Raw genomic sequence first — 144,179 nt, 5'->3', positions numbered from 1 at the left:
ACATGTAAATGAATATAACATTGACTTTGTTTGATAATGTAAAATGAACCTTTGTTTTCTATACTGTTGAATTCACCATCTTGCCAGTTCTGATTCAGTTAAGCATTTGGATTCAGTGCCAATAGGCGATTGGCTAACTATACTTAGTAGGCAAAGTTGATTGGCTGATGCTAGTTTTCCAACAAACAAGCAAGCACAACCTTGAGGCACAAATGGCACAAGAATAGCGGTGCACTGTGACAAGTCCTTCCAGCTTATGTGATGCACCTAGGAAAATGGCAATACAGTAAAACCTCTTTAAATCATACCCACTTAAACGGTAGTTTCGTTTTAAAAGTAGTAAAGTCAAATCCCCGACTCAATAGCCATCGTACATACATAATGTGTTTTGTATCCGCATAAACCGAACCAGCTTATTGCGTACATATTGGTTAACACATAGTGTTTGCACTTTTCGTAGTGAAATCAGGGCAGTAAGTCAGCCAGGCAGAGGAATAAGCCTCAGGCATCAGAACGGCCTCCAAGCGCAAACGCAGAGGGCGCTTGAACGGGTGAAGCCACATTAACATTAACATCATTTCTGCGCCGAGCCAGAGAGCGTTGTGGCTGGCTAGTGGTGGCCTGTGTTGTGGCATTGTGCAAGCTAGGACAAAAACCGGGTGCTCAGCATAAAAGAAAAATCGGACATTGTTTGTGTTTTTAAACATGGCATGAAGTTCTTGCTGGCATGCGAGAAGGATCTACCTACGGTGTGTGGCATTTGGAATGCGAATGAGAAGATGCTCGGCAGTCTGCTGGGACCGCAAAAAGATGTCGGCTATGAGGTTCAACTTTCCGAGGTTCGACGTTTTGCCATCATTGCCTTTGTTATTGCCGAAGTATTGCCTAATGACAGCGATAAGGACAACACGAAAAGCTACAGCATTAAGGCCTGACAGTAGCAGAAGCTGCACATTATGTCAACCTCATGCGGGTGTTTGCTGAGAAGAGGGGGCTGGGGGAAAAGCTGGCTTGCAGCTTAAGGGAGTTTGAGGCCACTGTCGTCGTTGCTAGGCCACCGTGGCATCAAATGAAAAAGCAGACTTTTGTCGCACGAAATGAATAAATACTGCATGCATTTTGTCCTTTCATCGCACTCTCTCAGAGTTCCATTTTTGGCAGGTAAGTGGGCGATCACACGCTATTTCGGTTAAGCAGTACTACCATTTAGTACATACTTTTTCCAAGCTCCGGCCAACTACAGTTTAACGAGGTTTCACTGCACAGTGCCCCAGCATGTATCAAAGTGTTCGCCATACCACAGGCCCAATGATACCACTGCATTGGGAACTCTTAACTTGTGCGTGTCATATCACACTAGTGTAAAACACAATAGACAGCGACAATATGTGCCTGCATCTAGAGAAAATTGTCCAAGCGCCACTGATTACAGAAGTGTTGTTGACAGCTACTCTTGAACATTGACACGTGCACTTGTTTATCTTTAGAGTGCGACCACGTTTTACCGCCTAACAAATGTTATCGCACAGCGCAGGATGCGCCAAGAATGTATCCGAAGTTTCTGGAATGTTATAAATGGTTCTATCCGCTGTCTGTCATTCATCGAACCTTGTGTAATCTGATTGCATGTATGCGCGACTCGAGCAGTGTAGAACTTTGTGGAAGACACGCAGGTCCCAGCGATTACTCTAGAACATTCTATGACTGATGTATAAAAGCCAACACGCTTGACCTGCTGATCAGATTTTCGCCGATCGCCGAGTGTGTTTGCCGCTATCTTTGTTGTTTGAGTGTAGCCTGCTTTTGAGGGCACAAGTTCGCCCAATAGAACACTAGTTTCGTTAACCACAGTTTTCCTGCCTTCTTCACCGTCACTTCTACGTGACAATATAAAGGCTGAAAAATGTAATCCATTCCAGTTAGTTTATAATGTTTCTAAGTACTGGTCATTTGCTCATGGGCTAATAACTTGTATAGTCTAAAGTTGAGTGTGAAGGTCATTTGCTCCTAATATATGAACCTTTAGCTTGATTCCAACCAGTGTGTAAATATGACATGGCTATAGGTTACCATTGTGAGTGATACCTGCATCTGTGCCTCTAGGCTGATAGATCTTTGATACTGCCCCAGCTGGCTTGAGGTAAAACGTTTCTACAAGAGCATATGCTCCTATGTTTTAAAGCTTCCGCAAGTGACAGCCAAAAAGGCAGAAGTTCCACATTCAGCAGGCCTTGAAATTTCCAGATATCGTGAATACCATTAGTGATACTTCTGCCTTGCCCAAGAGACAGCATAGAGAACCGCACTCCCTGTTCATTGCTTTTTCTACAACCTGTGAATTGTCAACTGATTACCAAGTCAACTTCAGCATCAAATAAGAAGTTGCCCAACTGCTGCATGTATGTTTTTGTGATGGTAGGCCACAACCTAGGAAAGTGACATCGTAGTGAGTGAAAATGCAGTATTTTTGTACTATAACCAGCACTAATACAAGGCATGGCTTTGCTGCACAGATTTCCCCATTAAAGTGCAGCTTCATGGCAATGCAAACTACATTGCGTCATGAAGCCTCAGCTGAAGGCAAAGTTTCATACAGGTGTGCTTGCATAAACAGTCAAGTCACACCGATTAAACAAAATGTAGCAGCAGGGGTGATGACTGAACATACAATACAAAATCGTTTAGGGAGCTTCAGTCTCAATTTGTGTGTGTGTGTGTGTGTGTGTGTGTGTGTGTGTATGTGTACATGTGTGTGTGTACCACACGCATGTGTAATGCAACCTGGCAATGGTGCCAGTTTGCATTAAAAATATGCTTGGTTGTTGCAGTATAGTACAGTTATTTGTGAAGGCAATTGTGTAACACTGCAATTGATGATTCTAGATATATAGAACAGGATACAGCAACGAAAATACAATGTGTTCACAATATGTTATGGCTGGCTGGGCTTTCCAGGCAAGGTGACATTCTAGACTAAATGAACTGTCATACTATAAGTGACCTCCTGCCATGACGTCATGGTCCACACCATTGATGCAATGGTGAGCATGGATGCACTTGCGCATGATCGTATCACACATCCATAGCGAGACTGACATTTCTGCAAAGCAGTCCAAGCTATACTTACTGCCTTCTTGTCGGGCTGTGTGTCATCATATCCTGTAGTCAGGTCCCTGATGTTCTTGATGGTGTAAGACCCAATCTTGCGTGGATACTGCACAAAAAAAGACAAGCTTCTGTAAAAGAAATATAACTATAGATACAAAAGTTGGAAGGCTACTGAACCTCTAGGAGGCATCTATGGAAGACAATGTCTTCCTGAGCAAGTTGTGGGTGGGAATGGGGTGTACAAACTATAAAATTCATTCTGAAAAGCCCGCAGCATCTCAAACAAAGGCACCTGCAGCTTCGATGGCAGAAATACGCCATCACCATCACCATGATTTTCTGTACAGTAAAACCTCATTAAACCGTACCCGCTTAAACAGTAGTTTCGTTTTAAAAGTAGTAAAGTCGAATCGCCGACTCAGCGGCCATTGAACATAATGTGTATTGTATTCGCATAAACCGTACCAGCTTACTGCAAACGTATCGGTTAAGACGTAGTGTTTCCACTTTTCGTCGTGCAAACACGGCGGTGCTTCGTCTCCATCGGGCGGCCCGGCAGAACAACAAGCCTCAGAGATCTGAACAGCCTCCAAGCCCCCTGTGCGTTTTCACGTGAAGCCACATCAACATCAACATCATTTCAGCGCCGTCCCAGAGAGTGTATGGAGCATTGCGGCATCGGGTAAGCGAGGAGTTGCGTCATGCCGAAGCTCGGATAAAAAAGACGCCGGGTGCTCAGCATATAAGCAAGTTAGACATTGTTTGTGCTGTCGAACGTGACACAAAGAAGTCGGCGCTGGCACGCGACATGGGTCTACTGCTGACAACGACGTGTGGCATTTGGAATGTGAAGAAGTTGCTCGGCAGCGCTGCTGCGACTGCGAAGAGATGTCGACTGCGAGATTCGACTTTTCGCCATCATTGCCTCTGTTTTGCTGAAGTGTTGCCTAGTGACTGTGATAAGAATGACACAGAAAGTGACAGCATGGGTGATTCAGGACTGACAGCAGCAGAAGCTGCACGTTACGTCAGCCTCATGAATGCAATCGTCGTGAAGAGAACAGCACCCCGCAATGAAAAGGTTCCCCGCGACTTCTGCAACGCTACCGCGCTCTCGCACGGAGAATATGTAACACTAACAAGGAATCTGCAATTTGAGTCTTTGCCAAGAGGGGGCTGGTTGAAAAGCTGGCTCGCAGCTTCAGTAAGTTTGAGGCTGCTGTCGTCGCTGCTAGGCCGCGGCGGCATCAAACAAAAATAACATTTTTGTTGCACGAAGTAAATAAATACTGCATGTTTTTTCCCCTTTCATCACGCTCTCTCTTTCGTTTGCGACAGGTAAGTGGGCAATCTCATGCTATTTCGGTTAAGCAGTGCTACCATTTAGTACATACTTTTTCTGAGCTACGGCCAACTACGGTTTAACGAGGTTTCACCGTATGAAGTCCTAGGGCGATAACACCCTCCCAGCTAGTGTTTCGGCAACGAGTGTCCGAGGTGATAGAGTGTGATGTGTTCGTTTGCTGTGCCCGCTGACACCATGCTTGTTATCTCGTTAGCAAGCGAATGTTTACAAGTGGATATGGCCGATAAAAGTGTTATCTCTACTTTGTATGACTGTCTACTAATTTTCTATCGCAATCGATGCTTTGCCTTTCTGGCAAAACTGACATCTTTGACTGCACTATCTCTAGGATCAGCCCATGATAGAGGCTAGGAACACACAAACAGGATACAGAAAAAGTAGGGATAACTCGCCAAGAAAGACACTGTCTAAGAAATATTCATCTGTGGCTGAGACTAATATTACCGTGTCCTTGCCACTGAAGTTTCGTAGCCGCTCAAACATCTTCTGGATTGTTGGCTGGTGATGGCAGATGTAGTACGAGTTATTCGACACGTGATAGCCATAACTGAAAGAGAAAAATGTACTTTTAAGCTATTGCTACACTAAACTCGTGCAAGCAAAGCGCTGGAAACCCTCTGTTGTTTTGCACACCCTCAGATTATGCTTCAGTGAGAGGCACAATATTCCAGACACAGACAGAGCTCACAATCCAAATTTCCAGACACGTGCACATACAGTTTCTTTCCCACTTTAATAAGAAGCATTATGCCACATGTTGCATTATGTGGCCCGTAAGATAACTTTAGAAAGCTTAAGAACAAGAACTACTTCCTGCTCCAGTTTTTATTCCAGCTGCAGCAGTACTGATACGAATAAATTGAAACACATATATAGCTGATCAGAGTGCCTGTTACACTTAAGTATACGTGGAAGTGAGCATGACATGAAATCGCTCTGTAGCTGGTTTCTAAGTATGCAGTAGTCCAAAGAAAAGGTTTGGCCCTTTTGAGTCTGAATTAAGCCACTGTACAAATGCAGGTCAACGTGGAAACGGAACACCGCATCGGAGCAGATTCAAAATTGTTCGCATTAGAATTTATGCTGACAGTGCCTCTGAAGCTTCATTGTAGTTATGCAAAAGTGCACTCACACCACACATTTGTCCTACGTATAGATTAAGAGTGAAAAGCTCTTATGGGATTATTACGCAGTTTGTGGTTTTTCCGTGTGCCCGTTCGTAACCAACATTGAGTGCATCACCTTCAGTGCGAACACAGCATGCCAGATGCAGGAGTGCACGGGATGGAAAAACATACGATTACAGCTGCAAACTGCCAACTAATAAGTACTGATACAAGGTTTTGACAAAGGTGTTAAGGAAGGATGAGCAGCAACTTATATGGTGGCCTTTATGAGGTAAAATCATGGCCAATTTAATGACCAATGACCTCACGTATCGAGGACATCCTGTTTGAGAGCGCTGCAGTGTGGAACTGCGCTGATCCCATGGCTCTCCTCCATTGACAAACGTTGCAACAAAGGACAGTTAGTTCTATTGAGACATGCGCTAAGATGGGCACGTGCTCCAGTATTTGATTAAGCCTTGTCAGGGCTCAAATGGCATGTGACTTAAGTACAGCACTCTCAGTAATAATAACCTTAAGCCAAATTTTCGGATGTAAGGAAAAATATTGGTTTTTCATAGATCAAACGCATAGTAAATTTACTTAACGTGAAATGCTAATTTGGTTGTTAAAAGGTCCCCAAAATGGTTTTAACAAATTCTGTAGATGCACAGGGTACAGCTAGAGTAAAACATTCACACCACAATTTGAGTGAAGCATCTCATGTTAAGAGAGCCTACGAACTACTACAAGTTATCTTCCTCCCTAGCTATGCTTTTTCTCCTCAACTTGTTCAACAAGTGATTGGGGCTAAACTCTGCCTTCGTTGGCTCTACGTCATGATGTGAAGTAGTGTCATCTACTTACAGTATCTTAGAGCCAGCGCATAAAGCCTTTCCAACTTCTCCGCTATCTGCCTCAGATACTGACAATTGAATACTGACAGCTTGATGTGCTGTAGTCACTCCGATCACCTGTTGGCTTGCAGAGGGACATGCTGTCGCATCTTGACATGTCGTTAGTCGCTAGATTTGCAGCCCTCAACGTAACAAGGATGACTCATGGTCCTCGCGAAAAGAAACCTTGGGACTAACAATGGCTGCACAGTGCACGTCAACAAGGAGCATGTTGCAACACAAACAGTTGACACTTGCTGTGTGCCAGAAGTACTTGAGTGTTGCGATAATTATTCGTCGTGCATTCTCTTGCTGGTTCTTTTATAGAAACAAATTAACACACATTCCAACTATATTACGAACAACACTTGTTCACGATAATGTAGGAAAAATTTTTGATGATATAATGAGGGCAGCCAATCGAATAACTTGCACAGCTGTCACGCGCGTCCACTACCTAGATGGTGAGTTGGCAGCTAAAACCTCAGGGAAGCGATGCCACTAACTTCTCATCAGTATCATTTTGGAATTCCTTGCCTGTAGGTATAAAAAAGAAATCCTTTGAAATGTTTAAAAAGGCTTTGTGCTCATACTTGTTAAACCCATAAACGCTTCTTGATGTTCATAATAAGTGCTCTCATATTTATGTATATATGTTTTATTTTTTACTTAACTGAACATTTTTATAACTCGTTTTTCTGTGTTTACCACTGTTTACTGAAATGTTGCTGTCTGATGTATGGTTTTATAGGTCTCACTCTGTCTTGCGACATTGAGACCTCCTTTTGTGTTCATATGTCATGTGCAATGTATTACATGTACTTCGATAATGTATTACTGTAATCAGTATTGATGCATATCTTCAAGACCTAATAATAAATTACATGCTTTACACAAAGTGCTTAAATGTGTCACTTAATGATCAGAAGGACCAACCCTAATGACTCCGTACATTTGTATAGTATCGTCAAAATTGTTTCAGGATCCTTTTATGTCAATCTTCCAACATCTGCTGCTCAACTAAGTGAGAGGCCTGGACTGGCAGACTTGCAGGCAGACTCTTAAGAAGTAAGTGATGTTTCTGTGGGCATAAACAGCTATGCCAACATCAATGATGACATGGAAACCTGTAGGTCTGACACTATAGAAACATTAATTGAGGAGATCCTCGAGGTGCCGCTGCAAGTCGATAATGACAATGAGGATACTTTCCAGGAGTTACAGAACCAGCGGTGCTTACACATAATGAGCTAAATGTTCTGAATAATTTAGCACATTTTCTCCCGACACATGATCTCATCGAAGAATTATAAAGGAAGCTGAAGTAAAAAGTCAGGTTTTGTGATAGCACACAGTTCTGCACAGAGCATGCAAGCAATGATTACACAATGACTTATGTAATCGTGCATAACCTATAATCATTTGTATTGTCATGTGGTAGTGATGGTGAAGCAAGCAGCAAAACTGTGAATGAGAAAACTAGCGTTTTATTGGGTGAACTTGTGCCCTCAGAAATAGGCTACACTCAAAGAACAACAATAGTGGGGAACACAGTCGGTGATTGTCGAAAATCTCATCTGCCGGTCAAGCGTGTCGGCATTTATACATAAGTCACTGAAGGTTTCAGAGTAATCGCTGGTGTGCGCGTGTCTTCCAGAAAGTTCTACATAATTTGCATTGCACATGCAATCAGATTACACAAACTTCGATGACAAAAGAAAGCAGATAGAACCATCGATAACATTCGAGAAACTTCGGACACATGCGGGCGCGTCTCGCATTGAGCAATACCATTTGTTAGACGATTAAAAGCATTCACCCAAAATGATAAACAAGTACAGGTGTCAGTATCATGGAAAGCCAGCAAATTTCTCTGGTGGTGGTGGTGGTGGTGGTGGTGCTGGTGGTGGTGGTGGTGGTGATGATGATGATGATGATGATCTGGGTGTACGAGGCGTGGTGGATCTGGAGCTTTGTGGATCACTACATTTAGGACGAACTTCTGATGAGACGAACACGTTTTCATGATCCCGTTGAGATTATCTTAAAGGAATTCTACTGCAGTATTTTTGAATAAAGTTCTGGAGAGCTTTTTCTCGTATGTATAAAATTCGTTTCACGCACAGGTGTACTAGGTGGATGGCAGAACATTATTAGCATGAGCCAAGTGTCCAGGATGGCAAATTATCAAGACATGGCTAGCACCCACCCACATGACTGCTCCCCATGCATTTTGAATGTGCAACTGAACAAGTGCTCATCCCCATTATTTTCAACATCACCTATCATTCTCAGATGGAAAATAGATTGACGCTTCTTGGTATCTAAGCAGCAGGTATCTTTAGGAACATAATGAAAAAATTTGGCACAGCTCAATGACAGTGGCAACGGTGGCGTGAATGGGCCTTGAGTGTCCGTATACTTGTTTTTGCACTAAAATATATTTTTTGTGCGTGTTCGTTTCACCAAGAAACACTCGCCTGCACTTTTCGTTTCAATTTTCAAGTAGTTTTCCATGGCACTCACTTGTCAAACAAGACATTCAGCTGCTCTGTCAGTGTCAGTTTCTGTGTCTTGAGGTAGGCAGCCATCTGGGCTACGTGCATAGCAGCACTCACACCATCCTTGTCAATCACTGCCGTACCGCACATGTAACCTGCACACAATTTGTGGCCGATCGGCAATGCGCTATCAAAGTCTGCACTGATAAACACATTGTCCCGCATACAGTATATAACAGCTAATACTATAAACAAAAAAAGAAAAAGAAAAGCCACTGCTATCACCTTACGCACCACCGTGGCCAAGTGCATTTGGCCTTCACTAATACAATGTCTATTAAACACCAACATGAAATAAGATTTATAGTTTTATCAGGTGTATAAATTGCAGTAAGCATTCTCTTACTAATTAAATTAACAAGCACGGTGTCACACATGCACAGTCAAACACAAACAAATCTCAATCGATGACCACGGACACTCCCAAGGTAAAGTTTCCTCTTAACTTGGGCTGCATTAGTAAATTATGCTTTTGCAATAGCAAAATGGTTACCCTTACCATGGTACGAGGCTTGATAAAACAGAAACGATGCAATAATGAAAGTCGGGTGGCACCACCTCAATGAAGTTTCTGCACCAGCTCGTCATGACACCATGCATTTCGGCACCTTATTATCAGGTCTAGTTAATTGTTAATCGGTAAAAAAAGAAGAGAGAGGGACTACGTTCTATTCTACAGGAACCAAAGACTCAATATAGCAAATTTTGATAACTTTTTCTGTGCCAAAATGGCCTAAATAAACAAAAATAAAGACTGAAATCTGCGACATCACACCAATGTGTCAACACTGATGTTTCAGTGTGAAACTAAAGAAGCTTTTAGTTTGTCCTTTATTTTTTTTTCCCAGTAATCAACACTTTCCTACCTAATGAACACAAGTAGAGCTTCAAAAGAATACTTTGCGAGTCTAAACTAACTCGTGTTAAGCTAGTTCTATCTTGTTAGTTAATCTAACAGTGATTGAAATTTTTCCGATGTGACCCAAGGTACAACATAAGAATGCTCCAAATTCCACATGCTCGAATTGCTGTGCTTCCTTTACTGAGGAATGCCCAGAACTAGAAAAAGTGCAGCAAATGTTTTAATCTGTACGTACCAATAGCTTCCTCAAAGGCGAGCAACACAGTTTTGCCAGCTTTCATTAGTTCACATGCCTTGTTGCCCATCCACTTGAAGCCAGTGAGCGTTTCCTGTTAACACAAAGAATAAACAAAATGGGGATGGATGGAGTAGGGTGGCTTCTGTTCCTACTGTCTCACTGAGACACACAAAAGTATTTGTGAAATATTTAACAACAATGACAGCTATAGCTAGGCTCACCATCTGGCTACTCGAATGCAGCAAGTATTAAATTTGAATAACCCATGGCACAGAATCATCAAACTCGGCAAAAAAAATAGTGGCCATATAATGATCCATCAAAAGTACAGCCAAATATCCGAGAAACAAATGAGAACACATACCGCTGCAACACAGAAATGACAAAGCTGGCAAATTGCAAAGTTAATCACATTTAATTTTGGATGTGAAACGTGGACAGCCCCCAGCACACCTGTCCACGGTGAAGGTGCTGGAGCAGCTCATGGCAATGTGCGTTTGTACCATGTACTCAAAATCATTGAGTCTAAACAATTTCATTTTCAGCAAGTAGTGTCCAAAGCGTCTTATTCGCAGGCCACTGCTAGTTGCGTCACCCTCTCGGTGCAGTAAAGAGATGAGTCACACAAGGCGATAAGGCACACCTTTACTTTGCATCTCATCAACTACTGAGGGTTACCTGTTTAGGACTGTATTGATCATAAAAGGGTGGTGTGAAAGCCAAACTGCATAGCGAGAAGCACAACTAGCTGTGATCAGCCTATCCAGTGATGCAAGCTCAACGTAATTTATCTTGAACCAGACTCTTACGGTAGATGGTAGATAGCACAAATGCATTTCTGAGCGCACCACTGTCATCCTCCAGACAAGTGCTGGGAGCTATAACATTTCTTTTACAAATTTATCAGGACTAGTACATGAAATTTAAGCATTTAATTGCATGCTGCATGCTCGTCAAACTACCGTGATTAAATGCACAGCTTGAGCACATATGAAAAAGATGACTGCGTAGAGCATGTCAGGCATCTTCAGGCATGAAGTGTTGTTCATATAAGTAGCATGAACATTTAATTGCCCAGTTCAAAATCAGCAATACACATTGTGTTCTTGTTAAGTGGTAGTGAAGGCCTCTTTGCATTCTCAATGTATATTTACCATTATAAGTGACAAAATGAGCCAGGGCATGACCAACATATCAGTTTTCTCTCCTGCCATTCTTTTTCATTTTAAATTTGGCTGTGGCTAAAGGTATGTCCAATGCCTCCCTCTTTCTTTACAGATACGTTTAACGAATCCAGCAGTTTTTTTATGCAAGTATGTCCGACGCTTCTCTTGGGTTTTTGCCATGTCATGTTAGGATATGTTGGGAATAAGCATGCTGAACAGCTAAAGTCCCTCGCATCAGCGCTTGTTCTCTGTTGTTGTGGTGCAACATGCTAGTTTCGGTGCAGCCCACATACATTTGTTTGCTCGTCATTGCTTTCACAACTGCCACATCTGCTTCCATTGCTTGATGCACGCTTTCACAGCAAGAAAAGCGCATTCCATACGGTGCCCTTGAAATGATACTATAACAATGTGCATTCGTTGCAATACACTTCACTACCGATCCACAAAGTGATCGGTAGAAATCTGTTTGTGTTGTAGCATTTCACAATCATGAAGATGTCGAAGTCGCAACTGAAATCCACAAGTTAACATAATTGTTAACCGACGAAAGCAGAGAAGCGCAACTCTTCTCCTTACAGTTAGAGTAGCTGATCAATCTTCAAGTGGCTTTTAGTTTTCATTTGTGAATGGGCACGAGTGACCCTTGTCAGACCACTTGCTTTGTGGCTCAAAGCAATTCTTTCTTGATGCTTCTTAGGGAGACTGACTTAATGATACCACTAGGAAGACCACTACAAAAACTTAAATTGGTAGTATGAGTTATTGTGTCATATAAGTTGCTGTGTTTCATACATTTAAAAGCATTTTCGGCCATGTCAGTAGAATATAAACACTTCTATTTTGATGCTGCTTTGCCTACTTAAAGTAATTAAGGCTATACAGATGAGGTTCTGTGCAAATGTGATTTGAGAATACACATGCGGTAGCATAGTTCAATGACAATCAGTGCCAATGCGGCCAAGGGCTTTTCTAATGAAACATGCAGCGGCTGTTTATGTTAAGTACGTTATAGATTAAAGGTTAGAGTAGAACATACGTTAAGCTCACAAGAACTGGTTTTTAAAAATGCTGAAATCAACAAAGAGCATATGGCAGAAAGTGGTCAATATTACAAGTACAGAAACTATTGCAAGTCAGTCATTTTGTTTACGCTGCAGTAAAATCTCAGATGGCTATGCTGGGTACCTGGGTTGGATACAAATTCACTAATTTTTTTTCTTCTTTTGTTTCTTTGTTGTCTGTGGTAGTTAACCAGATGTGGCGAAAGCCTTTTCGCCACTTTATCTGACAAGGCAAGATGGCAGGAAGCAGTGCGTCATTGCTGCTGCTGGAGTGCTGCATGCGTTGGACTGTCAGGCTATGTGCTTAAGTAAGTTTCTGCCCCCCTTAGATGCACTTCAGAGGACATGTAAAAATGGCAACATAAAACATAATGTAGAAACAGTGCAATAAACGTACTTATATGCATGACTTGACGGTGCATTAGATACCTGCCTGTCGAGCAACCACGAGAACACTTTGTTTGTTATCATCATATTAAATCTAAGCGGCAAAAATGTTTTTGCCACGTCAGACACATTGGCGGAGGAGGGGGGGGGGAAGAAAATTTCCTTCTGATGCAGAACAAAACCCAGAACCGCAGTGTGGCAGGCAGATGTTACATCACTATCACTTGATAATTGAAGCTTGATAATTTGTTATTCCAGCTGTCATATTGACTATACTGCCTCAATACTGATGGGGTTCTTAGCTGCATTATTTTTGCTGAATTCAGCATTTTGAAGGCCAATACTTGTGCACTTTACGTCCATTCTACTCTAACCTCTTCTCTTACAACATATTTAACACCTACGGCTATTCTAAATGCCTTTTTCGGTTCAACTGCGCTAGCACTGATTGCTGTCGAAGTGTGCCACGGTGCATACTCCATTCTCTTCTTTGTGCAGGTTCCTAGCTTGCCCATGGGATGATAGGAAGGTATGCGTGTATGATAAATAGCTCTGTATATATTGTTGCATCAAAGTGCGCAAAAGGGATGTGGATATGTAAAGGAAAGCAAGAGGAGAACAACGACTATGCAGTGGCCATTCTTGCTGTTTGTAGCCTGTTGTTCCCGGTGTTCAAGGCCCAAATAAACCTTTTCCCCCGTGCTCGTAACAGTTTGGTGGAGGTGTTGATATTTTAATGCAGTATATTGAAGGTAGTGTGAAGCTTTTCAGAATGTGGTAACAGAAGAGCATCCTCCTTATGGATTTGCCCCTCTGCTGTACCTTCAAGGTGATAAACTCGATTGTTCATGCATATGTCTTGCATAGCTTTAGACACTTCGTTTAAATTTACGTGAAGTGAACATTTGCAATGTAATATCAGCATAAATTCAAATGTCAGAAAGTCCGAAATGACTAGAGAGCATCGCTGTGCCTCTAGGTTTGCCTATGTTTGTAACCATGGCTTAATTTAGGCTCCAAAGCATATGTCTGGGACTACATCATGCTTAGAAACCAGTTACAGAATGATTGCACATTGCACTCCCATGTAATTACAGTCACCGACTGATTTTTCGGACTCCAAAAATTCGGACATGCTCGATTATTCGGTCTGCTTCGCAGCACCGCCATTCTCCCCATAGACCATAATGTATAACAACTGCCAAAAGTTCGGACACCTAGCAACCTCTCGTCTGATTTTTCGGGCGCTCCTTGAGCCAACTTGATCGAGAGCACCATGCACCGACTGACCGGTGCATGGTTCGACTCGCTGAACGCCATTTTTGTTTTCAATGAAACCTCCTTGCTGCCCCATGAAGTGGCGCTACTGCAAATCCTCGCTCATCATCATCATTTCAGCCTGGTTCGTGGCTACAGCCGTTCCGGACTGAGCTTAGTAAGCCATGTCAAGACAATCCAGCAGCTCATTTGTTTCTTTCGTCGTGCACGATGCTGCGAATAGGCCACGTTTTTCGTTTGTGCGACTGGTATCGGCGTGACGGCGTGGTGATGTTTGCTTTGTGTGGTGTGTCGAGGTTGTGGTGATGCAACGTGGCATACGGAAACATCGTGTCAAGTGTCTAATGGCACTGACAGTGCCCGTGCAGACTGCGCTAGGGAATGCTGGCAAGCAGGTGCCGGGAGGCCTAGGATTTGTCGCCTTCCGATAGGCGCCCTACTGACGCAAGAAATGTTCTGCTGAGACCTACGCAGTGGTTCCGGACACCGTCTCGTTTGACAGTTTCACAGGTGCTGACACTGCTGTACTGACATGCGCACAACTAGACGATGACGTGATCCTTTGTCGGGTTTCTGATGCACCGCCGGATGATGACGAGTCGGAAGATGACGCACCATTTGCTACGCTGCCGTCGCATGCAGAGCGTGTACAAGCAGTGACTGTGCTTTCAGCCGCCTATAGTGACCGTACAACCCTCTCCGAGATTCAGGCTTATCTGATTGCGCGTAAACGGAACAGCGTGCAACGGCGCATTCATAATTTCTTCAAGCCTACTGCCGAGCCCGAATAAATGCGTGGAAATAAAGGACTTCTTTTTTCCTTCTTAATCTGCTTTTTCGGACACCTGTTTATTCGGACATTTCTGCAGTCCCCGTGAGGTCCGAATAAACGGTCGGCGATCGTATACCTAACAGGTGTTCTGATCTGCTTTTTTCTTGTTTGGGTTTCAATTTATGCTGATGGTAACATTAGGTCTTGCAGAAGACATAAACTTGGATGATGATGATGATGATGATGATAACTATGGAGACCAATATTAAAGAGAACACCTGATTTGTATTCAAGGTTGTTAGTGGTTTTTGCTTTTTGTATCTAATCAAGAAGGTAAAATACTTTAGATTATTCCAGAAGAGAGCCACTTAGCAAGCACATATGCAACATACCGTAGTTATTCGATTAGAAAGCGGTCATGATTACAAGGTGAGAGTGCAGTTGGGGGAACCCGAGAAAAGAACTTAAGCATGCACACTAATTAATACAAGCCGATATAGATTAGCTGAAGGTTTACTCAGACCCAGCGGAGATTGCTCAAAATACTGAATAATGTGAATAATTGGTGCGGGTTATATGCAAATTTTGCCGTGAAGTCACACCTCAAGATGAAGTGTTTACACAACCCGCAACTCGCCTCTATTTGCATTCTTGGTGCAGGTTATATGCATAAAACTATGGTACTGCCTCACCTGAGAAGGTTTATTATCTGCTACAGTTTGCACTGCCATTTAACATCTGGATCAGCATAAGTATGCGACTGCTGCTGCCATATTAGAACAGTAACTGGATCTATCAACCTCGCACATATGGAGGAGGGTGACTTTGAGGCAAAGAATTCTAAGAAACCTCGCCTTATGTTCAAATAGCTCCGGTACTAATGCATGCAACAAGTACATTTGACAGTGATTAGGTCATATCAGAGGAAAGACTTATTGAAGCAAGATGCTGGGTAAATGGTATGTTTTGTTCTACTTACAACAAATTTAAAGCCTTCCTTTGCAGCTATGGAGGACAGAATCTTCGAGGACACAGTGCTGGAGATCATGTAGACATTTTCAGCTGCAAAAACAGTGCAATGACTCATATGAAAACAAAAGAAAATGCAACAGCAAATTTGTTCAGGCTGCTACTTGCAACATGGCACAGAACTTCGAGAGACATAGAATGCCCAACACTAATGCACATGACAATTGTTTTTTGCTCAAATAAACGTTTGAGCACATAAAAACCATGTGCCACTGGGAAAGCTGCTCACCAGGAGTGTTGGGGTTTTTTGCTCTGTAGCAACGCCACAGCCACCAGCCAAGCAGGCCACCAATTTCATTGCCCGTGAACACTCTCCATTCTCCACTGCAAAATAATAAGAGCAGCTCGTGGAGACGTACTGTCTAGTGAAGTGAAATAATTATGTTGTTCAATCAGGCCCTACTACAGCATACATTAGCTCCACTTCCATGAAGGAAATAACATCCAACTAAAAAATTCTTAATGACAGACAGATTACATTAAACATATTCTAAATGGGCATGAACACTTGCTCCAAGTGTTGCACACACTATGGAGTAAAATGGCATTTGGTGCATGACTGCATTCTGCAAACAACTCGGGCGAATGCAAGGTACATTGTCACAAGTGAACAATGATGGTAACAAATTCACCCGAGAAAAAGTGTCAAAGAAGAAGGAATATTGATACTAGATAAAGAATGTGTCGAAGACTAAAGGCTTGCTATACTCGTACAAAGAGCAACCATAACGTTTGCTGTCTTGAGTGAGATGGCAGCAGCGACAGATGATATAACTGTTGCAAATATGTTTGTAGATATTCTCAGGAAATGGAACTCGAAGCTGCACAAGGTAAAAGATGACATCTTTGACGCCCTAAAGATTTCACTCAGATATGCATCGTACACAATAATAACTGTTGACCAGGAAAAAGGAAAAAAGTTATTGCAGAGTTTTGCAAGATGGTGAAGCAGTGACAGTGAAAGCTATTGCATTACTGCATGCAGTAAGATTATTATACACAGGTCCTGATGACAGTGACAGCAGTAGTTTGTGCTTTCAGAATTTCCTCCAAGTGATCCCTGTGAAATTGAGAAAGGCGATTTCCCACTATATCACAATCAAGCACATTGCCATTTCAGTTATTTTTACTGTGTAAGCTGTTATGGGCTCATTCTTTTACTGTTTCAGTTGCCGATGGTGTCTGCCGCCGGCGCCGGTGTCTGTCGCAGCTATCGCGCACCGCACAGCGCCGATACGTGCTCACTTTGCCTTGCAGTTGCACACTGCGGTGCTTATAAAGCCATACTAATCCGAGTGATTTGCATCGTCTCGTGCCTGCACATGCTTAACTTTCACATTAAGATGACGCATCCTTTGAAAAGGAGGAAAATGTCGCGCCCGTAGTGTGGCAAGGACAATGACGAAAAGAAGACATATTGAACAAGAAGGAGCGACTAGCGTGCAGTATTAAACAGTCCGTTCTTGTTACTGTTCTTGTGAACTGAGTACTCTGGACCTACCAGTTTCCACTCACATTGTGTCGTGACACGTATGCGTTGTGACATGCGCATCACATAGTCTTGCTAGCTGTGTTACCTCTTTCCAACACTTTATGGGGCCTCCTAGCAAGGTTCGAACTGCTGCTGAAGAAGCAACTTGTAAAGCTACGCGCACGGCTGCAACTAGGCAATGTCTTCTCAGCAGACCATTGTGCAGAGAACAGCACAAACCGCATGTCGCTGTCGACGCAGGGCAAACAGTTTAGTTAATTCTCGAGAAACTGATGCAAAATAACTTTACTCCAAAGACCCTCTAGCACATCTTTTTCTACTGTTTTGCCTACACTGTAACACTAGAAGTCTGCAGTGTTGCAAAAGCTAAATTACGGGCTTTTATATGCCAAAACCACGATCTGATTATGAGGCACGCCATAGTGGGAGACTGGAAATTTGGAGTTCTTTGCTGTGCACCTAAATCCAAGTACATGGGTGTTTTCGCATTTCACCCCCATCCAAACGTGGCCGCTGTGGCTGTGATTTGATCCCGCGACCTCATGCTTAGCAGCCCAATACCAAAGCCACTAAGCAACCACGTACTTCAGTTGCTAGTTGGTATTGACACCTAGTTACCAGAGCACAAAATTCAAAAATGAACGGGAGACACAAAACACCAGCGCCATGTGCTGAGGAACAAGAAACTAAATTAAGGAGAACGGCGAGTTGGGCTAGTTGATATTGAGCCATAGTTACTACAGTGCCAAATACAAAAACGAAAGGGAGACATGAAACAACAGTATTAGTCTCCTAAATTTAATTTATTGTTGCACAGCAGATGGTCCTGTTGTTTCGTGTCTCCCCTTTGTCTTCATATTTTGGCTTGTAGCAATTATGAATCAATACCAACTAGCCTTATTCTCTGTTTTCATAAATTTAGGTTCCTATTAAGCTTTTGCAATTCCACCCAAATGGATAAAAAACATGAAAATGATTGCAAGGTTTAGTGTGGCGTTGAAGCTCCTTGGATGGGCTTTTAACAACCTGTGGAGGCAACATGTTGGCACGATGCAGCATGCAAGGCAACTGCTTTTGTGCAGCAGAAACAGCACCATGGCAGATGCCAGGCACCTCGTAAAGCTGGCATGATGAGAGTTTGCTTTCACATTCATACGAGAGCAAATTTTCACCTGCATCATTAAATTGACCTGACTGCCAGGTTCAAACGCAACATAAGATGCTGGAGCCTTACAGAATGAAGACATATCGAACAGATGATGATGTATGGCGTTTAATGGTGCACATATCAAACAGGAACATAATACATGGGAGTCAACGAAATTTAGGTATGAACCATGAAAATGCAACCCAACAGCCAGGAAAATGCAAGAGCATGGAACGTATCATTGGGGTTCAACTGTATATGTTTTCATCTGCTGCCATGTGCAAGTTTGCTGCATCACAAAAGATGCAAAATAGAGCTCACTTGGATTGCTTTTCAGCCACGGCTAGCCTGTCTGCATCAGGATCATTTGCCAAAATCAACTTGCTGTTTGCCTTGTCAGCAGTCATGAAAGACAAATCCTATAGCCGGAAAAGGAAATGAAAGGGCTATTAGAACAAGACATTGCACCTGCAGATTTGGCTGTACTATCAGCCATTAAAAACACCTGGAACGCATTTTTGTCAAACACAATCATCTGAAACAACATAATACTGTCCGAGACCAGGGGAGGTATTTTGTACAGTCCACCTAGTGGACATGTCCATTTTGTCTGCTGTTGAAGTTCTGATTGGCTGGGCTGGGCTGCACATCTGCGGCAGCGAGGTGCCACAGCCAATCAGAACTTCAGCAGCAGGTGAAATGGACATGTCTGCTTGGTGGACTCCAACAGAATACCTCTCCAGGAATTGTTTAAATGAATTCTGCGGAAACCCACAACATGAAGGCAAATTCATAAAGGGTGGCGCAAGTATGAATATAGGATGAAACCAAGAGGACCATTCATGCAGGTTCTCATACATTACCTTATGCTTATGTATCAAGCTTAAATTAAATTCTGGCATTTTAGGTGCCAAAACCATGATCCAATTATGAGGCACACAGTAGCGAAGGACATCGAACCAATTTTGACCACCTGGCGTTCTTCAACATGCACCTAAATTTAAGTGCACAAGCATTTCTTCAGTTTGTCCCCACTGAAATGCGGCAGCTGCGGCCAGGATTGAAATCGTGACCTCGAGCTCACCAGCGCAACACTACTTTTCTTACAACTTACCGAATTTACCAAGCCATAAAAACAAATGTCCTCTCCAAAGAAGGCCTATAATTTGGTCTCTGAACATCTGAGTAAGGTTTATTATCTCTCTCTGAGCCCAGATATCTTGATTCATCCGTGTTTAAGCCATTAGCGAGTACGAAGATGATCTGTCAAGAAGCAAAGTTAGTTCTTGGCTTCACAGTCACATCTCACTATTTCATCTGATTGTCAGAATAAAACTAACCCTATCCTACTACTCTTTACAGCTATTTCTCTTTTTTTTTATCAATTCACAATTTTGCTACTAATTACCAGTGAGCTTTTTCCTTCTTCTGGATTTGGGAACTTGACTGTGGGGAACTCGGGGTCGGGGTCCATCTGTTCTTTGACTGGAATGTAGCGCTTGAAACCACATGTTTCAAATGCTTTAACCATGTACGGATGAGACACACCATGCATTGACGTAAATGTGAAGGTCAGGCCGCAGTTCTCATTTATGGACCTGCAGAAGGAACAAAACCATTATGCAGCCTGTCAGCCCTGGTTAATGTTAGCTGAGGCATCTGTAGAGCTTGTAATGCACATTATACTTTCAATACTACTTTGTAACTGAATGTCCAACTGTGTAGAAAACATGGAGATGTAGGTGGAACAAAACAAATCACTTACCTGTCGTAAATATTAGATGCAATAATGTCAAAGTATTTCTTGCTGACTTCTGCCAACGGGTCGGTGCACAGTGGGTTTGTCTTAATCAGATCAATGTTCCAAGCTTCTGGCCAGGGTTCCAGGTTCTTTTCAATGCTGGCCTGAACACCACTGTCGTGAGGTGAGATTATCTGAAAGGTTTCAACGATTCAAGAAATGTAACGGCAATGAACTGTGCTTTCACATAAGGTGCAAGAGTGAAGAAAAAAAGTTGCAGCTCTTAGGTTATCGGAACTTAAATCTTGCTTACTGAGAAAGTGTTCTTGATCAAGTGAAAGAGTTGAAAAATTATTTAGAGAAAAGCAAGAACGTTGGCCTAAGTTTGTATGCTCAAATCTGCTAATATATACTGGGGAAGGAGATGGAATGCAAGTATGATAAACCAGGATGGTGGCAAGATCAATGATGCAAAAGTGTTGGCGGTCAATACAGTGGCATTCTCAAAGGCCTGATTCCAGTCCCTGTGTCACACAAAAATTGAAGCATTGCCCATATGGCTCGAAGTAGTAATGAACAGGATGCGGAGGCTCCTTCTATAACGATGAAGTTAGAACGACCTTGCAAGACATGACCCTGGGAAAAGTGGCAGGAGAGGATGGAATAACAGTTGATTTAACCAAAGATGTAGGAGATATCATGCTTGAAAAGCTTGTGGCTCTATATACGCAATGTCTCGCTACTTCAAGTGTTTGAGAGAACTGGAAGAATGCCAACATTATATTAATCCACAAAAAGTGAGACGTTAAAGAATTGAAAAATTATAGACCCATTAGCTTACTTTCAGTATTGTATAAAATATTCACCAAGATAATTTCCAATAGAATAAGGGCCACACTTGACTTCAGTCAACCAAGAGAGCAGGTTGGCTTCAGGAAAGGATACTCTACAATGGATCACATCCGTGTCAACAATCAGGTAATTGAGAAATCTGCAGAGTACAATCAACCTCTCTATATGGCTTTCATAGATTATGAAAAGGCATTTGATTCAGTAGAGATACCAGCAGTCATAAATGCATTACGTTATCAAGGAGTATTGGAGCCATACGTGAATACCTCTGGAAATATCTACACAGATTTCACAGCTACCTTGGTTCTCCACAAGAAAAGTAAAATGATAAAAAGTAAAAAGCTTGACCCCTGTAAAGAAAGGGGTCAAGCAAAGAGACACCATCTCTCCAGTGCTATTCACTGCATGCCTAGAAGTACTTAAGCTATTAAACTGGGAAGGCTCAGCAACCTCGGGTTTGCAGGTGACATTGCCATGTTCAGCAACACAGGGGAGAAATTACAACAAATGATTGAGGACCCTAACAATGGAAGTGTAATAGTGGGGTTGAAGATTAATATGCAGATGACAAAGATAATGATCAATAGCCTGGCAAGGGAAAAAGAGTTCAGAATCGCCAGTCAGGCTCTAGAGTCTGTCAAGGAGTACCCTTATCTAGGTCAATTACTCACAGGGTACCCTGATCAATAGAAGGAAATTTACAGAATAAAAACGAGTTGGAGTGCATACGGCAGGCATTGCCAGATCCCGACTGGGAGCTTACCACTGTCATTTAAAAGAAAGGTGTACAATCACTGCATTCTACTGGTGCTAACATATGGAGCAGAAACTTGGAGGTTAACAAAGAAGCTCGAGAACAAGGACCTTGCAAAGAGCAACGGAACGAAAAATGTTAGGTATAATGTTAAGAGACAGGAAGAGAGTGATGTGGATCAGAGTAAATAGGAATATGCTATATTCTAATCGACATTAAGAGAAAAAAATGTAGCTGGGCAGGCAATGTAATGCGTAGGATGGATAACTGGTGAACCCGTAGAGTTACAGAACGGGTGCCAAGAGAAGGAAAGCGCAGTCGAGGACGGCAGAAAAACTAGATGGGATGATGAAATTAAGAAATTTTCAGGTGCAAGTTGGTATCAGTTGGCGCAAGACAGGGCTAATTCCGAGATCGCAGGGAGAGGCCTTCATCCTGCAGTGGACTTAAACATAGGCTGGTGGTGATGATGGTCATAGGAACTTGAATCTTGCTTACTGAGAAAGTGTCCTTGACCAAGTCAAAGAGTTGGTGAAAAATTATTTAGAGAAAAGCAAGAATGTTGGCCTGAGTTTGTATGCCCAAACCTGCTAATGTACAATGGGGAAGGAGAAGGAATGCGAGAATGGTGGACCATGATGGTGGCAAGATCAATGATGCAAAAGTGTTGGTGATCAACACAATGGCATTCTCAAAACGCCCGATTCCAGTCCCCATGTCACGCTAAAATTGAAGCATGGCCCATATGGCTACTGCAGCACACCTTGGACGAGTCCTCCAAGTTGCGTTACTGAGCAAGCATTAGAGAACAAATGTTATTGTACTTCAAGTACTTAGTTTAGACAAGGCCTCATATTGGTGTGCGTTGATTTGTCAATCCAGGGTTTGACTTTCTTTACCAATTTCACATGCTTGGTACTGCTGTCCTATTCTTTTCTCTCTCTCCATTTCTTTTTAAATTGTCTGTTGCACAGATACAGTTCAATGTGCCTAGAGTTAAAAGTTCCATTTGTATATGTAACATATATGCTATGGAGTATGTTATTGCGATAGTTTAACAACTTTGTCGGTTTTGTGGATGATTCTATCTCTTTTTGTCTGTTTACATGTTACTGCTTTACTCGTATAAATGATTTTTAACTGCATGAATCATGTCCCATCATCCCCCACTAAAACCCTGTTGGGCCTTTTGGTTCACCAGTGAGTGATAAGTGAGTGAGAATAAATAAATAAAATAATTAAGTAAGATAAGCAAGCAAACAAATTTCGTGCACACCATTTTCAGACCTGTGTATTGTTGAAAAGTCACCGTATTTACTCAAATCTAACACAAAATTTTTTCTAATAAAATAGGTCCAAAAATTGCGTGCACATTAGAATCCAGAACGACCCTAAATCTGCGTTACCATATTGCCATCGGCATTTCAAGATGGCCGTCTTATACACGCTTCGAGTCTAGCTGCCGTAGCTTCCTCCATGTACCGTAGTACATGTGCTTAGGTTAGTACACCGTCCGTCTTCCCGTTTTCTTGCGTTTGCTCTGTCAGCATGGAAGCACCGACTGCGAAGACATGCGACGCTGCAATTACAAGGAACGTGATCATGTGTGCGGAGACAGACGGAAATCTGGCCGTATCATGGGTGTTCGGAGTGCCCAAAACTTGCGTGCAGGACTGATGCAAACAGAAGAGCCGTTCTACTCCAGTAGCTGTTGCGTATGGCGTGGCTACACAGCTGCCCGGCTCCTATCTTGAAATCGATCTGTGAGTCTACGCATCTAGGCACACCATGCTGCGTTCTCATTGCTTAGTTCACATTGAAGCGAGGGGCCGCACAAAGGTGAATTCACTCGCTCCTGCAACAGCACTTCCTCACTCCAGTGTTCTGATGAAAGAGTTTCCATGGTCACTGAGCGAGGCGTGTTCATGTTTGCTTGTGCAAGTGTGGCACCATGCACGGTAATTTAGTTGGCAATTGAATGTTTAAAAGTTTATACGGCCGATAAAACTACTATCCTTACTTTTCATATACAGTAGCTGTCTACTAATCTGCTATCGCAATCAATGCTTCGCCTTACGGGTGAAACTGACTTTTTCTATTTATCGCAACTTTACTGTAGTGGGAGTAAATCTGCTTTTCCAAATGAGAGAAAGTTGTATTTCTATATGAAAGAATGAGGTTTGCGGTATTGTAAAGGACTCTTCTTTTTTTTAAGTCACGCCAAACGGGTGCGCGTTACACTTGAAGGTGTTTTTTTTCTCTCCATTTTTTTTGGTCACGGAAAACGGGCATGCATTACAATCGAGGGCTCGTTAGAATCGAGTAAATACAGTATAGGCTGCTAGATCTATGATGATGACAAGTTTTTTTTGGGGTCCTAACGTAATAATCTACAGTTGCATCTGTGTTTTTGTGTTCATAGTATTAGTGCTCTTATATTAAATGACTGTGACCATGTCAAGCTCTTCATGGATGACTTCTTTTGCAGACTTCCACATGAATGACATACAAATACAATTCAAATAAAGAGACTTGTCTGCTTTTAATTACGCCAGTCCATTAACTAGCACTTCTGGCCTCAAGGCTGTGTTTCTCCTACAGGTTGTTCTTTCCCAACATGTTGAGATCAAGTGCCATCTGACAGACCTTACACTGCAACTCTTCATCAGTGAAGCAGACTAAATCGTCTCACCTGAGTGCCATTGCTCCAGTAGACCTGAAAAAATAAAAGGCAGAAGTGTAAGCACGCCTCTGCTTTATGCCTTCAATCGCATCGAAATTCTACGATGGCTGCTACAAAGTTTGTATACCAAGTACTAAAACACTGCTTTCTGGTGCCAGTTTACTCCCTTCGACTCAAGGGTTCACAGGAAGATGGAGACTTGAAGTGAATAACAGTGCTCAAATTAGATAAGCCTCAGCCTGGAGCCAACATTTTGATGAAAAGAGTTGTTGAAATGTCAGCTCCAGCCTGTACCTTCCCTTGTTCAGTCACTGTTGATCCCTTTGACACGTTTGTTATCATAACAAGGAAACAGTAAAGTGAACTTCAATTCTGGACTCATAATGTAGACCACATTGTACAACTCCCTACAATACCATTTCGACGGGTCCCAGAGTTCCAACTTATTAAATACAATACAAGAAGAGAGGGCCTGTAGATCCTTTGAAGCTCTTGTAAAGTACTGTGGCAACGTAAAAATAACACACATGGTTGGTTGACACCCCCGTTTTTGTTGGTTATGCCAAAATACACTGCAAGCATGCTTAACTGCATTTAACAAAGACGACCTGAAGGCATTGCAGCGCTAGGTGTCGTGTTTTACTTGGTGTTCAACACAATGGATCGAGGGAGGTCGTGGATATTGCCATGCTTTCCAAAACAACACTCAATTTATTCTCTCTTTTTGTCTTGTCTTGGATTGCTGCTGGCTACTAGGTTGTCTTGGCTTAGACCACTACACTATACAGCTATGGTTACTGTAATAAATCTCAGCATCTTGCTACTGATTGAAAGTTACCATGTATTCTTGCACAAGGTCCACAGCCATGACAGTGCTGTAAGCCTGAACTAGTGTGTAAATGTCAATGAAAATAAAATATTTAAGAAAATTAGACAAGTGGATGCGACAGCCCCTTTTCCGAAGCATGCACCTCATCATCTGCATGGATGGCCCTCCGCTATCGCCGCACATTAGCAACAGATCAATACGGTGGATATATGTGTATCAGGTTCCTCCTCAGTCTGTTTGTTGCTTTTACAGCTGGCAGTCTGTTAGACGAAAGCTTGTTAAACAGGCGCCATGATGTCATAAAATTCATATCCCGGCAACCTGCCACTTGTCCCATAATACTTTCCCCACATGTGTACGCATTCATGCAATGCAGTGCCTTCTGCTATGTGCCACCTTGAGTGGGCATGCATGGTGCAGAGATTTTCCATGCTTCATAAGTACACTTGTGCAGTGACGTTAAATCACTGCTATACCATGTAACGTGTACACAGACACTATCAATTGCAACATTTCGTTCATACATCATGTGAAAACCCTGGTAGTTTTCATCATGCAACGTTACATCCAGTGCAACAACTGAGCCCAAATCCAAGAATGGTTTCACCTTTGAACAGTGCACTTAGTGTTGAACCAGATTCCAGCTGCTCCAGCTACGCGGCTATGAGCCAGTGATGATGACTGAGGTAGCACATGAAGGCAAAATAAAGGCTTCTCAAGTTAGTGTATACAGTGGCAAGCAGGTCTGTTTTTCAAAACAGATGTGCATTTATGTATTTACATTTTTCTTGTGTATGGGCTGTGCCTGAACAATTAGAAAGCGAATTTTTGAAAGAAAGTGATCTTTACATATTAATAATATGATATCACATATCATTGGGAGCACAGGCAGTAGAAAGGCCCGTTTTCCACTAATATATATTAAAAATGTGTTTATACATGCTCAAGGCCTGCAAAACGCAGTGCAAGAATGCGAGGTTCAAATTTTGGAAGCAAATACAGTGAAATCTGGATGTAACAAACTTCAGGTGACCGCAGCAAATTCGTTATTCTGAAAGGCCGTTATAGCGAAAGTACCAAAATTAACTATTCTCCCATCAATGCATCAGTTTATCAGTTGTCACCATATGAGCTATCCATGAAAGCGTCGGTGTTGGCTCTCGGTCTGTGCTGTTGCTGCTATGTTCTACAGATTCCACTGCCACACACTCCCGAAGCGCTGTGTAGTCAGAGTGGTGCACGCAAAATTGACACTGACACTGAGAAAACCACCAACAAAGAGGAAGCTGCATGTTGCATACAAAGCATAACGTTTCTTTTTGTTTATTTGTTTTTCACATTCCTTGCCCCTGTAGATGCTACAACTCTGTCGCTCGAGGCGGACAACTGAACTATTCCAAAGTGCAAATGCGTGTACACGACACCATCCAAAAAATGTGGCCGTGTGGCACCCCCATGAGCACAGAGGTTACATTTTTCCTCGTGTGTAGCTGGTGCAGGAGCAGAAAAAAGTGCAAAAGAAAGAAGAGGCATGTGCAGAAAAAACGGTAAAAGAAGGAAGAGATGCACCTCCGTTGCTAGGCGACATTTGCCTGGCAAAGGAAGCGCTCACAAAACCTGATGTATCGTCCCTTCCGCAATAGAAAAAAAGAAAAGAAAGAAAGAAAAAAGGACTAATAAAATTTACTCTCCCGTCCTCTCATTTTTCATATTCAGTGCCATTTCAGGTTTTTCAAACCCATATGCTGCGGCGTCAGCTTTCAGCGCCTTGTTGTCTGCTGGTCTACTGTTCCGGCTGCAGGGAATGATGCACGGAAATCTAAGACTCCCCATATTTTGGAACATTAATTTGAAGTACTGAGACATTGTTAACATGACATGGAAACTGAATAATGATGGTTATTCTAAAGTTCACAGTACTGAAATATTTTTACATTTAGAGTATAAGCAGTCAGCAGGGGATTTCCGAAATGTTCTATAATCTGAAAAGTTGGTAGTAATGAGGCTTCACTGTATAGAAAATATAAATATGCTAGAACCAGAGTTGTGCTGTGGGCTTGTTGGCTGGACATGGGCTTGCTGAATGGACATGTGGTACTAGGTAGGTGATATCATCTTGATAGTTACCTACACACACTTTTATATGCATATCCACATATTACCTAAGGAATCAAACGATTTGCTTCATCAGTGATAAAAATGGGACTACGAAATTTCCTGTTTTGAAAGATAGGCTCAGCCTTCACTACAGTCAACTTCCGTTAGATCAACCCCAACAAGACTGACAAATTTGAATGAAATATTCGGCGGGTTGAATTAAACAAGAAGGAGGAAAAACGGCAAAACACACTGATCATTCATTTAGCACTATTTGCCCAATTCTAATATGCCCCTGAAGCAAGCGTGCGCCCACTTTCTATGTGTCCAAAGTAGAAAACTAACATGGAAACAACATAAAAGCTCCTAAACAAAGTAGAAATCTAACACGTACTTGGTTTTCTAGCAACAAAAATTGGCAAGTGTCTACTATGTGTCGCACAATAGCGGCCGGTTTCTTAAGGTAAACTTCTCTGCAATATAGCTGTATCATGCAGTAAAACATATAAACCCCACGAACAGGTTTTGGTTTCGCATTCAATTGCGTCGCACAGGCAATTTTCAGGTCAATTTTCTCTGAAATATATGAGGCGGTTGCTGAGCAAACACTGCAATCAGACATATTGGGCTACCACGATTGCTTGAAAATCTTTCCAGGGCAGGCCGAAAATAGGCGTTTTCGACGATAAATGATGCGTGCTCAACTCATCTCCCTAAGCTTCCTTGAGATGTGCTGCCACTAAAGGGGTTGCTATTGGGTCCACACCATAATGTTCAGGCACGTGATCGCTGAGTGGTCAAGTTCGAATGATCTGGTGAAGGCCAATTTTAGGACCGAAATAACGGAAGTCTGGGCCGAGAGAAATGCATGGGCGCCAGCTGAGACCTTCGGTCGGGATTGAATTAACCGAATAATCTATAATTAACTGGAGTTGAGTAAACAGAAGTCTACTGTATGAGATAATTTGTTTAGGTGGAAAGGAACCTTTAGGTGCCATAGAGCATACAGTGTGTGTTGAAAGATAACAACACCTTGTAGCCATTGTCCTCCTTGGGGTTGTGGGATGCTGTGACCATTATGCCTGCCGAGCAGCCCAGGTGCAAGATAGTGAAGGGTATGAAAGGTGTGGGAGTCAATTTGCTGAAGAGGCGCACTGGAATGTTCAGCTGCAAGAAGGCCACTGCCACCAGCTGGGCAAACCTGCAATGTGACGAGAAAAAAGTCACACTTTTTATCCTCTGGGGAGATGCCGTATCTACAGCTGGACCTTGTTACAGCGAACAGAAGAAAAATCACCATATAGTTTGGCGTAGCCAAAATTCGTAATGTAAAATTGTACTGAAAATCATTCGAGACCTTTGTGACATTGCAAAAAACACCAGAGCTCTTCATTTTTTAATGTTTTCTGTTAAGCTGAATGTTCGACCAACAGTGTTTACAAATCGCTGAGCTTGGTATCCAAGGTTAGCGATGGTTGGAAGAGGGTCATCGTGGCCCCAAACATTTTCAGTGTGCCTGAGCCAGGCTGCTCAATATTGGAGGGCATGCACCAAGATTGACCATGTCACCGAGTGTTTACGTCGCTTTGAGGAGAGGGCCATTCTAGGCACAGTTGGCTTGAAAATTTTACACATGCTTGTGAATCGCTCACACCTGCCATACAAGTGCAGAACGCTGGTGTACTGTGAAGAAGTCTGCCTCATGTGTCAAGAGCATGTTCGTTCCACCATGGAAGAGTTAATGTCCATAATGCACTCACATGGGTTCATTAAAAGAGTCTTAAATGAATGCAGAGCTTGTAATAGTTAGGAATCAGTTTCATATACACATAAATTCAGTGTATCCATGTTCACTGTAATGAGGTTCGCGTATGGGTTCATTAAAAGAGTCTTAAATGAATGCAGAGCTTGTAATAGTTAGGAATCAGTTTCATATACACATAAATTCAGTGTATCCATGTTCACTGTAATGAGGTTCGCGTACCACCAACACAAAGATCAGACATAAACAACAGCAAAGTGCTGATGATGTGAAACTGGGCCTGCATCTTGGAGGGTGACTGCTACATATACAACAAAAGAGTGCAGTTGCTTTCCAACACAGCTGGTGACAAGTAAAGTGTGCAGTGGCAAATGCACCTCAATGGAAGCTTGTATACATGCACCAGCCAATCATGGCTGCTCTTTTGCCTCTCGTGGCATGTGCATTTTTGTTGTGTTTGCTATTCATACACCAGCCAATCATCATTGTTGCCAATTTGCCATTTTTTATGTATGCAATACGTGCGTTTTATGCTTCCTAATGCCTACATCGGCGAAATATGTGGAAAGCCATCATTTACACCAGTTTTCCAATAATCTAGTGAATTGTTGGCCTGTTCAGTGGCAAATATACATTGATAGCAAAGTGCTAATACTTTTTGGCACACTTAACACTTCATTCTTCTCAGCACATTTTTAGCGGATCCAGGAAGATATTTGAGGACCCTAAGAAATTGTGAATGTTGTTTTAGACAAATAATTATTTAAAAATGGATCAGTGAAAAGCAACTTCGGAATAAGCAAGGATTTACACAACTTTTCAGCATACTTTAAATTGCAAAACACGAAGAGATTTTTAATTAAGCAGTTTGCTGTCAATGTAAAAAGAAATATTGGTTTAGACCCCCCAACTCTACATTTGCGGCTTCATTATGATGATAACTGAAATTTTGCAGGCCCCCAAAGATGTCTGTTTATTACATTTGATCTTCTTTCCCAATGAAATTATTCTTAGCAGATTTTGGGTGACAGAAAAGAAAGCAATTGTGGATCCTAGCAGATTTTAAGTGCTGTTTTAACCTGTTATAAAAGCTTCTAGGTATGCATAAATGTCATGTCCTTCTGGTTGAGCCCTGAAACAGCCATGTAACAGGGACGTCAGTGAGAATGTCAGTGATGGCAGACACTGGTGGACTAAAAAAACTAGGACTAGGACTAAGAAAAGCCAGCAATGCAGCCCCTTAGTGGCTGTATGACCAGGCCGTCAAAACGCATAGCCACATGCTGGCATAGGTAAAGCCGGTTTTGGGCAGTAGGAAAGTAAACCCGTAAGACTTCTAAAGGATGCAAGAACTCCCTAATAAAGCTTCACTGCCTTTGACATATGAGTTGCTTGGGTTCGCATACACCTGCAAAGGTGTCTATTTTTCTGCACTGCAGATTCTTTTGAAGTAAACTGTTAAAAACATGCTACAATGCACTACTGCCCACCTGTGACTGTTGTAGCGACCATCGAAGCTGACGGCGACTCCTTTCTTTGTTGCATCAGGAAGCATGCTCTGCACATACTTTGCGACACCTTGTGAAGTTTGGATGATGACCAGATCATTCATCGCGGCATAGCCGGGGCCCATGACTCCACGGAGGCCTTCACAAGAAAGAATGGTGTAGGAGAAGGGTCAGAACGTGAGTGTACATATAAACAGTAGGAATTAAGAAAATAAACACTGCATTTTCCTCATCATCCTCGTTATTCTTATTGCACTGAAAAAATAAAAAAGGGGAACACATTTTCACACAGGTTTCAATTATGGCCTCCTCCCCAAGAACATGTCAGGAGACAATACTGAACAGCAACAAATTTGCATGAACAAGTTTTGGTGGGCTCAACTAAATGTTGTCCACAGCAAGCTCTCCACAAAAGGCAGATAGTTTGTGCACAAATAAGGTACAGTGAAATGATGTGCATCATGTTCCATGCAATCACAGTGCTATGTGGAAAGCTATGACAAATTTCCTGCCGTTTCTACTAACATGCACTAGCAGTCACTGTTGTTGTTACTATGGTCTTACTAGAGGGGTCATCATTGACTGAATCAAACATCTGAGTGACCTCAAGTAGCTCAGGGTTAAAAGTACACTGTACTGCGATCTACAGTAGCTGGGCAGGCACTCACACCTGTGATAAACTGAAGGCAACAATCCCAGATTTGGTTTTAAAATGACAAGATCACTGTTCATAACTTTATAGTTTTGTGAGCACAAAAAATTATCACGTGCCAAAATGAGACTGACAATCAGTGGAGGAATGAAACAAGCAACTTGGAAAAACCAAACCACATATTCCATTTATGATGAGCTGAAGCTCGTCACTCTACACTCTCAATTTATTTTTGTAAAAAAGAGGTGCAGAGCCCATGCAAATGCTCGCTTCTATGTACAGTATAATACACTCTTAAGGGAAAGCTGGTAAGGAGCCAATACACCTGAAACAATGTTCATTTATTTATAGAAACTGCTGCCCTGTTATAGGACTAGAAGGATTCTCTTTCATAGAAAGAAAATAATGGCTGATAGGATGCATTAGGCTGGCATACTTATATGCATTACATACAGTCTGCATGCATTCATGCCATAACAGTGCAGTAATTTGTAGACAAATACTAACTGGGTGTTCCCTTTAACAGAGCACTGCACTGTACAACATAAATATGTAGTAAATTTAGAGCTATATTTGCCTGATGCACAAAACCCAAATTTGAAGCAGTGTTGAAATGAATGCACAGATGAGCTCTGCTCCCGGAGAACCTGCATTTTACCTGCAGTTCCAAACTGTAGTCGTTTAAACAGCAGACGTTGCAGCTGGTCGGTGTCCCCAACCTCCTGAAGATGTTCGATGTGCTTCCTAGTGGTTTCATTCTAACAGAAATAAAATGTATATGGAAACGTTCATTAAAAGCTGCAGACACAAATTCAAGAGTTTGAAGCTTGGTTAACGACATGCACTGCTCAACTAAGTGGTGCATGAAGGCAGAGATAATGAAAGGGACAATAAAGAGGAAAGTAATTTCAGTTGTATAAGTACATCACCCTTCTACAATACAAAATGAAAAAAAAAAGAAGTCACTCTTTCTGTGAGAGGAGGTAACATAAGCCATAAAAGACAATGCCACCTTGAAGTTGCCACACCAGCTGGCTGTGACACCATTGACCATGGTATCTGCTCAGGCCTAGTTAATTCCTTTTTTGGTAAAGATGCACTACATTACATTCCAAAGAAGCCAATCACTCAACTTGTCAAATTTGAAAAACATTTGCTGAGTGAAAACGGCCCAAATATGAGAGAATACCTTGAAATCTGTGATGTCAAAATGATGTATCAGCGCTGAGGTTTCAGTACGAAATTTTAAAAAATGAAACTTCCTTTATTTTCTTTTCCAATAACATACCTGTCAACCTGTGAATTATAACAGTGAGCAGGTTCACTCGAAGGGCAAAGCACTGAAAGCAATACACATGAAGATTTACCCTTGCTCCCCAAATTCTCAAACAGTGTACAGACAATATGCGGGGGCGACATGTTGGCATGACGCAGCAAGCGAGTCTACTGCTGCTGCACAGTACAAACAGCACCCTGACCGATATCGGGAGTCTCACGGCACTCGTGTAAAGAGGAGCACCGCCACCAGCTTTGTCGATATTGCACCTCGATGGTGTATGAAATGAGACTGAAGAAAAACAGCTTGTGTTCGCACCTTGAAATTTACTGTGTGTTCCACTTGGACTGCTTTACGAAAAACTGTGGATCCACGGAATTCATTGAAATTTGTGCACCAGCGTTACAACAAAGTCTGGCGGGGTATGCGCACAGCTGCTCAAAAGGAACCCAAGTCTTTGTGTAAAGAACCCTGCCATGGGATCACTGCAGAGTCTACTGAGTGGAGCGTAGGCTTAGCTGTTTTTGCAGCCAAACACATGCGCATCTCTGGAGACATAGTCATCCACGCATGGGCCACACATTTGCTGTCGATACCAGGACAGAATAATGACGCGAGGGCACCTCATGGGTTCCTATAATTGCTATCACAGTAAAGTTGGGAGTGAGGGGGGAACAACACACACTGTTTAAAAGCTTTCCCTGAGGTCATGCCTATTCAGCAATATAAATGATGCATATAGGTTGCAATAAACTCGGCAAAAGAAATACTCACAAGCAAATAAAACATTGTTTGTAGATAACAGTGACCTTGGTGTTGCCAATTTCACCTGAGCTTGTCTACACGAACTTGCTCCAACGCAAGTAGCCCCTCTTGCGTCCTTTCAACATCATAAGATAATGAAAAGTTTGGGGATTGAAGAGCGAAACTTTTTCTCAAACAGAATTTATGTTCGTAAAAGCAGATGCAACATTCATAAAGCGTGCCGAAATTTATGAGCTTTACAAAAAATTCAGGACAGCTGGCACATATCTAATAATCAACCTATTACCGTGAAATTAACAGAAACAATGTCTTGAAAGAATACTTTGGAAGTCTTAACCAGTTCACTGTTTCATTTTAGTATCTTTTTAATTAAGTTGTTTCTTTACACACACTGACGAGAAAAAGACACATAACCTATATTAAAACACAAAGGCAGGAAGTGTATTGAAATGGTTGATACACACCGATTCAGTTTAAAAAATAGCACTTTCGTTTTTAGTAAAACATGCTTGTATACATATCATATGCAATCCCCTACCCATTTCTTGTGCACTTAAAAACTTCAGATGCTGAGCACACAATTTTGAACACCAAAATAATGCATCAAAAGTAAAAGCACTGACGAAAATAGTATTTCAAATGTATAACATACACCTTGAAACACTTCTGACTGGACCTGCGCACTAAGTTTGGATGAAATGTGTGACGTGTTTTAGTAGAACAAGTTAAGATAGATGGCTGGATGTTTGCTCTCAGTGTCAATAAGTCGTCATGAAGCGTGTCCACTTCTTTGTTTTTCATGATATTTTACATCAAGCACAGTTTTCAAGTGGATGGATAGGTGATTTCCAAGTATGCTAGATATGAAATAGTTGATATTCTCATTAGCAATGGTAAAGCGCCACGAAAGACATGAACGAAAGGGAAAGCTCAAGGCGCTGCAGGTCCTGAGTTGCTTTACCATTCCAAAGGTTGAACCCACTAGCCCTAGCTTCCATCCTGATGTTCTCATACGTGATGCTACTGTAGAGTTGGGTGATGGTTTGGGCTAGTTGGTTTTCCATTTTATATTGTGTGATACAGCGCGAAGCAGGGACGAGGAAGCTGACAGATGTGTTGCAGAAGATGTCGACGTGATTCTCCGGGGTAAGCATCGGAACAGAGTGGCCCCAGTCCGTAGGGTACTGATCTTCCTAAAAGACAATGAAATGTGTGTTGTTCCTTCAGATAAAGAAGGCGGGTTTGCTGTATTAGCGTTTGACCTGTTCAAAGAAAAAGCCCAGAATGCCATTAGCTCAGTATTTCACTCATGTACCGGTGTGAACTTGTCAAAAGTGAAGGCTAGAGCGAAGCAACTTTGCCGGGATTTAGATTTACACGCCTTGGAAAAATGAATCGAGAAAGGCAAGAAGGCTGGTTTGGAGACGTTCTCTTCAGCAAAAACTCACAAATCTGATGTGCCCTTCCGCGTCATCGTTTCAGAAAGAGGAGGAAGGCAGAAAGAATTAGGGTTGTTCCTCCAACAAAATCTGAAGTCTTTATCCACAGAAGACCCGTTTTTAATAATTAACTCCCAAAAGGTCATTGATTTTCTTAAGCTTAATGAATGTCGTAAGCTTGCCGCATTCTCGATCGCCATTAAGGACCTTTATTACTCACTCCCTCACAATAGGATGTTGGAATGCATCAGAGAATGCATTGAAGATTTAGGTTAAGTTGACTTTCAAAACCGAGCAGGGTTAAGCACGGCCAATTTCCTAAATCTGGTACCTCGAATCCACATATGTGAAATACGACGAAATTTATCTTCATAACAAAGGAGTCTCCATTGGGTCTTGTATTGCGACTTTGTTGAGCGACTTGTTTTTGGCAAAATCAGACAGAGCCTTGCAGCAACTATTAGAAGGGACCAAGGTTTTGAGAACCTTCAGATACGTGGACAATTTTTTAATAGTTTTGCAGTGTGGTGTCTCGGAGTTGTTTTCAGCTTCGTCACACCTAGTCGGTACACTTGAAGAATGTCTATCCCCCCTGGTTTTAACACATAATATGCCACAAGATGATCCCCTACGTTTCCTCGACCTCAAGCTCTGTTTCCTCGACCTCAAGCTCGTGTTCTCTAATGATCATGTTTGCTGGACATATGAACCCAGTGCGCGCAAACCACTCCTGCCCTTCTAGTCAGCACACAGTAAACTAGAAAGGAGGGTTATTGTTCAGGACTGCTTCTCTAACGCCTTAGGCTGGTCCTGCCACCACAGAATAAATGACAGTTTTCAAGCACAAGTTACAGGCCTGAAAGCGTTAGGCTATCCTGATGGATTACTCGTCTCAGTAGCTGAGGCTATCCGCAGAAAAAGAAAACCTAACAGCGAAGCGATGGTCACCGAAGGGCAGTCCACAGAAAAAGAACCATAAGGTTGCGGCGATTCTCTACAAGCATCAAATCACTCATCAGAGCAGGTTGGTGCATGTGTTGCGTTTTCTGCCCCAGACAAGCTTTGTTCGTTATCAAGGAAAAGCACCCCTATTAAGAAACAAAAAGCCCAGTGTGAAGTCAGGCACCGCAACCGTTTCGTGGATTGTGTGCAGGAGGCTGTGTACAGAATCCCCTTGAAATGCGGCGCATGCTACGTAGGTCAGAAAGGCAGGTGTCTGAACGATCGTCTGCGTCAACATGCGAATAATGTTAAGAATGGAAAAGAAGCCCTGCATTGCAGTGCATGCGGTTGCACCCCTCTGTCTAAAAAAAAAAAAAAAAAAAAAGAAAGGGAATGATGTAATCGTCACACACAGGGATGATCAAACGCGCATCCTCATTGAATTCGGCTAGCATGGCATGTGAAGAATACCTGTGCATAAGCAAGTCACCCCTGGCTTTACACGAAGGGAGTTAGCATTCTTAGACAAGGGCAGCGCAAACAGTGAGTGGCGACGGCATCCTCAAAATGTTTTTCTTCTTAGTTTCTTTCATCTGTATCGTTTCTTTTTTTTTTTTACACATATATTTTTTATGTCGTTATCCCTCTGTTCTTTATATATAACACCTTGCACCAGGCAATAAAATTTCAGTTGGCAGTAAGCGCTTGTCGTTTTTCTTGTGTCCCTTGTCCCTGCTTCGCGCTGCACCACACAAGCTACTGTAGAGAGTCCATAAACTTGGCAAAACTCACTGAAAATTTGAAAATGCTTAATCCATTCTTCAGCCCTACACTTTTCATGATGTTTAAGATGCCAGAAATGTGGTGCAACTGAATTTTGAACGAGCCGAATTAGTTGACACCTGAGGAGATTAAGCGTGGCCCCTTTGAGGTTACAAAATAGTCCTGCACGCATAATGGCATTAGCCAGTTCGCAACATTCCTAAGCGACAACATAGTATTGATGTATGTGAGTAAACATACATAAACAAAAAAGATAGTGTGGTGCCTTCTGATCAGCTCTGTCAGCTGCTCTGGTTATGGCAGGGGCCCATGAAGGAATGTTATGCACTGAATACAGACACACAATGGCATATGCACCGCTACAGGCTAAGTAATGTATTCAAGTTACTTTTGTAAAATTTGCTCTCATTGAATGTTTTCATATGTGACATTCACACACAGAGTAATAAACAAACAGCTTATCACTTCTGTAGCAAAAATGGAAAACACTGCTAAAGTGACTTTTTTGTTGTTGTTGTTAAATATACTGTTTTTTATTATACATGATAGCTTGCAAGCACTGATCACATCTGAAGCCCCAGGCTAGTTTAGGTCAAGAATTTGAAGATGACATATGGGCAAATTTGTACAACAGTTAAAACAACCTTAGGTATGAATCTTATGCACAAAAGGCTACTAGTGCATTCAATAAAAGTTTACAGCATTTATATGCTAAACATGTATGCTATATACAACAAAAATATGCATCAAACACCTAAGAAACAAAGTGAAATAACTTTCACCTGTCAAGAAGCTCAAGCAATACAATTAGCCTCTGTATTTGACGAAGAAAAATATGTGAAAGAAGGCACACATTGTGAAGTTTGTTTAAAACTCACACTGGCACACCATAATCAAGAGCCGGTAAAATGCTGTATTAAGTATCTCTTTAGCACATTGGAAAGATTACCTACAAAGATTGGTCAAGACAGTGAGTGTTTTGAAGACCTTCACTGTACCAATACTCTGTTTTGCCACAAATCTTGCTACATGTTGCCATTTGGTGTTAGCTAGCCAGTATATAATTTAAAAGCACATCTTAAAATACAATTTAGAAAGAATCATTGCAGCAGAGCAGTATGTCCTTCACCATCACTCACAACTCTATTCATATTTTTGATGATCTCAGATTATTTGGAAATGATGAGATAAGTGCGCTGAACCTTGCAGCAGGTATGTCAACCTGAAATTTTCACGGCTCTTTGTCATTTCCTTCTTAGTTGTGCCGACACAGGCAGCCCCCGTGTGTCCATAAACTCATAAAACAAATGTGGCAGACATGCTCTACTCTTCCCGACAAGGGCATATATATTGTGGAGACAAGGCAGACAACGGCCATCACACCACCCTGATAACCTGGGTGTCTGTCCGCTCAGACGTCAGGTTCAGCACAAAAAAAAAAAAAAAAAAATACAAAAAAAAAAAAAACTGAAGTTCTTTATCTGGGGAAGATAAGCCAAGATTTGCTGCACATTTTTTTTTTTCTTCCCGAATGACAAATGTAGTGTTTTTCCAGGAATGAATCTGTGCTCTGTACCAATATGAGAGGAAACACTTAATCTGTGTTCTAACAGAAATTCTTTCCTATGCCATAGTCAGAAACTCACTCACTGCTCTATTCTATATTGTTCACATGTCAAGGAATCCTGTTCACATAACTTTCTTGTTCAGTGCAGAAAAAAATAAATAAATAAAACATTACTGCTTTTACATCCAAATCAGGGGTCCCTTTATTATTAGCACACCATGTAGCACCTGCTTGATGAATACATTAGGGAACAAGATATTCAAAATTAACTTCGTGCCCAATTCGAGACTTCAATTTATTTTGCAATAGCAGGTGAGGTTTATACCCATAACTGATTGTTGATGTAATGTAAAGAACAGAACAATTGAATATTTTGCCATAGCATCTGATCACTACGGTAAGAGCTAAGAATTCAAATCCATCCAGGAAAACATGCCATGCCTGCTCTCTGAGGAAACATAAATGTAAAAGAAAATGTTCCACAATACTCCTGTGGCAGACAAGCATTCCACCATCTGATATGCACAGCTGTGAAAGGCTCTACATAAAAGGCGCTACAAATAGTAGGAAAATTTGTGCGAATACCCGTACATTGCCTGGGCAACCCCTGAAAATGCATACATATGCCAGGAGAGGCGAAACGAGCAAGCGCAATGGACCAAACTTTTACATTGTGCATAAACTAGGAACAAAAAAGGGATAAGAGAAGCAGAAGCACTAACTTCCAACTAAATTGTAATAATTTAAATAGTAATGTGGAAGATTAGCTGGAAGATAGCACTTCTGATTTTCCTTTTACGTTAGTGATTTCTGCCCGCTAGAAAAGTTTGGTAATGGAATACCAACTAGCTTGATCTGTCACATTGAAAAGTAACTTACTGGTTACGCACATGAGTTTCCTTCTAAGTGCTCCTGCAACCCAATGTGTCTTTATGACACTTGTACTTCCATCAGCCATAATATACTAATAGCACATGTCTAACGTGCTCCAAATTGTATACAGCGTACAGTAAAGGGAGGTCTAAAGGGAAAAAAAGAAAATTTTTTATATAGCTTTTAGTAGTCAAGAGACAACCACAGCAAAAATGCAAGGTTCCTCTCACGCTGATAATTGTTAAGAAGCTCCAGTGCTGCATTATCTGCTTCATGTTAGTTTGTCAAGATGAACTCTGAAGCAAGTATAGCTGCTGGTCTTGAATGCAAACTATATTTTCCATCTCATACTGTCCCCAATTGTACATTGGTGTTTGTAAGCCTACTTCAGCCACATCATATGATCATTATGTGGAGAACAAAACTCTGAGCTGTGTACGATAATACTCTACCTATTAAAATCACTATAAATGAAGGCCTGCCTCAGCAATCTTCAGTTAACCTCTCCTGCCACAGCTGCTTTCATCTTATGCCTGTGAGTTTCTTGATCTGATCACTCTGTCTAATCCTATGGCACAGTTAACATAACCTAGCCTAACCTAACCTTGTCTTCCCTTTGTACTCATTCTGTTACTATAAAAACCAACAGAAAGCCTGTTCAATGCATTACGTCGCCTTTCCAACGCCATTTCTTTCCCTAAATTTTGACCAGCACATTAGCTGACAGCATTTGCTGTCTCTAATCCATGCTGCCATCTTGCTATCTCAACGTAATGGTGATAATTTGTCATTCTGTCCTTTGCTGGACCATCCTGAATTGCATACACCTGTACATAAGTGCCCACAAATGGGTTTTGCAGCACAGGGGCAAAGGATTAAAAAAAAAAAGAGTAGTAAAGCTATCAGAGCAGTGACAATATCAAATTCTCCAGAGTAAAGAAGCAGGAAATGTTTTTTGGGGTTTTATGAACTCCAAGGAGCCTTCAGAACAGCCTCTTGACCTCTAAGAAAAGAAGTTGCCAGCACCCGACACTCAAGAGCAGACTAGATATCGCATGGTACGATGGCCTTATCACTTGTGCTGCGGCAAGTTCTAAGCACGGGGGTAAAGCTAACGCTCACTTGCTTCTAGCCCTAAAGGGCAGGAAAGAAAAGCAGAAGGCAGGGAGGTTAACCAGAATAACGCCCTACATTTTTTAATATTCATATGAAAGAAAAACGAATATGATGAAACTGCTGGTAGTCTTCAGGTCGAAAGCCATGAACAGTGTATGAAGCTATTTTTATTGTTTATTTTGCTTTCACAAGTGAAGGTGTGCATAATATGATATAGTGCCTCTATTATTAAATGCACCAATCAATTCTTATATCACTAGGCTAAGAAGCTTAGTGTGCTGTCTCATTGTCTATTGTTAACAGCATCAATTAAACAACAAACAGAAAGGGGAGTACAGGATGCATGCTCCTGTAGCTCAGTCTTCATCATGCTGAAAATAATGGCGTATTGGTTTCCATAGGCTTGCACCAGCCAAAAATTCAAGGGAGAATATGGAAGCAGTATAAAGTTCCCAAGCAAAAGCAGAGTTATACCTATACCATGATAAAAAAGCTATGCAAGATAATTCTATAAAAAACTTGGTTTGTCAGTGTTTCGGCACCAAAGTTATGTTTTTGTTCAACAATCAGTGAGCACATGTCAAAATTTGGCCAGCGTGAAATTATTAATGCCAGCATAACCAGCACTACTGCATTTTATGAAGGTGGAGAGGTTTGCTTATTGCAGCCATTTCAAACAAGCGTTAGAAAAAGTGCCTCGATATCAATGCCGTCGTGATGCAAAGCTATTCTCACCGTGCAAGCTATACTCGTAGCTATCAAAGACTTGATAAGCGGTGAGAATGATCGATCGCCAGATTACCATTTTCTAATCTCTGGTCCCAATGAGGAATGAATGGGATTCTTTCCTCTAGAGCACAGTGAATCCATACAGTGTAGGGGCGGTACGTATTACGCGCAGTAGCATGACAAGATGAAATGGCACACAGAATGATTAATGCAATGTACAGGACATCAAAAAAATTAAATAAAAAAGGTAGAAGAATGTTGCCAATGGCTTTTACCCCTAAAGTTTGCAAGAGGTAGCTCTGCTTATGGCTAGCACCAGCAGACAGCATTATTGATTCAAAATTGAGTACGACTCGCCATCGGCTAGTGATTGTAAACTTTTCAGAAGCCGTGGTGAAATTTAAATATAACATGTCGACTGAACTCGACTGAACGTCGACAATCCATGAAGCAAGGTTTTACTTTGATTGTGTAGCATTTGCGCACCAAAAGCGGGCAGTTGAGATTTAAGTTCTCATCTCTTTGGCATGTAAAATAGTGAGGGCAGAATGAATGACAATGAATGGGTGAGAGTCTTGTGTTATGTTGTGCGATGGTGGGCTCCGCAATGAATTTCTTCCTAAGGTATTCACGCGCGCTCAATACGACAGAAAGTAATAGATGACTGTGATAAACGGAGGTGATCGCGATACCACAAGGTACATTACTGCACCTGCTGGTGCAGTGTCCGGTATTGATATGCATTTTTGCCAGACATCGACAAGGGTTTTTGCCCAAAGGCAAGCACAGCGATTTTTCTTGCTTACGCTAGCGACGCATAACATCACCGATTAATGCGTAAACGCTCCGGGGCCTCGCGCTTTAACAACATTGGAGCCGCGCATTCAAGGTCGCATATTTCTTACCGCGTTAATTATAGCAGCAGAGGAAAAAAACATGCTTACCTTATCCCACGTTAACCACTCGGCAACCTTCTGCGACACATTCATAGTTGAATCGCTAGGGATTGAACCACTCCTAACTGACGCACTCGTCGACGCGTTCTGATGTACTATTGAACGGCTTCTGTTCCAGCACCGGCAGCGTTTTCAATAGGAGACGGGCATCACGTAATACGCGCGACGTCCAGGAAGAGAGCATTGGGTGTCAAAGATGATATGCGCAGATAAACTATAGCATGATTGTGGGCCGAATTGCTCTCGCAACCGCTGCGCCATCTGTGAAATGAAATGATGACAATGGTGAAGCAATTACAAAAAATGTCGCCAGATAGCGCAAGAACAAAAAAAAAAGCAGAAAGGAAGAAAATGCCTGTCAAAAATAGCGTGTATTATATCAATGATTATATATGTGCACATATAAAATAAATTTAATAAATTGCTTTATTGATAATGCACGAAAGCTCTTTTTTTTTTTTTTTTCAGCACCATGGGCAGAGTTTTGGGGTGCCTAAATGCACAGCGGAGATTTCCAGTGAATCGTGTATTTTTTTCGATTTCTTGCGTGCTGCATGTTAGCAGCGTCATAATACATGGCTCATACATATAACTTTCTGAGCGGCAATCTCGAAGGCCACTAGGCCTTCAGATCCATGATACGTGGCAGTCATAAACGTTACATTAGTGCAGCCACGGCAACACTATGGCCCGTAACGTTGCTTTCGGAGCGTCTAGTATATATATTTTGAAATATTTGTACAAAAGTGAGGTATTTGGCTACGCTTTTGTAGGCCCCGCGCCTAGGCATAGCCTTTGAGATCACGCTTGCCAGTGCACTCTGTGCTTCGGGCCTCGCTATCTTTACCCACCTCTTGCGAGATGGCAGCACGGGTCCATGGTCAAGTCCCATATACTGATGAATATCATGAAGTGCTCAAGTGCCCACAAAACATACTCTTGTAGACATCACTATGGTGGCTAGACATCACAGTATTCGGCGCCTTCCTCCAACTGCTTATCGCCATGCGCGATCCTCCATGCGCGTTCCATGCTATATCACCGACGCATGTACAGGCGGTCCAATGTGGGCATCATCGGTAACCATCGACGGTGATTGTCGATGTCAGCGAATAGCTGGAACGAACGGACGAAGAACGGGAGAGGGACAGACAGACAGACAGACAGACAAAGAACTTTACTAATGGTCCTGAGGAACAGCGTTAGGGTACGAGCGACATACCCATTTCCTTGCCGCCCATCCACGCAACTCGATTGCTCGACACTCTTAAAACGGTCGCACCCTTTGTGGTGCATATTTGTCCCGCAAAGATAATCGTCCTTTCTTGAAAACTCGACGGTCACTACTTTCCTGTCGAGAATGCTGTGTCACACTGATAACGCGCACGCCGTTCGTGACTGGGAAGTACCGGGCTCTCAGCGTTAAAGAAAGGAAACGCGTGCAAGACAGATGACGATTATCGTTGTGGGACAAAATAAGCCCCTAAGGGTGTAATTTTTTTAAAGAGCACACTCTAAAAACAGTTGCACGACTTGGGCTGTATATTTGCCACACAACGATAATCGTCATTTTTGTTTTGATGCGTTTCCTTTCTTTAACGCTGCGAGCCCGGTACTTCTCAGTAACGAACGGCATACGCGTTATCAGCATGACATAACTTTCCCGACAGGAAAGTAGCGGTTGCGGCGTTTTCAAGAAAGGAAACGCATAAAGGCAGATGACAATTGTCGTTGTGTGGCAGATATACACCCCAAAGGGTGCAAACTTTTTTTAGAGTGTGTGTGGCAGATATACGCCCCGAAGAGCGTAAACGTGCATATATTTCAGCGAGTATTTCTATTACATTTTTTAATGACAAGGCTTCAAGATTGTCCCGTCGCTCCTTCCTAGTTCTTTTCCTTCCTGGGTGAACCACGTACGCCACCAAATGTAAAACGTTATATTTCAAGCTCGCAGGTACGCGCGGTTACACTCTAAAAAAAAAAAATTTACACCCTTTGAGTCGTACACTCTAAAAGAGTTTGCATCCTTTGGGGTGTTTCTCTGCCACAACGATAATCGTCATTTGCCTTGCTTGCGTTTCCTTTCTTGAAGACACCGCGCCCACTACTTTCCTGTCGGGAATGCTATGTCATGCTGATAACGCCCATGCCGTTTGTTACTGGAAAGTACCGGGCTCGCAGCGTTAAACACAGGAAATGCGGACAACACAGATGACGATTATCGTTGTATGGCAAGATACGACTCACAGGGTGTAAACTTTTTTTAGAGTGTACGATCTTACACGCTTAAGCCAAATTACACCCTTTTGCCACACAACGATAAACGTCATCTGTCTTGTCCGCATTTCTTTTCTTTAACGCGGCGAGCCCAGTACTTTCCAGTAACGTACGGCATGCGCGTTGTCAGCATGACATAGCTGAGACTTTTAGCGTGTCCGCTATTCCGGCAAACTGGGGCGGTTTGGGCGCATTACCGGATGGTCAGGGGCGTAAACGCGAACGGCCGCAGCGGTGAAGCCGCCTGGTGGTGTAGAGCTCAAGCAGACAAATACAGAGCTAAAATTGCAGTAACCTACTTTATTCTGTTTCACTGCTGGTGCAAATTTCGGCAGTGGCGTAATTGTGTTCACAATTACGCCGCTATCGAAATCTTACACCCCAGCTAAGAAGAATATAGTAATTGGCTCTGTGTTTAGGTGGTTGAGCTTCGCGCCACCAGCTGGCGCCACCAACTTAGCCGCTCACCTTTACGCCCCCGCTAAACCGGCTAACCGCCCGCGCTTGCCGGAATACCGGACACGCTAAATGTCTCATTAGAGACTTTTAGCGTGTCCGGTATTCGGGCAAGCGCGGACGGTTTTCCGGTTTAGCGGGAGCGTAAACGTGAGCGGCCAGATTGGTGGCGCCAGCTGATGGCGCGAAGCTCAACCACACAAACACAGAGCTAATTACTATATTCTGCTTAGCTGCTGGCGTAAATTTTCGACAGTGGCGTAATCGTGTTCACAATTACGCCGCTGCCAAAAATTTGCACGAGTGGCGAAGCAGGATATGGTGAGATACTGCAGTTTTAGCTATGCGTTTGTCTGGTTGAGCTCTACAACACCAGGCGGCTTCACCGCTCACGTTTACGCCCCGACCATCCGGTAATCCGCCCAAACCGCTACCGTTTACCGGAATAGCGTACAAGCTAAAAGTCTCTATTGCCGACAGGAAAGTAGTGGGCGCGGCGTTTTCAAGAAAGGAAACGCAAGCAAGGCAGATGACGATTGTCGTTGTGGGGCAAATATGCACCCCAAAGGGTGTAAACTTTTTTTAGAGCGTACATTGTGCATACGCCGCGACATAGTAGAGAATAGAGACTTTTAGCGTGTCCGGTATTCCGGCAAGCGCGGGCGGTTTGCCGGTTTAGCGGGGGCGTAAACGTGAGTGGCCAGATTGGTGGCGCCAGCTGGTGGCGCAAAGCTCAACTACACAAACAGAGAGCCAATAACTATATTCTGCTTAGCTATTGGTGTAAAATTTCGACAGCGGCGTAATCGTGTTCACAATTACGCTGCTCCCAAAAATTTGCAACAGCAGCGAAGCAGGATATAGTGGGTTGCTGTAGTTTTAGCTCTGTGTTTGTCTGGTTGAACTCTACGTCACCAGGCGGCTGCACCGCTCTGGCCGCTCACGTGTAGGCCCCCGCAATTTCGGCAATCCGGCCAAACCCCGTTTGCCGGAATAGCAGACAGGCTAAAAGTCTCTATTATAAGCACCATAGCCGGAGGGATGGGTTTCGAAATACTTCATCACAACAGGAAATTTTACCGTGACCTGGAAGTGCCAGCAAGAGCAGTTCAGCACCTTTTACACACATCGCTGTGCCTTAGTAGCTGTGGTGTGCTGAGCACGAGTTCGTCGGAGGGTTCTAGTCCAAGCCGTTCTGACAGCATTCTGGTGGACGCGGCACGCGTAACTCTGCATATGGTCTGCCGTGCTTTGAGCACACGTTAAAGAACCACAGGGGTTCAACATGAATTCGGCGCCCTCCGTTACGGCATCTCTCAAAGCTCAGCGCTGCATATGTTACCAAGAAAGTATCTTTCACATGGTCTCTTCGGTTGCGACGACTCCGTTTAGTCTATCTGTCGATTAACATTATATCCAATCAATGCAAGAAGCCTGGGCCCACTGTCCAGCCAGCGCATCAATCGCTCGGTGTCCCACGGGAAGTCTCGACGGTATGCTAAACTGCGCCGTCACTTAATCAATTAAAGACTCCTTCCAGCGTGTTTCTTGATTTTCAATCTACCACAGTAAAAGCTGTATCAAAGTGCTCCAGTTCTGCATATCAACTGCAGACAAGCTGGACTAACGAATTTCCTGATCTCGACACGCCAGCTTGGCCCTCGCTAGAGTTAAGATCTTTTTGACCGCGGACTTTGCGAACGGCGGCAAGCGCTTTGCGAACCAGAGAGAGCGCGTGTAATAAAATGGGTCACTGGGTTGCCTTATAGCGTATATTAATACACAAGCGCACAACAATGTCATTTGGACTTCTACGGCAAACAGACAGATAACCATACGTGGGACGTGCTAATCGTCTCAAACGGACGCGTCGCTCGCACAATCGTTCAGCCGAAATATTCCACGTCCTCCAGACGCTCTTGGCAGGCCGTGCCAAGAGCGACACTGCGTCGTCGTCACGCAGTCGTTGTCTTTGCCATCATGCTCACGGCGACCATGGTAAGCCAGTTCCATGGCATGTGGGTCGATGGAGAAGACAGTTCATGTCGCATGCAGCCGAAACAACGGCTGTCTCAGAATGGCCACAACTGATGCTTAATAAATGTGACTTCGGTGATGCGGTGTGTTGCTACACTGTTTGAATGCTTATCGCATTACCGTCGACAGTCATACGGAGATGGGTTCTCCTGCACTTTTTATATTGATTCAGATTGTAAACCTTTGTCTTCCCCTTGCTGTTTGTGTCTAAAATATTGCTATTAGAGCACTGCAAAAATAATAATAAAACGTTATAAATAAATAAATAAATAAATAAATAAATAAATAAATAAATAAATAAATCACTTCGCAGGTGTATGTAATCGAGCAGCTCTTTCATGAAATACAGCGAAGGTGTGTAAGTATAGAATAAGGGAGTTCTTACGCCTTTCGGTATAATCCTACGCCTGTGGCAAATCTACTCAAAACCTTGCAAACGCTTCACTATATACGGTTCAATTCCTTCACAACACCTAAGTCTTTTTGGACGCTTCTCTACATCCAAGCTTAGTGATTCCATGCCCTCCACTATATCCGACGCATGTTCCTATACGTTGCGCTCGCTATATACCGACACCGGCGTCCAGATGCGCATTCCAGCCACCTGTATACACAGTGCTTCGACACATGACTGGTTCATCTCTGGCTGACATCCAATGCCGACCACGCCGCCACACGTTGTCACATCAGGAAAGCCGTCGCTAACTGAAGTGTCTGTTTATTGGGCTTTGCTTACAGTGCATGCAGATCTTGCCTTGCTTTATTGTTCTGCTCAAAAAAAGAAAAATCACCGACGATTACGATGCTCCCTAAAGCCAAATTTGTGCGCAGCTCTGTACGTGTTTTCATTTCGCGATATATTCGCTGGCGCGTACAACCTGTTTCGTCCACCCCGTTGCAAACACAGGGAAGTATACGCTCTACAAAATTGCACGCTTAATCTCACGCTAAACTGTAAGTTTAAGCGTGACGCGCATCTAAATGAGGCGCGGATGACGTTTCAAGCGCCACGTGACCGAAAATAAGCGTGACATTCCTTCATGTAAGCGTGAGGACAAGACTGCCTGCCATGGTTCGGTCTTGTCCGAGCGTGAGCGGGCCGCGTAGGCGTGAAAGACGCAAATCGCACGTTTAACATCCCGCGGAGCGCTCGCGCGGGAACTCTCCATCACGCTTTTAAAAATCCGAATAGGGGATCCGTGATATACCACGTGGTCTTCGCGGAGCGTGGGCGAGTTGAGAACAACGTTCTGCGTCTTCTCACTGCCCTGCGGGGAATGCGAAACTTTTCTTGGGGAGGCTGTAGGAGACCGTCGTGTTTTGAAGACTGCGCTCGGCCATTTTTTGGTGTTGATTTTCCGGCGGACTGCCACGATTGACGTTCGTTCATTGCAGCTCAGAGCTTCCGGTCTAATTGTCAAAGTTGGTGTGTATCGCCATGTTCACTTCTACAGACATTCATAGCGTACAACGCGGGTGGTGTATGCATACATTGTGCACTGTGCCGAGCTTACGAGAGTTTACGAGAGATAAACTGCCACGGGCTGACGGCTCCAGAGCAGCATTTCCACATGGATAATGCTTATATTGTGGTCCCTCACCTGCTACTCATGGAAGATTGAAATATACAGGTATGAACATTAGTTATGGTTCGCTTTTATTAAATAGCGGCTAACTGCCAATTTGTCATGGTTGCCGGCATGTGGTTGTATGATGTGTGGTGCAAAATTTGCCGTAATGGTACATTTATTGGAAAGCGAGAGCCTTTTACGCGAGCAGTATAGCGTTGATCGAAATAGAGAGCAGTCAGCCTCGTGCTTTTTTTAATAAGTTTTAACATCGGGCTGTTGAATTCCTCTGAATTGTTCAGTTTATTGGGCTGAAGTACCAAATTCCCATGATTTCTGTTGTATTTATTTTATGTCTGCCAGCTCACCGTTCCCTATGTGCCCGCTGCCATTTCTCCTCGGGCAAGGGTGACGAGCCGGGAGTTGGCACTCTGCATTTTGCACCGTGCTTCTTCTCATCATTTCGAGCTCTGTTAGTGGCGTATCAATGTGGTATGCCGTGTAGTTGCCGCGTAGGCCGCTCTACCGGTGCCTATAAAGTGAAAATACATTATTTGGTGAGTTATTTGTCGACTGACAGTAACCATCATCTCCGAAGCGCTGCATGCGAGGTTGTAGCCACACGTGCTACTTAATTTGCATCCTCATTTGCACTCTTAATTAGGATATCTATCTGGTGTAGCTCCGCATATTTTACATTTTGCGCTTTAAAGAGGAAGCGTGACTGTGTTCAGTAAACATGAATATACTCTGCCCGTTGCAGCTCTTGATTTCCAGCTTGAAACCCATCTATGCCCGCAGTGAGAGAGAATGCCATTCTTGCCAAAATTTCCATCTACATTGGTTTGGGAATTCAGCGGAACTACGTTTTTCTAGCTTATATTTTCTTAGGTTTTAAAGGTTTTATCGAAAGCGTTGCCAGTTGTGTTCGAATTTTTAAACTTTATTTTTATGAAGAGCATGATGGAATAAAATCAGCTGCAGCTATGTGTTTCACCAAAATGCGTTTTCACATTGTTCTTTTGTTTTTAAGTCACATTTGAAAACGAATAAAAGTTTTGATGTAGGATTGATGAAAATGAACAAAAATTGAAAAAGTTCCTTCTGATCTTATCGAAAATACTGAAATTTTCTGAGCCTTCATATGTCGCTTTAGAAGCGTGCTTGCGACCCAGGCTTACAATGCATGCTCTCATTACTGAGGTGATTTGACCGTATTTCCCCTGTCGCCTACTTTTAAAAACTTCCAAACCGCAACATTTTAAGAGCAGTCGGTAGGAGAAATGTCAGAAGAAGTGCAGTCAGTGTTAAAGCAGTGAAAAAGCAAGCGGTCTTCGTTACCACATGTAGTCTAAAAAAAAAAAAAAAAAAGACGTTTTCACCTCTAAAGTATCATACTTTTGATATTAAGACATTTTTCTTTTTTTTTTTCCTTTCAGATCGTGCCAAGTGACCTTATAAGACCATGTACTGTCTGGGGGAAATCAAGGCTGCTCATCTGCAGCTGCGAGCAGGAAAACATTGAGATCAGTGATGACAAATCCCTAGAAAAGGCACTAGTGATGTGCCTATGCCTTTATGGTATGTAATATTTAACGTATCCTGCGGCATATGGCCAATTTTTGCGCAACCAACTTAAAGTCAAGAAGAAGCAAAGAAATATCGTGGGCGCAAACAAGATTAAAAGATTTGTTCACTGCGTTGCGCATTTAAAATAAACTCATATAAAGACTTACGCTTTCTGAGCGATCTGAAAACACTTTAACTCTAAGTTTTGTTTTCAGGCATCAATGCTTCATCGTATCATATTTTATGGGAATTAATATTATGACTAAACGATTTACCCCAGGAAGAAACACTTGTGTAATACTTTTTTCGCTGCCTAGAATATTCGTCTTTCTTAGAGAAAGATGCCAGTGAAAAAGAATTTGTTCAGGTATTTTGGACCAACAATCGGAGGTAGAGTGCAATAGCATGATGATTTTAATGCGGTAAATTCTGTCCCGACTCGAAGCTTGCTATCTTCGAACGCGTGGCGCTGCAGAGCACGGTTTAGAGGCAATTCGTCCTTTTGCGCAAGGAGATACCGAGGGGCTTGTTTACGTTTTACATTCGTTGGAGTCTTTAAATGTGCCAGGGCTTTGCCAAGCCCCTTATTAGCGGATTAGTTTCAGTGTCACGGGTGGGAGCGTCTTGCGCAATCTCTCTGCAGCATACTCAGCGTCTACTTCGCCGGCATGCTGCCACTGTCACAGCGTCTTGGTTCGTCACAGTCTGCGCCATCGAAGAAGAAGTTAAAGCAGAGGACTGCGAAGAGCTTGGTGAGCAAAGTTCGTTCCAGAGAAGCGACCCAAGCGCCCAAGTCGACCAGGGCCGGTGCTTCTTCGGTGCCTCTAACGCATGCAGAGAAGGGGCAAGGGAAGGAGGGAATGGGGCACGCTCCTCACTCCATCCTATTTGCCCCCTTGGGAACACTCTCTAAGCGTGTAGATTGGTCACAGCATAATAAGCGTAGTAACAGGGGTCCTTAACACGTCTGCTAAGCGTGAAGATGGGTTGCTGATCGCTGCTAGCAGGCGTGATCGATAAGCGTGGATAAATTACAGGCTTAGATTAAGCGTGTAACAAAACTGAAAACGCACGCTTAGATAAGCGTGAATTTCTTTGTAGTGCAGCGCGACTGCATCGCTAATCGGGAGATCGCGAGAGGCAGCATGTGGGTGACGCGTAGGCGCGATTCACAGCAGCCGCCGCAAACAGACCTCCGCTAATGCAGTGCTTTGTTTTCATATATTGGGGGCGAGGACTTACGGAGTCGCTATCTGTTGAAAGCGCCTCCCTTGCGTAGTATGAGGGATCATGCGGCGCGCTCCTCATAGGTTTGGCTTACGGCGCTTAATAAAAACACCGCGCCGCAGCCCTCCTATACATTTCTGTAAGTACTCTCAAAACGAGGGAACTTTATTACTGTCGAAATAATAACCTTGGGCAGACTAAAAGCACAAGATCGTTCACAAACGCTGTCTCTTTACTGAATACGTACAGTGAAAGCCACTGCGCGCGGTCGCCGCGATGGAGTCTCCCGAACCGGCTTCTTGCGTGAAACGTCCGCAATCGCTGAGCGCAAACTATGTGAAATATGTTCTTATAGTGGGTGGTCTGTATAACCAACTGGCGCATAACAGATGGAAGCCTCAATGCATGCAGCGATCGCACGGGTTTGCGGCAACCGACTGCGCCTCCGCGTGCATGTCCGCGCACAATGTTTCGCTTTCACTGAGAGCGTTTTCGCACCGCGCTGTGAGCTTTAGACCACAGCATGTAAGCATATGACAGTCCACAAGCAACCATTGTTGCGTGGACGTTATCAGAGCTGTTCAAACACAATTTCGTTTTAACAAGGGACTTCGACGCCTACGGTGACTGTGAAGTGCCATCGCGACGATTCAATATTTTTTTGCTTCTGCATTCTTGGACGTTTCAACATTATTTCTAAAGTTGCGTCGTACTGTATGCACTCAGTGGGCGATCTCGCGCTGCTTCTTTTTCGTAATCCAGTGCGTTAATTCATAGCACAAACATGACCATATGCCATGCCTTTGTTTAATGTGCTTCATACCACTCCCTTTCCATTCCAGTGAACTTGCCAGTGTCTAGCATCAACAAGTTCATAGACCGAACCGTCGTGACATTAGCCGGGCAACGAGCGCGGGCGAACGTCTCTGTGAGCGTTTTCTGCTATACTCACCGAACATCGCAGTCCCGGGGCCGTAGCAGAAATATTCCTCGCGTCTGTGTTTGCTGCATACCAGAGTTGTAGCCGATGGCTCTTTGCCGGTTCTAAGTTACACGAGCCAAGCTTCACACAGCTTCTTGTCCTACGCCTACGTGTGAACGAGGCTGACACCAGGCTCCGTCGCGTACGTCCGGCACTGCGGCACCGAGCAGTAGCCTACCACGCTGCACGCCTCCAAAGGCAGCCACTACCTATTATAGTGATTGCAAATGTTGTCAAGCAGACACCCAAGGCGGGAAAGCTTCGCCACTTAATCATAACCGCAGCGCAGGTGGGACTTTAAACTTTCGTTTTGAGCTCGCTTCGGCGTTTCCGAAGCAGACGACGCGGCCGCTGTGTCCACGTGATCCCTCATGCCACGTCACGCCGACGGTGCTGCCAGCTTTTCGAGTGGTGGAGCTCGCCCCCAATAGTATCGTTGGACGCGCTCACCGCATGCCATCGGTGAACAGACGACGCGCGCTACTCTGCCGCCGTCGTCACCGCAGAGCGGCACTACGCTTTTCTTCTCACGCTTTCGCCGTACCTTCCTCCTCCACTTTCCGCCTCATGATTTCACTTTAGCCTCCTCCTCTTCGCTTTTCGTCTCCCGCTGGTCTCCCCGTTCGTTCTTTCATCTATCTCTATGCTCATTCGCTCGGTTACGCCGATGACGCCGACTGCGAGACACCGCGACGCTCAACGCAGTAACGGGTGCTTAAGAGCTGCGCTCTAAAAGTGTCGTCGTATAGTTAGTTCTCCGGTCTCTAGGTGACACAACAGTCGGCAGACCCCACATGCTACTCGTCGGGCATCGAAACACGGGGGTTATTGGACGTTTCACAAGTGGCGTGATTGAAGGATCGGAGACAGACGGCGCCACACCAATCCCAGAGCTGCTTAGCTACGGTAATCTCACGAGAACCGAGCAAATTCAGCACGACATTGACGACGACCCGTTCCTAACCACCAAACTTGCACTCGCAGACTTACAGTGTACGCGCCGTTTCTATCTTTTCTCTCCGTTTCGGGATGACGTGCCTCTTTCAGTCTGCTTGACAGCCCGCCTCGCTTGCCAGTCATCCGTCGGGACTCGCGACGGACAAACTACAGTGGAAGGACTTTCTCGGCAAACACTGTGCAACACCGGTCGGTAAACACGACGACGTCGGGGAGACTGCGCGCCGGCCCGACTCTTCTATTTGATCGCTGAAGAAAGGGAGGGGGAACCTCGGCCTCTTCTTGCTCACCGCCCACCGCTCCTCCGTGCGCCGCGGTTTTGTTTGCCTTGCAGCTCCGCCGTTCGGTCCCGGTCGGCTGCCCCGCTACAAGCCAGCGAGCACCACACAACGCTTTGTTCGCTCTTGGTATCGGCAGTCGAAAGTTTTTCTTTTCATCTGCTGTGCTCGGAATTAGGATTCCACTTTTTTTAGCTTTAAAATGCTCACTGCGGGTTTTGCGATAAACGTGCTTCTACAGAAACGAAAGAAGCGCAAACGTGTTTCTTCCTTTTCTGCCTTACGGCCGCTAGCAATCGATTATGCTCTTCAAAGACAGTGATGTTCGAGTAAACATACTAACATGTACAAGAGAGAAAGAGAGAGCGTGACCTGTTCGAAACAGGTCATGTGTTTTGAAACCGCATGTAGCTGGAGAAACGACGGCACAAAAGTCCGTAAACGATGGTCTCTGTCCGATCAGCATGATGCCTCAGTTCTTTCTTTATTAGTATTTTCTTTGTTCTGATATTGAAGAAACGTGAACACACTTCCCGCGCTTTCATGGCTAAATTCTCTATAAAATTTAATTTTTCATCATCATCATCATCAACCTATCTTAAGTCCAATGCAGGACGAAGGCCTCTCCCTCCGATCTCCAATTACCGCTGTGCTAATGTTTTACGACTAGCATTTTCAAGTTTTAGTGAACAGAGCCAGCTGGGAGGAAACGCGCATTCAGTCGAACGCCTTTATAACGAAGTCCTTGTGGGCTCCGAAGCGATTCCTTATACTGGTCACTTCGTTGTAAAGGGTCGCGCACCACCACGTCCCAATAGAACTGGGGCAGAATTATATTGTAAAGGTCATTCCATTGTAGAGGCGTTCGTTGTAGACGCGCTCGACTGTGTATTCTTACAGCGTCTGTTCAAAGATATATCGATTTTAGTATACGACGGTTTATAAAAATGAAAGCAAAATAGGAGAAAGGTGCGCCTGTGTTATTCAGAAGATACACAGACAGTAAAAAAAAACATAGAGAAAAGCTCGAGAAAAATGGGCAGTACGGCAAATTAGTTCTGCAGAAGCCTGCAAATTGAATGAATAATCAGGAAATAAATTGTGGATTAATTCGGCCTTGCTCTGCAATCGGCTAGCTTCCTGGTTAGCTCTCATGGTATGAACTAACGTACTGGAAAGGCATCGTTTCCGGGTTCCAATCGCCAAACCATAACAAATCTTTTTTTCTTTTTTTTCAACTGCAATGCATTGTTTTTCAGAAACCCGTGTGTGTTTTCTTTGTAGCTTCGTGCCACTGTAGGTGGATAACTATATATCCCATTCAAAACTGAGCAATGTTAGCAGCGAGATCAAGTTCTCTGCCGCGATGGGCACATGACAGTTTAGACAAGTTAAATTGCGAAAAGTGCGGCAAGTTATCGCGCCAGAAATTTTACTTCGCGTTAAGCATATCATCCCTACTGAAAACCTTTGTAAGGCTCTCAGGTACGATTAATCAACTTACCCTTTAGATGCGCATGATTTAGGGGGAAGGAACCGCACGCGACTTACCTGAAAGAATACTTCAGTACATTGACAGCTGCATGGTGCCTTTCTGTAAATTAGGCATCTGAAGTGAGCTCGAATGGATACCTTCTCCAGGAAGATAATATCAGAAATGTCTGCTGTGAAGCCCTGGGCAGGGATGTCACCAAAGTATTGGGCCAAAAAGAATGTTTGCAAGCGTGTTGCTTTGGGCAAGTAAATTCGTGTTGGTGCATGGAAGCTATCTTTAACGGAAGCCACCTTTCTACGTCTAGCTGTTTCCGAATGGAACAATTGGTGTTAGTTCTAAAAGACAGCACAACCTTATAGAAAGTGAACACTTTACTTTCCCGTCAGAATGCTGGGGCTTTTTTCTTCCTCCTCGATTCTCGGAAGCAGCTACAGCATACTGTAGACCCAAATATACTAGAGTATATGAGACCATTCTTGGACTAATGCTGGTTCAGTCACTATCGAACGTAGGCCAACGTTAGGACAAGCTAGCGCAACATGAAACCTCTACCTTAGCTTTGCATTCTGCGTTTACTTAGGTTTAAATACACAATAGTTTTCACGCTACAATGCAATTCTTTGTAGCTTCGTGCTACAGTATTGCAGATTCCAAGTTTCCCCTTCAAAGTCCGTACTTGTAGCACAGGAGTGGCGAGTTTGAAAGCAGCACACCTTGTATACGTAGCATATTTTATTCGCATACGCTGAACCTTTGCTACGGGAATAATTTTCACTTCCACACTGATTTCTTTAATAAAATCTCGCTTTTGAAACCATGTTGTCAAAAGATGACGCAGGACGACTGTAGTGTTTCTTACGCACCACTTTTTCCCTTTTTGTTTTCGTAATTGTAGAACAGAATTTTTGTAGTGAAGGGTTTACTTATTCACCAGGGACGTCATGCGTCATCATTGCTTACGTTGTCACTGGTAACACCGCGCTTTATGCTGTTGCTGTTGTTTTTTGCACAGAGGTCGCAAGTTCTTTTTTTCTCGATAGTTCCAGTGATTGAAGCATACCGAATGCGTTTCTTTTTTGAAATCGTGTTGTCAAAACGCCAATTTGTTCGCCTTGTGTTTAAGTCACGTCGAAATAAATTATCTGAACTTCTCATTTCAAGCCGGATTTTATGGCTAAGTCAGTCGTTATTAGTATTACTATTTTGTGAAACAGGCCTCATAAGTCTTACTGAAAACTTCTCAGGGGTGAGACACTTAAAGCAGAACATGACTAGGAATATCTCACGTGAAACCTCCGCTGTATGTAAGGCCATGAGCATAAAATATAATAGATCGCGTTTTCTCGATAAGAAATAATATTTCTGATGTGTGAACATGAATACTACCTCTTGCAGTTGTTATTTACGGCCGGAAGAGCACGAGATACCGAAGCTTAAGACGCAGCGTTCTGAACACCCACATTTACCATGATCGTGCTTGCTTCGTGCGTTTCAGTTTTTGTCTCTTTGTTGGCACTCTGTACACAATGACACTGAAAGTTGCGTTTGGAGCAAACGACGCTGGAAATGGAACCAAGTGAAATGAACAGAACACCAAAGATCACAAAACAACCGAACCGCGCCTTTCTGCCAAAACACAGTTCCGGTTTGTTTCTCGCTGGATGGACAAAGCACATGGTCGCCGGCACACAGTCGCACACGCACACACACACACGCACACGCACTCTATTGCGCACACGTTCCGATCGAATGCGCTGAAGCGGAGCTTCATCGACGAGGCTGTGTGTCAGCCGAAGCCGCTCGTTTGTTCGTTAATGAAGCTTGGGGCGCGCTCTGGTTCCGACGAGTCCGGTGGTATAGTTGAGTTCTGAACGGCATTGGCACCCCCATTTTGTGGTAAGAGGGGGTCTGCTCACAACTATCCAGGACCACAAGCCCCCTCCGTACCCTCTTTGCAGCAGGAAGGGGCACGCAACAGCGACACTCCAGGCCTAGCCCACTTTGCGGTATGTACTCGCTATTCATTCCGTGCCTGTCGGATGGCCATTGTGACAGTCTCTGGCGTGACGGGGACGGCGGTGGCGCGCTCATTCGCGATCCTGTCACGGTCTGTCGTTTCAGAATATTTGCGGAGACAAACTGGGCTTGGTGTCGACGCCCGTGAGCCCGGATCCGTACGGGTACGGGCCGAGGCACGAAGGCTGGCCGCACGGGCTCGAGCTCCACTTGGGCGGCGACATGTGAGGCTGCTGCTGGCTGCAGGGGCTGTCCGCGGCCACAATTTTGCCTGCATAGAGTGGCAAGTACTCGTAAGCAAAGGATCGAGCAGGTGGTCTAGCGTTTGCACATTTCAGTGATGGGCGTAAGTAAATACAATCTTAATTATCGGCGCCTTAATTAACTTCGCCTTAATTAACACTAAATGGTGTGGATTCTACTCCCACCAAAGGTCGTGGGTTCGAGTGATTTAATTAACTATATCTTAATTAACTGTGCATTAACTAACTTTGCCTTAACACCACAGGTCGTGCTGATGCTTCTTCTCCTTCGCCTTGGGTTCACGTTTTCGTATAAAGAAAGTGATGGCCTAATTCGCCCTAACTAACACCAAAGGTCGAGGGTTAGACTCCCTATGTATTTTGGTGCCATGAATTTCGGTGCCATAACGCTGGACATCTGACTTTTCTACCCGTGAGCCATCTAAGGCTTCCGTCTTAATAATAATGTTTACTCTACATTTATTCATGGCCTTGGTAAATTCTGCGCCACTTAAGCACTGTTGCACTTGTATATCACAAAGACAGCGATTGTATGCACCTGAACACAAGCCTAAACGCTTCAAACACGGGTTATTCCAATTGACGTTCGCTAGTCCATCTTTTATTCAATAACCCATATAATATACTGAAGAACGCAACTTGGCATAATCAACAGTATGAGTGGGACTGTGGAGGTGCACCCGGCTACAGTAATACAAGAAATTGTTATACTCTGCTATTCCGTGATTATTCGCATTTCTATTACTTCTTGTCGAGACTACCCCCTTACCCTCTATCAGCCCTTCTAGTTCTGCAACCGGAATATTGACTGGTTAACATCCCTGCCTTCCTTATAACCCCCCGCTTTCTCTCTCTAGTTATGCCTGTATCTGCCGTTGGTTTCGTATTGGTTATTCTTAGTTTCTTTCCTCGCAGCTTGAAAACCTCTCTGTCAGCAGTGCGATGACCTGCCCTCATATTCGGTTTAAAAGCTATGAACGTGCATGCATCGTATTCGCGATGCATGCGCGTAAGAAGAGGATGGAATGGAAGGCGCAAATACTCCCGTAGTGAAACCAAGTTTTCACCTTACCGAAACCAATTTTCAAACAAACCGAAACCAAGTTTTCAAACTTTAGTATTCCAATTTAATTTTCGTACACTATATTCTGTAAAGCGCGCTTTTTTGTTGCCTTTATGATCTTGCGGTGAAGCCACATGTAAAAGCGACAGGAGACGCAGGATGTGTGCGAGAATTTTTGAACCCGAAAGTGTTCTCAGCCGGGCTCCAGCAAAAATCTATCCCATGTAAGTACATCATGCAATCATCATCCCGCAAATGCGCGAGACAGCGATACCTTGGCGTTTTGTCCCAACCTAAAGGTTAGGAAAATAAGCATGGAAAGGTTAGAAATGTTTGCTTTATGAAACGAATTGCGTTCTTGATGACGTATATTTGTTGCAATGAGGATATTTAGGTATCATTTGTTTTATCACTGAGTAATTGCGTAGAAAAAAATGCCAGTAGCCTGGACACCTACAAGTGTAGTAAAGACGGTAATACATGGAAGTGTCTTGCGGTCTAACTCAGTTTGGTGTAGAACGACGCCATTCCCGGCGCATTCCTGGCACTTTTTGGAAGGTGGTCCCCGACAACCGCCACCGCAGCGGCCGCTCACGCCATTATGGCGCGTCTGCTCATCTTTACTCGAACGGCGCAGTTCAATTAACTCACCGTTCCATGGGATATATACCTATGACGCCTGCCTCCGGGGTGCCGTTCACGTTTCGCAGCAACACAGGCGTCGCATACTTGCTATTGCGTCATTTCACCGGCCTTCGAACGAGACTGCAATTAACTAGAGACTGTGCCCACCTATGGACTTGCATTTGTGAATGTGCTACAGAGCTGCAACTGCGTCCTAGAATACACGTTTATTTTGGTGCTATGACCAATTCATCTGAAAAAGAGGCCCACAAAATTTTGTTCCAACTGTTTCCTTTCTGTTCAATTTTCCCCCCTTCCTATTATTTTTCTATTTTTTCACTTAATTTTCTTAAGGCACCATTCTTGAAGCACTGAAAAGAGGTCGCTGTGTACACGTGTTGTTAATCGCGGTCACTGTTGACAGTGTACCTAAAAAAATGTGCTACTTTTCTTTTTCTAACTCAACTTTAATGCAACTGTCATTGCGTTTTCTAACGTGGTAGGGGTGGCAACGATGATGAAAACGACGACAATAACATGCAAAAGCGAATACTCCCCCGTAACAACAAGCCCAATATAGTGCAGTAAGTAACGGAATAGCCAAGCGCAGGCGAAGAGCATCGTCTGTCCCCCAGATACCACAATTTTCGTTCCGGCAGGACACCTCGTCACTGAGCGCATATCAGGTAACTCGCAGCCGCCTTGCACAGACACGACACCAGGCAGCGTCGCGTACGAGAGCGCAGGACGGAAGGCTTCGCGCCAGGGCTAATCACGAGATCAGAGACGTCACCACGAGCGCGCCGTGAATATCGCCTTCGGAGTACTTCCTCAGAAGTGCCTACTCTCGCAACTCTAGGGAACTGTCGAGAGAGAGAGCGAAAGTGAAAGCGTAGGGCTACGGGAGCGTGGGCTGGAGACAGACGACGCAACTTGACCATTAGGCCCGGTGGCCACTGGACATAAAGAAGGCCCGCTCAAGATGGACGCCGCGAGCTCCTTTTCCGCCCGCCCCTCTGTGCCTTCCCTTGCGCGCATCCATTTCTCTTCTCTCCACCCTCCCCATCCCGTCCCTCGACTTCCCAGCTCTCCCTATTTTCGCGAATGCGTCTTCGTTCCTTCGCAGCCCGCTTCTGCTGAGCCCGGGCCTTCCTTCTCCTCCGCTACGTTGCATTGCGCAGCTGCTTTTTTTTTCTTATTTTTTTTTTTCGCGTGTCCGACGCGACACTAATGGAAACAGACGACGGACAGCGTGCAGTGCTGGACGCTCCTCCCAAGTTCGCTAGCTGTTCTGCGGGCGGATGGTTGAGTAGGGGGATGGCGATGTCGCCATTTTGCTGGGAGTAATGACGTCACCGCTTTTGGAGCCCGGCGCGTGAGAGATGGATGCTCGCAGGCTCGCTCGGGAAGCTGTTTCGCAAGAGGCGCGACGACGCTGACGCGGTACTCCGGGACTGGTCGGTTCTTGAACATTTCATGGTCTGGCGTCCCGTTCGAACAGATCGACGCGCCTTGGGGGCGCTTCCTGGCTGTGCAAGTTTTTTTCTTTCTTTCTTACTTTCTTTCTTTCTTTCTGTCTTTCTTTCTTTCTTTCTTTTCCACGACGGGCATACGAGACAAGTCAGGAAAACAGCTAAGCTTCTTCGTAAGAAGAATTAATGGACTCTGGCGAAAAGGCAGTGAATCTTGTGGGTATTATGCGAATAAACTTAGGAATTTTCTTCTTAGCTGCACCGCATACACGTTGCCAATCTAACATTGCAATTCGAAAACGCTCAGCCATGCCTCTTCACGCTTTCACCCATATTAAACAAACAAACAAACAAACAGACAGACAGACAGACAGACAGACAGACAGACAGACAGACAGACAGACAGACAGACAGACAGACAGACAGACAGACAGACAGACAGACAGACAGACAGACAGACAGACAGACAGACAGACAGACAGACAGACAGACAGACAGACAGACAGACAAACAAACAAACAAACAAACAAACAATCAAACAAACAAGAAGCCTTTCGCGCAGTCAAGTCAGAAGCAATAGTCTGGAAAAGACGGGGTCCATCGGGAAAGGTAAATTGTCTCGCGACTAGCGCGTACGACCTGAAAAGGGAAGAAATGCTACACTGATTCCTTAAACGAGTGAGTAGTGCAAAATGGGACATCGGGTTGCGAATATTCAGCAGTTAAGATATTACACTTTCTTCTTCATTTGTACGACTGTTGCAATGCGCAAGACGTCTGGAGGTCGCCACGACGTGGACAAGGCGACTTCGTTGAATAGCAGGCATTTCAAGAACGTCGAAAGCTGGAACGTGGTTTCCGTGATCGGACATCGCAAGACAGCGCGCGCCGCCCGACTGTCCTATCTCCGATATCATGCATGGCTAAAGAGGTTGGGTTTCCGTCAGCACAGCGAACAATGGAGACGACGGGTCAAGGTTGATAAGAAGCGGACAGATATGTTTCCCTCTTATTTCTGTCTGTCTCGTTTCGTCGCGTTTGCTTCTTTTGGCGACATCAGAGCCCTCCCAGGGAAGTCACTTGCTCATCATTTTATATAATTTTATGGGCCTTCATAACCCTAGTACGAATTGTCCGGGCCGCGTTAATATGCGCAATGCTTATCTTCGAGCGAATTTCGTTGCTGTCACTCTATTGCAAGTGCACAGTTCAGTATGCTTAACGCGCAATACGAAAACACAAAATGTTTGAAATTACAGTAGAGATCATAATATAAATTATTTTAAACTCGTAAACCGGACCATCGTCTGGTTGACTTCCCTGCCTTTCCTCTCTTTGCTATATCTCTCGCTCTCTCGTAAAGCATCATCACGCGACTCTATTTTTACTCATCGGACGGTAAAGCATTAGTTAATAGGGGAGCAATTGAAGATCAAACGTCCCTGTTCGCGTATTACGTGTCCAAGCCTCAGTGCCGGTACACGTCAGTGTGATGGCACATAGTTCGAAGCAGTTTTTTTTTTTTCGCACTTGGGTCGTTCCAGCGCAGAAAAAGTTCTCAAAGCCTCTTCGGTTGAGTCTTCAGCTCACGTTAGAGACGATAAGCACTTAGCTATGAAGGTTGAAGGAGGCCCCAGCCACACGAAGACAGAACATAAAGGACTCAACTTGCTGAATTTTCGACTCTACTGAGATATGAAAACGCAAGACGACACCGTCAAAATCCACGATGTCACAGAAAGCTGGCTCGGTGATTGCAGAGTGGCTTCACCACTGTTTTTTCCCGTCTTTTCTTGCTTACCAAGTCCTCTCTACTCAAGATAGTATAGCAGAAACGTAACTTACAAATACAAGCTTAAAGGGACTCTAAAGCGAAATCTAGTTATATTATTAGGTTACCCTTACGGGTGAATACTAGATAAGCCACTTTTACCGCGAAAGGGGGGTTTGTAAGCCAGAGAAGAAGAAAAACCCAAACACAGTTCGCTGCGACGTCATAAATTCTGACGGTGTCTGCTCCGGTCTAGTTAATTTTTTAGACTACAATATGGACTACGTTGGATTCTAAAGGAACCAAAGGCTGAACATGGCGAATCTCTAGAATTTCTACTGCGCCACAGCGGCCCAAAATACGAGAAAAATAATTAAAATCTCTGACGTCACACTGACGTACCGGCGGCGGGTCTCGGCGCGAAATAATTGAAAACAAAAAATACGTGTAAGTTTCGCCATCATTTTCTCTTCTAGTAATCAACCCTAACACCTTACTGCTAATTAGCAAAAAAATAGTATTTAGAAAGAATACCTTATCAACCCAAACTGATCTAGTGTTTAACTTTGCTCTAACTTGATATTCCGTTTTAGTGTCTCTTCGTTAGTCTTCGACGCAGTGATAATTGTCGGCTTACCGTTGAGGTGCTTGACGTCCTGCGAGTGGAGCATGACCTTCACGTCCTTGGAGTCCTTGGCGCTCGACGTGTGCGTCGTGGAGTCGGCCGTGGTGCTTATGGGCGAAGTAGTGATGCCGGCGTCCGACCCCGACGATGAGGAGGACGCCGACTGCTTCTGCTGGTTGAGCCTCTCCTGCTTGCGGAACTTGGCTCTCCGGTTCTGGAACCACACCTGCGGCACGGACAGAACACCTCCTCCTTATGTTGTTCCTTAAATGATGGCATCCCGAGAAAAATGGATCACGGGAGGGGCGGCTACCTCAATCGTTATAAAAGTTAGGCCAGAACTAATCTGACCGCCCTGGTGTTTGGGAAGCCGAAACGCGTCATGTATGAGGCGTCTGCTGCAGCCGGGTTCCTCTCTCACGCTTCTCTCTTGGTACACGTTGCGCCATCTAGCGGCGCCTCCGTGAAGCCAGCACATAACCAGTGGCCTAAACCTCACAGCAATGGTCCAACTTTTTAGGAGGCAAAAGTTTCGGGATAGGTACACATTTTTAGGCCACGCAATCATCGGGATCGGCCTGTATGTTTTTGGTTAGGTTACCTAGCCGGGAAGAACTGGTCTGACAATGCGAAGAATGGCGTTGGCATTAAAATAATTCGCGGCGAATAAAGAAGGTAAAAAGAAAAGATCAAAGAAACAAGTTAGAACGAAGAAAATAGAGGAGGAATAAATGTGCTGTTATATATCCATGCATATACTGAGCTTTACATATCACCGATACGGAAGTGTCCTGTCACAGAGTTCGTTACCAGAACAGTCACTAGATGAGAGAGAGAGAGAGAGAGAAAGAAATAGCCTCGCATACAACGAAGAATAAAGCAAATCGCTACATATACTCCACGTAAGACGTTACAGTACATTTTACCAAATAAAGCAGAGAACGTCAATGCAACTTACCATAATTGTACAAGTATGATAAAGAACACAATACTGATCGAGCATCTTTCGATAACAGTGCATAAAGTCCCCACCGATTAGAAAGTCTCGAAGTACTGAGAACTGCGTCGACCAGACGTTATAATCGGTTGAGACAAATTTACTGTTTGTAGACTAGTCTACCTCCATTAGCTTTGTTTATTTCTTTGTGCACAATGTATAGCAATTTACAAGCAACAGGTAAATAAATGTTTTAATTACCTTATTTTTATTAATACGATCTTAAATGAAAGGTTGGCGTGTTTAAGTTGAACCGGCCTAAAAATGAAAGAGCACAATGAAACCTCTGAAATATGCTGAATACGGTCAAGAAGCGCGAGCACATATAAATTACTGCGCACCTGTCCTTTTTTTGAAAGAATGAAATGAAAGAAAGTAGCAAGGCAGCACACAATTTTTGAGTTCCAGAATTTATTTTTTATTTTATATCTCTGTATTGGTTACCGTTAACCAAACAACTTGAGAATAGATCGAGAAAGTACTGTTTACGAACTACTCTGGATTCCTTTACGTTTCTTTCTTCTTATTTGAGTTTATTGCAAACATTAGTCAATAGCGATGCGCACAGATCGTCTATATACGTTACAGATTAACCTATATAGACTTTCTATAGACTGACGAACTATATTTCGTAACAATTAAGGTCACCATTTCTTCGGAGAGACGACGACACCAAGAAAATATACCTATAGGGGCAACGATGCGGTCACGCTTCACGACCGTCATTAGGATCTTGTTGGGAACGTTAACTTTATAAAGGGCTTACCTACGTTGTCGGACGGACCGATATCTGTCTGAGAAGTGACAGACAAGTATCAAAGAAAGCTTAAGCTTCAGCTAAGCTTAAGTCTGAGAAATACAATAATTACCCAAACAGTAAAGTGAAACTAAATTGTGGAGCTTAATGAATGCCCCAAGGCTGCACTGTGGGCTGCGACGAACGCTGTGGCAAAGTGCAGTGTATTGTGAACTTGGAAAAGGGGGGTACCAGCGAAACACAAAGGACGCGCACACAAGGGAGAGGCGTCCGTGCCTAACGCCTTTTCCTTGTGTGCGCGTCCTTTGTGTTTCGCTGGTAACCCCCCCTTTTTCAAGTTCACCATGGACCAACTGGCCCAAGAGCTTGCGCTAATGCAGTGTATTAATTTTGACCACCCGGAGTTTCTTTCAACGTGATACCCGAAGCAAGACACACGCGCGTTTCTGCCTTCCACCGCCGTCGTATAATGAGGCCGTCACGTCATGGAATCAAAGCTGCCTCGTACTCTGCAGCGCAACGTCATGGTCCCTGAGTCTACCCGGCGGATTGCGAACAGCGAGAAAAAACTTCTACACACAGGGTAAGACAGGATTTTTCTCTTTATTTTTATTTTTTATGTGTGTCATGGTTTAATCGATATGACTAACGTAGAAAGAGCGAGAATTCACACACCCTTTTTGTTTTCTTTTTATTGTTGAAATGATTCACATTGACACAGTCCGGTGACGAAATTCAGTGGTCAAAACGAGGTGTTATGGGCACTGCTGTTGCTGAAATTTGTGAGCAGCAGTGACCTCGTTCATTCGCCAAATGCAGCAATGATTCTTTTTCCTCCCTTTTTTTTCCCTTCCCCCAGTGCAGGAGGGTGGGGTAGCCAACCGAGCTCAATTTATGGTTAACTTCCCTGCGTTTCATTTATCATTCTTCTCTCTCTCCTTCAAAATTAGGGAATATGTATAGTGAGGCTGTATAGTATATACGTGCTGTATGCACCTGAAGAGTGGCCTCTGTTTTGGTCACTTACGTCTCATATAGATTGCAACCACGCGATTTAGAAGTTTGAGCAAGGCAGTTGGAGGTTGCTTCACTGATACGTACACCAGAAAAAAAAATGATACTTGAATGTTGGAGCAATTGGACGCCTATAGCGTAGTTTTCTTTTTCTCGACATATCTTGTGAGTATTGCACAGCTCTTCATCCTCACCTTCATATTGTGTTTATATATTCTATACAATTTCTCACTCGCGTAGAAAATGACCGCTTCCGCAAGCGTCGTTTGCAAGATACCGCGGTGAGAACGCCGTCCTGACGCTTTCGCTCAAACCGACTTACGCTAGACAAGATGAACGAACAAAGTCGTCAGAACTTTTTTTTATTTTTCAAGCGCAGCCGAACTTTTCTCCCACGCGGCCTCGTCTCTAGAGCGCAACTAAGCTGTCACGCACTCTCTCTGTAATATACTGCCCTTGCGAATTGCTCCAAGGACGGCTTCCTGGCACGCGGCGCGTCTCCCAAAGGATTCACGCCACCAGAGCACCACGAGCAACGCGAGCCGTGTGCAAAGGGGTAAGGGCGAGGTTGGGGAAGGGAAAGCCCAAGTGCGAGATAAGTGCCGTTGACAGCGAGTATTTCTCGAGTCTGGCGAGGCGAGACCGACGGTGTGTGTGCGCGTGGGCGCGCGCAGCTCCCGAAAAAAGCTTTGGCGCGAGCCCGCGGCAAAACGCGCGCATTGCGGAGAAAGCGCGCGAGGTTACGTTTTCGTTTTTCTCTACTTCTTTCGGCGCCAAATCTAATTAACCGAGCTCTCTCTCCGAGAGCCGCAGACTGTTGTGAGCGCACCGGCGTATACGTGCGACAGGGGACAAGCGGACTTGAGTGTGTCCAACGCCGCCCGCAGAGTGAGAGAACGGCCCCGACTGCTCGCCGCCTCTTCGCTGCAGCTCTGGCGTGCATTCTTGCGCTGCGTGCATCCATGCACTATTCCGAGCGCGCGCCACCTCTGCATACTATATGCGACCATCAGCGCGCTTGAGCGGCGGGGACTCTCCGACGCACTCTTTCTGGCGTCTTGCTCGCTCGCCGCAAAGTTTCCCGCCAACTGCGCTAACACAATGCGCGGGTCTGCGCGAGCTGCAGTGTGTGAGTCGTGGACGCTCTACAAGGAGCACGCCACTGTGTTCCGTCTGCGAGTTATTTCTTTCTGTCCCTTTCCCGGAGGTGTTCTGCGGCTCGGCGCTATATGTATATATAAAGGAGGTCTGAGTTGTACAAGTTGTAGTCGGCAGGCTGATGCAGACCTTAAACCTTTAACGTTGGCGGGAATTACCAGTTGCGGCGGCTGACTAGCCTATAGCAGCGCGCTGTAGTCTTGGACCGGCTACAAGTGGATCATTCTCAATGCTCACGCACTGCTGCCGATCGTCATCTCTGTCAGCAGACACAACGAGCGGTCGATAGTGGCGCCGCTTACGAAGTGTAGCATTCGATTATGAAACGGAATCATTCCATGATTTGCGGCTCATATGCTCCAAAATTGTGAAGTATTTGATAGATTTGGGTTATCCGTCACGGTGGCTTAGCGGCTATGGTGTTGCGCTGCTAAGCACGAGGTCAGGGGATCAAATTCCGGCCGCCGCGGCCGCATTACGATTGAGGCGAAATGCAGAAACGTCCGTGTCTAGTGCGTTGAGAGCACGTTAACGGTCCCCCGGTGGTCAAGAATTAATCTGGAGTACCCCAATACGGCGTGACTCATAATCAAATCTTGGTTTCGGCACGCAAAACCCTACACTTCAATAGATTTGGATTTGGACGTGCACATTGCACCAATTGTCTGAAAGCTCAATCGCACCAGATTTGTAGTTTATTCAAACGCGTCAGTCTTTCCTTGTCTGCGTGCATGCACTTGCTGCACGTGTGTGTGCACGTGCGTGCGTGCATATCTGATAAGCAAATGATAACAAAAAGCCGGCACCGAAACGCGCGTACGTTCTCAATAGCACCAAATCAATCCTTTCTTCATCTTCGGAGAGCACTGAACATTTGTTGCAACAAAATATGTGTGTATTCCAAGCATGCTGCAACGCTACGGCGTTGCTCATTCTTATCGCCGTTCGTGCTGTTCGCTTCATGTTTAGTGGTACTTTTCGTTGCCTTTCTAGCACGTCCCGTTATGCGCGTGCCCGTAACACTCGCCTTCTCGAAACACGGATATTGTGTTGCATGACTTTTCCCGTCGCGACGCTCACGTTAGCTACCTGCGCCCGCGGTCAGCGCCCCAGTCTACGCTATCTATACCAGCATTCAATAAACAAGTGATGCGCGCAGAGCTTGATAGACCGGCGGGGCAATGGCAATGGCAATGAAAACTCCCAGACAGCTCAGGTGTGCTGCTCAAGTTCTTATTCATCTTTTACGGTCAACGAGCCTGGACGACAAACTTTGAGAACGTTGCGTGCTATACTGTTCGCTTGTGTACGCGTTTTATGTTGCTTGTGCTCCGCTCCTACGTTTCTATCTCCTTAAAGTCCATCCCCCGTTCCATCATCCGTCATCATGCGATAACGTTGTCCTGTATAGCATAGTCGTCATGCAGCCGCCATGCCGTCGTGGCCGATCTACCATCCTTTCTTGTCCAGAGTGGAACCCACATGTTCGAGCGTCACGGGTTTTGGTCGAGCGAAGCGATTCCCAATGAAATTGTGCCCAGTTTGGTCGCGTTTTCTGTGCTTGCAAATTGTCTTAAAACAAGAACAGGGTTCTTTGCAAACGAAAGCTTAGCTTAAAGCGATTTACACAGGAAGCGGTGTCCGCAGATGGGTTAATTAATTAATTTAGAGTGCTAAAAATTCTAGTAATAATTTTTATTACGTTTAAAGAATGAAATACACCACACATACAGGTGGAACAGTCGATAACTGTCGGGACCTGATCACAAGCGTCGTCATTGAAGATAAACGAGAAGAAAGGGGGTTAACCGAGGGGCCCGTAAGAAGCCAACAAACACTGACACCAAGGACAACATAGGGGAAATTACTTGCGCACAAGTAATAAGTAATTTCCCCTATGTTGTCCTTGGTGCCAGTGTTTGTTGGCTAATTATGATGTCATTGAAAATAGAAAGACGTGATTTTTATTTAAGTACCAGTGAAATCGACTTCAGGTTTGCCCCTCTTAGCTTGCTATCTGCACTAGCGTAAGTGGAGACGGAAGGTAACCAGGTTGTCGGGATAATGAAAGCGAATTGAGCGCGAATGAAAGGCATGCGTGCGACATGTGGACCCACCGCTGCTGCTAGGCAAGGGGGGCGCAACTCAGGAATTAAGTAATTTATGGTTTTATTTGCAATTTCAGATATATAATGCCTGGCTAAGCTTCCAGTAGTGTGTCTTCAGTCAGCGACCGGTTGCCAAGTTCCCACTGCAGCCAATTAATTAATTAATTACTAAATTAATAATTAATTTATTAATTCATTCAGTCATTCATTCTCGGAGCACCTTCGTTATAAAGAATAGTGGTAGCGCATGCACAAAGAAGAATACACGCAGTGCAATGCATAAGCAGCCGTACATGGTAAGGCATAGATCACAATTAGGTGAAACATTTACAAAAAGGTATTGTCATTGCACTTAACAAGCATATTATCCAAACTGGTCGTCTTTTATATATCAAAACAGTGCGCCAGGTTATTTTCGTGAGCTCCCACTATATATACCGTACGTGTGAAGCTAACGTTAGCTAAGCTTTTCAAAAAAAAAAAAAAAAAAAGAAAGAAAGAAAAAAAGAAATATGAGACCCACGCGGTCTCATATTTCAGTCGTCAGAAATCTGACAACTGAACACCACAGTTTTTAGAATCGTATATTGCACTGTGTTTTTTTTTTCGTCTTTTTTCTTTTTCGTTCAACAGCTTAGCTATAGCACTAGCTGGGTATGTGTGCACGAGTGGCAGGTGTTCGCTGCTTTCAAGACAAAGCTCGGTATATAGTTAGTCAAAAGGGAAACCAAGCAGATTTATTCGCACGAGAAAAGTACCGCGCAGACGCGCCAAACTTCGGCCGCCGCCTTTTTGATCTAAACAGCGCGAGGGCGCGCGTCAACACCCGACCCTGCGTGCCAACACGTCAGGCTGACTATAACTTTTCTTGCCAGCAGACTCGTATACCCGAACAAGAGTTCCTGCAGCGCGGTCGCTGAGCAACTCAACCGCAGGGCGAGAACTTCCAAGCTATCTCCCCTCCACGGCTATTGGCTGACGAAGAACGCTGCGCCAGCCAACGTTGACAACGACGACGACGGCGAAGACAACTGAGGCCCCGCTCTGTGGGCGTTGAACGGTGTGACGCCGGGGAAAGATTCCCCGAGGCTGTGTGCACGCTTACCTGCCTCCGACCCAGTCTTTGCTGAGCCCGATGCTACACCACCTTTCTGTCGGCGCGTATATCATGCAGGAGAGAAAGGGCGAGAAGCGTTCTTCTGCCGTCCGTGAAATGCGCCACCGGGACTCATCGTCGTTTTGTTCCTGCGACGCGCACAATCCTTGCTTTCCGAAAAAAAAAGGCACGCTTGCCAGCTTCCTTCGCGCGCTATACTCGGTGTCTTTCTTCCCTAGGGAAGTTGTGGGAAGCGGAGAGCGGAGCTAGGGAAACAAGAAAAAAAGTGGAGAGAGAGAAAGGAGAAAAGGCCGGGTCGGAAACCGGTCCTTCGTCGTATTGACGAAACTCTAATTAGTGCTAATGCAATTACGCTAATTGGATCAGCTCCGCTACACCCCCTTCCCCTTTTCCCCCAACCTCTGGCTTCACTCTTCGCCCGGCGCCTTGCCGTCTTTCACAGACAGGGGCACGCCCGTTTAGCTTCGGGGATGACCCCCAGAACAAAAGGGGAAAAGGAGGCCGAGCAGGGACGCCGCCAGAGGACGTAGCAGCACGAAAATAAAAGAAAAAGGAAACGCAGCCAAGAACCTCGGGCTTTGATCACCTCCTCACGGCCTGTTTCTTTTGTGAAGACTCCTTTCTCAGCAACACCATCTCGTTGCCCTCTCGTCTCCTTCTCTTTAACTCGGTCTCTCTTTCAACTGCGGCTGCACACACGCGCTGCACGACGCTGCAGTAACACACAACGAAGCCCGCACACTCAAAGTGCCGCTCCTCCTCCCATTGTTCTTTCAGCGGCGTCTCCTTTCTCTTTTTCTCTCATCGTCAAAGTTGGTTGAGAGACCATAGATCGCGCTTCGTTTAGCTGTTTTTCATCTTCCCACGCAGCGTTCCACTGTGCTGCGCGGCGGTTGGGGCCGATGGAAGGCTGGTTGGCTTGCCGACTGTCGACACTTCGTCTTTGGGCCTGTTTCTGGGCCTCGTCCTCTTCCACTCCCCCTCGCATCCGTTGGCTTCTCGCTTTTCTTGCCTGCGGAGCTGCAAGCCTGCTCAAACTCATTGCCTCTTTGTCACAGGGCTGTCGATAACCCCCTTCTTCTCTTCCTTCAGCACTCCCCTCGCCATCATCTCTTGCTGGTCTGTCATCGCTTCGGACGGACTGTAGCAGAGCTGCACACGCCGAAAGTGCAAATAAAAAAAAAAGAAAGAAACTTGAGCTCCGTTGTGCGTGCTTTGATCTGCTCTGTTTTCAGTTTTCGTCCTTGCTTGTCCCTCTGACTGCTTGCGTGTACTTCGCTTTTCTTGCAGCGTAATCGAAAGTTGTGCCGGGTACCGGTGAAATGGGCAGGCCGCAGGGGACGCAGCCTCGTCCCTAACAGCTAAGCGATGACGGAGAAAGGAACGGGTCGAGCAGAGAACTTTGTTTTGATGAGTCGGCGAAAAAAAAGGAAAAGCGTCGTTTTGTTTTCTCCGCAAATAACAACGTCGGTCTCATGTGGCGAAGCAACAGCTTCTTAATTCGTGGTGATCTTGATCTTACTTTTCCTTTGCCCTTTTTTTTATTTCTTTTAGCACGTGTGTGACTGTTTTAGAAAGTTAAAGAAAAAGAAATAGTTGGGCACAGTGCAACTAAGAGAATCGACTCTTGACTTTTTTCGTTTTAACCGATGCTTCTCGCGTTTCGCTTGGCTCCAAGCGCACAAGAATGAATGCAATCATTTTGCGAGCCTATAGCTTAATCAGGCACCACTGCATTATGGTGGGTTCACTTGTTGCGTCATAAATAATTGATTTTCAAGCACAGCGGTCACTATAATGACGGCTGCGCTTGAAAACCAATTATTTAGGCGTGTAGGCCTAATGACACTTTCTAGAGCAGTCTTGATAACTCAGCAATATTGACATTCTCTTTAGCAGCGTTACAGCCGTAGGTCGCTGGACTGTGTTGTCTAGGCCTAAGAAACCAACCGTATAAAACTTAAATAAAACGTCGATAATTTTATGGAAGAATTCTGCAGAGTGCGGCATCTACTTTTTTTATTCTCCTCTTTTAACACTATAACATAGCGCTAACTTGTTTCATAAAGCTGCATCGAAAACAGCGCTAACAGAATACAGAAAGAATGTGTATGATTGGTTTATAATTTTACGGAAATATACGAGGTTGAAGTGAAATAAGTGATAGACGGCTAAATTATTCATATAGCACCGATTCCTTACAGCGACAATTTAGGCTGTTGTTAGAAGTTTCTATGAAAATGCGTCGCGAAATTTGCTCGAAGAACGTCGGGACGTCGGCGGGAAGAGATTAAAACGCAATGTCCTAGAAAACTACCGCTAACCTACGTGGTAGCGTAACACGCCCGATAGAATTTCTTCATATCAATGTCGCCCCATTTTATGCAGGGAACGAGGCGTACATAATATGGAAACGTCTAAGTAGTTGTCACTCTTTGGATACGCGAGGAAGCAAAGTCGGTTGCCTTGTGTTTCCTATGCTTTCCTGACTTCGCAGCTGTACGACGATGAACAGCAACGCAATCGAGCGGGGTGGATGATTGAGAAGAGGTCGATGCCCCCTGCGCAGTCATCGAAGGGTGAGCGTAATGCAACTATTCCGGCATGTGGAACAAGGTATTGATTCGTTGCATTAAAACGCCCATACATTTGAAAGCACTGAGACCCTCTCATAACTTAGACGCTGGGAATAATTTTTTCTCGAGTGAGCATAAGAAGGGTCGCAGGTGAGCACAGAGATTAGTGCCGAAATCCTTTCTGCGAACCAAACGTCACTACGGTCTCCTCTGAGCCTGTAAAGCTTGGTGCCGGAGTTGTAGCAAACGAGTGGGCAGTGTCGTAAGATTTATGCTTGGTTGCGCTATCTCTCTATTTAGCAAACAGCTCTACAAGTGTTAGATTCACCACGCATTGCTATCGCAAGAAGGAAAGAAAGAAAGAAAAAGACCAAGGAAAGAAGAAATAAATGTAAAACGCTCGGTCCCTCAATTAGTCCCGCGTTCTCGGTGAAACCTCCAGCGTACACTCGACAGTCATATTTCAACTCACGCACAAGGGAAAGAAAAATATATATATATAACGCCGGAAAGGACGAGACGCGCGTACAAGTAGGTAAAACAGAGATGACAACACCGTATAGCAGTGTGCCCATAGAACGACATGCGGGGGAGGAACGGGAGGCTGGAAACGAGGCGTCCTAGGAGCTGGAGGAGGAGGAAGCGTGGGCAGCCGGCATTTCGCTCGCGGGCGTCTCTCGTGGTTGATACGGCCACCATGCATGCGAGCGCCGGCCGCTGAGACTCGCCCAGGCATGGCACGCACGAAAAGCGCCAAAGCAGCAGAAGCATCGCGAGAGCAGCAGCAAGAACAAGGGAGTTGGGGGGGGGAGAACCCTCCGAGCCCGGCGGCGTGTCGCCCGAGCGCATAATAAATGCGTCCGGCGCACGGCTCCGGCGGACCGGCTCCCCGCACACACACTTGCATGGCCTCCCCTCCCTCCTCCTCCTCCTTCCCCCCGTCGCCCCGCAGCAGCCGCCCGCCACCATCCCTGCTCGTGATGGTGGCTGCGGCTCTCACGCGCCTGGTGGTGTCCCTCCCTCTGGTCGGCGAGGGGAGGTACCCGGCGTTGATACTGCCTCCAGCGTAATGCATATTAACGGGGCGGTCTCTCCCTGAAACAAGGAGAGAGAGAGAGATTTAAGGGACACGGGGGTGGTTTGCCTCCGGGATGAGAAGCTCGTGACCACGAGTGTAGACTGCAGTTTGGCGATGCCGCAGCGAGGCGAATAGAATGTCTGGCGTCGGTAGAATCTTGATTTAGACCGTATATAGCCAGGTGAGACCGCGATGAGTGTGTTAGTACGTGGATTCTTATGCGCGTGACACTTGCTCACACGCTCATCGAGCCTGCCTAGCTCAGCGTTGGAGTTTGTTTCATTTCAGTCGCGTATGTGTCGCAGGAATATTGCGGAGATATGTGATAGAATCTGCTGACGGAATACCGGGGTAATTGGAGATCACTGGAGTAAGGCTTTGTCCGGCAGTGGACAGTACATATGATGACGATGATACGCAGTGTTAAAGGACGGGGGGAGGGGGAGAAAATAAAAAGAACGCGGACTCCTACTGTGACTGCATGTTTGAAATTAATACAAAAAGGTTAACTATCTCTCCACCGATGCTCTCTCCCTCCAGTTACAGCTGTAACTGGTGGTTACAATTTCCGCCCGGTACCCGTCTCACGAAGCGCAGCGTCCATCTTTCGTCATCGTTCCCTCATTCGATGCAGTTTCTATCTTTAAGGGCCGTACGAACATATACATGTTCCGTATTTCCACCATATGTCGAGCACGGTCTTCATTTTCCTGCAGTATCACTAAGCAGGAAGAGCAGGTGATGCGTTGCTAACTTCACGTCTCTTTCTCGGTAGCTACATATGGCACGTTGAACAGGTTGGTGGGAATGCATGTTTACAAAATAAATGGTGCCAACACGGACGCGGAGGCAGTCAGGACAAGAATGAGAACTGTTGCCCTTTCTTGTTTTGCATCCGCGGGAGTCTCTGCGCTTTGTGTAGCACAACAGTCGGCCCTCCTCCTCACCTCCCTCTCTCACCCCCCCCCCCATGACGGCTCCCTAAAATAATAATAAAACCATATATATATATATATATATATATATATATATATATATATATATATATATATATATATATATATCGATCGCAGTTGATGCTTTTGTTGTAATGCGGGTGGTCGAAAAGACCAGACACGTCATGGGCACCATTTCTTGCACACCACCAACACGTCTGTTTTCGCGAACATCTTAGTAAGGTCTTGCGTCTCGTGAGAAGAAAGAAAAAATTAAAATAAAACAAATATACAGCGGTATCATTTCTTTCGCTGCTCCGCTAGAGAACGAGTATGCTTATTGCTTAGATTTGAAGGAGCATTTGGTGATTGACAGATTGAAATGAAGTATTATCCAATCTGAAGAAACAAGCCATGTTGCGCCTAAAAATTTCAACATGCAAACTTGTTGCACACACACACAAAAAAAAATATTGATGTACCAAACTAGCCCAGTTGGCGCTTTTCTTTTACCTGGAACCGACGTCTCTGCCTTTCTCGAAGTAAATTCGTTCTTTTTTTTTGTCGCATCCAGCAGTGACCGAGATTGGTGGGGCCAGTCGATTACCTCTTTCCCAGAAAGGCTGCATTTCACGGCCATAGCTGTCGTCGGTTCATGACTCGGGTTTGACGAGGCTCGCCGGCAGCGCGTCGTCGTATGTCGTCAACACATTCAGTAAACGTGGGCTGGTGCTGGTATATAATTACATACAGTGTGGTGACTGCTGGAGAAGCAACGCTGTTGGTAAGCAGTGCATGTTTCTTTATGTGCGTTTTATGCATCTTTAACGATGAGTTCCCTCAGAGTATACTAGCGCTCGGTTTAAGGCTTGCATTCCACACGTGTCCCTTAGTCAACGAGCTCGATTTACGACGGAATCAAAAAGCAATCGCTAAACCCCAATCAAGACACGTCTGCGCGGACTGTCAGATAAATGTATAGGTAGTGACGTGCCCGCAGGGGCACTGAGTGAAGGGCAAGGAGGAGGACGAGGAGGAGGAGGAGGAGTTTTGATTGTTGTAGGCGGACCTGTAGTATTACAAAGGCGTTCGGCGGTACAGACCTCTGCCGGAGGTCTATACTGTCACAGTGAGTGAACTAGATCCGAAAGACACCGCCTGTTGATAAAGAAACTGGCAGTTTCGCCCCAAGGGCTAGTCATTCACAGCGACAGCAAGGTATACATATATCGGTTGCACTTGGTATCTTTCGTTTAGGGTCCCTATATTCTGGGATTCATCGACGGAGAGTTTTGCTCCGCAGTTCGGGGTCTTTTTCTTATGGAGTCTAATGGAATGGCCCGATTAAATTTGTATTTCTTAATTTCTTTCTGCGTGACATTTTAATGAATAATCATTGACTATTCCTATTAATGCATTAATTTTAACATGTAATTTAACCTTTCAACAACGCGTACTCTAGAGCAGTCCCGAAAGTTTGTTTGCAATAATAATCCAGCCATTTATTGGCCAGCCCTCATAGTGGGTATCAGCCATGATTAAGTTGCATGGGTAACAACAACAACAACCACAACAACGACGACGACTCGTCGAGTGATGTTTATATATATATATATATATATATATATATATATATATATATATATATATATATATATATATATATATATATATATGCGGGAGTATATATATATATACTATATATATATATGCGGGAGTATATATATATATATATATATATGTATATATATATTGTTCGTCGTTGTTGTCGTAGTCGTTGTTGCCTGGCAGCAAAGGGTCTTCGCGAGGTTGGCTTGCTACGTAGGCTGAGCAATAGTCGATCAGGAATGCGAAGAAGAACGCTGTTATCGATATACCGCATGTATATTCGCCCGGTATTGGAAGTTGGGTGTGTATTGTAATCTGGAGAACCTGCACATAAACTTTGCCCCTTGTTCTTCTGGAGAGACAGGCCTTGTGACAATGTTTAGGGTGCCTATATTTGTAGCGAATGAAGTTTTATATCTGGAAGCTAGGATCCCTTGTCTTGTATCGCGGTTTCGATTATTAGCTGTACAATAATTTCTAAGGCTATATGAATCCCCTATAAGGCGTCCACAAGCAGTTTTTATCTCCCGGCCGGATTTGTTTTTTGGCTTGTACTGGGCGCGATTCCACACACCTCAAATTATTTTTATACAAGCCCTGCTAGATCAGTTAAACTTCCAAGATAGTGAGGTGAATCCTGCTTGTTGTAACACCAATTCCATTAAAGTTTTGTTTGATTATATTTTCCCTAAAAATGCAAAGGCACTCTCTTACCGCATGCTATAGGCTGTATCTTAAATGATTATTTTCTGCACATATCGATCAAGACAATTATTGCTACTGACGCTTCCCAGAATGAAGAAAAGTATGGAACCGGAATATTTTCTCCTATTCTCGATTGGTTAGTCTTCTCTTCGCCTCCCCCACTTCGTGCCAATTTTTCCAGCAGAATTTTTCACTGTAATTCTAGCCCTTCGTAAACTGAATACATCAACGTGTTCCACCGTGGCCGTGACGGATTCTCTGTCGTTATCTTCCTCCCTGACTGCTTCTGATGGCTCTCACATTTTGCGAGCTTTGAAATCGTTAGTGCCCCCTCATTTAGCTTTGATTAGATTAATTTGGGTACCAGGAAATAACGGCCTATTTCTATACGAAATAGCAGATTTGTTGGTGAAAGCGTCCCTGAATGGCCTGCAGTCATTGAAACTCTACCGGCATCAGATTTCATCATATATAGGGCAAGATTTCGGAAGCAAATGACGCTGCGTGAATGTCACGCCCCTCCTTTGACAAACTCTACAGATTTTCAGCCCTTGTTGCATTGTTGGGATAGTAAACTCTGTCGCGCGCGAGCAATTGAAGTAGCAATCACTAGACTACGCTGCCGAATTCCATTTCTAAATGTTTACCTACACACTACAAAGCTGGACTGGCTCCCTTAGCGAACTGTCCCTCTTGCGGCGAACATGAAACAATATACAATTTCCTCATTGATTGTCAAAGATATTCTGAATTGCGAAAAAATAACATAAGAAACGCCATTCCGCCTTCTTAGGTTAGATTTAAATGTTAAAAATTTACTATCTTTGGTGGCCTCGACCTTTGGGCACAATGACAGAAAGTTTGGCGATGCCATCCAGGATTTTATTGCAGTGTCAGAGAGATTTCGACTATAAGATCAGAACTTAATGTTTTGTTACATTTCTTCGAAATCCATTACATTAGCTGTATTTTTGTTTTAATTTATTCCTGCATTCTATTAAAATCATAAGCTAGAATCTGTGCATTACTTCCCATATACCTATCCACCAATTTTGTTGACAGTTATTTTATCATTCTTCTTTCTTATTATTGTAAGAAAGAACTACCCGGTCCTTGGCCAGCCCCCCAGAGTGGGTATGTGCAACTAACGTCGAGGCTCTGCATCTACATCTACATATATTTGCATGACGCATGCACGCAAGGCAACTGCTGCTCAGTAGAAGAGAAGGAAAGGAGCCTTAGCACATGCGAAACGTCTCCCGTACGCTTGAAATTAGTAGCAATGTTCCTTTCGATCTTCTGTGGCAAGCTTCAGTGTCATAACAGTGGTTAGAGTATCGGGCTTCTGTGCTAGAGGTCTTATGGTCAAATTAATATACAGGGTGTTTCAGCGAGTACTTTCAACTTAAAAAAAAAATGCCCGTGGCAGATAACACAGTCCTAGCCCATGAGTTGGTCTAGTCGAAGAGGCGGACATAACTTGCACAAAAAATTGAAATGCATAGTCGATTAATTAACGAAAATTCACTAATTAAGCTTTTAACTAGTTACCTTTTGGTACATTGCAATTTAGAAATTCTAGTGGGTGAGACTGTAAAGCATATCCACCCGAAATGAATTGTGTGGATGACACCATTTACGAGATAAGCGCCGTAAAACTTGCGGTAATAATGCAGTCGTTCCACTTACTTTCTTAACAAAACGTCATTTTATGCATTGAAGCACAAAAGTAACTGGAACGCCAAAGCATTTCTTCGCAAAGTTCGGAAATTAATATCTCGAAACTGGTGTCATCGTGAGAATTCGTTCCAAGTGTATCCGCCTTGCGAACTCCCCGGCTAGAATTCGTAAATTACAATACGCGCCATAATGTAATTAGTCAAAAACATAATAAGTAAATTTTTGCGAATTAGTCGATTATACATTTCAATTTTTTGTACAACTAATGTCCGCCTCTTCAAGTAGACCAGCTCACGGCCTCGAATTGTGCCATCTACCAAAGACAACCTATAAGAATTTTTGAACGTGTTCGCTGAAGCACCCGTTATAGAAGTCCAGTTACTTTAGTTCTTAATGAATAAAATAGCGTTTTCTTAAAAGGAGTAACTGGAACGCCAATGCATTTCGTCGGACAGCTTGAAAATGTCTCGAAACTATAGTGCAGTCATGAGACTTTGTTCCAGGGGGAGACAAGCGGTTCCTTGCGAACTCACCGGCTATAATTCGCAGATTTAAATATGTGCCGTAAGTTATATAATTAAACGTTATTTATCGTAATTATGTTAATAATTTATTGAAGCATTTTGATTTCTCTTAGAACTAATGACTGCCTCATCGAGTACTTTAGATCAAGAGTTATAATTGTGTTATCTGCCGCAGGCAATCTTTCAATATTGTAGACCTTTAAAAAAAAAAAAAACACCTGGTATATGCGAACAGCGTATGCTGTTGTGCGATTTTTAATGCCTACAATCACAAACTGCTCGAAAATCCAATGTTCTCGGCGGTTCCGCGGCTCAGAAACGTTTACCGTAAACTCTACCTACATAGCGTTGGGAACCTCAACATGTTTACCGGGAATGGTGCTGACGAATGCGCGATTAACTGCAGCAGCACGGCATAGAAGGAGTTCACACCGTGGTGCGCGTTATCGCAGGTGAGCTACCATCGAAGGTGCAGTTTACGAACGGCGGGCCCCCATGCAGAATTGCGCCAGATATCACTGTTACTGCCTAAAACTTTGGCCCAAGCTTCGGAGGCCTCTTTCACAATGCTTTTCGTTAGCAAGGGCTGTTTGTCGTCATCCGATCGCCTTCGCTAATAAATGTCTGTCGACATTATCGGCCAGCATATGCGTTTACGAACAGCTATAGCATTAAAAGGTTCTTTTTCTTCTCGAATACGGACCCGCATATTTCTTTTTCCTCTCATCTGAAGCAAGCAACAGGGCAGCCAACCTCCTTCCTATAACGCTCGAGTAACATGTGCAGCAGAAGCTTGATGTGCGCGAGTTGGTTTAACATACTTGTGGAAGAAAAGAAAAGAGCGCCGCGAGGACGCGGAATAAAAAAAGAACATATAAATCCTATTTCTTCAAATAACCATTTAGTTGGAAGTTAGCGCCTGTCCGTCGTACATGTTCGTTTAGAGCGCGTCTTTGTAGCGCTCTTTTCTTCAAGTAACGTGGGCAGCCATGCAGCGGCCGGCATGCAGCGACAAAGGTGTCGTTAATGTGTCGCCGGCCACAGACGGTGGCTCCGACCGCGATCGGTGAGAGCCAGGGCGTGCATATACGGTCTCCGGCGGCGGCAGGTTGACCCCCTCTGGCGGAAGCATTGGGCTCTTCCAGATCGATACGCCAGCGGGGGGGGGCAACGCCGTCCCACCAGCGCGCGCTCTGCTTGCGCTCCTACTTGAGAAGACAGCCGCGCCCCGAGAAACCTTGGGGGACGACAACGGGAAGGCCCACGAAAGGGGGAGGCGAGGACGCCGCGCTCCATGGCTGCTGCTGCGGCAGCCGCAAGCCCTGGCCGCGGTATGCACGCCCAACGAGGCCGCCGCCGGAGTCTTTCTCGCGCGCTCTGTGTCCTTCTCGTTTGAACGCTTGTGTCTTTATTCTCGCCCATGGCACTGCGCTCCCGAGTACGTGCTGTGTTAGTCGCGCAGCCTTCGTTCCTTCGTTCCTTCCTTACTTCCTTCTTTCATTCTTTCTTCCGTATCTTCTTTATGCCCGCGTTTCCTTCTTTATTTGCTTCCTCTTTCTAGCCTTCTTTCCTTTTTTGATAGAGTTTCTTTCTTTCTAGTCGGAACACGATGATTCTGCTTACATTTTGACGAACGCTAGGTACCCGGCTGCAACTGAAATCACATTTGTTGTTCTATCGCAGATCCGAATGATAAAACAGTCCCTATATGCGTCGTTACCGTTTTTTACGTGCGCCCAGCACATTTCTTTCTTGAAGAGAGGGAGATAGAAAATATAAAAAGAGTTTCTTTTTTTTCAGTACAGGAATAAGCAACAGATAGGGAACTATTTTCGAAGAGGAAAAACACTGCTCTGTTGAGGAGAACGATCAACAAAGTTCAGCAGTTCTTTCACGGTGCCTATATGACTGTAACGTCGCACCTGCGGCCCGTATTTATGTATAGAAAGTAGTTCTATTGAGTGGTCTCTCAAACGCTTCTCGCAGCGTCTGGCGTCGATCAGCGCTCTTTCCATATCGTACAACTGAAACGACCGCACAATAAAGATGCCCTCGAGCACTGTTCGATTCTGGGCTTCAGCTATGCTTTATAATTCTGTATTGAATGTTTAATTTCACCCGCACAGTATTCAATTGTCCCCACGTATTCACTGTACTTCTTTGCTTTTATATCAACTTTCAAACCCATGCTCACTCTCTCTAGTACAGGGTAGCGAACCGGAGACATCCAGGAATTTAGAGTTGGCGCACCCAACGCTAAAGGGCTCAGGCAACCTGGCGTACAAAAGAACAAAAAGAAAAGGCATACAAAAAGAAAAAGAACGGAGGAAGAAATAACGCAAGAGCCTGGGGCTTTGGGCATCCGGAAAGACGTTTTGGTGCGCTATTTCTAAAATTCACTGTTATCTGGTTAACCTCTATGTCATTCCTTTGCTGTTAGCTTTTTTTGCGGGTGTCAGTGGGTGTGTATCCGTGCATACTGTGAACTCCTCTCATGTTTCAGTCCAATTTCACCCTTCCCCAGCGCAGCAAAGCCAACCAAGCTTTGCCTGACTAACGTCCATCTCTCTCTCTCTCTCTCTCTCACTCTCTCTCTCTCTCAACACAGAGCACGAAGAAACGCTATGCCTTCCACTATTGCAGTATGGTGACTTCACAAAAATTTGAGACGCGGTCATAGCCGTGGCATCCAGTGCTATAGTATACACGGCTCATCGCAGCGGGGCCAACACATTATAGGCCAAGTCTTATTCTTCTGTCGTGTAGTTATATATACAAAACGCTATTGTACTCTATTCTCCCTCCTACATTTTCACCCCTTGTACATTTGCTCCCCTACACCCATCCCCCCTTACTTATGATCGCCATTCAAGGGTCAGCAGAAACTACTTGCCAGCTAGTTACAGTTCGGTCAGCAGTATCTTTTTTTTAATTTTCCGCAAATTGAAAATAAACGACCCCTTACCATACTATACAAATCGGCGAGATGTGCACATTGAGGACGACACGCAAGTCACCCATTGTGGCCACGCCAGACTACTTCTACAAGTAACACATAACATTCATGGTCAAGCGCGTGATCTAGGCATTCAGGCAAAAGGTGCGAAAACAATAACGACGCACAGACAGACCGACACACACTACAATGCGCTTTGTATGTGTCGGTTTATCGGCATGTCGTCTTCGTCGTTGCCTGAAGATTCAAAATCAACATGCCGAAATTTCTATCCTAAACTGATATGGCATCCTCGAGAGCGGCCTTAGTTTACTGCATGAAGTGGTGCCCGACAAAAAGCACTTCAGTCCAGAAAGGGGTGCCGAGATGCAAGAAGGTGTGACCGCTGGGTGACGCTATAGATAATTTTCGCGTGGCTTCGGAGTATTTTTGAGGCTTTTATTGAGTTATTTATTTAGTTATCATTGTTCGACACACAGTGAAGGTGTTGGATGGCAAGGCTAAAGGCAGAGACCAATCTGGCTCGCGTACGTCGGCCATGTCACCTGTACATTGCTCAACAATGAAGAGTTTACATTAGAAACATACATGCAATTAACATACATACATCATTATACATATTCTAAACAAGAACAAGACAATGTAAGTCCTACTTAGTAACTTATCTAAGAGATATGGACAAAGATATACAAGCAAAAGTTCGATATGACTTAACCAAAAATAATTAAATTAAGACACAAAATAATACATATGTGAAGTATAGTAGAACTTCTCCGCACACTAATTTCAATCAGAAAAATAACGCAAATATGGTTTCATAAGGTTTTTAAGGGAACCACCGTCTACTTTTGCTAGTAAGTTGGGGTTCTATATAGCTGCATTGTATATAAATGTTCCTCGCAGCGCGCCTTCCTCTTCAAGAAATATTCTTCCCTTCCGCTTTCCTCGTATTAGATCAAAGAGCAATACTTTGTAACACCAGGACGTTCCTTCAATCAATCAATTCTTCCGTCCCCATTGTTTAGATGAAATCAACTGCGCCCTTCAGAAGTGACATACAAATGTTCTAAAGGCAATCGCGACTGCGTTTCTCAGGTTTCACTACAAGAAAAATCTCGTCGAATGAAAAGAAGAAAGAAAAGCTAGCAAGATAAAAGAGGAACGCGAGGCAGGAGCAGGAGCAGCAGGAGATCCGGGCGGTTACCTTCTCTGTTCGGCGCGTGTGTTTTTCCTCATCCAAGTCACGTACGTGGACGGAGTGACGGTCCGAGGAAGACGGATGGGGCGGATCTCGTTTGTGTTTTAAGAGCACGGGGACAAGGAGGGGGTGAAGGGGAGCGTTTGCTTAGGGCCCGGGATCCACCGTCACTCAAATCACCCGGAAGATCGGCCGTACGAACTGTAGAAAGCGGCCGAAGATACGCGAAGGCGGGTGTCGTCTCACGCAGAGGCGGCCGACTTTCCTCAGCTGCTTCGTGGGAAACGATAGGGGGCGTTGGCTATTAAGGAAATACAATAAAGGAAAACAATAAATTTTTTAGACAACGTTTCATTTAAGTTACTATATCTATTTAACGTTGTGTATTTCTTAATAACCTTACGTTTTTTTTTTCTGCGGAGAGATGTCGATTAAAAATGCGAAGGAATGGTAAATTGAAATTTTTCGAACTTCGCGCATGAAATGCCACGCCCACGACGTCGTTAGACTTCATGCGTTTCTCTCTTTCTTTCATTCTGTCTTTCTCTTTTGCCTTCTTGCGCAAGGAAACTTGTTAAAAGTTGCAAGCTTGACTATCTGGTTGCTTGCTAAGGCAATGCACTGTTTTTATTTTAGTGAATAGTTAAACAACTCCGAGCAGACTGTGTCAAAATACATGACGTTATGAAGATATGGTTTGAATATATCCCTGTGGTGTCGCCATCTATCATTTGTTCTCGAGTTCTTTCTGTCTCTTCAAGCTTTCAATGACGGGAGAATAATGACCATTGTGTTGTTAGGCTAGACGCGAATCTATAGCTTAACCTGTGATTTATTCCTGCAGTTACATTAATATGCACTCTATAGCGTCTATTTACAGCACAGTTGGTGGCATATGGCCACGCATTCCTGCACTCGCTGTATGTAACACCTGAAGAGGTGAAAATGCGCAATCAGTAGTAGTCACGTGATCTGCTTGAAAGATAAAATAAACAATTGAAAGAAATTGTTCTGGCGACCGTAGAATCTGAACAAAAGGGCTTGCTGATGCCACTCTAGTTTTGTGCGTGGTGTAACTTAACCGCATTATTTTGCTAACATCTATGATTTGCGGTCTTTGTGAGTAGCTTCACTCGAATTACCAATAGCTCTAATAGCGTTCAAGGAGAAAAGAATTCTCCTCAGAAACTCACTTGGACCGTCTATAAAAAGTTTGTAGATGTTTTCAAACGAAGCCTACAGATAGTCAATTCACAGCCTCTGGACTGTCTGACTACATGCGACAACCTGTGATAGCTTTACACTCTTTATCGTATTATGTCTATAAATGCTCTGCAAGCATACCCAACGTCTCATCCGAGATTCCATGGGCAATATACCAGTGTGCAATTGTGAACGTGTTTTTCTATATAAATTACGTAGTGAAAATAACGAGTCTATAAGAAGACAACTACGTCTACAAGACGTCTATAGACAATCTGTAGACTGTCGAAATTTGTCTTCATTAAGGTCGTCAGTCGTAGCTTTTCCGTTCGCCTATACTCTGACTCCGAGACCGAATAACCGTAGCCTTCTTAGCAAATAATAATCAACTGCGCATACTCTGCGAGTGCTGTTAGAGTCCGGTTTCTCATTTCTCGGACCATCCTCCACACTTTATCGCGTTTCAGTGAGAGAACCGCTCAGAGATTGCCTAATGTACCCAGAATCCTCAGGTAATGGTAACTTGCTAGCCACGTTAACTGCGATTCTCTTATAGAAAAGCGTCGTGGTGGACGTTGCGCTTTTTTATTGCATCGTGCTTGGCTTGCTTTGACATGGCTTACACATTTCGACACTCGTGCCAGGAGCTAAGAGTGGGGAAGCAAGAGCAGTCTCAGCTCTGAGCCATTGTTTTCACAAAGGGACCGCTATTCATCATTTGTGACTATAGCTTTGGCGAATAGAAGTACTTCTTTTTTTAATGGTGACGTATGGCTGAGGTTGAATAAGCAAATACTTCACGCGTTTGTGTTGTTGCCAACGTCTTGTTCTAATGCACATCGACCCGCATATTGAACATCGTATACTGTCGCCTTGTACATACTATTTTTCTTTTTATTATCGTACTCTCTGTTAAGAAGAATGGCGTCACGCCTCGCTGCTCGCAGTTAAATTTGATTGAAAGTGGATTTACTGGGCCTGAGGGCCGCCGAGGCGCAGTTTTCTAAACTTTATTGACAGCAATTACGCATTTTCACAATAAGACCCGTGTCATGAGAGAGTAAGCAAGACCGGAAACTGCCTTAAGGGTTTACATAAAATTCATTGCCTTCACAAACGGACAGCTCTCTGAATGTGTCACAAAGCACCCAAAGGTCGGTGAATTCTCCTTTACATTATAATACTCGCGATCTCCGAATTTGCATATAAGCGATATGCACCATATGCATCCTAGTTCACGTTAGAGCGAATAGCAATAAACTTACTTAACAGTGTTGATGGCCCTATGCCCGCCATTCTTTGCTTTGTTTATCACGCATACTACCTTTTGATTTCTCCGCCGTTTAATATCCGCGATCCGCGAAGCTGACCAGTAAACTAACTGCACAAAATGTACCACGGGCACTTTGCGCAGCGCATCACCATAAAACACTTGGAGCGAGAGAGAGAGAGAGAGAGAGAGAGAGAGAGAGAGAGGTGGCGGAGGGCATGCACGAACACGCACCTGCCCTTTCGAAAGAGCTTAACCTACACACCGGTTCAAATTGTGCGCTCTTCGGCGCAACCTCGCATACAAAAAGAAAAAAAAAAGTAAAACACACGAGTTGTTGCACCGTGGTTGTTCTCTTTTTCCCCGAGAGATACCGGGGAGGAGAACGGGCAGGCGACGCACTTTCGGCGTCTTCGCAGCACGCTTTTCTAACTCCAAGCAATATAAAAACGTAACAGAAAAAAAAAGGAAACTAAGAAAGAGAGAAAGAAAGAAGGAAAGCAAGAAAGAAAGAAAGAAAAAAAGAAAGAAAGAAAGAAAGAAAAAAAGGAAGAAAGAAAGAAAGAAAGAAAGAAAGAAAGAAAGAAAGAAAGGACAAAATATGCCAAGACGCCAAGAGGCAAGACGCGCACCTTATAGAAAGGGATCGCAAAAACGGGGGAAAGGAGATAAAGACCGAAAGTGAAAGTGGGCGTCGGATGCAGAGGGTGGGTGGCGGAGCCGCTTATAGCTGAAACAGCGCAAAGAGCGCGGTACGCATAGAGGGCCGACAGAGCGAGGGACGCCGGGGAGGGAGAAAAAGGAGCTGTGATAGATGAATAAGTAAACGGAGGCAGTCCATTAAGAAGAGGGCTGTAATAGACGGAAATTAAAGGGAAGACGCTGTGCGTTCCTCATCTTTATTATTTTTGTTTTATTTTCCCTTCGGCTGCGCAGCGCGTCGCGTCGCCCGCGCCTCTTCCTTTTGCGCCGTTCGTTCACCGTCGTCCGCGCTCGCTTCTTACTTGCCCGCTCAGCAAACGAAGATTTATTCGCTCGCGCGCCGCGTCGTCTAGGACGCGGGGAAGTATGAGGGAAGAAGGGAGGTCGAAAACGAGAACGAAGTCGAGCAAGAAGGGGGGGGGGGGGGGGCGAGTGGACTCGCTGCAGGCCGTCCCTTTTTTCGGGGCTTTTCCATGGTCCGCTGTATGTCAGCCGTTTCTTCCCTGGCCGCCTCGACACGTGTACGGGGAGAGCGTTTTCTTTTTTTTTTTTTCTGACTGGGCTGGTGCTGCTTCCTCTCGCTTTCGGACGACAACGACGGCTACAACGACGCGAAGTAAAGATGAATACCATGAAAACTGGTCGCTCGCCTCGCCTCTCCGTCCATTTTGCGTGCACCGCACTGTCTTCGGAAGCGTGGCTTATAAGACAAGCTGCAGAGCTTGACGTCGCGAAGATGCGGCGATGCTGCTGTCGCACCGCGGTACAAATTTCTACGACCTCTATACTGGCGTGAATTTTATCAGAAGGCCGTATTAATATACGCGGGAAGTTTGCGCAAGTTTTACTTTGCAAAGATTGTTGTTCAAAGCGCAAGACAGCGCTGAAGAAGAGAAACTGTGAACGTAGTCGTTTGAGGAGGAGGAGGTGGAGAATTATACGATAGCTACAGGTGGATATCTGAGGCCTTCCAAATGTATACCGGCAACTGCTCCGCCTGAGTGCTCTCTTTAAGTTCTGTTGCACTGAACATGCCACAATATTAAGCACGACAGGAGCGGGCCGCGTCATTGACACTACGAAGACAGATCGACGAGGCGATTGTACGTACAAGAAACATAGGACGTTTCCACTTACCAAGTCCCCTCAAGCGTGAGCAATTCTACCAATACTATTACGTCAACCGATTATTTATAGGCTAAGCAAGTCACTGAGTGTTTTCAAGTATTTTTTCCCTTTGGCCTGTATACCTCACGGCTTAACGCGTACGTCTGTCAGCAGCTTCGTCACCTGTTGTTTTTCTTTTTTGTTTTTCAGCGCTACGCTCGCTTTTCTTACAAACACACAGTTTGTCTTGATTGAGGGGATTGGACGGCTGGAGCCATTGCTTACTCTTCTTTACGTTGTTATTTTTCGACCGAGCCTCGTAAACTTTTGGACGCTGCCAGCTCCTCGCTGTGGTCATGGTTAATTTTGACGACGAGAAAAGTTTCGTACGCTAAATCGCATGCGCTTTGAATATAACCTTAAGCTCTAAGGGCTGCAGCGAAGAGTCACTTTCAGATCATGTATAGCCTACAGTTCAGTGCTTATATATCTGTAGAGAGCGGAGTGCGCAAGCGACGCCTTGGTGTCTCGCAAGTTACCAAACTCTAGCGCACCACTCATGCACATACCTGTTTCCATTTGTACCGCGTTTTATTAACAAAGCGAGTGTCTCTCGATTTCCTTCAGAACGCTATAAGAGCTTTCTAGAGGGGAAACCACGCTTCAGTTTCATTAACTTACCAACCGCTTGGGAGTCATCACATTATTACAAGAAAACTTGATTCACAAAGTTGCACGAACAAGATGAGAAAAGGAAATGAACTCTGCGCGCCTCGCCTCATCACTTTGCAGAGCAGCTTCCAATTCAATGTATATTTTTTTCTGGGTTTGCACCTGCGACAAGCCCCATCGCATGCGTGTCCCGTGTGCCATTCAGCACCAGGATGTAATGACAATACGAATGCACTCGCCGGCATATCTTCTCGCCTTCTCATTACCATTCCCTCTGGTATATAGTACGTAGGCGCAAACTGGGAGCAATCAAGCTTATCTCCCCGGCGTATTCGGAACCAGAGCGCCGCAAACAACGCGGCAAGCGCGCGAGCGCTGGCGTCCATTGTCGACACTTACATAAGTACACACACACGCCAGTCCGCACGGTTTCGCCCCGCAAACTCGCAGCAGCTTCACCCATCTGTCACACCTGCTCGCAAAGTTTGACGACGTGGCCACCCCCGTGTCGCTAATCCGCGTTCCCCCCCTTCATCACGGTGGCAGCGCCCTGCTCTCCCTCCTCTAGTACGACACCGAATGAACTCCTCTCTTTCTCTCCTCGCTAACGGGATTTCACTTAGTGCGGCACCGTCGCATAACTTACTTATGGAAGAGGTTAAACAGAGCCACACAACACGGTGATCACCCCGGCGTGTCGGGATACGTCTCTGTTCTATGGCGCCTATGCTGCAGCGCGGTCGCGATTTCTCTCTCCCCCACCCTCTCTCCTCCCTTTCACTACCACCGCCACTTCTCACTTTTTTTTTTTTTTTCTGCCTCTCTGGTCGCTGCTTATGTCCTGTACAGCGTCATGTTTGAACTGCTTTCCTGCGCGTTGCGTTTTATTTCGGTCTCGGTATTAACGCTCGCGGTGCCAGACAGAGAGAGACGCGGAAATCGTGGTCGTGGCTATCGGCCACGGCCACGGGACAAAAAGATATAGAGAATGCGGAGGAGAGCGGGCTCTTTCCTTTCTCTCGCTTATACATGCGTGGCTTTGTAGCGCGTAAAATGCGTCACATATGTCACGCCGGCGGGCTCGCAATGAACCGCCGAGTTGCGTTCGCTGCGTGTATAGCCAGTAGTATAGTATACACGTCTGCAGGGCTCTCCATCCGTCCTAGCTCTTCCTTCCCGGCATAGTTCGTCGCAGCTTCAGCGTTTAACCCGACGCAGCTCCCCACTTGCTATGATCAAACACTCTGCAAGCCAAGTCCGGTCGGCTGAGCTATGGGTATATTACTCGAACTGCTGTACGCGTTCGAAGGAGGGTTGCGCGCTTACAGGCAGTCATGGCTGCGTTCGTTTACCCTTTCTCATTTTTTCTCTGTTTTCGGAGAAGGCCTGTCTGTCATCGGCGGAGCTCCGACACTGGCTTCCCTTTTAGTGCGCTTAAATTGACGCTAAATAGAAACGCTAGATGATTGTTAGCTGATGAAATAATATTTAAAAGCTCGATATACGTTTGAAAACGTTGCTCATGAGCGAAGAAACTGAAGGCCGAGCTTCCCTTATTCGAATTTGGCACCCCAATAGCGATGTACACTCGCATGTTAGCATGACGGAACGAATATCAGATTTTTTTTTTCTTATTTGGCTCAGTTCTTCTTTCTTTTTTGAAGAGAAAGACTGAGAACCTGTCAGGTTGTGTACTTGTTCAATCTAGGTTACAGTGCAATCAATTCTCGTTTATCAGAAGTTAATAAAATTCAAGCAGATGCAGTCGCAATCCGTGAGGTCAAGGGACCCTTTCGCACGGGTACGTCAAGGCCACGTCGCCGCCATTCTTTTGTATTTGCGTCTTCTTGCTCACTAAGTCCCTGCTCACGGCGTGGTTTGTATAAGTGTAATGCGCCAACCTAATTTAATTGAGATACGTAATTATATAATATAGATTATTAGGTGATCTAAACACTCGCCTACTTTTTTTCTGTATTCGTCTTACAATACCTGATATATTGCGGTATTTTCAAGGACGCTATAATTCACATGACACCCTTCTTTAACACCTTTATTTTTGAAATATAGCTGCTGTTGTGTCAAGTAAGTTTCGGGTGTGTGCGCCTTAACTTACAGTTTCTTTGTAAAGAAATACTTTCTTGCATCCAAGAAACGCGTTACATTTATCTCTTGCTTTAAGAACGATGTCATTACTACAAGTTTCGGGGCGGCACGGTAATAAATCTTTGGAGTGGCAGCGCAACTAAAAAGAGTATAGCACGCTGAGTATAGCACATTCCCTATGTTCACTCCTTGCTTGTCCTCTTAGGACAGCGTTTCCGGTGTTAGGATCCCCTCACTATTTCTGGTATAGCGCATACCATACACTCGTTTTGCGCACTAAATACAAGGGCCTGCACAGGTTGTCACAGACCAGCCTCAAAATTAGCTCTGGCTTTCACGCATCTTGCTATAGCACAGCTCACATGCACTCTCAAGGAATAGATTTTCTTGCCCCGTCTCTGGCAGGATTGCGAACAGCACAGGTGCTTCAGTGCATCCACTGTACATTGCCTCGTCAGATGCTATAGCCTGACAGCGGAACAGGAAATCGGGGTGTCGTCGTGCGGTGTAGAGTCTTAATTTACTCAGCCAGCGGACGAGATGGGATGGCGGGGCACAGCTATGAATGAAAACGAAGAACAGCGGCGCTTTTTAACAGCATAAAAGTGGCCGTCAAGCACGCCAGTCAATACGTTCCGCGTGCCACAGGGGCAGTTTATTAAGCGATCGTTTATAACGGGACATCACTGCCCGCCAAGGGCTTCCGGTCGAACGCGCGCCTTTGTTGGCGCCGCAGTTGGCAGCTTATAGGTGCGGGGATTGAATGGACGCATTGAGTGCGTGAAACCAAGCGTCGCGCTCGCTTCCAGAGGCCGGTTTCGGGACGAGGACAGCAGCAGCTCCAAGGGGGCGGAAAGGGGGGGGGGGGTGCGGAGGGGTAAGCAGAGAGCGCTAGGCACGAGGTGTGTGCCAAAGGTTACAAGGCCTGGGGAGGGGACGGCGGAAAGGGGCGGGGGGCGTCGAGTAGAGGGGCGCAACACCGGGCGCTCTTGGGTGAGCGGTGCACCTTAGCCGAGGGGCGATGAAGAGAGATCAAAAGCGGCTGGAGGAAGCGGGAGAGAGGTTGCGGTGTAGTGCGGTGCGCGTATGGAGCACGGACGCGAGCATGCAGGTTCAAAGCGCGCTCTGGTGAGGTCGTCGAACAAACCTTGAAAGCGACCCCGCTTTTGTCCACTCCTGCCCCACGAGCCAGCTAGCTATACCAGTGCACGGTGGATGGAGCCCGGCGCAAAACAGTCATCAGTAGACCACCACACATCTGCCACTTTCTAAAGCTCCCGGACTGCTCAGTGAGCGGGAGGGGGAGCACGCAGCCCATTCCGTAGACGAGCAGGAACCACGCTGCGCGCTCGAAGGCGTATAGAAGGAAGCGCCTCGCGTTGTGGGGCGCACAGAAGCAACGGGAGTCAGAGGTGCGTATCGGACGCGGCGAGTCGGCACTAAATGACGCCAGATGACCTGGGCGACCCGGAGTGCGAGTCGAGTGGATACCGCGATTAAATCGCAGTAGGCACTAGCCGTAGTCTCCTTTAAAATAGTCTCCAACTGCGCAGTCGCGTAGTCTGTTGCCCGCCTCAGGCGTTGGCTTGCTTCGCCATACACCGTCCCTGTCTTCCAGCTGTGGGGCCCGGTATAGGCTCGTATGACACGCGATTCGCCCGATAACGCACAGTATGGAAAGCGGCTGTGAAGCGACGTGTTCTGAACCCGACTCTGCAGGGAGCGGGTGATTAATGAACTGGGTGAGTAAGTGGACTCTAAATACAATCGACCGCGCTCGTTTACAAGTGGCGTACCAAAAACGACAGCCCCGCTCGAGCTACTTTGAGGATGCTTGCATGCACCAGGAGGAGCTGGTGCAGCTGCCTCAACAAGGTGAATGACGCCTTTCTGCCGCTTTTACACTGAGTTCTACTTCTGCGTGAAGGTGTCTCAATAAATGTCCACATCATTAAAGCTTGTATCTCTCAATATATATATGAATGCCGTAAGCTGCAGTTTGATGCACGCGAGTTTGACTGGCGAAATTTTCGAATTCGTATATAGGAGAGAGACGTCCTTCAAATATCGAATCGTATACCGAATATTTTCGGTTTATAAACAAAGGGAAATATAAATGTTACGTAGAACACGTCTCGCAAAAAAAAAAAGAACGAAAGAAAGAAAAGGTTGATCTGCGTTATTCGATGTAAATGATGCTTTTAATTAGATGTCAGGTTGACCGAGAAGCTTGTAAATGATAAACAACGGTAAAGCGATCGTATTTGGTGCGCCATGACCATGACAGTAATGAAACAAAAGAACAGCACGTCGCATGCGTCACGTAGCAGAGTTTTGTACTCGTTGAAAGAACTAGATGCATACTGCAGATTGTTTTAAAGGAATCTAAGCATAGTAAGATCGGCCAAATAATACGTTGCTTTCTCTGAATCAAGAAAGGAAATTTGAAGGCGCGAGGCACGCTTAACGTTTGCAAACTACTGTTATTATTATTATTAATATTATTATTATTATTATAATTATTTCGCTCAGGAACTAATGCGTTTGCGCAAGCGCGGTTCTCCTGCAGAAGAAAGGTGAAACAGCGCGTCTTCACTTGCATTGATCTTTCTCCACGTCACTGCAATAATTTGCTTTCCTTTACAGTACAGCATTAAGGCAGAAATGAATATTTTACACCTTAAACTGGTGAATTGTCGAATCTAATACGATTCGAAACCAATGACTATGCGATTCGTATACAATATACTCGCGCAAATCTATTTTAAAGCACTTAATTACAGAAATTTGTTCGCTGGAAATCCCCTCAATGTGAGATCGCAAGTGCGAAAAAATATGCTGCGTTCAGTCTTCTCATTAGTGAAGACAATTGAGATAAAAATTTTTGTTCTATATTTTTGTATTTCTACATTTCAACCTACACATCTGATCGACCCCTATTTTCCTTTTTCCAGTTTTTGCTTGTATTGATTTATATAGGGCGTCAAAGGGTTATTCGTTCAACACCCGATCATCAACAGAAAGAAAGCCTGCAGCGTGTAGAACATGCCTCGCTCTTGCGACGATATTCCGCACACAAATGTGTTGAGGATTAAAGAACCCAGATCGAGGTATTGGCGACAAATCCGAAGATGTCAGTGAAAGGCATCCTATAAATCGGCCATCGCGACCTGATATAATACAAGTATTGTTTTCCCAAACGTCCGAACTTCTGCACGGGTAAAAAAAAAAGTTTGTATTTTGCATTTTTGCCCCTTACGACAGACTAGCCTTTGCTGTCGTAACGACAAGGACAGCCACGCTCAGCTCCTGCACATCCCCGGACCTTGCCGCGCCAGCTCACTGCAGCGAACAGAAGGTTGAGAGACACGTCGGGACAAACCCGCTTTCATCCGCAAGACAGATGCACTATTACGGATCGAGCACGGCGCGACAGCCTCGAGGACTTCGAGCGGCAGATGGCCTCGGGCCAGCACGCGACCGCGTCGGCTCGCGCCGCGTGCACCAATCAGGAGGTCTCTTGTAGGGCCACGTGCTGCAGGCGCGGCAGCGCCGCACGGCGGGCTCCCGGACTACTACTGCTAACGCGTGTTGTCGCGTGCCGCGACACGTGCTGCGTGCACAGGCGCACACGCCATAGCCTGCGGCGAATGCGGCCCGCGTTGCTGTCGAGGCAAGTGTCTCCGTGCGACGGGGCACCCCTCTTGTCGTTCCGTCGTCGACGACGCCGAGTACGCTGTTGTCGCGGTCAGAGATGGCAGTTTGATTACAACGCGCCGCCTGCCGCCGCCATTGTCTTCCGAGGGGGCCCGACCCGAGTGCGTCGCGCCTCTCCCGATCTCCCTTTCTTTCCCGGCGGCGGCGGCGGCGGCGGCGAACTGTCGCCTCTGATTTGGGTGCGGTGAGGCGAGCGCAGATGTGGCCCGCGTTAAATAAGGCGTCACTCTGGTGCTCCGCCGGTGGTGCGGCTGTTTTTTTTTGATCAGCGGGTGTTTCACTACTGCCTACAATTTGTGTCTCGTTCGGTGGTAGTCCGGCCGTGAACTTCCCTTTCGCTATGGTGAACTAGAATACTGGGTATATGGTATAATAGCAGTTCTATTCTGGTTTACTATACTTTGGCTTAGGCCTGTTTCGTCGGCCTTTTCTGGTCGCGTTTAGTCTGGTGGGAAAGGATTACGGCTATAAACTGGTGCACGGATATCGCCAAGTGATGGGGCGAGGTCAGGTGTCCTCATAGATTGCCGGGTTCGTGGCACGAACGGAATTTGTTTCTCTTACAGTTAGGCCTATGCATTCGTAAAGGTGTGTCCTTTATTTTTCCTTTGCCTCCTGTTCAAGTGCAGCTGTATTTTTCTATTTCATTCCTTATATACCCTTGCAATTCTCGAATAAATTTATAGGGTTGGGTTTGAGATTCGATGTCAGAAAACTCAGTGAAAATAGAGATGAAGTGACTTAAATGTTGTTATTTAGTTTAAGTTGTCATAACAAGACGACTGAAATGTTCAGCCTTCCTGCAAGAACCAAGTTTGAGCAAAGCTCATGCTCGTGCGAGTTGTAGACCTATTGTGCAAAGCACCCTGGAGCAACGACGTCGATGCAACGTCATGGCATAACTGCTGCCTTTCGAAGATGCACGGTTGTTCGCCCGACATGCACATTCATGCATAGTATTGGGCACCGCACCTCGAACCCGGTACACCGTCTGGTCATGCTTGCTTAGTTCTATTTAACGCCTTCCTTTGCGGTTTTGCGCCGCTCGGGGATCATAGATAATCGTATTGGTTTTGTATACGTAACAAAATAGTAAGCTTCGCTGAAACTGCACATACTTTATCAGCCTCGTCTTTTATTGACGAGGCTTGACGAGTGACAGCGACAAATGCTACCATAACGCGACTTAGAGAACGCAAATATGCGCATGAACACCAATTGCACATTATACCAACTCTATAGGACATGCTCACGAGTGGATATTCTACGAAGAGCAAGCCAAAGCCACGCACAGATGGCTTGGGCATGACAACGTGTCTCCCCCTCCGGCGGCTGACCGCGTGATGGACGTCGTGCTTCTTTCTTTCCACTTGAAGTTGAGGAGCCGCGGGGATGACGCTTTAATAACGGACACTGTTTACACGACAGCCGACCGTGTCGCGACCCTCTTCCTTCACCCTTGACAGGACGACGCCCCCCCCCCCCCCCCCTTCCACTCCATGCAAGCTTTCGCGGACGCACGCACTTTTAGGCCAGACGCTTTCTCTCTCTGAGCTGTGCGTCCGCTTGTCGTACCGATAGAAAACTGAGCACTCTCTTAGATTGAACCTGCTGCTGCTGCTGCTGCTGCTGCTGCTGCTGCCAGCGTTGGTTGCAGTTCTGTCCGGCAAGCGACCCGCTCACAGCTCTGCCCGCCACCGAGTTTCCTCTTCTTTCTTCCCGCGACACCCTTTCTGGACTGGTCACGTGTCAGTGGCCGCGTACCCTGCCGTTCACCGTCACCCCTCCCCCCGACTTCGCGGCTGCTACGTAGCGGGGGCAGGACCGAGCCAGCGAGTAAGAGAAAGAGAGAGAGATAGAAGCGCTTGTTATTTTATTATAAGCTCGTTTATCTCGACCGGCTCATCAGGGGAAATCGAGGAAGCATGCAGTTTTCCGGCCTGCCACGGAGCGAATGGAGAGCGCGGCGGGACGGTGGCACAAAACGTGGTGACGCTGTGCGTGCGTGCGTGATAGTGCGTGAGCGCGCTCGCGCCGTAGGCCGGTCAGGGGGTGATGTGTGGCGGCGGGGGCCCAACACTCGAGCCGCGCGGTACAAAACCGGAAACATTGGACACGGGTCCCAACACAAACAAAAGATGCGGGAGAGCGGTGCGTTGCGTGCGCGTTTCCATTTTCCTCCTATTCGTGGTTGGCACTTTCGCTGCCTCTTTCTTTCTTTCTTTCTTTCTTTCTTCCTTTCTTTCTTTCTTTCTTTCTTTCTTTCTTTCTTTCTTTCTTTTTCAGAACCGTGCGCGAATCAGAACGACGTTTAGCACGCTTGGGTGGCCCCCGTTTAGGACATTTTTGAATCCGTGCCTCCACCTTTTCGTTGGTGTCACTCTCATAAGGCTTTCTTCGTTTAATCTCTCCCTCCTCTTGTCCCTTTCCCCAGTGTAGGGTAGCCAAAAGTCTAGTGAACTCTGTCTTCAAGACTCTGATTGTACTTCTATTTGGCAGAAAAAAGGCCGGTTGGCAGGGCAGGAAACAATTATCAGCACTTTCATTTTCTTTTATTCCCCGTCTAACCACAGCGCACCTACATTATTATAAACGTCATGCATTCCAAAGTTGTATTCGATGAAATCCTTAACAGTGAATTTTATTTTTCTGAGCGTAATTTTTGCAGTCACGAATGTGGTCGAATACGTTTGATGTAAACACTAAACAGGTTTGCCTTAAACTGGAAAAATAGGCAGAAAGTTCACTTTCAACGTTAAGGTTTTCATATGGCATCGGGTAAGTTAGCCTCCCGATGGCAGACACGCTGCTGATTATGATGTTCTCGTTCTAAAAGCATTGTTCTACTTTTGTAAATCCACTATCTCCAGTCAGAAAATCTTATCTAGACATATGCACAGCTCATAAATGATCGCCCATGGTATGTGGCACAATTGTGCTCGTTGAACTGGATTACCGTAAGAGGCGGGCGTTATTTGCGCTAGAAATCAAAGTGCCTAATCAACTAATTGCCAAGAACTTTGGAAATTAGCTCTTAAACTAATTGATTTACTGTGTATGTGGCAATATACGATTTAAAACAGGCGAGTTCGCGAGAGATATCTACCTGGAACGAATTCAGAGGATAACACCGGTTTCGAGATTAAGTGTTTCCATAATGTGTGACGAAGTAGACTAGCGTAGTAGTTTTTGTGCTTCAATGCATAAAACTGTGCTTTGTTAAAAGAAGTAAGTGGAACAATAGCTCACTTTTGCTGAAAGTATGACGGTGCTTATCTTGAAACTGGTGCTAAATTTAGGATTTGTTTCACTTGGGTGCGTCTTGAGAACTTGCTGGCATCAATTCATAAATTGCAATATGTGCCCTGAAGGAAAATTGTCGATAAATTGATTAGTGACATTTTGTTAATTTCGAATTTTGCTCTGATTTCTTGTGCAAGTATACCGTCTATTCGAGTAAACCATAGCTAGAAGTATAGACTGGCGCAGGGGATATTTGAAAATTATGTTAGCCTTGAAAAACAAAGACACTGTAAGATACCTTTAGGGTCGAGAATAGCAGCGAATCGGGTGTGTTGGTATTAGTTTACTCGATAAAGGGCGCGTAAAATAAGAGACCACACAAAGGAGGATGACCAAGTGTCCTATCTTCCATCTTCGCCTTGTCTCTCGTTCTACGAGCCTTTTTTCTTACCCTTTTCTTACCGGCAACTAGCACTTCATATAGTGTCTATATGTTCGATAAATAAATAAATAAATAAATAAATAAATAAATAAATAAATAAATAAATAAATAAATACTCTAGCGTTAGTTCTATAAGTATACACGAATCAGGAGACCAAAATCCATTCACCGTACTCGCCGGTAGCCATACTGTAATCGGGGGACACTTGACGTCAGACACCTGCCCCGGCAGCTGGTGTCAGTCAACCGAAAATGCAGCCGCCGGGGATGGCGGGGATGGACCACAGAAACGGCGAGGGTTCCAACGCTGCGCAGCGGGACGCGAAGCTTCGCGGGTGATCATCGAGCGCCACGCCGGAATGGCTCTCGTCAATGAATCGACGTGCCCGCTCAAATGGCCAGCCGCCGCGGGGCCTGGCTCCACGGCGTCGTTTGGAGAGAGTCAAGCTAACCGGAAAATGTAGGGCTTCGGGGCTATTACCAGGTTCTCGGTCACGCGTACACGTACTGTGGCGCTGGCTCTTTCATTGTCGTGGGCGAAGTAACCGAACGCGCTAAATGTTTCATAATCTTCTCAGGCGTTCTCACTCGCGTAAATGGCGTGTTTTGGTTGGTAAGGTACGTACGGATAGAACCTCTCCGTTAGAGGGAATGGCCAACGTTTATAGTTTTTTTTTTCTTCTTCATATAGTAAGGCACACATTATTGCCGCCAGAATGATTACTATGACGGGTACGGTATCTCTACGTTTAGATGGTATATAGATGCATGTCTGCGGGCTTTAACGAAGCTTTGTGAATACATTCAGAGTGCGTGCGATCCGGTAGGTGTATTTGCTAGTTGTGACTTCGTGTCATCACTGCGCACACCGTAATTATCACAAAGCACCCGACCTAGTAACATGCCAGGAGATCAGCCAGGCTGACATCCTCAGTTTCTCATAAAACCAGCATCTACTTATCTATCGCACCACGCTGAATGCATCAGACAAATCGCCTAAATTAGGATATGAGGGGATAATACACATTCAAACGAATCGTATATAATGATCCAGTACACTTTCTTCCGAGCATTCGACAGAGCTCCTTAAAACACACTGCTCTGAATGCACAAGGATTGAGGTTTCGGCCTGAGCTTACGGCTGCGGTCTGGCTCATTTATCTTTTTTTTTTTTTTTGAGATGATAAATAGGAGAGGTTCACGCTTTTATGGCGGCACCGGTTACTCCTTGCCACTTAGCCAACTAAACAAATATGCTCAAAAATAGCGAATAATTTCACAAAATATGACACTCAGTGGAACATCAGATGTATAAACACAATACGAAAGTCCAACAGTACATAAATCACAAAGCTTTGCGCAAAAGTTTAGTACACTTTATATACGTTCACTTATCTTCTTTTACTTTCATCAAAACAATCTGCTATTTTTCAGTTTATTGACGGTTGCGTTAGGGTCGCATTTGCACACAAACGCGACAAAGCGGCCAACTCCTCAAAACCACTCTTACGCTGCTAAAGCAAAATCACAGACAAATTGGCGAATTGGTGTGAACTCAGGGCTAATTTGGTATAGCGACAAGACAAGGACGAAGAATGGAATAAACACACTTTGGACGCTGAGACCAAGAAAAGCTCATATCTGAACTTGGCTATAAAATAAGTTAAGCTGATGAGGTTATACGCAGTAGATTTAATTAGGCCTCGATCGAGTGAAAAACGATCAGTACGTGATTTTGCCTCACACATGGATGCAATTATTTAAATTTTTTTAAGCGGAACTATAAGAAAGGAAAGTATACGAAGAACGGCAGACTTTAGGAATTCATCTGGTTTACTCAGTTCTTTTTACTTTTACTGAACTCATTACTTACTTTATTAATTTGATTTTAATTTAATTAACTTTTTTACTCAACTCATTTACTGCGACAGCAGCAGGCTCTCGCGGGGCACACCGTCGTCTTTTCAAGACCAGTTTATTTGCGATCAACACAATGTCAGCCTAGTGAACTACAGTATAGTGCCTATTCAGGCCTCAGAAATATGCGCAGAGACGCCACCGCTCTCCACGCAGTTCACGCAGTGTACCAAACGCTGCGCAGTGTACCAAAACCAACGCAGTGCACCAAGCGCCAAAACTGGAATGGCGGTGGTCCTCCGTATGACGTATTCGTGCTGCTTGGTCTGTATACAGTTTTTAGAGGTCTGGAAAGTGCGATCGGCATGCCGGATGCCCGCGACCTGCTATACTTGCTTATTGTGAAACTACAGCTTCTGTACGAAGCGTGTATACACTAAGCAGGGACTTTCGCTGGATTGGATGCGCATGTTGGACGCATGTAAACGCTTACCCAAGTTTGTAGCGAGCGCGTAGCAATGCTATCTCATTAGTCTAAGATACCGCAAGTTTTTTGTTTTTAATATAGTAAATAAAAAAAGTGGCGCAGTGGTTATCGAGTCTAGCTGGCAATTGCACATTGCCGCAGGGGTACTTCGCGTGCCAACATCATCGCCGTAACGCACAGCCTGCAACGAGTGCAGGAAACCTTTTTTGAATAGAATATGCTGCTGATTTCACATAAGCAAATTGATAGCTTATATTGAGGCACATGCCTCTAACTGCTGACTTGACTGGGCACCGGAATACTGCACCGAACATATGAGGGCCTGCGCACGTCGCGGTGCGCAAGCCCACGAATAGAGCGAGAACCAGGAAAAGTAACTAAAAAAAGAAGACGAAAGGCAGGGAGGTTAGCCAGACGCACGTCCGATTTGCTACCCGGCGCTGAACAAATAGAATCTAGGAACGAAAAGAGAGAGAGGGAGAGAGACAGCACTAGTTTCGCGCATGCGTGAAGACGCGCAGCTAGTCTATAAATGATCGCAGAGACTCGTTAACTTGAAGTACTGCAATAATGTCCTCCTTGCTTTCTGCGCACGCGACGCGCACGGCCATGGTCTAAGAATCTTCGTTTCCGAAGACCCGTGATGTCTTCTATACCGAAGGCACGCAAGCACTGAATGCAGGTCGTCAAGCACCTGTAAGGCGCGTCGAGCTGGCGTGTAGTGTCTGGGGCTTAGCAAAAGCACGCGAAGAGCATTGACTGGCGACTGCAGTATAACGTGGACCTGTCACTCATGCTCTGGCGACTTCTCGGACGTTGACAGGGAATTCCACGCTGTCACTGCGCCACGGACAGAGCTCGCCTGAACGCATCGGGCTGAAGTAAACGTTGATACACGCGCGTCTGTTATCGATCACAATCTCATGTCATTTTCGCGGCAACCCCATCGGATGACGTCAGCATATTTTAGTCGCACACTTAACTGCCGCAGGATCTCCTGGCCAGCGGAAATTCTGCATAGATTCGATTTCCAGTGAGGAAAACAATCGAGAGACAGTTTCTGTTTTTCTGCGCCACATAGCGAGGGGTGTAGGTGAGGATGAGGAGGTGCACCTGGCGACACGATAAAGACGATGACGGAGACGGCTGTCGCAGGACGGACGTACCGACCAGACCCATCTTATTTTGCTGTAGCGCACGCTGAACGACAAGGACAACAGAAAGGCACATCCGACACATACAGCGCTAGCTGTCAACGATAGGAATTATTTCCAGTTCTCGTCGCTATATATAAATTGTTGAAAGTTTGCGCTGTGTGTGTGTCAGATGTGCCTTTCTGTTTGTACTCGTCGTTCAGCTTGCGCTACAACGAAACAAGATATGCCGTACCAACAAGCCCCTATAGCTACCCTCATCCACCAAACCCAGTTTCACGCTTTTGAACTGCTATCGCTGCAATATACAACCGAGCAGAATGGCACGCGACAGACGCACGCACGTATCGCGAGCACGCACCTGTACTCTGGCCTCGGTGAGGTCCGTCTTCATGGCGATCTCCTCGCGCGTGTAGATGTCCGGGTAGTGCGTCTCCTGGAAGGCCCTCTCGAGCTCCTTGAGCTGCGCCGACGTGAACGTGGTGCGGATGCGACGCTGTTTGCGCTTCTCCGTCAGCACACCCTCGTGCGCCGCCGCAGCCGCAGCAGCCGCTGCCGTGTACACCTTGTAGGGAATCGCACCTGCGTCCATTCGCCGAGAAAAAGAGCGCGCGCGGTTGTTCATTATTGCGAACGAGGAAAAGCGGGGTTGGATTGGGACGGCCGCAGAGAAAAATTAGCATGCTTTACACTTCTGAGATACCCATGCATGAGCCGCAGGTGGGAACAGAGCCAAATCCTTTTACATTAGTCCAGACTGTGGCTGGCGCCTTCCCGTCAACTTTCCTGGGTAGTGGTGTGTGTGAAGTCAGGCAGTTCAGTATATATATATATATATATATATATATATATATATATATATATATATATATATATATATATATATATATATATATATATATATATATATATATATATATATATATATATATATATATATATATATATATATATATATATATATATATATGACAGCTCTGCTGGTCATCCGCCTTCACAGAGTTAATGGAACTCTTTGTCCGCAATGACCCAAACCATATATCTTTTCTATCTGCAACAGCTACACTGCAGAGCAGTTGCGGAACGAGAAAAAACCGCATTAAATGCCTTCTTCTGTGAACACAAATTGCTATATTCACTAATCGCCGCGGTAGCTCCCTGGCTATGGCGTTCTACTGCTTAAAACGAGGTCGCAGGTCGGACTCCCAACCGCACTTCGATGGGAGGCAGAATGTAAAAAAAAAAGAATTATAAAAAGCTCGCGTGCTACATTTTAGTGGACGTTAAAGAATCCCTGATGGGTGAAGTTAATCAAGAGTCCGCCGCTAACGGCGTCCTTCTTGGCCGGTAAGCTTATATGAAACGGCAAACACAATAATTAGAATTTTCGGTGCATTTAGTTCACACATTCTTGTATCAAAATAGCAACTTTTCGAAATGAATAAATTCTGGCGTTCGCATGCCATAATCACGATCTCTTTATGAGGCACGCCGTATATTTGAAGCCTCTGGAATAATTTTGAGCACGGGCGTTCGATATAACGTGCATCAAAATCCAAGTACACGAGCGTTTTCGCATTTTTGCCCCCTGAGAAATGTGGCGGCCACGGCCGGCACTAATCCCACGAGCTCAATCTTAGCAGCGCGATGCCACAGGCAGCACCCTCGGTGGATAACAACTTATTAGAAATTAATAACGGCATCTGAAGAAGGACAAAGGAAGCGACAATAGCAACCGATACCTAAAACCTGAAACATATTACAGTGCCACTCAAAACGAACACGAACAAGCAGAATAAAAAAAGAAAGAAAGAAACAAAGAGAAAAAAGGAACGAAGGACATGGGATAATGACACTCGACCCTAGCGTCACACGTAAGTCTAACGGCTTTCTTTGAACACATGGAACGTGTATACGCCGATGTAGCTAGCTGCAGTACGGTCAGCAGTAACTTCGTTACTTTCCTTTTCCTTATTTTATATAGAAAACATACACAACCAATTGCTGCTGCTACTACTACTACTTCTGCTACTTCTATTACTACTACTACCACCACTACCACTACTACCACTACTACCACCACCACCACCACTACTACTACTACTGCTATAACTACGTTACAACAAGGGCATCTGTAATTCCTTCCTTAACAAGTGCATAACGATTCCTTCGCGACTTGACCATTTAAGAAACTCGAGACGAGAGGCGTTGCGAAAGGAGCCTTCCAATGGCCGCCACAGCAAAGTATGGCGAAAGCGTCTGCAACGTGGGCACGGCACGGAGGCGCATTCGGCGGCGACCAGCCAGCCAGCGCGAAAAGAAAGCACCGCGATAAGGGAGCAGCGGCGTCCGGGGTCGCAAATTGAGCGTGGAGACCGCGTCTTCCGCGCGGACGGTTTCGGCACACGTCGAGTGCGGCTCCGCACAGACCGCGAGAGCCGGGGCACGCCGAAGGCCTGCACCGCAGCCCGACCCGGGGTGTGTGCGAGCTCGCCACTTGAACGTTGTTTTCGGTTCGGGTATTTTAAAAGCGAGTCTTTCTGGGCGGACCCTCGCGAACATTGCTGCCCCTATCTGGTCCGGGATGCCGCTGTCTCGCCGATATAGCTCGTGTATATATACACGAGCTATGTATAGTATATATACACGAGCCGATTCACGAGTGCTGTTTTGTGTATACACAAAACAGCGCTGTCTCGCCGAATAGCTCATGTATACACAAAATAGCACTCGTGTAACGAATCGGCTTATGTGTAGCCCCATCTGCGTTACGTCTTAAGTAGAACGAGTTGCTTGGCTAGTTGGTATATATACTTGCAGGTTTGCTGTGATTGAATGTTTGCGTGCAGTTCAACATGCCTGCGATGTTCCTTGCCGCTTATAAGCGTAGTGCGGTGTGCTCATCTTCATTGCTTCCTTTATATGTGTACACGCTGTCTGCTCCGAATAAAATTTAGCTGCGGGTCGGCGCTTGTCTTGTGTCTACCTTCTTTTTTGCCCTTTCTAACGTGGGGCGCTAGTCAAACCTGCATGTCGTGCACACACAAACGTGCTGGTGGCCGGCTCTAGGTCCGCAGTCACAAGAATCTCTTACGCTATATTTAGAGTGTTCCTAAAAGCGAACGACAGCCAATTCTGAAGCTGGACATATAATTAGCGCCGGGGCAGATAGCCGATGGCAAGGAACATGCACCACAAAAAAGCTTTGGAAATTCAAGTGCTGTTCTTTACGGAATTACGCTGTGAAACAACGGTAGATAAATATTCCGACTGCAATAAATACGCGCTATTAAGCGCATAAGTACTTTATTAAATAGAAGGTTTCTATATGCCTTATTCTTTACCGGGGTTCAGTGCGTCTGCTCGGTCGGTTACTTGCCAAGCAAGGTGGGACAATCGTGGAGTAAAATGCAATAGTATACAGGGCCGTTCCCGGAGACGGTGTAATCCAGTTTTGCGGAGATCACGTGCGTGGTTCGTACTGCGGGAGTTCCCACGTTTTGCTGATTTGTCCCAGGCGGGCACTTAATCGCTATGCCGCAAAACGCGTCGCAGAAAATGAACAGTTTTGTAACAGTTAACCGCTTCACGAATGCTTCGAAACACACAAATTCCGATATGGGCGTTGGATCTGCGCAATTTTTTTAAAAACGCGTTTCAATCACCGCAGTATGGAGTGGCCTGCGCCATACAGTTATTTTTTTTTTAATTTGGCAAAGGAATCTCTTGCGCTAGTGTCGATGGGACTTTCCAGTAAGGCTGTTCTGCCGACACGCTAATCACGGGCGGTACATGGATTTGCCTAAACTTCGTCCTTTGGCTTCAAACGGCCTTGTGGCTGTGCAAATAGACCACGTTTCCGGAAAATACGGCGTTATATTTGTAACAATTCAAAATTCAGGCGTGTACGCAGAGGCTGATTAGGTTGTTGTATATAGAAAACTAGGAATTGCGCGAAAAATAAAAATGGGCAGTTTCCCCCGAAGGGCGAAGCACTGACTGCAATAGCGAGGGTTATCATTGCGCTTCAACTTGTCGGACGGTGTTTTAACTATGCGCGGGTCCGACTAACGCGCACATGACATAGGCCGGTCCGCCAGAATTTCTGGAACCCTTAAAAGCTTTAACACACCGTGTAGGGTCTGTAATGACATCGCACAGGCGCTACTACACTGCCCGTAAAGAGCCGCGCCAGTATAATTACATCACTCTTAGGTTTGAGCACTGATATTTTTTTTGCACATTTAATATTTAATAGTCCGAGATGATCTATGATAAAGTACCTGCGGTGTGAATGTTATGTCTCACGACATTTGTGTGTGGGCTGCAATTCTGGAAATTCTGAGAAATAATTTATTGAAGAACGTAAGACCTGGTATGAGAAACCAACCTTAGCGATGGAATAGTGTAGCAATATAACCCAGATATACGGCAGGGATGGCACTAAGCAGTGAGCTAGTCAGCACAAAGACATAAATTTCAGTAATGCTACTTTTCGTTTTCCTTCAACCACTCAAGCATCACTGTCGTCTTCATCGCTCATTCAAGAGTATCTTTATGGTTTTGATAGAGTAGTCGTGAAATGAATGAATGAATGAATGAATGAATGAATGAATGAATGAATGAATGAATGAATGAATGAGCGAATGAGCGATCATGTGGAACACGTGACCTCACGGCTCCAAGCATGCGATGCTTGATTTGTACATAGGGCGTATAAGTGATTTCTCACAACAGGCACTGATAAATACTGAGAGCGGTTGAGATAGCAAAAGCTCCATTCAACGACAAACAAATCATTGAATCGCAATGCTCCGTTCACTGCGAACGACAATGGTAATTTTTTCAGCACACACAAATGGAAGAAGAAGCACGGTGATTTTTAGCGTTATTTTGCTTCTACTTCCGCGCCATATCTACTCTAATCTACCAGCGCGTAATTTAGGTCATAAGTTTGCTTGTTGAGTCAAGTGCATAAAAAGCGACCGCGTTAAGCCTCGCACACGCAGTGACATTTTGTCAGTATCCCTGTGTTGCTCGACAGCAAGATTTATGCAGCACACTTTCAGCGTGCCATCTTAAAAACACACATACACACACACACACACATACACACACAACTAAAGCGACGCTTCACTTTCGCGTCTCGCAATCTCAGCGGTCGCCATCAACAGCAGAGGCGTTTGTCGGGCTCACCGTATACTGCAGACGTTCTACAAAGACGAATTTGAATCCCTCGACAAATATCACTGGTACGTGTAGCAGGCTATTCCGCGAGTGGTCGTTGGCTTTTGCGACCGAAGAACGGATATCTGAACGTCGTAAGCGAAGTGATTTCCACGCTCGTGAACCCTTTTCCTGATTGCCTCATCCCCATCACATTTGTTACCTTTTCTTTCTTCTTCCCACGGCCTAAACAAGGAGCGCTCTACCGTAACGGCACCCACTTTCCCGACGGCGTAAACTAAGAACGATGGCGTCTTCGCGGTGGGGACCACGCGACTACCGTTCCCTTCCCTCCTCGCGTGGTGCCAGCCGCCACAACAACGCCGGCATCTTAAAGCCCGCTGCTGTGCTCGCGCGAGAAGGCGGCGTTCGCCTTTTCCCAGAGGCATCAACAGATGAAATGCATTTGGTTATTAGGACCCCGAGTCGTCCCTCCCGGAAGACGCCGCCCCGTTTGTCTCCGCGTCGTATACCACCACGTGACGGGCGCGCGGTGTAATGCAAATGTTTTGGCCCCGGCCTCCAATCCGCCAGCGTTCGCGCCGCGACCGCGGCGCTTTGGTGCGGTGGCATTGCCGAAAATTAATGCGAGTCCCGTTTCCAAACTACCACTAGAGCGAAGGAGAGGTCTTGAGGAATAGCAAAAAAAAAAAATTAGACATGTGCGAGAACTATTTGCGCGAGTCTTGAGGCCTCGCATCGTCGGGTCGAATGAATACTGATGACGTCCGCACATAGCTGGCGTGGTGGCATCCGCGTGAGGAATTAGTGGCCGCAGTCCCCGGCTGTGCTGGTGCGGTTTTCCGATTCCCCGTGTTTTGCAGACGCGTGCGTCAGCGGATACGCGTGTCCAAAGCGTGTGGCGTGTGACGAAAACAAGATTCAATAAATAAGGTTTTTTAAGCGTATTGAAAGAAAAGGGGGAAATAACGCCCTTAGTGAAAACAAATTTGCATCGTTCTTCGACGTTGTGGCTGTCTGCGCACGCAATTGTTTTTCAAGCGTGTAAATCTGTTGTCGCGAGACGCTAACAGCATTATCGTGTAAAGCTGCCCTAAAATTGGTATGGCTTGTAGCCTGAAGAAATGGCCAATTTGCTATGTTTTCTTTTTTGCTTCTTTTTCTTCGTATATTAAGTTGACTGCCAACGAGTGTTTGCTAAAATTTCTTTATTTGCTGAAGTGCTTCTGTATCAGCTCATCTTATCATCCTTTATACGCATAAAATTTATTGGTTGCGCAAGAGTGTTAACTGGTTACCGAATAGTTAGCAACATTTTGATGACACCCAATTAAATCAAGCAACAGCAGTAAATAGGCACAATTTCTCTTTTTTATTCTCTTCTTTCATTTATTCGTAGATCAGCGCTACTCTACTATGATTTCTCATTAAGTTCTCTTGGATCTTTTATTTCCACATTATAGCTATAGCTTCCATCGTTCGAATTTCTCTCAGTGTACGTGGAATATTTCTTATGTACAGCATGGTCCATTTTCTGTGCCAAGCCTCCTCAGCCTGCTCTTTTTCTTTTCTGAAAAGTTAGTGCGAGCTTGGCGGCAAAATTCCTTTCTTTTGATATATCAGGTTTTAAAGCACAATACTAAGATTTTATTAAGTAATATAATTAACATAGCTTGGTGATAAGCACTGATGGGAACGTTTGTCTGTCACCTCTGAAAGCAACGACATCAAACAGAACGAATACAAAGGCAGGATAGTTTCGTGTGCGCGAGAGGGTGAGGTTGTAAGAAGGAACGAAATGGTACGTTGGGTTTACTAGTACCCGACAAAATTATGTTTTCGCACCCTGGTTCCTGATCGCCAATAGAGTAACAGGAAATAGACGGCTCTGAAGTGTTCCTGCAAAAAAAAAAAAAAGAAAAGGAGGCAACACGTACTTCTGCAGCGTATATGCCAACGAGCGCTTGCAAAACAGCATGACCCGCGACAAGCAGTGAGTAGGTACAAAAAAATTAACTAAACGTAGATTTGCATTAAAGGCATCACGAAGCGAGCGCAAGAACGTTGATGATGACAATGATGATGGTGATAATCTACCAGACACAGTACCCACAACAGGTGATGGTCCAAGAATCGGCAGGTGGTTCTCACAGATAACGACTTCCAGAAAATGAACTTGAAAAGGTAAAACTGTGAAAAAAAGAGTAGCATCTAGTTGAGAACGTGTCGCGAGGAATTCCACGCCTTCTTTTTAACTTGTACTTCCACTGAAAAAGTCATCCTAATGGCAAAGAAAGAACCAAGGCAGTACGTGCGTTCAATCAACAAATAAATAAACCCATTGCGTTCTTAAATGATTGCGCTGAGAGGCGCACTGCTTTTGGCGCACGGCTGATCGGCCTTCGCTAGCCCGCATCACCGGCCGAGAGAAGGAAAAAAAATGAAAGACCCGCGCTCGAGAGGTTTCGCTAGCCAGCAGCAACACACAACAGCGGCGGCCGCAAACGGCGCGCTGCGTTGAAAGGAAGAGAGATTGCAAAGCTCGCCATAGATGCGCGATGACGATGGCTGGAAGAGAACAATGCGCCGCCGCCGCAAAGCTAGCTGCTACGGCGCGTGTGTTTTCGGAGCCCGCGGAACAAAGGCACGTTGGGCATCGGCGGCTGCGAGGAGCGGGTGGCGGTGTTGGGAGGATGGAGAGAAGGCGCCTGTAGGACAGGGAGGGACGAAGGACGGGACGCGAGGAAAGACGAGATGAAAGAGAGAGAGAGTGTGTGTGTGCCTGTGCGCGTGTGTGTGTAGACGAGAAGGAGGATGAGAAAGTGAGGCGAGGCGAGGCACAGCTGCGCATGCGCAGAAGGGTGCGACAGACCCCAGGCTCATTGCTCGGCGGCGGCGGCGGGCCCGTGTCTGCACCGCCGCTGCCGCGGATAGGGAAGGAGCGATGGAAAACAACGGGGCACTCCGTGGAAGATGAAAAGGGTCCTAATCAGGTTAGGGCTCCGAGATCTCTCGGCGCCCGAGTTCTCTGCTCTTAGTCATACGCGCCATCACGAGGAAAGAAGGGACAGCGGGAAGGCAGGGAAGAGAGAGAGAGAGAGAACAAGCGGCGTTCTCGACCGCCCTACTCCTCCTCCTCTACCACCACAGCCTCTGTTGCTGCTCTGCGGCTTCGGCACGCCAGCCAGCAAGTAAGCAGCACGCTCTCCCGCTCGGCACGAGCTCGGAGACGAGCGTCTGCGCGTGTGTGTATGTGCTTGCACTAGCCAAGCCCACCAGTCGACGCGATGTTCGGCCTCGTATGTCGTGGTGGCAGTGCTCGGGGCTGATGCCGCCGCTGCTGCTTTTTCCACTGTTGTCTACATCTCTGGGCGAGTAGACCGGGTACGGGGAGCGTTACATCTCCTCCTCCGGCCTACTCTCCCTCGACCAAGTGCCTAGTGTATTCCCAACGAGCAGGGAGGGCTATGTACGCACGGGAATGGATCGCGTGGGCGAAAAGTAAAGAGAAAGAAAAAAACCTTCCACGCCGTCATACTATGGATGGAACACTCGGCCAGATTGTCCAGGCGGCTACTTGGGGGCTGCCCTAACCATAGCGGCATTGTCCCTAGAACCAAGAGCGAGGCAATGTCGTGGCATGCTTATAACTGAACGTGTGAGTATTATGGCATCCTTGAGAACAAATTAATAAATCAATCGAGCGAGTGGGAAATCGGCTTATCAGATGTAATTTCATCTCGCAAGGCTTGCGTGAGCGCTTCGGTATCTTTTTCTTCTAGGTCGAGAATCGCATCAAACGTATATGTGATGTGACCTCATACTGCTCGGTGCTATCATTGTTCAGAAAGCGTGTTCAGCTTTTGAAATTTTGTCCTTTTGAGCGAACGTAACTTGAAATAGTAGCCGCAAAAAGCTCTAACGATCGACACGAAGCACACAAAAAGAAATGTTGCATATTAAGGTATTTTTGCTTTTCTAGAGTACTTCGTATGTACTGTAGAACTCTCATATAGCCGTTTTTTTTTTTTCGTAATACCGAATTCCTAAATCACCAGTGCCGTTACAATAAAAAGAGGACATAACAAAGTAGCAGAAAGTAACTGTATATTGTGATGGAATTGTCAACGAAGGAGAACCACTTAAAAAAACGATGCAAATCTTAAAGGCAAAACAGAGCACGGAAGCAGCCCCCTACTATACAAGGAAAATTAAAACCAGCACGAATGGTTATAGATTGGAAGTCTTGTTACATTTTTAGCTCCTAGAAGTGATCCTAGAGAAAATTTTCAATAGGAAAGATTATGTAGCTTAAATACACGTTCGATATAGCGTGCTTTCTCTTCTCTTCTTTTCTTTTACAAATTTGGGAACTTGTGAGTCAAACAGTGTCATAAAAAAAGGCAATAAGATCTTCGACATGAACAAAACATTAATTTTCTAACAAACCGGATTCCGTGATGTATAAGATAACAGCAATAGAATATGACTTTTCGCGGATACGCCTCAACCGACGTAGAAAATGAGACAATAGGACGGGACAATATGGAAACACTTTTTGACTGCGGGAAAGCTCCAAGTAAGCGCCGGCTCCCTAGCGAAGACCCATGGCACTCAAGAAGCGCTTTAACGTTGCTGAGGCATTGCAAAATCTGCACGGAGCAGAAGGTGAGAAAGTAGCTCTGTCGAGGTAGAATGTAATCTCTATGAGTTGCAGTACTCGTATCGACTGCAATCCTCTTCCTCGCGCTGTTCACAACAGCATGAATCGCAAGCAATACTCACGAAGGAAACGCCGCACCGATGCTTGCGTCACCTCTTCAGGGACTGTCCAGCTTTCGCTGAGCAGCGCAAGTCTGAGCTAGTGGATGGGAAACTTTTGCGAGGACTGCATCACTCCCCCAACCAGCAAAACCGCGAAGATGGCGATGGTGCTCTCGAAGTGCGCCCGGGAAGAGTAGATTCCTGCTGCGAGACCCCCAGTGCTGGACCTATTCGCCAATTCCTCAAACAACTTCCTTTACTCAATCAGGCCACGAGCCATCCGCTCCAAAACACACAAATGTGCTTGCGGACAGAAGAACGAAGTGCATTCATGAATGCGCTTCGTCAGCTTTAACTTCTTGCACGATTTAAATGTCTTAGCATTTGCTTGCGGTTGTATTGCTTATTATGTGTTTTAGACATTTTTGCGCTACCATTTCTCCGGCATCTATCTGCTTTATACGTGTTGGCGCATGTGGACTTGCACTATGGCTGCTCCCTTCCGTAACGCCGCATTTAACTTGAAGGTATGCAAGTTTAAACACACAAAAACATTCTTGCTTCTCGCAGCCTTCACAGCATGGATCGAGCAAGACTTCATTTGTCAGCGTCGTGTTCCGTTCTTTGCTTTCTAGTCCGCGTCTCGCACGCGGATCATGATTAACCGGCCCGAGTCAACACTGGGCTGAAACTTGCCGAGGAGGATGGCCGCAACATTCTTGTAACAATGCGATCATCAGAGTGTTAAGTTGTGCAGGGTCGTGCGTTTCCGACCTAGATGCTTCCTGCACTCGACGCCTGTACTGCAGGTCTCGCTATCGACCGCCTCAACGATAGCTGCTCCTGCCTGCTCCCTGGAAGCCCTCGCCGCGAACCGCCGTTGAGGCGGTCGAAGATGCTCTCCCACCTTGCTTCGTTGGATGATATATTTTTTTTTTCATTCTCTCATCCTCTTTCCGTGCGCGATCCCAGCTTTTCCTTTGACGTAGTTAAAAAAAAAGAACGCTTTTCTCTCTCTCTCAGAGGGATTTTGTTTTTTCTTCACGTAGGAACCTGCGCACAATTTGTCGCTATGCATGTCAGTGTCAGTTGTCTAGAAAAAGAGGGAGAAAAATGCCAGAGAAATATGCGTACCGCACGCTACAAGAAGGGCTTTAACGTTCGACACGCTCTTGAATAAAAGAACAGAAATCTCCTTCCCTTCGTCTTCCTATTGAAATTTCATACTGTGCATTTTATCAGCGCTCGCAAGTGAGCATACAGCCAGAACAAGGCCCGAGATTTTTGGTGATCGATAGAACAAGCCGGGAGAACAGCATAAATGTGTCAGGTACACTTAAAATGACCCTATGCCGTATTTTATTCTACTAAATGGCGACGGTTTTAAACAGGTTTAAGATATCGTTCCCCATACGCTGAACTTAATATACCAGCGAACTCAGATCGGAATTAGTGAGACTGCAGTCCCAGTTGAAGAATGATAGCATTTGGAGAAAATGGCAACCGGCTATAGAAGCTTCATCTATAATAACATTTCTTGCTTTCTTGCTTGCTTGCTTGCTTGATTTATTTATTTATTTATTTATTTATTTATTTATTTATTTATTTATTGATTGATTGATTGATTGATTGATTGATTGATTGATTGATTGATTGATTGATTGATTGATTGATTGATTGATTGATTGATTGATTGATTGATTGATTGATTGATTGATTGATTGATTGCAAAGCAGCGTCAGACTTCAGTCGTTAGATAGGTTTTGTGAATGTGTTTAGGTGGAACCCAGTAGGCCTACGAGCTGAAACGTGAATGCCTGCCAATCTAGCTACAACTTCCTACAACTTTGCTGCTATCAAAAATTATGCCTTTCCCAAGATTCAGAGTCCCAAAATTTTGTAAGATTATTAGTTTGAAGGCGACAGCGAACGGGTTACGTACTGGGTCTTCGGCACACCGTACGGAGTAAGAATGCTATTCTCAGGTTCATCAGCGTGCACAAGGAGTGAACGTTAAACTTGTGGTCTCGGCGCTTCCGGTAAATGTCTGAAACCGAGTTGCCGGTGAAGTCATCAACGGAGTGAGGTCTTATTTGATACTGTTATCAAATACTTTATCTTAAGTGGCACTGTATCGAGGCAGCGTGTTTGGCGATACCGGTAACAAGATTTCTGTGGTAATAAGTCAAAAACCATGCTTTGTCATGCTGATTCTGCTAGACGTGGCGGAAACACGTGTTTATGTGAGTGTTACTACGCTTGAGATGCAAGAGAACGCACTCTTCAAGATGAGTTGTCAAATGCCCACACCTATGATTCATGGTTGGAGGCACCTCCCGCTTTTTCTCATCTCTACGTCACAAAAACATGAGCTTTCCCGCGAACGCTACATCTTGTTCTAGATTTTTAGAGTATATATAGTCTGTGTTCTTGAGACATGATAGTCGCAATCTGACCAGAAAGATCACACTGAGTGCAGTGTAAGTTCGCAACGGTGTTCATACACTTTATATGCGACGCAAGTTTCGATACAGTGCTGTGGTATTTGTGCCGTTAAAGTAGATTAAACTTAGAGGCACTTTTCCCAAAGATGAAGACAAAGTACTGAGCGTCTCGAGCATATTTCGGCATTAGTGCGTTAGCTCGGCTAAGGTTGCTTAAACCGAAAATTCAACCATCGCCGCAAACATTGCCTGTCACTTATACAGTGACAGATTGTGCTCAATCGAATTCGGTGCGAAAGCGGCGTAGTGCTGTTCCTTAAATATCTACGTATATCGCAATAATCGCCTTCTCGGAACCTAATGTCGACGTAACTTCCGCAAGGAATGCCAGGAGCACGCATACGGCAGGATAATTTTTTTTCTGACTCAACTTACCAAAAGCGCAAGCAGAAGAATCAAATTCTCCTAACATTATTTCGTGCCATAAGAAAGACTCGTGTACCACGCGCTATCAAGAGCTCGGTATCCGCCAGCATGAAGTGCGATAGAGAGCACGAGGTTACTTTCTCAGTCCACCATCTTGAAAAAAGTATTTCTTGCGCTCGAGTACGGTCTCTGTTAAGAAGAAAAATACGAGACCCGCGGTCCACGGAGGCGTGACCGTCACGCTACGAACACGGTCTGTGCTGAAGCGCGCCCATTGTCCAAGCACCCCGCTGGTGAATCTGCGACTGTTATTGTCTTTGCACTGAGGCATTCGCGGATCCGAGGCGCTTTCGCAATTTCTAAAGGCCTCGTAGGAATTGTTATAAACGGTGGCATTCGTTTTATTCTTGTCAGTCGGACTCTTTGTTTAAAGGGAGCACAAGGCGGAATAATATGAATGATGCTGTGGCTTGAGATGTGTGTTGCGTATGTACGTTGTTGTATGCTTTCGTGTACGTGTGTTGCGTGTGCATGCGTGCGTGTTTGTTTGTGTCTGTTCAAGTAAACATAACGCGGTAGAAGAGAATGAAAGCGTGCCAGAGTAGCAGAATTAAAAGCACTGCCACTGTGAATAAACATTTCATACCTTTACAAAAGATTCTGCCAGGGAAAGGCGCTTCATACATTTAACTGACTTGCGTAGATAACTGTACGAAGAGCATAAGTATCTGTTTATAGGAGGTTTAGAGAGTTCTTCCTGAATGTACTATGACTAACGATGTGAAACCTATGCCACTCTTGGAACGGCAGAGTGTTTAAACTTTGCTCTATCACCGAAACGTCCCTTGTTATTTCTAGACTTCTTTCAAATAGCTGCGGTAAATATAATTTAAACACACACTTGGGCTTTTAGGGCTGATAAATCTTGCTGTTGCACTGGACATACGTGGCTAGAGCTGTGCAAAGACAGCATTCTCTAAAGTCATCTCCTTCTTCTTTTCCAACTACCACGCCGGTATAAGAAAAAAAGAAGATCCACACATACGCAATCGTTTGACAATGCCAGAAATCGGGGTGTCAAAAAAAAAAAAAAAAGGAGGGAAAGGATGCTCGGGGGTAAAAAATAACAGGGTTTCGCACCTTGTAGGTTTTAAGCTCCTTAAAGAGAAGGGGGTGTTATGGAATGATAATTAACACAACACATTCGCAAAGACTTCACGTACTAGTTGACTAATAGGAATGGTCAGTGCTGGGCAGCCGAGGAAGCTCAGCCTACTGTCTCGTCTATGTCCCCTTCTGCAGGTATCCACATCGGCAGCGTCTGACTTCTGTTTTTCGAGAGTACGTGTCGGAAAATATTTACCGCAACTGTCTCAGAAGAAGCCTAAACTAATAAAAAGTTATCATAAAGTTCACTGCAATGTTAACAATCTACGCATACGTTAAACACAATGAATACCATTAATGCACCTTTCTTATTGAATTTCCGCTGCGCAATTTGACCTTTCAAAAAAGCATTCTGGATCTCTGACACCGGTATTGACGTCCATTTACGTAGCGACACCTACTGCATAGCAAAGAGGTAAGTGATAACAACATCAAACGAAACAGTTTACAATTTCTCTCGTTTACAACGAATTGCAGATTTTTTCCCTTCCGAATGCCGTTTGCTCAGTTCGAAAATAGCTATAGCAAGCTGCAAGGACTATTAGACAGCAAGGATTAAAAAAGAGATACCTCATGCATTTCCGTACCACCGAATTTGCTTCTATCGCATTAGAAATTGCACAAAAATTTCCATTAGTGCTCCGATACAACGTAGCTCGGGGTCAGTAAACTTCCACATCAACGGAACAGAGCTAGCAAATACGACGGTAGGCAGCTGAGAGAAAAAGGGAAGCTGGACGTAAAGAAAATTTGCCTTTCCTGTCGACTCTAATAACAGTCTTCTCCGCTATCGCCATGGGAACACTCCGTGCAACAGCTTCTCGCTCGCGCACCTTCTCCTGCGCCCGAATATGGAGGGACGAAATCTTCTTCGCCCGCGCTAATTGCGCTAATCACATGAGGATCTCACCTACATTCCGCTAACCAAAAAAGATGGTGTCCATTCCAAATACTATCTCTCCCCCTCGGCAGAGACGGTCCGCTGTACACTAGCCTAATCGAATCAGCAACGCCGTGCCGTCTGTGTGTCGCATTGTCATAACGACCACACCGCGTCGGGCTGTAGCTTTTGCTCTGTATCTCACTGCGGCACGCTCAGGTAACGAAGATGTGGCGCCGTGTGGACCGCGGCGGGCGGTGATCATTGCGGCGTGTCCGCTCCTTTCTCGGTGCTGCGATATTCTGGCGGCATCGTCCAGGAGAAACACGACCTACTTAAGCTACGCTGTGTCATTGTTATGGTGCGGTGTGCATTATTTCTGTGTTCTCGAAAAAGAAATAGACCTCCTTCTTAACATGCATCCGTAACGTGGAAGAGAGAAAATTTGATTATATTTGGAGAGGTGATCCTAGCAATAGGTTTGTCGTACTACCGCACGGGAAGTTGTAAGGGACGAAAGAAAAGGAAAAAAATACAAAAGGCATAACACACACACACACACACACACACACACACACACACACACACACACACACACACACACACACACACACACACACACACACACACACACACACACACACACACACACACGTGCGCACTAACACATACACGCGGGCAAAATGCGTTAACACCGAAGTTAGTTACAGAATCCCCTTAAGGCATGTATTCCACGAGAATGCTATAAGCGCTTTAGTGTGGGTGCATGGAAAAACATGGAAGAACATGAAAGAAGTGACTAACAGTAATATGGCCAGCGAGTTTCTAAGGAAATTAGACTGAGCGACTATGGATGCACTGAAGGATAAACTGGTGCAACTTATGTGTTCCATAGGAAGGTACTAAAAAAAGCTCTTCAATTTTCATGAATGCAGCTCCAATTATACGTAAATACTGTATGGTAAGCACAAAGTTCAAGGCAAGAAATGGGGCCAGTGTATCTAACTGTGAACGCATACTCGGATCGTTTTGCAGGAGGACATCGCACAGACACCAAAGGCAAAATTACTTGCGGGAAAAAAGCATGATTACTAAAGTAGTTCTTTATGATTACACCCTTTGGGTTATTTATCTGAATACATTGCCGGTTCCACCAACGACTGTCGCAGGAAGGGCACTAATTAAACAACATGGCACAATGCAGCCATTATGTGTGCAACACAATAAGCAATCAAGCCGTGCACAGAGCAGAGATAGCAATACCCTGTCAATAAGTTAAGATAACAAGCAAAAGTAGGATAAGGATTTGAAATTCACGTGTATGAGAAATAACGGCAAAGCAAAAAAAAAGAACACTACATGTGCAGTAATTTGAGGGAATAGGCAATTATTATAATGGATGAAATAGATTAGACAATGATTCGTGACGGCGACGCAGGTAAGTATTAACATTGAAGTAGGCGGCAAGCTGTGCCACTGTTTATTTCAAGCAGGAAAAAAATAAAGGTTTCACCATAAGGAAGATAAAATGAATAATTCCACATTTTAATACCTGATATTTATTAGATTCTGGCGCTCCGCTAGATCAGTTTATACTTGTAGAACACTGCTTATCTCTTGCTGAACAATATTATTATCTCTACTTTCATTCATTTGTAAGGAAAAAGTTGAAGAATTGTGGGAAAATTATGAATACCACGACATATTTATTTTTTTCTCTCCGAAACAGTAGCGCGTACACGTCGGCGCAACGTCATGTACGTGAAAATATATTTCCTTATCTTCGGGGGTTGTGCTGACGCAAAAAGGAAAAGAAAATGAAAGAAGTTTTCAAAAGCAACTCACTACAGGTTTGCTCTTCGGTTCATTATTCTAGAAGGCAACGTAGTCGCGTACAGTGACGAGAAGTCAACTAGAACAACGTATATGCTGTCGCCAAATCCATGACTTCACAGCGAGCTACTGCAAAAACTTTCGGGTGGCTTTTCCACCCGTCTTTCGGTCTTGCCTCTTTCCTGGACTACTAAGTGCGCACCAGCTCACAGTAAAGGTGGCCGTGTCAAGTGGAATTAGAGAAGCGCAATTTACAATTAAAGCGTAACTTAACATTACACTCTTAGCGTTTCTTCAAACGCGGTGATCCCCAACCGGTAATCGCTCTTTAGAAGCGGTGGCAACTGGAAAATGGAGGTAGCGCAAGAGAGATAACCACCAAAGTAGACAATCGCAACAGACAGTCCTCCCGGTGGAAAAGTTGCGAAGCGATGTTGAGAAGCAACGAGACAGGAAAGAGCGTCATTCGCAACTAACCTTATTAAAAGTACACAGGTACAGTCTTTAACGCAGGTGCACAAACAGGTACGCTTTTTGTTACCCTGCGCAGCAACGAATATAATTTCCTCTCGTATTTGGTGGAATGAGCGTCCATTTTGGCAATTTCATTCTTCTTCGCTTCCTGGTGTGTTTTCGGTGCGCAAATCTGTTTGCGCACGCTGGCACATTTCCAAAAAAGTGCACCTGTATGCTCTGAATAATAAGGTTAGTTGCGAGTGACACTCTTTCCTGACCTAACTGGTCGTTTCCTCTCATGGTTTCGCGTCCTTTCCACCTAAGTATGAAACAACTAGCCCAGCAAAAAGTGCTGTCCGAGCTGCACCCCTAGGCGTTACCCCTCTGGCAAGTAATCCAGTAGTCAGTTATGCCGAATATTTTTTTTAGAAGAACACTCACTTTGTCCGAACCAGGATACTTGTCTCGCCGCCGCAGCCGCCGCCGCACTCCGTTCGCGGTCGGGACTCCACTCCGGCAACCGCTCAGCCCGCGCCCATGCGTCAGCTTCTGGAACAAAACGTGGGGCGTCTTTACGAATGGCGGAAGAAATCACAGGTTGATAGAATAACAAAAGTAAAGACATCGCGCGAACACTTCTACGAGATCTTAAAACGAAGGAATATCTTCAGTTACATTCAATGGCCGAGTATTTTTGCAAGCGTCGGAACGTGGTCTTTAAGACCGTCTCACCCGTTTCACTGTCAATATTGCTGAACAGTGTGAGCACTTACAGGCCAGGACGCTGTATTACGGCAGGGTCGCTTTCAGTTAATGAGCTGTGAGGGTGGCGCAAAGGTTTGTGATTTAATTGTTTCTTGGTAGGATAACATGGGCCCGAAGTTCCTTTTATTTTTTCTTTCGTCTGTCTCAACGTCGCTCCTGTCTTCAGACTCCAGTTCGCACGATGTGCGAGTTCTTACTGTATTTGCAGCAAATGACTTAGCTCCCATAGTTCTTCACAGGAAAAACAGAAAAATAAAAGTAAAAAGGGTGCCAGGCAAGGAGACAGTCTTCCCAAGGGTAATTAATGAATTCTTTTAAAATGTACTTAACATTACTGATAGAGAATGTCTAAGGGTAAGTAGCAACGCGCAATCATCGCAGCAAACTTCGGTTTGCAGATGACGTTGTCTCTTTTTTATATTCTAGATGTAGAAACATGAAAAGGAAGGCTACGTTAGAGCTGGCTATCCCAAAATCCCAAATTCTTTACGAAAGGAAGAATAAAAAAATGAAAAGCAAGAAGAAAATATCAACAATTACTATGAGCCCACGCACTCAAGCTGATGCTATGGGCACCGGCACCGAAAGCACAGTTCAGTAATTATGTGACCATCACCCACCACACAGGAGTGCAAAAATTCACTAAAGTGATTTCATGTACTTATGTATGAAGACAACACGGCCGCGATATCACCCCATTAAAACATAAGCACAGTGTAGAGAAAACACGTAAAGTCACTCATAGGCATTCCATAAGATTATCGTCCACTAAAAATTCACGAAGAACGCTCAATGTTCAGCAACGCAGAAGAGATAGAGAGATAGAGCGAGAGAGAAGTTTTAATTATGTACTGAATATGTTAGCCTAGCTCTTTGTCTGACATGCAACTAATTAGGTAATTAGTGTTGGAGATCATATGCAACAAGTGATTGCGTACTTGAACCGTTTAGAAGTGTTCAGTAGCCTTGCGAAAGAATAGTAGTGCGTGTTTGGTAGTAAGCCTATAGAAGCAAGAGTGCGTTTACCTAAGCCCAACAGTCACAGCGAACCCGGATTATCAGAAGAAAATTTGGAGACAAATAAGAATGTGCTTATACACATATAGCGCTTCACACCATTGTGCATGTACGTTATATCCATCCCGTGAGATCGCAAATATAGTGCGATCTGAAGTTACGGAGAGCAGCGAATCGTTACCCTTGAAAAGTAAAGTATACAATCAGCGCATTTACACCGGTACTAAATTATGGCAAAGAAATAACCTAGAGCAAAGAAACTCAGGGAAGGAACAAAGGGACACGCAACGAGAGGTCAAGCGGAAAATCCTAGCAGTAATGTTAGCAGACAAGAAGATGTCAGTCTATACGTATTAGAGTGTAGCTGATATACTGAGTTGAGATTAATAGAAAGAAAGGGAGGGTGCAGAGGGGGGGGGGTGCATATTATGCAAAGTGACCAGAAGGTGAACGGTTAGCATAAGAAAATGGTTGCCGAAAAACGCAATCAAGGATGGCAGAGGATCAGATAGTACGATGAGATAAGGAAATTTGCAGGCATAAGATGCAATTAGCTGGCGAAAGAGAAATACAATTTATGACCAACCTGCAAACCCTTCGTCCTGCGGTGGACTTACCTGTAGATTGAGGACTTAACTGTAGATTGACAACTATAAATATAGCTGCGCAGGTTATAATGAAAATGAAATCAAATGAGGCCAACGAAAAGCAAAGGATAAGGGCATGCGTTTACAAAGGTTCTCGTTCGCAGCAACTGCTTGTCATTGGCGGGGCCTAACTGTTGTGCTTTTGGAAGATTCTTTAGAGCAATACATTCGTCCTCAGGTCGGGTAAAATCCACCCGTATGCGCCACGGTGACAAAGAAATTTTACTTGACACATTGTTTCTGCTTCAAATGGCTCTGTGCACAGGCAAATGGCTTTGTGCCTACACAGGCAAAGTTGTGTAAAATATAATTTCTAAAAATTATTTGGACACCTTATCACAGTGGGTCGCAAGATGGTTTGCTTGAGGTTTCTACGCGAACACGTTGGTGCCTATGAAACTCAAGTACTTCGAATTTCCTCAACAAAAGGTATCCCGATTCTATTGAACTTTCTGGCAAACCACCTAACCATTATGCATACTACTTTTACAGCGAAGCTGTCTATGGCTAGGATTCCAGGATTTGTTCGTGGCGTAGCGTCAACAGAAAAATATCATCATCTATGGCTCATAACCCCGTAAGGCAGAGGCTTCAAGCACTCAGCAAAATGACGAGAACAGTGCATACATTCTTTGGAATCACGCATACAAATACAGAACAGCATAAGTTTCAATAAAGAACAACCTCAAAAGAAGCATACGAAAAACATAATTGCCGATAAGGCGTTCCTGCGCCTACATGCAATGCAAAACACGTAGCGTTCCCGCATACGTCTCCCGGTAAATATTAGTGTTGCGCAAGCTTCCGCGGTGACGGCAGCTTGACTGTAGCACAAGAAGCAGGGAGGGACGTAACTACACTTTCGTACGTAAAAGAAGAACCCATTTAGCAGTTAATTTCTATTGTGACAGCCCTATATGGACGCCACGTATAGTGAGGGCTCCTGAAGGGCAGCGTGCATACGAGGTGAGGTGAATTTCTCTTCACTCTGGTCGACTCTTTGTAGGTGTACGAAGTCATAGCGCAAGCCAAGTCGCAGGCCGTCGAAACGTCTCAGGCTAATAATTAGGTAAAGTACATGTGAGCGTCGCCACATGAATAATTTCCACCTACGTCGCAATGGGTGATGGTACTAGTTGTCGTTTAGAGCTTCACTGTCCAACCACCTTCACAGTGGGGATTATAGACAATTTCATTGTTCTCGGTGTCTCATCTTACTTTTGGTTTTGCCAATCCGCGTCTGCGAAATTGTTAATTTACCTTCATCGCGAGGCAATTTGGCGATATTATGATATCATACCTAAATTTTTATCACCGGACGCACACGGGGAGTGTGTGTTTTATGAAGTGTAAGGTGAAGATATGATCCCCCTGGTAACGTCGCCTGTTGCACACACATAAGTGTACCGGAATTTTGAACAAAATGCATCACAGAAGTACCACAAAAACAGTTAGTCAGTAGGATCTCAAAGTTCTATACATGAGTCTAGGGACCCAAAAAATGGTGAACATGTATGCACATGCATAATATGTAAACGCATGTGCTTCGTATTGTCAGTTAGTGCTGTTAGCATTCGTAGGATACTTCATGCACTTTCCTGTATCTTTCTATGTCCGGATATAATCGTTTTCCTTTCACGCCGACTTTGGTCGCTCACGATGTGTTACTGGGTATGTGCAGCTCTCCAATGAACCTCCTTAACGCCATCTTGGGTCACTCGATTATGTGCCACAGCAGGGTATGTGCTGATCTTCGTAATAATCTCTATAACATATAACATATAAATCTCCAGCATATCACTAAAACTTGTATCTCTAGAACATATTAATCATGTCATCACTAATTACACATCCATAATAAGATAGATTTATATTTGTACTAACGTTTTCAATCAGCACCAAAGAATATAATGTGCCGCTAACAATATTTTTAACAGTACCGATAACATCCCCATCCACCACGAACGTAACAAGGGCAAATGAGACCCGGAGCGGAGGCGAAGTTCATCGAAGCGGGCAAAGGCGATCACGCTACACGCCGCAGTCAATCGGTGCTTTGCAGAATTTCGATGGCAGCATTGAGGACACATCCTCACCTGCCGTCGTTGCTTAGTGGCTTGGGCGTTGCGCTGCTTAGCCCGAGGTCGCGGGATGAAATTCCAGTCACGGAGGCCGCATTTCTATAGAGGCGAAATGCAAGAACACCCGTGTATTGTGCATTGAGTGCAGGGTAAAGAACCCCATTTATTCAACACTTATCTGCAGTCCCCCACTACGGCGTGCCTCATAATCAGATCGTAGTTTTCGCACCTCCTAATCCGGGCACACTCACTATCCTCTCCACAACGCTGAGGAGAGAGAGAGGTTTTTTTTCACCACACTACACGTCGCAACCAATCGGTGCTTTGCGGAATTTCGGCGACAGCACAATGCCACACTCTCCACACCTCCTCACCCGAGCACACTCACGATCCTGTCCAAAATACCGAGAGGAGAGGGAGAGTTCTTTTTTTACACATCTCAAAACCGTGGAGCACCACACCACTGTTCCTTCTGTAGAATACTTCCGAATATCAAAAATTACGCCTTCGACCGTTTAGTTTGTCATCTTGTAAAGCGTGCTTTGCCGCTCGCGTTGCCTTCTTGAGGCGAAACATACTACGCACTGCACAGGGTCAAAAGTAAGCGTACGAAGCTTTTAAATAAAAACGGCGGCAAATCTCCGTTTTTGAGGAAATACTTACTTTACTAGTTTTACTGACTCTTTCTTTATATACAGGTACGTACAAAAACGCTAGTCTTTTGTCTCTTGTAACTGTATTTTGCAACGCACAACGTCTATATGAGCAGAATCATACTTCACTAACCTCAAACATGATGAAGGTAATTAAAGAAAGAACGAAGATGTAACTCAGCAAGTAGAAGGGTGACCCAATGGAAAACCAAAAGAAAGAAGAACAACGAGAAAGAAAGAGAGCGGGGTAGACTTAAGAAACAAGAATGAATTACGTGAACGCTATCAGCAATTAACTGGTGCCATAGTACTTATCATATTCGTTTCTTTTTTTTTCTTGCAGCAGCAGCAATTATAGGGACACTCCAGGCGAATGTCCACCGTCGGCGTCGCCGTGATGTTACGCATAAAGTCTAAGTGCGATAAGATCCTATTGTGCCCCGCTGCACCATATGCAGTGGGTCCGAAGGAAAGCAAGAGGGGGTGAGGCGAGAAGGATGATGACTTGATGCGCGCCATTTTTCCGTTTGTTGAGTGTAATGCGCGAAAGGGAGAGAGGGGGGGAAGGCAGGCGACCGCGTGTCTCCCCCTCTAACTCGCCCGTTGCTGGTGGCTTCGCGTGCGCTGTGTTCTCACGTGCCTAGTGCTGGAGGTCACATAACCGTAAGTTTTGAAGACGCGTTGAAGCTAGAGGCAGCACGAAGCGTTCGCTAGCCGCTTCTGTCGCTCTTACTCACACCAGCGTTCTGACAGCGAGTGACTGCGGCCATAGAGTGAGATCTATCTATGTTCACCTGTGTAAGCGTTTGTTTGTTGCTAATTTGTTTACAGTAAGCGAATGTTTACTGCAACTTATACGGCGGATAAAACTACTAGCCTTATTTCGTATAGCTGTCTAATAATTTGCTATTGCAATCAATGCTTCGCCTTTGGGCCGAAACTGTGACTTTCGTTTCATTAAAATATCACTTTTGGTGAAAGTGAAAGGCTACATAATTTTTAATATTGGGAGAACGCGTGGACTTGGCTGTCTGATGACACTATTAAGAAATCGGTCACAAACAGAATAAAAAGAAACATATAACGCCGTTAGGTCAGACACACCCGTGGACTAAAAAACGTTCATCCAGGTGTCCTAGGTCCACTATGACTTCTAAATGTACATGGTTCCCACTTTCATTTATATATATTTTAGTATGGTGAAGGTAGTAAATATCACGTGAGGCTGTTATTCACCACATAACTCTGGCTTATGTACGCAACGAAGTGCATGAGATGTCTCTTAGTCCGCAATGCTTAATTTAAGAGACATCGAACAAACCACGACTACAGTCAAAGCTAACACGTCTCTCCTGCGTTTTTTATTTTTTGCCTGCTCGCTCTTTGTTTATAGCATATCCTTAGTAGCTTTAAGTTGAGAATGCGGCGGGTTATGCATAATGCGAGGGACATCTTTCTAGTAGAATTTTCCTTCTCTAAAGTTAGCCTAAGACTTCTCAGCTTGACACAGCACGGCGATGATTCATGGTGCCCCTGAGCGCCACGTGGTAATAATTATCGCCGTTTCAAGCCGTGTTCATTCATTTTACTAATGACCTTATATGTCAGTCTCAAATTTTTCCGTTTTTATCAATGCAAACCAGTGCACAGAGTATTGAACGTATTTTGCAAGCCGCAAGGCAGCAGTTTGCACAGTCAAAGTGAAGGACTATCCTAAAATAACAAAAGGACTAAGTGTGATATACGTCACCCTTTAGCGCAAGCTTACCATACATTTGCCTACACGAACGAAAGCAGAAACGTTTAAAAATTGTAAAGCAGAAATTGCAATGCAATGCTTCTTCGAAAACACTGGCATAAATGATGAATATTGGCTTCCACAGCACCGTGTGTTATTGCGAACGTCTAATTCCTGTGTCTGTGAGAAACATACATGCGCTACTCCGACATCCGCGTTCATTTTTTTCAAGTGCCACTTATTCCAGAAAACATGCGCTCTTCGTGCCGCTACAAGTTATTTTGTTTTATTTTGGTATTAACTAGTACAAGGATTGATATATTTTTCTTACATTGTTTCCAAGAAAGCGCAAAGAAGTAGCCATCGCCAAGCATACGACGAAGACCCATCTATTTATCTTCATTGACTTACTGAAGCAAAGCCAAATCATTCAACGAACCGCTCGTATTGACATGTTTACTGCATGAACATTGAGTGGTCAGAATAAACTACTGAGGAAGCGCTCTAGGTAATGTCTCGTGCGTTTGCTTCAGGTTGCTTTTCTTTTCAGGATCGCTCTTCGTTCAGACTATGGTGAACTTAACAAATTGAAACAACTGAAATCGTTACACGAACGCTTATGTTATCAACACGTACCAGTGTAGCACTATGGAAGGAAGCTCGCTGGTAATCGAGCCACGCCAGCAACTTCAGTTTGAGTTGAAATCTTTGGGAGTAATTTTTCCCTATCAGATTTCTACCTCAAGCATCACGTCAGTCATGTCTTTCTTCAAAGTAAAAGTACCAGAAATCTTAAAGTTATATGGGTTTGAGCATTACTCAACTATTTCCCCTGGAGATCAGGGCTCGTATTTATAAAACGCTCTTACGCTAAAAGCGTTCGTGCCAACCAGTAGTGATGTAGGACATATTATTAGCGAAGGCGATCAGCTAATGAAGAACAGCCGTTACGAACGAAACACTGTGTGAATTCAGCCCAAGGTGCCTGGTTCGCGCTGCGCATTGTCGAGTGCTGTCCGTATAACCTAGCGAATGTATATCGCTTTCAGGTGCACTGTGAGCAGGACTCTCGTGAAAATTTGTCATATCGCTTCATTTTTTTTTTTCAGAACATATGTCCTGCGCTCACGAAGGCGCTACTACCTGACGAAAGTACGGCTACATACAAGCCGCCCGCCGGTCAGCCATCTTTGGTGCACACCATAGATTCCTGCTGCACTGCATTTAAGAGAACAAATTCTTTGCGTATATGTGTGACGATTCCTCAGCTCTATATATGTGGTCAAACTTTTTAGTTCAAATCAAATTTCTTCAGGACGTTAATTCATTTCGTCATGTCGTTTCGCATCCTTTCACTTCTAATTTAGCTTTATTTCACTTTCATTTCTCTAAGCAAAGGGAAACACGTACTACCGCATGGGAGGCTGACTTCTACACGTATATTTATTCGTTCGCATCGTCGTATAATAAACAATCGTCAACTAAATAGATTTCGTATATTCAACGCTCGCGTTATAAAATATATTCCTTAATATTTCAACGACTTCTGGTGCGTTTCATATCCGAGTAGTTTGCCTGGGCTATGTGCGATGCAAGAGCAGGCTGCAGGTCTGCATTTGAAAAAAAAAAGAAGAAAAAAAAGCTATATATTCTTCACAATTTAAAGATGCAGTTTCCTGGCACCGACAAGTTTCGTTAAGTGATCTCAACATTATTTCCAGCTAAGGATATGATATCTTGTTAGCCTTCTTTAGGAAAGTAGATATTTTGAGCATTATAGTCAAGGTTGCACCATAAATGTACTTTAAAGCCAAGGGAATCGAACTGATAATTTAAACGCTGGCTCAGATATATATACTGAACTGCCGGGGTGGTTTACGGCATTGGATTTCTGCTGAGGAGTACCAGCTCACAGTACCAGCCCTTGGCTGCGGCGTCCCCATCAAAACGGGAGTAAAAGAAAAAGGCAAAAAAAAATTGTCAGTATAGCTTGAAAGGCGAAGGACTGACAAACATAGTGAGCGAATCCTGTCGGTGCGTCCGCTTAGCTTTGTCGTTTTTGCCCCCAAACGCACTCCGCGTCCCTGGGAAGACTACCTAACCCTTCGCGCACGAGCACCTCCTGGGCCGTCCATAGCAGGTCAGCACGACAGCGGAGGCAGCTGCGGCGCCGACGGCGCAATTGCGCCTCGAACGTCCGTGTTATTACTTCTGCAAGAAAACGCTCGTGTATTGGGCTTTTGATGCTCATAAGGAACCTCGGGCGGTCAAAATCAATCGGCTACGATGACCTTGCAACGATGTCCGCCTCAGCCTCTGCGCGTTGCTTTGGGACGCTAAAGGTGGTCAGTTAATTGCACGTTGTTGCTGTTTGGGACTCTGGTTACAAGCGCTTACGAAAATTAATAGCTTCTCAAGAGATAGTATTTAAGGCCGAGAAGCTCACCCGAAGGTGCAGAAGACTCTTCTCGGTCACGTTCGGTTGACGGCAGAGGCCAGTGGAGCCCTGTACTTGGGGCCCCACCCATCAAGCTCCTAATCCCCTATCCCCCCTTTCCCCAATTCAATAAAGCTATTTTCTCTCTCTCTCTCTGTCGGGGTGGTTTCACTGTCGAACTAACAAATTGATTGATTGATTGATTGATTTAACTTCCCAAAGGAACACTGGTATTATGAGAGGCCGTTGTGGAAGACTCCGGACTAATTCTGACCACCCGGGGGTTTTTAACGTGCACCTGAAACTAAGTGCACGAGTGTTTTTATATTTCGTCCTCATAGAAATGCAGAAGCCGCGGCAGGGAGTCAAACCTGCGACCTCCTGCTCAGCGGAAAAACGCAGTAGCCACTGTAATCGTCCCAGTCAGTTGAATAATTAATTTCAGACAGAAAAGTTACAAGAAAGTGTAGTTTGAGAACGTTAGGAGAAGCAAAAGCAAGCACAAACCGACATAACTCTGTGGCAGCACGCATGAGTTATCTGTGTCAACATGCGCTGAATAATTAGCATTTAAATCAACAATAATACGAGATACAATAGGGCCCAAGAGGTTGGGGGGGGGGGGGGGCGACATACAGGGTGTTTCAGCAAACGCTTTTAAAATTTTGTTGAGGGTTGCCTATTGCAGATAGCACAATTCTAGTTCACAGTTCTAGTTAACTGGAAGTGTAATAATTAAGATTTTAACTAATTACCTTGTGGCTCATATTGCCATTTACAAATTCTAGCCGTGGAGTTCGCAAGGCGGACTCCACGGCTTTCCACTTGGAACGGATTCCACGGCGTTTCACTTGGAACGCCGTGGAACACAAATGCATTGGCGTTCGAGTTACTTTCTTAACAAAACGTCGTTTATGCATTCAAGCACAAAAGTAACCGTAACGCCAATGCATTTCTCCGCAAAGTTCGGAAATTAATATCTCGTAACTGCTGTCATCCTGAGCCTTGCGAACTCCACGGCTAGAATTTGTAAATTGCAATATGGGTTATAAGGTATTAGTTAAAAACTTCATTAGTGAACTTTATGTTAATTAGTCGATTGTGCATTTACTTTTTTTTTTGCAAGTAATATCTGCCTCTTCGAGTAGACCACCTCATGAACTAGAATTGTGCCATCTACCACAGACAACCTTTAAGAATTTTTGAAGGTGTTCGCTGAAACACCCTGTATACAGGTCAGAACACGCACGAGAAAAAAAAATATCTCAACAAGTCTGAATGCTTGGAAAGTAGTATTATTGGATACATTTTTATATAGTGTAGCCTAAAGAAAGCTGGAGGCAAAATGTAAGCATCATGGGAGGCATCACACTTATTCAACATGGTACTGCGCGGTGATAGCCTGCGGTGATAGTGACAGGCTGCGATCGCCTGTTTGCGATCCTTCTCCATCTCTCCTCTCTCTCTACTTTCTTGTCTCTCTAGCTCCACCTCCCCCGTTCCCCGGTGTAGGGTAGCCAACCGGTATTTTTCCTTCTGGTCAACCTCACTGACTTTGTCCTTTCTTTTGTTTATCTCTCTCTATCTCTCCCAATGTAATATGCAGTATAAATTACAGGTCTTCTTGCCGCCGTTCGTCTTCACACGCGGAACTAACCATTTATTCGTATTTCTCGTAGAAATACGTTTTTGTTTGCGTCCGAAAGGGTCCTGGCATGTCTGGAGACACTAAATACGGAAAATCTCAGGGATTGCCAACCTGTTATAAAATAGAACTTCGATGGGGAAAACATTGCATTCAAGAGAAAGAGTATGCATATGAACTGACTTAGCCATATGTCAGTTGTGAGGGGACAGACATCAGCGTTGCAGCGAAATGCTTCAATTATTTCGCGATAATGTTTAGATTTCTCTTCCATCATCAGCTTTCACAAGATCCAAGTCCAAGTGTTGAAATTCAGACGTCCTTCTGATCAAACCAATGAAGCGTGACCGATAACAATATTTATATCGAATACATGGTTCTGTAGTGAAAACAATGAACCACAAAATTTGAGCTATAGGTTAAATGCTGTTTGAAAAAACATTGAAAATTGTTGCTAAGATTAAAACAAGCCCAGTAACTAAATAATGTTTCCGTTTAATGTTTTAACGGGGAAAGTGCAGATAAAACGACGCTTTACTCTGCTGAAGTATTCTTAATCTTTTTTTATTATTATTATAAAGATTCATCAAAATAAGAAAAAGCACTTTGCTGAAAAGAATTGATTTGATTTATTCATGTTTCTTTTTTTTATGGTTAATCTCATCAACACAATATACTTAACGAGAAGAAACAGTAAAACGTAGTCGTGAGGGCAAACCACTCATTGCAGCTGGTTTGAAGAGCTCATTCTTTTTCATAGAGAAATAAAAAGGAAAAGAAAATGGCAAACGTTAGGAAATATTTGACTGAGCCACATTTCGACCTTTAAATACATTGAGTACACATTGAACTGTTTGAAAGTAAACAAAGTAAAATATTAAGCCACAAGACACGCAAAGTGGTTATTGACTAAAGAATACGCTCTTATACGACTCCTATTCGGCATTTTTAACAGCTCAATAGCTGGAGAACTATCTGAAAATGAAGTAGCAAGATTTTCAAACGCAATAATTATGCCTGTCGTAGTTAGGCCGTCAACTACTGAAAGTGCACGCTAGCTTGCTCAATTTCCTTCTTGGTTTGGTACGAAAGCTAACATTCATTCTTCGCAGTTCCTAACTTTAACGAGAACATACGCTGGTGTGGACTTAGCTCTGTACGTAAAACTAGCGCTGAACAACTTTACGGTGACATATAATGCGTGTGAAAAAATGCGGGTTTGTTTTCGGTTCGTCAATAAACGCTATTCTGTTCAGCGCATCACAAGAACGACGGCCGAGTTGACATCCGCGCCGTACCTGTGTCACGTGGGTACGTGACACAGGTACTAGGTACAGGTACACAGGTACAGGTACACAGGTACACAGGTACACAGGTACAGGTACACAGGTACACAGGTACAGGTACACAGGTACTTTTAGCAAACTACTAAAATACAAGTGCCATTCCATTTATGCGGATTAGATCAATTGCACCACTGGGAGCCGAGTATAAGAGTTAAGTAGCGTTTGCTTTGCGTGCGAGTTTTAGGAACAGTATACCCTCAGCGCACAGAGTTCACAAGCCGTGTTTACATGAACGCGATAGTAGCGTCATCAGGCTAATACTTATGCGGAAGCGTTTGCATGCGGTGCATCCAACTTCGTCCGAAACAAGCCGGAAGCTTGTTTCCGGCGATTTGCGTTCCGCGGCTGAGCGGAGGACAGCACAGGGCGGCAACCTTCTCGCTTTTCCTCTCTCCCTCAATGCGACACGTTAGTCTTTACGCGCACCGCTTGATATGACTTGCCCCGTCTCGATCTACTACCTCCTGGCGCGTCAATGCGATTCGCCTTTCTAGCACATTAGCGCCGTTCAGACGGATGCGAAGCGCTAGAAAAATTGCAATCACATTCATCCACATTCATATAAACGCCGCTGCAGCTAACCTACTTATCTGCGCCATAATGACTTTCAATTAACCTCTCACGAAGAGGCACTGACCTCGGTGTGCGACGATTCAATGTATGGGCGCACTCACCTTCGAGACGGCGCGGCCATCTTGATCCGGTCCGACACTATCCCCCCGACTCTTTCGAACAGCGGACGTGCCCATCGGCGCACCGAAGAGAGCACAGTAGATTCGTCACGACGTCATCCGCCAATATACTGGAACTGACGACGTCATCCCCTTCTTCGCGTAGTGCTCGCACACTTCTAGCGCGCGGAAATCTTCGCGGTGGCGTCAAGTTCCTCGAGAAGCCAGGGGCCCCGCCGCTGGTCACGGCTCCTTTCTTCCACTGTTCGCCACTGCTTCGCCTCTGCCGAACGAAGGATAGCTCGCTTCCGATCGGCGCTGAATGTGTGCGCGCAGTGGAATGACGGGAGAACCAACCTTACGAACTGGCGTCCCCGTTGGTTCGGCCCGAGCGTTTTATATATCCAAGCCAGGGTGCCTTTGATCAAATTTGCGGCGAAGGGCGGCCTCGCCGCCGCCGCCGCCGTCAGAGAAAGGAGGAGGGAAGCGCTGCCGAGGCGAGAGCGGCGAGGTGGCGGTAATTTGGACACGCAAGCAAGCAAGCAAGCGAGCATCGGCTGCGGCCCGCCGCGTTGCCGAACGAGCGGCCAGCGGCGCACCACGTCCCGTAACTCGGTTATAACCCCTGCGCCCCCCGCCCTTCCTCAACCACTCCCCCCACTCCCTCTCGCCCCGTACCAAGGGCCGTTATTCGACGGCGTCTCTCTCTCTTTCTCGTTTCTTGCGAAGAACACACAGACAGCACGCAGCCTCTGGTCTCGTGGCTTCTTTTTTTCCCCATCGCAAGCACGCCCTTCGTGAAGGCAGCAGGAAGAGGATAAGAAGCCGCAGTTTTTATAACCATAGATATGCGTGTGCAGTAGATAGATGCACGATTCGAAAGCGTTTGGGTGTATTCCTTATAGGGCGAGTCACGACAAAGCGAATGTTCGTCACTGAGTGGAAGCCCGCGTAAGGGCTCGCACTCAGGCGCCGTCTATACGTCTCGTAGACGCGCAGGTGCATGAACTTAATGTACGCTTAATCGCTTAATGTACGGTGCTGCCTTCCGACACAAAGAACGTCGAAGAATAACGATGCCTGAACAAAAACGACGCCTTACCAAGCAGACCCTGCTGAGGCATTGCTGAGTGGCACAATGCAAAAAGTTCGTCGACTGGATTCCACACCATTCATCGCGAAAGTAAAGGAGCACAGAAAAGTCAGTAATGAGTATAGTGAGTATTCATGTGACCTCAAACACGCAATTTTGCTGCCTTATGCGCAGCTTTCGTTTTGTTGTTGGAGATAAGCGGATCTAGAAAAAAAACGCACTTTTTCGTCGTGCTGGCTGTACAATAATGTGGAGGCTTAAGTCACGTCAGTGCATGTGCCTATAGGTGCTTGTCTAACACTAATAGAGAATGAAACGGATGTGGCAGAGCTAAATAGATATACAGCCGAATTGACAATGTGTCTTGTTTCTTTTCTTTTTTTCATATGAACTGCTCGTAACTGAGGTTGCCCGCGTTCGCTGACAATGTATTCGCTAATACAATTGGCCAAGGGTGTTTCGTAGAACCACTCTGGTGTACCTGTTTCTTTGAGAATACAGTTCGCATCACAGGAGCAGAATTTGATTTCCGCGCGAAAGACGTAGAACAAAAGAACAAACATGTTTCTCTGTGTCTCTACGCCGCAGGCGAATCTACAACACGCAACCTATCCACTTTACAAGTTCTTTTGTTAAACATGTAAGGTAAGTGAATACAACGCGCGGACATTTTACGTGCAAAGAATCACGCAACAAATGAAGTAGAGGAAGGGATTGCCTGCTCCTAGGTTCACGTGCTATGGGACGCCTGTGCTTACGGGAATGTTCCACATCCGTCGCCATGGCCGTGAGCAACGGTAGCTAACATTCCCAGGGTCAGATCTATAAGTACACATGGACAAATACTCAAGAAAATGGACGGAAGAACAGTCGACGACGTAGCTCAACCGCTGGATCATCGCACGCGTAATGAGGCATATGTAGTGTCCGTTTCTATCGGTGGCAAGTTGTCTTTTCCTCCACTTACATTTTCCTTCGATTTATCGTATCTACATTTAAATCATAACCACAGTTATTATCACCATGCTTTCCTTCGCTTCACTGTCTGTTGGGTTGATGTGCTTATGGCAGGCAGCACGCAGATACACACAGAGCGACAGACTTCACTTTCATGGTGACGACAATCTCTCGCGGTGTTATCGGTCACTGGAGCGCGTAAAAGGAAAATGAACATTGACTCTTACAGAATAATAGTGTAAAAAGAAGCCATGTATGAAAGCTTATAAAAAAGTGTCACCGCCCAAGCACTCCGTACAGATGATAAACCACTGGGTTAATCCCGACGGTTCATTAAACGACGGTTTGGTAGGCTGTCGGATCCTCGGTGCGCAGTTGCTGCTTGAGCTCGGCTGCACGACCCTGTTCTTGTACCCGGGCCGCAGCATCGGCACGGCGTAGACGAGCTCGTTCCCGGTTATGGTCGTGGCCTTGCTGATCGAAAGTTGCCTGCTCCTCAGTAGTACGTATATGACGCGTGGCCTACCCATTTCGGAACGGGAGAGAAACTGCTGCGCGCGCGCTCGGCTGCGACGAAGTGCAATGACGTCACTGCTGGCGCAGCCAATCGCGCACCTCTCTTTTTCTCTTCTTTCTTTCTTTGTCGCGCATGCGCATGGGGTTGCGCCGGAGGAGTTTTCGGCGTACAGTCAACGGACGGACGGACGGATGAATCGGCTAGCCATACACAGCTTCGCTGTAAGAAAACAGTACTCGTTACGACTGCAGCTTGCGCGTCATGAACTACCAAGTGAACAAGTTCTCGCTAGGGTATTCGTAGTTTTCCTGCCATACACGAGCGGCGTACGTTGTGAGATCAATTTGCGCTGCCGTTCGTACTTGCCAGAAATTAGGTGACGTAAGACTTTGCTCTTCTCCCAATAGCAACGTATATTAGTGAGGAGGATACTTGCACGTCTTTGAAATAGAGTGACAATTAAATAAAAAACATTATATGCTCAGGAGGTATTGGTGGCCTACTTGGCTTGCCATTGTCATTATAAAGACAGCGCGTTGTTAAGACGTGCGCAAACAATCGTGTTTGTGTGACTTAGTGTTCGTTCATATTTCAACAATCGCGCTACCTTTGAAAAGCTTATGTGTCTTGTGCGCGAGATGCTCCGACGTACTCTTGCTTTACAAAGAGCACTTCCCTTCGTAGACTCTTTCTTTATCGTCATGTTTGTTTGTCGGTAAAGATTCAAAGCATATCATCATGTGAATACCTTTCTAAGTTGATTATTATGCAATGTAACTGTGATAAACGACAATGATGGGATAGATAGGTATACAAAATTTCAAGTATTTTATGTTGTTCACACTGACCACTCAGCTTGCGCCACTACGTTACGCACGATTTCCAAGTTTTACACATATCTACTTGCTGTCACAAAAAAAAGAAGGATAAGAGGGCAATTAGCGCTAACGCATTAAACGTGTTATCGTAACGTTAAAATTCATTTTCTTGTTATTGCTGGATTCTTTAACACACGTCGTTCATCATTGCCCATCATCAGCCTCAAACATCCTGCTACCAATCGAAGGTTGATTGCATGGTTAGTTGGTCCGCCCGAAAAAGAAATAAACTCAGTTTATTTTTTCCCTGCACTATCTGCATCTCGCCCTGCACATGGCTCTCTTCGCGGAGGATAGTACTTTTACAACAGTACTCCTTCACGGTAGTTGTACCTACCATATTAAGAATTTTGCGTTCATTCATACATGCCTTTCTTTTCTCGTTCCAATCAACACAGCGTCGTTGAAATGCAAGCAATAGTATTACGTCGTTCGCAAAAACACTAGGAAAGAAATCTCGTTCTTGGCATGTATGACATATGGACATTGTGGTCTTGAAATGTTCCAGTATCAGCACGAACATGCGGCGGGAGTGCCGTCACATTTCGTCCAGTTAAGAACAAGATAATTCCAGAACCGCCACTGGCGTTAGTTTCTTAGCAGCCTAAGATAACTGAAGTGGCCAAGTTTAAAGTTATACTATACTTTTGCAAAGACTGTTCCTCGAAGAGTAAAACAGCGTTGAAGAGATGTGACTTGGAGAGAGAGCGAGATAGAGAGATAGAGAGAGAGAGTCGAATGAAACTCTAGAGGTAAGCCCAGCGACAGGCTTGGCCTGTTACTCGATGTTAGATGGTGAAAGAAAGGGAGTGAGATAAAAATAAAAACAAATTGCCTTAGCCATTAGCGTGCCCTTGTTTGTGTGTGTAATGCATTAGCTTTCTTAGGGTACTTCACGCACTTTCCGGTATCTATCTATCTATCTATCTATCTATCTATCTATCTATCTATCTATCCGTCTTCCCGTATACTTGGGTAACTCGGTATATATGTGCCAATGTGTACATACGTGCCACGCTTCAACGAACCTCTTTCAGACCGACATGGGTCACTGTAAATGCGGCACTGGGTAGACGCCGATGTTTGAAAAAAATATTTGACGCCTACTTGGACCACTTGGCACGTGCCACTCGGTCTCTGCTTGTCTTCAATAAACTTGTTTTATGCCAACTTGGGTCACTGAGCGTGTGCCAGTAGGTGCGCGCTGGTCTTCAATGAACATCCTTGATGCCAACTTGGGTAACTAGTAGGTATGCGCCACTAGGAATGTGCCGCTTTACAATGACCAATAAGATTCCTTAAATTTCTATGATGCTGAGCGGAATCGAACGAACGTCACAAGGGTTCCTAAACGACACCAACCCGACGCATTAGCAGGCTGCGCCATGAATGCGCAGGGTATTTGCTGCTTTTCAATGAACGCCTTTTACGCCAATGTTCTAGCTAGCTGCGCCGTGAATTCAAAGGGTATTTGCCGCTCTTCAGTGAACCGCTCGCCAACGTGGGTTACTGAGTATGTGCCACTGACTATGCGGCAAGCGAGGGAACATTTCTCATCGTTCACAGGAACTGATGCGCCACGCTTCTGGTCTCGGAGGCCACGCTCGGACTTCGTGGCAGTGGTGCAGCATGTCCAGGAAGAAGTGTGATAGAGGAGCCTGGTTGCTACATGACGCGTTTTTCAGGAGTCGTGCATTTCAGAGGCCACGCCCGGGCTTCGTGGTGGTGGCGCTAGATGGCGCCGAGTGTTCTTAGGGAAGCGATACAGTAGGGCTCATACATACCTCGTTTCGACGGTGGCAATGCGCTGTGTCGCTATACTGATTCAACGCTAACGCATTACCGTCAACAGCCATCGTGAGATGGGAATTCTGCCGCAATTATTTTTAAATTTGCTTTGCATTTGACTTGTTCAATTGCAAAACACCTCGAATGTGGCGTTTTTTTACTGTTCTCCCGCTACGTTGACTGTTTAAGTGCCTTTACGAAATGTGTTTTATTACCAAAACGTATTTATCATCCTTTGATCAATGAACAGTTTATTATTTGTGGAGAAGTCGGTGACACAATAGTCGCCAAACTTTCCAATTTGATGCTAATAATTTACTCACTCAAGTGCCAACGTTGTCTTCTGCACAGTTTTGCCTGCACTATTCCCGTTTTTTCACGAAGATAAAGCTTGTGTAAAAAACCGCTACGATTAAGCTAGATTAAGCTAGTTTCACTATGATAGCTAGCGACGCTTGAAAGCAACTCTATTATAGAACTATGAGACGTTCTTTTTTTTTTGTTTAACTAGGTGTGCGGATGCCCCAAATGCGGGCAGACACACATTGAGCGATCGTTCAGCTGACTTTCGCCAAAGACAAACTTTCTTAGGTCCCATTCAAAATAGGCCAGGGGTTCCCTGGAAGGTGGAGATTTGAACGGAAGTAACTAAGGGAGTTCAAGAGCGTTGCTCGTCTCACTTTGGCACCTGCATTTTTTTACAATAGGGTTCTATATATCTGCGCACGCCTGTGGCTTAGACAGCAATGCAAGAAATGCAGGCTGTAGAGATAATGCTGGCTGTTTTCCATTAGTCCAAGGTATTGCTAGCCCATGAGTGGGATAACACGCATTGTTTTTGTCATCATATTCACTTCTTACCATCGTTTGCCTCCTCTGTCGCTATCCTTCCCACTTTCTCTCCGTTTGAAGTAGCAAGTCAGAAGCATGAGCGAGCAGAATAAAGGAGATGCGAGGCCCAGGCTAAATTTTTTGTTAGTCACAACCATATGGAGTAACAGACGATGAAGCCAGAATGAATCTAAACTCTTAGCTTTTCTTGCTCGGATATTTAGGATGAGATTGAAACACACCAAACGGCAGGCACAAGCGCTATCTTCCAACAGTGAAGTGGTGTTGAATTGTGCTGTTTTAAGTTGAGTTGAAAGGTAGTGCTTGTGTCAATCGTTTTATGTGGAAACATGGATTTCAAAAGAAGAACGTCTAAATAAAAATAAGAAGAACGAACAAGGACAAAATTACTAAAGATGGATCTTATCTTGTGATAAATGTTGACTGCCCAAATTAAGTACACAAAGGGCGCGGAAATGGTTCATTTCAGTGACCGCTGAACCAATTTCAATGAAATACTTCGCACTTACGAGAAAAGAGTATTATGTTACTGACAGCCGGAAGGACACAATTTGGATTTAGAAGCTCTGCTTCCTGTAAATCATAAATTGCTGGCAACAATGAAATTTCTAAAAAAGAATATTGAAGCAATATCTTGCGGTTGTGATAAAAACTATAGAGAACCTTCTGTGCCACTGCCCATCCGCCGAATCCCAACAGCGTGGTCTGCGTGCTATAGTCTAGGTCGCTTATACCACAAACAATTCTCGAAAGCAAAGATCCCAGGACATCGGCCGAAGAACTCCAGTATGCACAAAGACCACCAAAGCGCTAATGCATGCGCTTTTTGAAGGCAACTGGGATATACGAGCTATGCGACTACATACGTAAGAGGACTTATATACGTGAGGGGACATTCATCTGCGGGTGTGCGCACAATGACTCTCCTTCTTCCCCCCCCCCCCCCTTCTTGACTTTCTTACCCTCTCTACCACGTGTAGGGTAGCCGACCACGCGCCACCTTGGTTAATTTCTCTGCCTTTCCACCTTTATCTCTCTCTGTTTACGTTATCCATCATGAGTGGGATATGCTCACATAACCAAGCGCCCTAGACAAGTGGTGATGTGCGAGCACGCAGGCCAGTGTTTCTTGCAACAAACTATATCTTTCGTCTTTATTATCATTGTTTTTAATGTAGTAGTCCTGTTTTGTGACCTGCCGCGGAAGTCGCACCACAATGGAAGAACCGTGCATGAGCGCTCGGACACTCATGTATATGTGCACGTTAATAAACAGCTTTATGGGTGGCAGAAATTATTCCGGAGCTCCAATTTTCTCGAAGCGCGCTAGTTGTTTCGGAACGTTTATAACATCTTTTCTTTGTCACGTCAATTTATTTGAGAAAATGCAAGCCGCGACAGCGCCTCACCAGTCGTGTAGGCGATACATGTATAAGAATGAATTAATGCTCATATTCTTCCCATATAATGAGAAGAAAGGTGTTAAGACGGAAAGTTTGAACTTAGTAGCTCCGCGGCATGCGTATTACGCAACCTAGAGAAATATAGGCCACCTGTCGAGGTGGCTCGGTGACTGTGACGTTGTACTGTTGAACACGAGGTGCGCGGGCTCGACTTAAAGCCGTGACGACCGCATTTCGATGGGGAGCAAAGTGAAAAAAAAAAAAGAACCGCTCTTGTGTGTAAATCTATAGGCGTACGTATAAGCAATTTGGAACTCCCCCCCCCCCCCCCCCCCACCCTGCCCTCCCGCGGTGTCCATTAAAACCCGCTGTACTGTTCCAACATGTTCAATTTCAAGATTAAATTCAGTGTAGGCGTAGTCAGCATCAACAGACAGTCATAGAATCAATGACGTCGATGCGCCCAGCAACCGCCGCAAGAAAAAACACGCTCACAAACACTATTTCGCGATTATACAATATAATTAAGTGTAAGTTGAATACGTAGGCTGAAGATGTCTTGAATGCGCGGATTAATTTTTCTGTATTTAAGATAGTGGATCATTCTTTTTTTGTGATTATTGTAACCTATAGTAATAAAATATGCACGCTTTTCGTGAGCCTGGTAATCACCTCAAATCCTGTTCTTATTCCTTCCATATGGCTGCGTTCAACAGCGAAAGGTGAAGAGCCACGAAAGAGATGACGTCTAATAAAGAAAAAAAAAAGGCAGATGCCTGCGTGACATAACGTATCTCTTATCCCGGACATCAGCAGAGTCACGGCATCATCATGGCTATAGAAGCCATCTATTTTATTAACTCTCACTTGCTCGCTAATTGTGTCGCTCATCAAGCCAGAGTGTTCCCTATGTAATTCTGCCAGACTTATATGCGACAGGAACGTGAGAAACGAAGGGCGCGAGTTATGCTTGGTACTCATGACATCGCGAAAGTATCCACTCGATCTCGCTACACTACACCTCGCTCAAGGTACTGCTATACACTGGAGAAGGGAAAAGGGGACGAGCACCAGGAACGAAGAATATTGAGGACATAAGGAACTGTCCCGTACACTTGGAGCAAAAGTATACGGACCACAGGGTCGCCGAAGAAACAGAATTTCTTCGTAATTAACCCGCATAAGCGGAAACTGACTAGTGCGCTAGAAAATTCGTAATGCCAAGTATGGACTGCAGTCTCTAATTTCAAGTTGCATTCACAGACCGAGGAGAAAATTAGTTTTATCGCGCAATCCCTGGTCCGCATACTTTGCTCACGGGTGTACCCCAAGTACGCGACATCGGTCTACCGCGAGCTGCCAGTGCACGCGAGCGTCACGCAGTCGCTGAGGTCTAAAAGTACAAGGCCCGCACTTACTCTGAATGGCCGGGAAGACTGGCGTCGGGTGGTGCTGCGGCTGCTGCGGTGGCGGGGGTGGCGGAGGTGGCGGAGGCTCGGGCCTCACTCCTCGAGCGATGAGTCCCGCCGCGCCGCAGGTCGGGGCCGACGCGGACGGCGGTGCCGAGAAGGACCTTGGCACGGGCGCCGAGTAGCGGTGGTAGGCGGCCGTCGGAGGACCAAGCTCAGCGTACGAGCAGGACAGCTGGCACGCCGCGGATTCCATGCATGGTTCGAACGCGGCGCTGGCCGCAGCAGCCTGGTTCAGGTATCCGTAGTCCATGGCCGAAGCGTTCTCTCTCTCTCTCTCTCTCTCTCTCTGCGCTACTCCAGTGCTGCTCGGTCTTCGCAACCAGAACCTACCGCTTTTCCGTTCTCTGAGCTCGTGTGATATTCGCGAGCGAAAACCACGCAGGGTCCGGGCGCTTTCTTCAGCCGACGATCTCTAACGAGATCATATCAGGCACCCGACCGACTAGTCGTTCGTCTCGAGCGAAGCCGCTGCAGAATTTGTCCCAAACGCGGGATATGCATTCAGTTGAAGATTGTGCCTGCCGAGTTGGCCACTTAACGACGACGAACCATAGTGGCTCGCCCGAAAGCTGCAGTTGTTCGATCAGGTTTCAGGACAAGCGAAGTTCAACTGGAAGTGCCATGTTTGCTCAAGAACGCAGCTAATTAGCTGAGCCAAGTCCGATACGAGACCTTACCACTCCCTAGTGGTTCATAACAGCCACAACACTCTATTTCCCGTCTATCTATATGTAGGTACGTCAGGTGCACGTTTCATATCGACCTGTCACTTCGGTCTCTCACTCCCTGGTCCCGCCTTTCGCACTACTCGCTCACGCACAAATCTCAACGCAAAGTCCTGAAAAGCCGCGACGTGCCTCACCTCAACGGCGGCGCTTCGAGCGATCGGCGCGATCGGGTCCGCGTGCTGCGCGCCGCGCGAAAAGTCGATGCCCAACGAAACTGCCCAATGCGGGTTCTGTTAGGCCTGGCACACAGAGAGTTCACAGTACGGCTATGTACGGCTTGTGGCTGCTCCGACGAAGTCGCGCCTATCGGTACCGCGGAGTCACGTGCCGGAGGGGACCCGGCAAAACAGTACGCGTTCAGTCGCACGCACAGCACCAAGAGAACCACCAGCAACGGCAACCAGCGCCGCACACACGGTCGGCGCTCACGGCATGCAGCGATCGCTCCCTCCACGGCACGTTCCCGGTGAGGCGCGGTGTTTTGATCGAGGCATCGGGACTCCCCCAGCGCTTTATAGCAGGCTCCTCCTCCGGGAGCAGCGGACCCTTCCTCCCCACGACGCCCCGCTCTCTCCCGCCGCTCCCCAGACGCGCTCTGCTCCCCGCGTCCCGCTTTCCCTCGTCATCCCGCGGCCGCTCGGCATCTCTCCATGCCCTCTGCCATGCGCGATCGTTCTTGTTTCGTTTCATTTCGCGTGCAATTGAAACGTCCCTCCATTACGCGGCCTTTCGACACCGCTGGAGCACCAGAAGTGAGTTGCAAGATGATATAGGTACATAAAAACGGCGTTCAAATACCAGACGACGTTCACATGCCAAACAATAAGCAAATATTTCGAAGAACATATACTTAATCTGGCAAATTGCTTTTCACGTTGAGGTGATTTAAAACCCTTAATTTGTCTTTATATCGTTTATCAGTGTGGCTCAAAGAGTGAAAGACGACGACACTGTGTTGCCCTTTGTCACGTGAACTCTGTTCGCGCGTGTTTAATAAGCTCAAAACTGCAAGCCAGCTGTCTCAGCAAGATGCCACAATTAAATCTAAGACGTTTCTTTGTGGAGCATATACATTTAGCAAAATTACCTTTCTTGAATTGCCGAAATGTGGAAATACTTATTACCGGACGGCAACTTTTTTGTATTTTGTACCATTTGGTTACAGTTGCCAAACAGGATGTCAGCATTCTGTCCGGTTTCTACCCAGCCTCGAGCGAAGAGGAAAAAATTATCAGAGCTAAGGTGTGCTGACAAAAATTAGCCCAAACTGCCATCTACCTTGTCAAGACCCACAATGAAATTGAAGCGCTGAGGACCCATATAACGTATTTTACCAGGACTCCTCGCCACCACCTATCCTCTCTACCAACGGACAGACCACACACTTGTTTCAGCCAAACAATAACCGCACATGGTGAATCATTGCCAGCTTGTTTCACTCCTGCTGTGAGACCTTCGACTCTTCCATGGTGCTTCGCTCAGTCAAAAATCAACCTGAATATAACTGGCATCACGAAAAAAGCTGATCTATCATCACCAGCCCTTAAACAGCTCAGGTTACTACGTTTTTACGAGAACTACCGTGACCCTACGCATATCTACACTGATGAATCTGTCCTGCCAAACAGTTCTGCTGCAGCAATCGTGATACCAGTGAAAGTTACGACCATCAAGTTTAAGACGACTCACGCGACATCATCAACGGTAGCAGAGCTCGCAGCGCTCCTTACCTCCCTTCATTACATGGGTGATGAACCGCCCACACGAGTGGACGATCTTCTGCGATTCAAAGGCGACACTGCAGTCTCTACTGTCACCTTTACGACGCGGACTGCACGAACAGCTAGTATTTCAGATTACAGAGGCGATGCACCATATAAGTGATGCAGGCCATGAAATAATTTTCCAACGGCTTCCAGGTCACTGCGGGATTATAGGCAATGAAGGGGTCGATCAAACTGCCCGTTCAGCCAATAATGAGGACCACTACGTACCAGTATCACTTTCTAGAACTGACGCAGCACGGAAGCTCCGCCTGCTTGCTCGCCAGGGCACCACGTCGCAATGGAATGAGCCGCATTTCGGGAATTCCCGAGTATACTCCCTTTATCCCACATTAAGCCTTCGAGTCCCATCAAAGCTTCGAAGTGGAGACGCCACGCTTTTCTATCGACTGTGGTTGGGCGTTGCTTTTACCAAAGCCTATGCGTGCCGTATAAGGATGGACGACACCGCAGCCTGTGACCACTGCGGCCATGAAGAATCGAGTGGCCATATTTTGTGCGACTGCCCGCAGTACAGTCCACAGAGGAAATACCTTCGCCACGAACTCCACCAGCTGGACGACCGACCACTATCGGAATAAGGAATTCCACACCATCGACAAGACCTAACCTCACACAAGACCGTGCAAGCGCTATACTGCGCTCTTACGATCTATTGGCCGTTGTGAACGTCTCTAACTGGAACGGCCTTCGTGTGCGCATTTTTTTAACCCTTTCCTCTCTGTCCTCTTTCTGAACCCTATCTCCCAATCCCAGTGTAGAGTAGCAAACTGCAGACTGATATCTGGTTAACCTCTCTTCATTTCCTCTTCATCTTTCTTTAGCCCGACTAACAGGTAAACTATGGATTTAGCATTCTGGCTATGTCCATTCTGACCGTCGATAAATGAATTAATGAATGAAATGAAACCAATATTTCATGAACATTATCAAGCTGTACATCTCTTGTAAAAAGCCAATAATCTATACTTGTCTTCGTCTGTACGCTGAGTCCAAGGTATAAAGGAATAAAGTGAAATACGTTCCTTAATATAAAAAAAAAATCTGAGCACCGTTTCTCATTAGGTTAAAAGAACGACGCCCTATAACAAAGAACACAGAAGGCAGCAGACTCCGCCAAGCATGGAAATTTAGCCATAGTTTGTCATTTTTATCGCTTGTGCCAGTACCTCTATAGAAAGTTCAACGATCCAACTTGTCCAACCTCTTTAACGAAGGCAATTATTCATCATGTTCACACAGCACACCCCTAGTTCCTGTCATTCCTTACTCTTCTCTTCACTCATCCTTCACCGCGCACTTTCTTTCCCCCAAGACCGCTAGGTTAACACCTATGCTTCTTACAGCTAATATTATATTTTTCTCCATGCCGCCTCTTCCTCCAATCAGTCTTCTGTTAAAAAAGAAGGAGTAAATTATCGTTCTTATTTCGACTAGTGATGTGGCGCAAAATTCAAGATGAGCTCAGCTGATGGATAAGCTTTCCAATACAGCGGGGCGGGTCAGCATATCATGCCGTTCGAAAGCCATCTGTTAAAATCAGCTCACTGACGAGCTGCTCTGACGACACAGCAGAAACATGAAGATAGTGGGACCGCTTTAACAACCCGTTCCCGCGCCCAGTGCAAATAAATCAAAAGAAAAAGAAAGATTGAAGTCAGGAGGCCTATTTCGGTCCCGTTGTGACAAATATCTCCTCA

The 144,179-nt window shown here is 45.1% G+C and overlaps 2 protein-coding genes across 3 annotated transcripts in view; both read right to left on the bottom strand.

Annotated features, from left to right (window-relative positions):
• Pgm2a (phosphoglucomutase 2) overlaps window positions 1-42,111 on the bottom strand; it is a 46,801-nt gene extending 4,690 nt beyond the window's left edge. Inside the window, exons 1-14 of the mRNA XM_050184135.3 lie at window positions 41,785-42,111; window positions 32,009-32,108; window positions 30,681-30,837; window positions 28,461-28,629; window positions 24,512-24,535; window positions 20,238-20,407; window positions 19,881-20,070; window positions 18,794-18,891; window positions 16,063-16,157; window positions 15,784-15,866; window positions 10,135-10,228; window positions 9,003-9,132; window positions 4,919-5,021; window positions 3,128-3,214 (exon numbers count right to left, since the gene is read on the bottom strand). Coding sequence (XP_050040092.2) covers window positions 3,128-3,214; window positions 4,919-5,021; window positions 9,003-9,132; window positions 10,135-10,228; window positions 15,784-15,866; window positions 16,063-16,157; window positions 18,794-18,891; window positions 19,881-20,070; window positions 20,238-20,407; window positions 24,512-24,535; window positions 28,461-28,629; window positions 30,681-30,837; window positions 32,009-32,108; window positions 41,785-41,829 — 1,545 coding nt within the window. The 5' untranslated portion in view covers window positions 41,830-42,111. The remainder of the gene's footprint in view (window positions 1-3,127; window positions 3,215-4,918; window positions 5,022-9,002; window positions 9,133-10,134; window positions 10,229-15,783; window positions 15,867-16,062; window positions 16,158-18,793; window positions 18,892-19,880; window positions 20,071-20,237; window positions 20,408-24,511; window positions 24,536-28,460; window positions 28,630-30,680; window positions 30,838-32,008; window positions 32,109-41,784) is intronic.
• A 13,248-nt stretch (window positions 42,112-55,359) lies between these two features.
• Window positions 55,360-141,160, bottom strand: LOC126537027 (uncharacterized). 2 transcript variants are annotated; one of them, XM_050184140.3, is made up of 5 exons: window positions 139,914-141,160; window positions 118,449-118,556; window positions 101,212-101,432; window positions 62,492-62,705; window positions 55,360-56,932 (listed from the first exon to the last, which is right to left on the bottom strand). In XM_050184140.3, the coding sequence occupies exons 1-5, from the start codon at window positions 140,215-140,217 to the stop codon at window positions 56,763-56,765; spliced, it is 1,017 nt and encodes a 338-aa protein (XP_050040097.1). In that variant the 5' UTR covers window positions 140,218-141,160; the 3' UTR covers window positions 55,360-56,762. The 2 variants fall into 2 exon arrangements, with proteins under 2 accessions (XP_050040097.1, XP_050040098.1); XM_050184141.3 differs by having other exon boundaries at window positions 118,449-118,553.
• Between the last annotated feature and the right edge of the window lie 3,019 nt (window positions 141,161-144,179).

This window comes from Dermacentor andersoni, chromosome 4, assembly GCF_023375885.2.
Source record: "Dermacentor andersoni chromosome 4, qqDerAnde1_hic_scaffold, whole genome shotgun sequence".
NCBI classification, from domain to species: Eukaryota; Metazoa; Arthropoda; class Arachnida; order Ixodida; family Ixodidae; genus Dermacentor; species Dermacentor andersoni.
This window is presented reverse-complemented; position numbering and strand designations above follow the sequence as displayed.

Coding starts and splice junctions, on each gene's coding strand:
- LOC126537027 (XM_050184140.3), bottom strand. CDS start 140,217: ATGGACTACGGATACCTGAACCAGGCTGCTGCGGCCAGCGCCGCGTTC. Junction 101,433..118,448: donor AGTATCCTGGTTCGGACAAA/GTGAGTGTTCTT, acceptor GAATGGACGCAG/GTGCGATTCCCTACAAGGTG. Junction 62,706..101,211: donor TCACCGAGGCCAGAGTACAG/GTGCGTGCTCGC, acceptor TCCGTGCCGCAG/GTGTGGTTCCAGAACCGGAG.